At 39.4% G+C, this 121,896-nt stretch overlaps 2 protein-coding genes and 1 pseudogene across 7 annotated transcripts, besides 5 other annotated features; 1 reads left to right on the top strand and 2 right to left on the bottom strand.

Moving 5' to 3' along the window:
- Positions 1,250-1,539: an enhancer, noted in NCBI's record as "active region_22596". NCBI's record gives its function as "activates an Ori minimal core promoter by ATAC-STARR-seq in GM12878 lymphoblastoid cells {active_cell/tissue: GM12878}" and the evidence as "EXISTENCE:reporter gene assay evidence [ECO:0000049][PMID:35858748]".
- Positions 1,460-18,111, top strand: DIMT1 (DIM1 rRNA methyltransferase and ribosome maturation factor). Of its 3 annotated transcripts, none has more exons than NM_014473.4 (12): positions 1,460-1,671; positions 2,019-2,092; positions 3,243-3,329; positions 6,484-6,545; positions 6,626-6,719; positions 6,805-6,854; positions 10,758-10,881; positions 11,318-11,410; positions 12,375-12,439; positions 13,131-13,194; positions 14,383-14,489; positions 16,313-18,111. In NM_014473.4, the coding sequence occupies exons 1-12, from the start codon at positions 1,593-1,595 to the stop codon at positions 16,353-16,355; spliced, it is 942 nt and encodes a 313-aa protein (NP_055288.1). In that variant the 5' UTR covers positions 1,460-1,592; the 3' UTR covers positions 16,356-18,111. The 3 variants fall into 3 exon arrangements, with proteins under 3 accessions (NP_055288.1, NP_001335006.1, NP_001335005.1); NM_001348077.2 differs by having other exon boundaries at positions 6,805-6,936; NM_001348076.2 differs by lacking the exons at positions 14,383-14,489; positions 16,313-18,111 and adding an exon at positions 13,359-13,646.
- Positions 14,340-99,159, bottom strand: KIF2A (kinesin family member 2A). Of its 4 annotated transcripts, none has more exons than NM_001243952.2 (21): positions 98,829-99,159; positions 96,854-97,056; positions 58,141-58,235; positions 57,198-57,317; positions 55,245-55,299; positions 52,655-52,777; positions 51,990-52,090; positions 50,111-50,206; positions 47,620-47,674; positions 47,066-47,228; positions 44,033-44,123; positions 43,836-43,899; positions 42,824-42,915; positions 42,045-42,187; positions 41,466-41,670; positions 40,012-40,122; positions 38,884-38,951; positions 31,528-31,678; positions 27,603-27,704; positions 24,112-24,247; positions 14,340-19,881 (listed from the first exon to the last, which is right to left on the bottom strand). In NM_001243952.2, the coding sequence occupies exons 3-21, from the start codon at positions 58,216-58,218 to the stop codon at positions 19,796-19,798; spliced, it is 2,040 nt and encodes a 679-aa protein (NP_001230881.2). In that variant the 5' UTR covers positions 58,219-58,235; positions 96,854-97,056; positions 98,829-99,159; the 3' UTR covers positions 14,340-19,795. The 4 variants fall into 4 exon arrangements, with proteins under 4 accessions (NP_001230881.2, NP_001091981.1, NP_004511.2 ...); NM_001098511.3 differs by lacking the exon at positions 96,854-97,056 and adding an exon at positions 32,814-32,927; NM_004520.5 differs by lacking the exon at positions 96,854-97,056.
- LOC100421358 (CREB regulated transcription coactivator 2 pseudogene) lies at positions 69,821-71,906 on the bottom strand (annotated as a pseudogene).
- Positions 90,502-91,003: an enhancer, noted in NCBI's record as "H3K4me1 hESC enhancer chr5:61610189-61610690 (GRCh37/hg19 assembly coordinates)". NCBI's record gives its function as "activates a minimal SCP1, AML or CMV promoter by ChIP-STARR-seq in naive H9 embryonic stem cells {active_cell/tissue: H9 hESC(naive)}" and the evidence as "EXISTENCE:reporter gene assay evidence [ECO:0000049][PMID:30033119]".
- Positions 98,426-99,455: a silencer, noted in NCBI's record as "silent region_16051". NCBI's record gives its function as "represses an Ori minimal core promoter by ATAC-STARR-seq in GM12878 lymphoblastoid cells {active_cell/tissue: GM12878}" and the evidence as "EXISTENCE:reporter gene assay evidence [ECO:0000049][PMID:35858748]".
- Positions 119,619-119,898: an enhancer, noted in NCBI's record as "active region_22595". NCBI's record gives its function as "activates an Ori minimal core promoter by ATAC-STARR-seq in GM12878 lymphoblastoid cells {active_cell/tissue: GM12878}" and the evidence as "EXISTENCE:reporter gene assay evidence [ECO:0000049][PMID:35858748]".
- Positions 120,009-120,108: an enhancer, noted in NCBI's record as "active region_22594". NCBI's record gives its function as "activates an Ori minimal core promoter by ATAC-STARR-seq in GM12878 lymphoblastoid cells {active_cell/tissue: GM12878}" and the evidence as "EXISTENCE:reporter gene assay evidence [ECO:0000049][PMID:35858748]".

The following is a 121,896-nucleotide window of genomic DNA, read 5'->3' as shown; positions in this document are numbered from 1 at the left end:
CTTTAGAATTGTGGAATAACAATGATTGATGAAATGAAACATATACTTGAAGATGCTACTAGGGTATACGAGATTTTTTTTCTGACTTAGAACTACATCAAAGAAAGAAGGGCCTAAGACCAAGGTTTGGGAATGTACACAATGAATTGCTCAAAAGAGAGTTAGCTTTAGTAATGACAGGAAGAAGCTATTTCTTCAACCAAACAGAATACACACAGAAAAATTTAAAAGAGCCATTACACTGGCTGGCAAAACAGATGTGGATATTATGGCCCTGGTACACACGGAGTTTATAGTCAGGTACACTGTCCTGTCACAACGACCAATACGTTATCGTATTTACAGCGTTTTGGAGTTTCTGTCCATCTCTGTCAATATAATACACTTTGAAATAAGTTTCTTACTTAGAATCCCTAGCAGTGTTTGATACACAGTTGGAGCTCAATAAATGTTTACGGAGTGAATGATGAGGCACAAAAGGAATTTGTTGAATTATTTGTTAAATGAATCAAATAATTTTCTAGGATTCACGGGCTGTCTTCTGCACGATAAGCTTCATTCTGTGGGTCTGAGTTTCTCCTGGTTCTCAATTCTGTCTTTTTGTGGATTATCTACTTTGTAGCTGGAGCTTTGTATCTGTTTAAGATAATTATTCTTCTATTCCTTTTTTTTTTTTTTTTTTTTTGAGACGGAGTCTCGCTCTGCCGCCCAGGCTGGAGTGCAGTAGCGCGATCTCGGCTCACTGCAACCTCCGCCTCCTGGGTTCACGCCACTCTCCTGCCTCAGTCTCCCAAGTAGCTGAGACTACAGGCGCCCACCACCACGCCCGGCTAATTTTTTGTATTTTTAGTAGAGACGGGGTTTCCCCGTGTTAGCCAGGATGGTCTCGATCTCCTGACCTTGTGATCCGCCCGCCTCTGCCTCCCAGAGTGCTGGGATTACAGGCGTGAGCCTCCGCGCCCGGCTCTTCTATTCTTAGTAGAAGCAACCAGTAGCCCTAGCGAAACCAGACGTTAATTCCATTCTCGCAGTTCTTTTCCCCAGGGCAAGCAGCAAAAAATGCATTCCCACAAAAGAGCAAGCTCATCCCCAAATCCCGGGTTTCCCACCCCCACAAGCTTCAGGAAAACAGGAGCGAGGCACGTGAATACTTCTTTGGACCTCAGCGATCCCAGAACCTAGGCTACTAAAACATCCATAGGCTTAACCTCATCATATAACTTAAACAGCCTTCGCAACACCGAGAGCACCACACCAACACCTTCTTATCCAGCCCTGGTTGGGACAAGGGCTCCAACTCCAGACTGCAGTCCTCGGTAGCGCGGTGTCTTCTGGGATCTGTAGGCTCCCGCGGTTCGGCCTTCCTCCCTCTGTGACTCCAATTCCCGGCAGTCAGTGGGCTCCAAGGTCCGCCCTTTTTCTGGAGGAGGAGCTCAGAGCGTACGGGAGGGGGCGGACCCTTGCCCCTCCGGCGCTTGGGCCAGAGTGGTGCGGGCGGCGCGTGGCGGCGATCCCCACGTGGTGGCTTTCTCACGCTAGCCCTCTTTGGTCCTCCTTGACGTCCCGGGCCTGTGGGCCCGCTTTCTGCCGAGATGCCGAAGGTCAAGTCGGGGGCCATCGGCCGCCGCCGCGGGCGGCAGGAGCAGCGCCGGGAGCTGAAGAGCGCTGGAGGTGCGGATCCCCGCGAGGAAGCTGGGGTCGGTCGGGTCAGGTCTTCCGGCAGGACCTAGCCTGGGGTGCGGACCAAGACCTGATCGGCAGAGGCCGGTCAGGACGCGCTCCCGTGAGCGCGGAAGGCAGGGGTGGGTCCCCGACTCGGCCGCAGGCCCTGCGCGTCGCCGCTGACTTCCTTTCCAGCTGGAGGATGAACTTATAAAGAGTTTGTCAGTCCTGGCGTGACGTTTCGTGGCCCTGGTTGGCGCAGAAATCTTCCCCATACCCATGCAGCTTTCTTCTCTGGTACTGCCTAATATCTAATCTCAGTAGGAAAATTAATGCTGTTTCGTATTTTCTTACAGGACTCATGTTCAACACGGGGATTGGGCAGCACATTTTGAAAAATCCTCTCATTATTAACAGCATTATCGATAAGGTGGGTGTGGAAGAGGAAAGGGAGAGAGTTGTTGGTTTATTAATTTTATTCCTATGAATACATAAGCGCAGAAAGTCTGCCTGCCGTAAATTAGATGCTCTGTAAATATTTGTTGAATGAATCAAATAATTGTCTAGGATTCTTGGGCTGTCTTCTGCATGATAAGCTTCATTTTGTGGGTCTGAGTTTCTCCTGGTTCCCAATTCTGTGTCTTTTTGTGGATTATCTACTTTATAGCTGGACCTTTGTATTTGTTCAAGATAATTATTCTTCTATTTCTAATCACCTTTTTGATCACTTAGTTTTTATGTACTCCATCTATTTATGTCTAAACTACACATTAGAAAGTTTGTTCCCCAGAAAAACATATAGTACTACATATAAATTATTTGGTGTATGCTAGTACCACATATAAATTGCTTGGAGTATTACTGCTTTCTGAGTTATTGATGTTCTCTTATGGTTATGGATGATTGGGTGTTAGGAAGTGAAATACACACGGTGCAGATTACACTTATGGTTAAAAGCAAGGAAAGCATCCTGGAGCTGTAGAAAGAGCATTACATAGTTAAAGGATCTTGTCAGGCTTCGTGTCATTTGAAAACTGAGAAAAAAAGAAAGAAGGGTCATGTACTATTTTAACCTTTTTAGCTCATAGTTTCCTTTGAGCATCTGATGAAAGCTATGGCCGTAGAATATTAGAGCTGTGTGCAGACATTCAATTTTGTGTACAGTTTCTGCTCTTCTGCATCCTTGAAACCATACATGGGTTGAAAATTGAAAAATCTTCGCCCAACACGTACAGTCCTTTCCCATTTGAACTTGTTGATACGAACAGAGAAGGTAACAAGAGGCTATTGGAATATTTCCAGATAGAAAGCAGAATGCCAATCCCAGAAATGCTGTTGCTGCTTTTCTGACTCCTAAAGTTGAACAGTATTCCTCCAAGTTAGGAGAGGTCTTAGATTTTCATTTGCACCAAATGTTATTGAGGTAATTTTGTTAACCACGTAGATCATGAAGAAATCTAAAAATGGAGTCAGATTAAGAGCTCTTATCGGAGCACATATGAGTAAAGATGTTCAGGTGTAAATTAACTTCTGTGTTCTGATGTTGCCAGAAGAGCTAAAGTGTTTGTGCTTGCTTTTAGGCTGCCTTAAGACCAACTGATGTAGTGCTGGAAGTTGGACCTGGAACTGGCAACATGACTGTAAAGTTGTTAGAAAAGGCAAAAAAGGTAGAAAGGGGATTTAATGTTTGGTATCACAAATGACTATGTTAGCAAGCTCAGTTGGTTTACAATCTAAATATGTTTTAACTAATTGCTATTATTTTAGTAGTAACTCCTGATCCCTTGTTGGAAATTTTGTCTTAGAAAATATGAGATATTTCAGCCAGGCGCGGTGGCTCACGCCTGTAATCCCAGCACTTTGGGAGGCCGAGGCAGGTGGATCATGAGGTCAAGAGATTGAGACCATCCTGGGCAATATGGTGAAACCCCATCTCAACTAAAAATACAAAAATTAGCCGAGTGTGGTGGCAGGTGCCTGTAGTCCCAGCTACTTGGGAGGCTGGGGCAGGAGAATCACTTGAACCCGGAAGGCAGAGGTTGCAGTGAGCCAGGATTGCACCACTGCACTCCAGCCTGGTGACAGAGTGAGACTCTGTCTCAAAAAAAAAAAAAAAAAAAAAGGAAAATATGAGATATTTCAGTGAGGAAAACAGAAACCACATTAGGTATTTCAACAGGGAATTTTTTTTTTTTTTTTTTTTTTTTGGAGAGGGAATTTCACACTGTTCCCCAGGCTGGAGTGCAGAGATGCAGTCCTGGCTCACAGCAACCTCTGCCTCCTGGGTTCAAGAGATTCTCCTGCCTCAGCCTCCCCAGTAGCTGAGATTATAGGCACCTGCCCCCACACCAGCTAATTTTTGTATTTTTAGTAGAGATGCGGTTTCACCATGTTGGCCACACTGGTCTTAAACTCCTGACCTCAGGTGATCCGCCAACTTTGGCTTCCCAAAGTGCTGGGATTACAGGCATGAACCACCATGCCCAGCCTCAACAGGGAGTTTAATTAGGAAGGAAATACCCAACGCCTCCCCTTTGTACCCTATAATGCTGGTGCCTTTCACTGGCCAATTCCAACCAGAAGTTGAAAGGTAAGGGAGCTGAACTGCATTATCTGTAGGATGCAGAGAAAAGCGGATAATAGATCTGGGAGGGCCTTTCATGGTGGCTCACACCTGTAATCCCAGCACTTTGGGAGGCTAAGGCGGGTGGATGGCTTGAGCCTAGGAGTTGAAGACCAGCCTGGGCAACATGGTGAAACCCCATCTCTACAAAAAATTGGCTGGGCATGGTGGTGCCTGACTGTAGCCCTGGCTAGCAGGGAGGCTGAGGTGGGAGGTTTACCTGAGCCTGGGAAGTTGAGGCTCCAGTGAGCCATGATCCTGCCACTTCACTACAGCCTGGGTGACACAGTGAGACCCTGTCTCAAAAAATAAAAATAAAACTAAAGATAGATCTGGGAGCCAAACAGAGTAAGAAACACATTGTTTACCATGTAAACAGGGTCTATATAGAAGTAGGGCCAGGAGCTGTGGCCCACATCTGTAATCCCAGCACTTTGGGAGGCTGAGGCAGGAAGATTGCTTAAAGCTATGAGCTTGAGACCAGCCTGGGCAACAAAGCGAGACCCAATCTCTATAAAAAATAAAAAGGCTGGGCATGGTGCCTCCCGCCTATAATCCCAGCACTTTGGGAGGCCAAGGTGGGAGGATTGTTTGAGCCCAGGAGTTTTGAGACCAGCCCGGGCAACATAGAGAGACCCGTCTCTATTAAAAATAAAGAAAGGAAATTAGCCTGGTGTGCTGGTACACACCTGTGGTCCCAGCTGCACAGGAAGGTGAGGTGGGAGGATCCCATGAGCCCAAGACTTCGAGGCAGCAGTGAGCTATGATAGCGCCACTTCACTCCAGCCTGGGCAACAGAGTGAGACCCCATCTCTTAAAAAAAATTATTTTTTAATAAAAATAAAGTCAGTGAAACCTCAGCTGAAATTGCAATAAAATTTCAATTTCGGCCTTATTTGACATCCATTTTCATTTACTTGAGAAGTTATCTATGCCATGTATTGTGTATCTCAGTAGATGTGACATACTAACAGTAAGAGCAATTGCATTGTACGCTCTTCTCTAACAACACTGACTGCAGAGACATGTAGTGTATTTTTTTCATCATCTGTTGAATTACAAAGCATGGAGACAGATGAAACATGATTCTATTGATTATATGAGTAGAACTCTCACATAATCTGGTTGTCTACTTTTCTGGGTGGTGGTGTTTGTTTGTTTGTTTGTTTGTTTTTGAGATGGAGTCTCGCTCTGTTGCCAGGCTGGAGTGCTGTGGCGCGATCTCGGCTCACTGCAACCTCTGACTCCCTGGTTCAAACAATTCTCCTGCTTCAGCCTCCTGAGTAGCTGGGATTACAGGCACGTGCCGCCACGCCCAGATAATTTTTGAATTTGTTAGTAGAGACAGAGTTTTACCATGTTGGCCAGGCTGGTCTCAGTCTCCTGAACTCATGATCCGCCCACCTCAGCCTCACACCCGGCTTTTTTTTTTTTTTGAGATGGAGTCTCACTTTGTCACCCAGGCTGGAATGCAGTGGCACAGTCTTGGCTCATGGCAACCTCCGCCTCCAGGGTTCAAGCAATTCTCCTGCCTCAGCCTCCTGAGTAGCTGGGATTACAGGCGCCCACCACTAGGCCCAGCTAATATTTTGTGTTGTTTTTGTTTTTGTTTTGAGACAAGAGTCTCTGTCTCTTGCCCAAGCTGGAGTGCAATGGTGCGATCTCGACTCACTGCAACCTCTGCCTCCCAGTTTCAAGCAATTCTCCTGCCTCAGCCTCCCGAGTAGCTGGGATTACAGATGCCCATCACTGTACCCAGCTAAATTTGTATTTTTAGTAGAGACGGGGTTTCGCCATGTTGGCCAGGCTGGTTTCGAACTCCTGACCTCAGGTGATCTGCCTGTCTCAGCCTCCCAAAGTGTTGGGATTACAGGCGTGAGCCACTGCACCTGGCCTAATATTTTGTATTTTTAGTAGAGATGGGGTTTCACCATGTTGGCCAGGCTGGCCTTTAACTCCTGACCTCATGATTCGCCCACCCCAGCCTTCCAAAGTGCTGGGATTACAGGCGTGAGCCACTGCACCCGGCCCATTTTTGTTTGTTGTTTGAAGTATGCGAGTATAATTAAAGGAATATTGATGGTAGAAATGGGAGAAGAAGTTTGTCACATAAATCATGTAAGAGTTCCTGTTGGGATAACAATAAAAGATTTATATTCCATAATTAACCTAAATAATTTTTATTTTTTTTAAATTAGGTTGTTGCTTGTGAACTTGACCCAAGGCTAGTAGCTGAACTTCACAAAAGAGTTCAGGGCACGTGAGTATACATAATAGAATTAAAGTGCATTTCAATCTCATGAAACAACATTCTTTTTACATTTCTTCTTTTCTCATCAGGCCTGTGGCCAGCAAACTTCAAGTACTGGTGGGTGATGTGCTGAAAACAGATTTGCCATTCTTTGATACTTGTGTGGCAAATTTGCCTTATCAGGTATGTCCTCACATTTTCAGGAACATCATACTAACTGTTCCTCTGATGTGTCTTTCCCGGAAATAACTAGTTAATTCTCTTACAGATCTCTTCACCTTTTGTCTTCAAGCTGTTGCTACATCGACCTTTTTTCAGGTTTGTGACAAAAGACTAGAGTTACTGCCAAATTTTGAAAGACTTACAGTTCAGGTGGTGAACATAGCCAAAAATGAGTCAGGTCAGTTGAAAAACTACTGAAGAATTTTTGTAGAAAATGTTGATTTGTATGGAGGTCTTTCTCTCTTTAATTGAGAGGTTATTTGGGGGTAGTGTGCTGGAAGTCCTGCTTCTGAGACCAGACAGCCTTTCCCTATTTTTGAATCTTCCTGCCGTTAAGTCTAGGTTAGAATTTTTATTACCTTATGTCTAGACAATTGCAGTGGTTTCCTAACTGGTCTCTAGTATAAGAGGTCTTCAAAAAGTTCATGGAAAATGTGTATTATGAAAAAAACTTGCATGGATTTCAAAATTTTTTTGCACCAAAATAAACTCTGTACTAACTGAGCAGGATCTAGTGTGAGGCACTGAGAAGGATAAGACATCAGTTTGAAAAGAGCCCCTATCAGAGCAACATGAACTCTGCTAAAATTCAAGTAAGAACAAACATCCAATTTATGGTGAAACCTGGTTGGAAGAATGGTGAAATCATTGATGCTTTACAAAAAGTTTATGGAGTCACACCTGTAATCCCAGCACTTTGGGAGGCCAAGGCAGGCGGATCATGAGGTCAGGAGATCGAGACCATCCTGGCTAACATGGTGAAACCCCACATCTACTAAAAATACAAAAAACTAGCCGGGCGTAGTGGCGGGCGCCTGTAGTCCCAGCCACTCGGGAGGCTGAGGCAGGAGAATGGCGTGAACCCGGGAGGCGGAGCTTGCAGTGAGCCGAGATCGCGCCACTGCACTCCAGCCTTGGCGACTGAGCGAGACTCCGTCTCAAAAAAAAAAAAAAGTTTATGGGGACAATATCCCAAAGAAATCAGCAGTTTACTAATGGATAACTCATTTTAAGAAGGGCTGAGACAATGTTGAAGATGAAGCCTACAGTGGCACACTGGCCATATCAATTTGTGGGAAAACATTCATCTTGTTTGTTCCCTAAGTGACGAGGAACAACATTCAACAGCACAAACAATAGCCAACACCATAGACATCACAGTTGGTTTAGCTTACACAATTCTGACTGCAAAATCAAAGTTAAACAAACTTTGTACTTGATAGATGCCAAAACTGTCATACCCTCTTTTCTGAAAGATTTTATGAAAAAACAAAACAAAAAACATTGTACTCAAATCAGCTGCAGATAAAAGCAGAGCTTCCAGTGGAAATTTTACATAACTGGGATCAAGATCCTGAAACATGGCTGGGTGGAGTGGCTCACACCTATAATCCTAGCACTCTGGGAGGCCGAGGCGGGCAGATCACTTGAGGTCAGGAGACCAGCCTGGCTAACATGGTGAAACCCCATCTCTACTAAAAATAAAAAAATTAGCTGGGCATTGTGGTGGGCACCTATAATCCCAGCTACTCGGGAGGCTGAGGCAGGGGAATCGCTTGAACTCAGGAGGCGGAGGTTGTAGTGAGCCAAGATTGTGCCACTGCACTCCACACTCCAGCCTGGGCAACAGAGCGAGATTGTCAAAAAAGAAAACAAGATCCTGAAACATTTCTTCAAAGAATTACAAAGAATTGTAATGGAGATGAAATATGGCTTTACCAGTGTGATCCTAAAGACAAAGCAGAGTGAAAGTGATGCCTACCAAGAAACGGAGTGGCTCCAGTCAAAGCAAAAGCAGACCAGTCAAGAGCAAAGGTCATAGCAACAGTTTTTTTTTGAATGCTCAGGGCATTTTGCTTGCTGACTTTCTTTAGGACCAAAGAATGAAAACATCTGCTTATTACAAGAGTGTTTTGAGAAAGTTAGCTAAGATGTAGCAGAGTAACTCCTGGGAAAGCTTCCCCAGAGATTCCTCCACCATAATACTTCTACTCCTTCCTCTCATCAGACGAGGGCAATTTTTCGAGAGTTTCAATGGGAAATGGTTAGGTATCCACCTTACAGTCCTGATTGGGCCCCTTCTGACTTCTTTTTATTTTATGAGACAGTCTTGCTCTGGTGCCCGGGCTGGAGAGCAGTGGTATGATCTGCACTCACTGCAGCCTCCACTTCCTGGGCTCAAGCATTCCTCCCACCTCAGCCTCCCAAGTAGCTGCGATTACGGGCATGTGCCACCACACCCAGCTAATTGTTGTATTTTTTTTAGAGATGGGTCTTGCCATGTTGCCCAGGCTGTCTCCCCCTCCTGAGCTCAAGTGATCTGCCCACCTCAGCCTCCCCAAATGCTGGGATTATTACAGGCATGAACCATGGTGCCCAGCCCTTCTGATTTATTTTCGTTTCCCAGTCTTAAAAAATCTTGAAAGGGCACTCTTTTTTCTTCAGTTAATAATGTAAAAAAAAAAAACCTGCAGTGACATGGCTAAATTCCCCAGAGCCTCAGTTTTTTTGATATAGACTAAAATGCTGGTATCATCACTTACAAAAGTGTCTTGAACTTGATGGAGCTTATGTTGAATAATAAAGTTTATGTTTTTTCTTTTTTTTCTTTTTCTGAGACAGGCTGGAGTACAGTGGTGACATCTCAGGTCACTGCAACCTCAGCCTCCCTGGGCTGGGCTCAGATGATTCTCCTACCTCAGCCTCTTGAGTAGCTGGGACTATGGGGGTGTACCAGCATGCCTAGCTAATTTTTGTGTTTTTTTTAGAGAAGGGGTCTCACCATGTTCAGCCCAGGCTGGTCTTGAACTCCTGAGCTCAAGCGATCTGTCCGCCTTGGCCTCCTAAAGTGCTGTGGATTATAGGTGTGTGCCGCCACACCAGCCTTATTTTATCTTTTAATTCAATATTTCCATGAACTTTGAAGTCACTTTCTATATTATATACTAGTGGCTTTCAAACTGCAAGTCAAAAACTAGTGGTTATAAAATTAATGAGTCATGACCATTCTTTTTTTTTGTAATCACATGGAATAGAATATATCACAGGGCATTGCATGTAGTCCAGGTGATTATGGTTTCATGAAACTTTTGTTTTGAAATACAATATAAACACATATACATACAGACATTTGTGGCTTGGCTTGCAATGCCAAATGTATTTTTAGTGTGACTCATTGTCAAAAGTTTGAATGTCAAAGTGTAGCTTTGAAGATACTCTTCTGTTCGTTAACCCCTACAAAGTCTTCCCCATTGCCTGCTGAATAAAAAGTCTACATCTTTTGGCTGGGTGTGGTGACTCATGCCTGTAATCCCAGCACTTTGGGAGGCTGAGGTGGGCGGATCACCTGAGGTCAGGAGTTCCAGACCAGCCTGGCCAACATGGTGAAACACTGTCTCTACTAAAAATAGAAAAATTGGCCAGGGGTGGTAGTGTGCGCCTGTAATCCCAGCTACTCGGGAGGCTGAGGAACGAGGATCACTTGAACCTGGGAGACGGAAGTTGTAGTGAGCCGAGATTGCGCCATTGCACTCCAGCCTGGGCGACAAGAGCGAAACTCCGTCTCAAAAAAAAAAAAAAAGTCTACATCTTTTAACCCGTCAAATCAAGGAAACATTGAACGTCACAATCTGCCTCTTCAGTCTCACCTCTTCCTTAAAGGTGTTTGCTACCCCATAAATATATTACTGCTACTGAAACAATTTTATTTCACTTTGTTTTCATAGAAGAGGTGATGGACTAGTGCTGATTTGAAACATCTCATCCAGTCATTAAAGGCTTATATTTGCAAGCTATCTTGCCATGAGGAGTACAGCAATTATAAAAACAAAGCCAGCTCTCTCATTCTGTGGCAATAAAAAAAAGGCTGAATGTGTTCTCCTACCTTATAATCAGCTGCCAATGCTTTGCTATTTCTCTCCCAAGAAAATTCATTGCAGTTAAAATTCATTTATAGTTGACAATGACCATTTTCCTTATTCCTTTCTGCTTTCTTTTCAGGTGTGCTATACTTATGTTTCAAAGAGAATTTGCCCTCCGACTGGTTGCAAAACCTGGAGATAAGTTATACTGCAGACTCTCAATTAATACACAGCTGTTGGCACGTGTGGACCATCTAATGAAAGTAAGTGAATTTTGTTTTCTTTCTCTTTTTTCTGAGATAGAATCTCACTCTGTCACCCAGGCTGCAGTGCAGTGGCTCACTGCGATCTCTGCCTCCCATACTCAAGCAATCTTCTCGAGTCCCGAGTAGCTGGGACTAGAGGTGTGCGTCACCACGCCTGACTAATTTTTTGGTATTTTTTGTAGACACAGAGTTTTGCTATGTTGCCCAGGTTGGTCTTGAACTCCTGGGCTCAATGATCCATCTGCCTTGGCCTCCCAAAGTGTTGGGATTACAGGTGTGAGCCAAAGCACCCAGCCAGTGATTTTTATTATTGAAATAATCTAGCTTAATTCATCCTTGAGCATCCAGTTGTGCCTTCTGTGAGGATAGCATATCTGGTTACTAAATAAAAGTTGCCTTTGTGAGTACTACTTAAATACTTTTTCATTAACAGGTGGGAAAGAATAACTTCAGACCACCGCCCAAGGTGGAATCCAGTGTTGTAAGGATAGAACCTAAGAATCCACCACCACCCATCAATTTTCAGGTGAGGTTAAAATACTAGCTCATTCAATAAAGGAAAAAAAAGTCCAGGCGGGAAGATGTGTGCCTATAACAGCAGAAAAATATTGAATCAACCTAAATATTCAAACATAGGAAAATGTTAATTAGGACACATCCCTGTGCTGAAGTAGATGGAATAATTTGATGCAAGGTAGTTTTGAAGTGAGACCCAGTCTCAAAAAAAAAAAAGAAAAAATGGAATAAAACTAGGAAAACAAGGTAAAATGAAAATAGTTGTTTTAAAGTAGTATTATGGGTAACATCTTTTCATTGTAATTGTTTTTTGAGATTTAAAAACAAGAAAGAAGACCACTTGATATAAAACCTTACTACAGCCACATTAGAGAAAAACGTGATTGTGTGTGTGGTCAACTGGTGGTAAATGGAGTGGTTTGTCAATAACTCCTTCAAGGAGGTTTAGGTGTGTTACACAGGAAGTATCTGAAGTCATGTCTGTTTTGAATCTTATTTTTGAAAATGATACTTAGATTTAAATAAACGCCATGTTCTTTGTTCAGATGTGGGACCATTTTGTTTTTCCTTCCCTTTCTTTTTTTAAGATGGGGTTTCACTATGTTGCCTAGGCTGGACTTGAACTTTTGGTCTCAAGCGATCCTCCCACCTCAGCCTCCTGAGTAGCTGGTACTACAGGCATGCAGCACTGTGCCTGGCTTTATTTTTTCAAATTAAAAAAAAAAATTGTCATGCTTTGTCAAAAAAAAATTCTGAGGAAAAGACATATTCAGTGAAATGCGCCAAAGTGCAAAAATCAAATGTATGTCTTACTTTTGCATGTGTGTGCCAGCCAGATCAAGATTACAGAACATTTTCTTCACTTCAGAAAGTTTCCTTCAATTGTATATATTAAAAGACAAAATAATACCTAGTGGGCATAGACAAGAACAAGAAGTTTGTAATTTGAAGAAAATGTCTATCTTCTATTTCAGGAATGGGATGGTCTAGTAAGGATAACCTTTGTTAGGAAAAACAAGACACTCTCTGCTGCATTTAAGTAAGTATTACACTAATTTCTAATGTATAAAGGGCCAGTGCTCCAGATACTATGCTAGAATTTGGTCCTTTTCCTGAGCAGCTACCCTAAAGCATAAAGATTATGGGTCCAGACAAACTTCACCTTTTAAACTATCTTTAGAGCTTGGGAGGCTCTAAAGCAAACTTAATGAAGAAAGTTTGCTGGAGTTGAGAGTCAGATCACATTTTTTGGCAAAACAGGAAAACACTCCCAAACTCTGACCATATATCTGCTCTAGTTTTTTGTTGGAAAAATGAGGTGATGATGGACCCCTTCCACACTTGTGAAGGATATGTGTCATGTAATTAACCTGGGAAAATGCAGCTCATCAATTTGGGGTTCAAGGGTAAAAGAGAGGTGAGACACAGTTTTACAGGGCTTGGAGATTTTTTTTTAGGGGATTTTTTGTGGAGAGTCTAGAACTTCTCTAAGAATTTAAGAGGTATTAGGATTTTGCACTTTAAATATATTTAGTGTTTGCTTCATAAGTTTAAATATTCAACAACTTTTAAAATTCCTTAATTTCACCATACAGAATATAGATTTAATTTCATCTAAAATGAAATTATTGCTTAAATGGCTTATGTATTAGTTAAAAAAAAGTTTAAAAAAGTAAGAAATTACTCTGACTTTGGAATAATAACAGTGGCATCACTTCTTTATGCTATAGATCAAGTGCAGTGCAACAACTCTTGGAAAAAAACTACAGAATTCACTGTTCAGTCCATAATATTGTAAGTTAGAAAATGTTCCTGCAGTTTCATTGATTTGTTTTCTTTTAAAATGTCCATTTTTATTCTTGTTGATCTAGCATGAGATTATTTTGTACATTCCATAAGATCCTTAAAAGACAATATATAATGTATAACTAGCACAATTTTGACTTGAATTCTGACAGGTCAGTGCTGCTGTGTATCCTGTGAAACAGATATGAGCAACTTTGATTACTCCACCCTGTCCTCTAACTACTGACAGTTGTTTTTAGCCATAACAAGAATCAGATTCAGCAGTTACAGGTTCCTCAAAGCTGTAGATATGTGTAGCTTGCACAACTTAAAATAATTGTGTAGTTTACTGTCCTCTGAATTGTGACCACGTCTTGTTTCTTGCTCACATAGCAGTTACAAATATAGTTATTACTTTCTTTGTATAGAAATTGAAATAAAGTTCATATGGCTCAATAGCAGATTTCTGGTTGTGAGCCTCATGCGTATCATTTGTGTAACAGTGTGTGCGATGTGATGTTTGCTATCTTTTTAGCTTCCAGTTTAATTAGAACAGAGAGAGAAAGGCCAATTTTCTTTTTATTTTTTATGACTCAGAACCTATATGGTTTAATGTATCACAATACTATCTCCATTTTCTCTTTTATGGGCAAAAAGTCATTAGATAATCTGCCTAAGTATAATAGAAAAATATTAAGCTAGATTAAGAAAAATATTTGGATAAAATATGTGAATTAAGTGTAAAATCCTTTTGGATAAAATATGTGAATTAAGTGTAAAATCCTTAATATTCCCAAGGCTTGGGCAGGTCACCTCTTTGAGAAAAATGAGGTGGTTAAGGTCAAATCTGTAGGAAGAAAATGCATTATTTTGAAAGGAGTAACAATTGCTTTAAAATTTAATTTACAGTTGTAATTATTTGTGAAGTCTGAAACTAATAACTATTTCAGAATTTTAAAGAAGAAAATGGCTAATATAGACAGGATTACTAATTCAAGGTATTCCAAGTTTTTGTTAATAAAGATCAGCCACTTTTAATTAGAGATCCAAGTCTTAATGTAAAAATCAGGCTTTCCAAAGTCTCATTAACAGATATATTAAAGGTGACTATTTTATGACTTACTGAACTAAAAAAAAGAGTCAAGGTGACCTCATTAAAGATATGTCGTTCATTTATTCTGAATCTTATATTGATAGATAATACCAGAAGATTTCAGCATAGCAGATAAAATACAGCAAATCCTAACCAGCACAGGTTTTAGTGACAAACGGGCCCGTTCCATGGACATAGATGACTTCATCAGGTAATTACATTTTTGTTTTCCTAAGTGTTTACATTTCTTTACTGTGACACCTTCAGATTGGAGATTTTAAAGGCTTTTAAGCGGTATAAGGTGCTACCTGGGAGAGTTATTGCATAGCACTTCCATGGCATGGAATAGTATTTGGTGTAGAAGATGGAGGCTAGTTAGCTGCAGCAGAATGAACATTTTCTTTAAGAACAGTAGTAAAGAACAGTCCGAGCCAGAAGATTGCCTTTGTGTTAATGTGGTGTGCAGGTTCCAATGTGGTGTGCAGGTTCCTCCCTTCCTGCTCCTTCCCCAACTCTCATTCATAGTCTTAGTCTTAATAGCTTATCCCTCCAAAATAGTCCATAAGGTAGAAAAATCATAATACATGTAACTGGATCTGATTTTTAAAATTTCCTTACTGGGAATAGCTGTTGTTAAATCAATCTTAAGCATACAATAATGCCAGTTAGAATCCTACCTGGTTATCCATTTAGGAATAATACAGTTTTGTAGCCTGAAGCAAGTTCTACACTTCTCAAGTAAAAAGCTGTCATAATTATCTAGGTAATTTAGACCAAAATTTGTTTTGCTTGAATTAAGCAAGTAAGTCTTATGAAAACAGAATAAGGCTTCAATTAATTACCCAGGTAATTACTAACCTGTACTTACTGTTTTTAATCATTAAGATGTTAACTTTCAGAAGGTCTTGCCTATTTAGCCAATTCACTTTTAAAGCTTCCATGTTCTAGAGGCTGAATAAAAAATGAGAGTAGATTGTTCTAAAAGTCATTGGTTTGACTTTTTCTAAGCTGGAAACACAGTTCTATATAACTAAGACAAATGGAGTTTATATTTTATTGGCTGGCTAGCAGTACTACTGAGTCATTTTAGATGTTAATCCTAGGCATTGAATACTATTCATAAATATCTACTTTGCTTTTTTAGAAATTTATCTGGACCTGTTTCTATGGGCCAGCCTAAACATAACCTCAGGTCTAAAGAGAAATATTTTCTCTTTTTCTTCATTTTCACTAAATTTCCTCAAAGTTATTGGGCATGTGCAGTTTACTAACTAGAATCTATTAAGTACATAGGTATCTACAGAGAGAAACAATGTGTATTTAATTTGAATATAAACAACAGCTCAAGAGAGGAAGAAGGGGCATGTAAGATTGGTTTTTCATCTGACTTCTGCCAATTCCAAACAGCTTCTTGTTCAGTTACCTTGAAACAAATGCCAGTGAGTTCTTAGGCCTGGGATAATGAAAGTCTAAGATAATTTTAGTCAAATTCATTACGACATAAAGGCTCTAATGAAAGAGGCACCAACATGGCATGGTTTTAACCAATACATATCTTATAAATTTAGTCAGACAATAACATTTCTTTTTTTTTTTTTTTTGAGACAGAGTCTTGCTCTGTCACCCAGGCTGGACTCCAGTGGCACAATCTCAGCTCACTGCAACCTCCGCCTCCTGGGTTCAGGCAAATCTCCTGCCTCAACCACCCGAGTAGCTGGGATTACAGGCATGTGCCACCATGCCAGGCTAATTTTTGTATTTTTAGTAGAGACGGGGTTTCACCATGTTGGCCAGACTGTTCTCGAACTACTGACCTCAGGTAATCCACCCGCCTCAGCCTCCCAAAGTGCTGGGATTACAGGCATAAGCCACTGCGCCCAGCCAGTAACGTTTCTTTAATAACTAGTATTAGGAGTGGGTGGGCTCTGTAAGCATGCTGTATTCATGTTTTAGTATTAATGGTATAGAACTATATACCGTTATGTGCTACAAATTAGCTTTTCAGTACCATTCCATTTTGATTTCTTTTTTCAGATTGCTACATGGATTCAACGCAGAAGGTATTCATTTTTCCTAGGTATTTGGAAAACAGAAATTTTCAAGGTCAAGAAAAGAAATGAATTTTGTATTTTTTGTATTTGAGAAGATAATGCTTTTGCTTTACTGAGACATTATTTACTTGACTATTTTTGGTTCAATACTACTACTGTTGTCACCATTTATGATTCTGAATTTTAAAGTTGGAAAGTTCTAAGTATCAAAGTTTTTAATATATAATGCTGGTCCAATCTATTCATAATAATCTTCAAGTTCAGGAGCCGCAGAGACGCACAACTTTACACTTATCATTTCTAACAGTTTATTGTATAAAGATGTTACTCTTCTATTTACTGTTATATACTGTAAGGCCTTCTTTAGGCCTTTAGCTCTGTTCCTCCAGTAATAAAAAAGTTAAAATATGCTTCACTAGTCACACATTCCCCATACCATTTCGTGTTATTCACATTCCCCGTACCATTTCTTGTTATTCACATGTACAGTAAAACAATTGTTTCTTAAATTATTTTTATTTTGGTTCTCTCATTCTCTTCCCTATTTATCCTATACAGTGTCTGTTACGATTGCCTACCTCTTTCGCTATCCTATAGCGTCAGAGACTTAGGGTTCTGGGTAAGCCCAAGTCTGCTACTGCCACCGTGCAGTGCCAGGCATATTAAAGGGCATGACTCCCAACATGTAAAATGAGGAAGCTAAACTGGAATGAAATTAACAATAAAATTATCTTTTTTTATGGTTCTTAGGGAGATAACTATAGGCTTAGCAAAATTTCAGAGGGTTTTGTAATTGAAACTGGTTTCAACTTCAGAAAAACAGCCATTTCCCATAACTACAGGTTCCCAGTATTCCTATGATTTCTGGACAATTAAAATTTCCAGTTCCTTTTTCATATACCTGGTGCTTAGTTTTAAGCTATTTTAAAACTGTCAGACTGAGAATTTCAATAGATGTCATAAACTAGTTTTATTAGCTACTATGTTTAAGTCAATATAATACTAAGTGCTGTTAATATACTATAATAGAGTTATAGTAGCTATTTTGTTTCTATAAAAAATTAATAAAAATATCTTTATTGATATTTGGCTTTTTTTAATACCTAACTTAATAGAAGAGTGTTTCCAATTAATTTAACAAAGCCAGATTTTGAAATCTGGCTTCAAAGTCATAGTAAATGTTACTACATAATTAAAATAATGCTTGTTCTTAATGTATAATCCAGAACAAAGGCATCAAGCTGCTTTTGTTAAACAAATATGAAATAATATACATTAAGAGTAGATTTTTTTGTTTAATTTCACAAAACTATTTTGCAGAGTTCACTTGTATCATCTCTATCCTTATAGTAAAAATTTTAAGATTTAACTCGGCTTTCTCAGGTTATTTCCCTCTACCCCTATGAACTGCTGAGTTTTAGTTCCTTTTCTGGCCTTCAGTTTTCACTATCTGTAAAGCTGAAGGACTGTATTATATTACCTCCAGTATCTTTTCTGGTACTAATTTTTAAAATACCTGATCAGAATGAAGCCATCATAGTGTAAGGCAGCATATTTGTCTATAAGGAGACTTTCCAAAGACAGTACCCATCCAATGCAAATAATAAATTTGAAGCTAATCATCTGTTGTGCTTTAAAATGAGCAAATTCACATGTCTTTATTGCCCTTTGAAAGTTGGTTAATCTCAAAAACTACCTTTTTTTTAAATATCCTTTGCAAGGTCAATTGTAACAGTTCTCCATCCTTCCTCTTCCCTTTGAAATAAACACAAATAGAATATATCTTACAGCTGCAAGAAAACCTGAGTCCTTTCCAAAACAAAGGTGACTGAAGTAAATTATCTCTAAAACTTATTCCATAGACTTCATTTATTAATAAGCATATTGTGAAAATCTACATTTGTTTTAGATTTCATGTTTACAGAGCTTTTCACAATTGTATTAGGATCTTTCACAACTACTCTCTGGGTTTTATGAACAGTAAAGAATCTGGCTCATGTGACCCTCTATTCATAGCTCCCCTTTGGCTCCTGTGAAGGAGCTGATAGTTCCCTGGAGTAAATAAATCAAAACAAGATATCCTTGGGAGATTTTTAGCTGTTAATCTACTCCTGGACCCCATCCTGGGAACTGAGGGAAAACTCCTAGAGAGATATACAAATCTTTGAACAAAATATTTACATGAAAAGTGGCCAGTTTTCTTCCTTGGAGTAGCAATCTGTAAAAATAAGTGCTGCTGTTTAAAAAGTAGCATGCCCTACACCATACCAATGTATTAGTGAGAATTTGGCGATTCTCACCAAACAACAATGAAGTTTCACATTTGGTACTGGATGGAGCTTGGGTTAGATCTGCCTTTTAAGGCAAAGTCAACTCTTTCAACTTAATTCTTTTTCAAGGGAGTAATGTACTGTCTACACTTGGCTTAAACTAACTTCTATTATGGACTACTTTCAATGTACATGTAAATGTTCATGCATCAGAAGCCAATTTCTTTTAACAGTACATAGAAAAGGTATATTTTGGGGTGCTAATGAACACTTCAAATTAAGTAATGATATTGGTAAGGATCAAACTGCACTATTAGTCTTGTTAATACCACACTGGCACACACACTGCATATATATGTATTTTCCTAAGATAAAACTCTTCTCAGAATTTCATTACTTTTTATTATACACCAACTAGTTTATATTGTAGTTCTTTACAAAGAAAATGCTAAGAAAAATTATAATCACATGTTATATGGTTTTAAAATAATAATTCCAGATTTCTTTACATATAAGATGGAATGGTCCAGCAGCTATATCCACTGTCACAGACTTTAGTTCCGTTCAATGATATGGCACATCCTGCAAAATTAACTAGTCACACACAAAAAATGTCTCAAATACAGTAAAAATGTACACACAAAGGTAATTTACAATGACAAGGAATGTAATTTTTCTTGGCTGTGCTTCAGAAATTTAGGGTCAGTAGCCTTAATCAAGGCACAAAGCAGGAAAAGGTGAGCACAGCTGTCTCTAGGAGTGGGCAAGGTATGTACAATCACTGATGAGGTATGCATGCACGCAAAGGATTTAAAACTGCTCAGTCTCACTACAAAAATTGAACTGAGTTAAAAGGAAATGCTGTGGCTTCCCCCTACTATCTGGCTCTGGATTGAGTCCACAGTCTTACTTCATCAAATAGAAAATAAAACTGACAAGGATCTCCAAAAGTAAATCACTATTTGTGTAAATGAAACAAAATGCTTCATTAATCCCAGTTCTTGGTTGTGCCTCCTGGACTAGAAGCATTTTGTAGACAAAAGAGTGTTTCACAAAATTGAAATGTAATTCAGGTGAAGGACAAAACATTTTCCACAGACACTTAAAATTCCAAACTTTCAAATGGCCCTTACAGCTGAACCGTTGTATGTTACAGTAGTGAGGGTTCTGGGTATCCTTTAGCAGCAAATGCCGGTTTAAAGGGCACGGGGTCTCTTCGGGTTGATTTGCTTGCTGGCTTGTTCCTCCTCTTGTAGAGCTGCACGGAAAGATTTCACTTTATCTTGGAAAAAGAAAAGAAAGAGGGAATAAGTATTGTATTACACGCAGTAAGAGTTTACAACTTTATGGGTTCAATCAAGTCAGCTGTGTTATTTCCTAACAGTAACTCAGTATTTTTCCTTTTGTTCTTTGTTGTCTAGAAACTCGGAACTAAATAGAATGCTCAACTATTGCGAAAGTTTTTTGTTACAGATTTCCAGAAATACCTGTTTTTCTGTATCTTTCAATAGCTTTCTGTTCTGTTTGGCACATTTACAGTTCTCTGTTTTAATTTATTGGAATTCCTCCTAGAGTATAGGCAGGTTTCACATTGTAAAATACATAGTCTACCTTTTTTTTTTTGAGATGGAGTCCTCACTCTGTCACCCAAGCTTGAGTGCAATGGTGCGATCTAGGCTCACTGCAACCTCCACCTCATGGGTTCAAGCAATTCTCCCACCTCAGCTTCCCGAGTAGCTGGGATTACAGGCGTGCACCACCCGCTCAGCTAATTTTTGTATTTTTAGTAGATACGGGGTTTTACCATGTTGGCCATGCTGGTCTCGAACTCCCAACCTCAGGTGATCTGCCCGCCTTGGCCTCCCAAAGTGCTGGGATTATAGGCATGAGCCACCGTGCTCAGCACCCCCTATTTTACCTTTTTAAAGCTATGAACATGTAAAATATATTTGAATTTTTAGAAATTTACATTTTGTCCTCACTGTGAGGAAGGGGGATTGTGAAGGGGGGATGACTAAATGATATATTTCTTGATTTTACGCATTTTCTGGTCATGTACTGCTCTAGAGTCATGTAAAAACTAGAAATAGGTTAGTAAATTGTCAGACAAATTACATGCAGCTGTGAAGATAAGCTATCTTTCAATAACAGTGGCTCTCAACTGGATATGATTTTTGGCCCCCAGCGGGCATTTGGTAATGTCTAGAGACATTTTTGGTTATCCCAACTGGTGTGGTGCTACTGTCATGTAGTGGACAGAGACCAACGATGCTGGTAAATATTGTACAAGGCACAGGATAACACTCCTCAACAAAGAAAGGCCTAGCCCCAAATGTTAACAGTGTCAAGGTTACGAAACCCTACTCTGTAGACTTCAGAATAAAGTTGGAATCTCAATTTTCCTCCCCTTTTTGAAAGTACAGTGATGTTTAAAAAGTTAACTTTTTTGAAATTTTGAAATGAATTTAAGAACTTCTAGATTTGGTGCTCTCAAACTGTTACTGTTCTGTTTTTTTTGAGATGGAGTCTCACTCTGTCACCCAGGTTGGAGTGCAGTGGCGTGATCTCGGCTCACTGCAACCTCCGCCCTCCGCCCCCTGCCCCGGGTTCAAGTGATTCTCCTGTCTCAGCCTCCTGAGTAGCTGGGACTACAGGCATGTGCCACCATGCCTGGCTAATTTTTGTATTTTTAGTAGAGACAGGATTTCACAATGTTGACCAGGCTGGCCTTGAACTCCTGACCTCGGGTGATCTACCTGCCTCAGCCTCCCAAAGTGCTGGGATTACAGGTGTCTGGCCCAAATTTTTCTTATAAATCCCAAATTTATCTCTGGGTGGTTAAAAAAATTCTAAGGACTGAATAATGCAATATATCTAGATAGTAATTTCTTAAAAGTTATGGATATGCTTGATACACATGAAATTTGAGAAAAGGAAAGGAAGTCAATTAAGTTGAATGCTACAAAGAAAAAATACCAGAGTGCATTAGGATCTGTCTTCTGAATAAAATGGATACAGAAGCTGATTGTGAATTATTGCAGATTAGAAAAATGATCAAAACAATTTAAATAAAGGGTTGAATATGAACAATATGAGAAACAAATGAAAATTTTAGTTCAACAGTCACTGCTGACTTTACAAAATATGATTTCAAATAACCAACTTCATAACCAGTCAGCAACATATATGTGTTGAACATCTCATCCAAAAATCTGGCTGTGCAGGCCGGGCGTGGTGGCTCATGCCTGTAATCCCAGCACTTTCGGAGGCCGAGATGGGCGGATCACAAGGTCAGGAGATCGAGACCATCCTGACTAACACAATGAAACCCCGTCTCTACTAAAAATACAAAAAAATTAGCCAGGCGTGGTGGCGGGCGCCTGTAGTCCCAGCTACTCAAGAGGCTGAGGCAGGAGAATGGCATGAACCTGGGAGGCGGAGCTTTCACTGAGCCAAGATCGCTCCACTGCACTCCAGCCTGCGTGACAGAGTGAGACTCCATCTCAAAAAAAAAAAAAAAAAAAAAAAAAAAAAAATCTGGCCAGGCATGGTGGCTCATGCCTGTAATCTCAGCACTTTGAGAGGTTGAGGTGGGTGCATCACGTGAGGTCAGGAGTTCGATACCAGCCTGGCCAATATGGTGAAACCCGGTCTCTACTAAAAATACAAAAAGTAGCCGGGTACAGTGGCACACGCCTGTAATCCCAGCTACTCAGAAGCCTGAGGCAGAAGAATTGCTTGAACCTGGGAGGCGGAGGTCGCAGTGAGCTGAGATTGCCACTGCACTCCAGCCTGGGCGATAAAGCAAGACACTATCTCAAAAAAAAAAAAAAAAGCAAAGCCAGGCTCGGTGCCTCACATCTGTAATCCCAGCACTTTGGGAGGCCGAGGCAGGTGGATCACCTGAGGTGAGGAGTTCAAGACCAGCCTGGCCAACATGGTGAAACCCCGTCTAGATACAGAAGTTAGCTGTGCATTGTGGCGCGTGCCTGTAATCCCAACTACTCGGGAGGCTGAGGCAGGAAAATTGCTTGAACCTGGGAGGTAGAGGTTGCATTGAGCTGAGATCGTGCCATTGTAACCCAGCCTGGACAATAAGAGCAAAACTCCATGACAAAAAAAAAAAAAAAACCTGAAACCTGAAGTGTTCCAAAAATCCCAAACTTTTGGTATAATGCAAATATTCAAAAATCTGAAAAAATCTGAAATCCAAAACACTTCTTGTTCAAAGCTTTTCACATAAGGGATACTCAACGTGTATATACTTCAAAACATCATGTTGTACCTATTACATACATTTTAATCTGTCAACTCTTTAATTTTTTGAGACAGGATCTCACTGTGTTGCCCAAACCAGAGTGCAGTGGCGTGATCCTAGCTCACTGCAGCCTCAAACTCCTGGGATCAAGTGATCCTCCCACTTCAGCCTCCCAATAGCTGGGACTACAGGCAGGCACCACCATACCTGGCTAATTTTTAAATTTTTAAATTATTTTTTAGAGATGGGATCTCTATGTTGCCCAGGCTGGGATGTCAATTTAAATAAATGAATAAATTTAAAAGAAAAATAACCCTTCAAAACAACTAATCAACATCACAGAGGGCCTCCTTAAAAAAATTAAGCAGCTTATTTACTGCCCCAAATTAGGAATTTCATTCTGGTTTATGTTGGATTGCGTGTACACACACATCCAGATGGTCACTCACACCTAAACAAAGCCAACAGTGTGCAAATGCCTAAGAAATTAACACATAAAGAAATACATAGCTGAAGCTACACAGATAAGCTAACTAAAAAACCAAAAAGACACGACTTAGTAGGTAAGGCACATGCTTCCCTTCATGAGTAAGGTACAGAGGATAGTCATCTTGACACCTCCTTCATTTAAAAAAAAGTGGCAGAGGCCAAGTGTGGTGGCTCATGCCTGTAATCCCGCCATTTTGGGAGGTCAAGGCAGGAGGACTGCTTGAGCCCAGGAGTTTGAGACAGCCTGAGCAACATAGCAAGACCCCATCTCTACAAAAAATTAAAAATTAGCTGGGTGTGGTGGCTTGCGCCTGTAGTCCCAGCTACTCAGGAGACTGAGGTGGGAGGACTGCTTGAGCACAGGAGGTTGAGGATGCAGTAAGCCATGATCACGCCCCTGTGCTCCAGCCTGGGCAACAGAATGAGACCCGAAAAAAGGCACAGAAAGAAGATAATTCTCATAAGCATCAGCCTACCAAACTAAAGATCTGAATAGGTACATAAAATTTATAAATTTGTTAAAAATACATTTTCTCTCTTTAAGATGACTGTCTTCTTAAAATATGAGAGAAAACTTGAAATGCTATGCCATGACTTTTAGAAAAACCACAATGGTTAGTTGTCTTTATACCTCTGGAAAATAGATGCTAAACAGTGCCCCTAATTTTCACTTCGTATGTCCTCTTGCAATACGAAGAAGCCCTCTCACCAATATACATACCAATACCAATCAGATTTCAAACATTAAAATGGAAAAAGAATTACCCCGCAGTTCAGTTAAAATGTCTATTTTTTGCTCAAGAATAGCTTCAAGTTGTGTAGCATATGAATCGACATCATAATCTACTTCTTCAGTCATCTCTAAGAGGGCCTTTTCATCTTCTAACCACCGAATAGATTCCTACAAGGACAAAAATTCGATAATCCAATAAGCATCTTTGTGCAACAGAAACCAAATTACAATTCTGTTAAATATAATCAAACATACTTAAGATAGTATTCTCTAAAATGTCAATAGACATAAAACATCTTTATTCACAGACAGTATAATTAAGAAATACAGTTGACTCTGGAACAACATGGGTTTAAACTGTTTGGGTCCACTTATGTGGATTTTTTTCAATGTAAGTTACGCTGAGTATGCCTGCCTCTCCTGCCATCCCTTCCACCTCCTCCACTTCTGCCAGCCCTGAGACACCAGGTCCAGCCTGCCTCTTCCTCCTCAGCCTACTCAATGTGAAGATGATGAGGATGAAGACCTTTATGATGATGCACTTCTACTTAATAGTAAATATAATTCTCCTTTCTTACGATTTTCTTAATACCATTTTCTTTTCTCTAGCTTACTTTGTGGTAAGAATACCTTATATCACATATATAACATACAAAATATGTACTCATAGACTTTTATGTTATTGGTAAGGCTTCTGGTCAATAGTCAAGTTTTAGGGGGGCTCAAAAGTTATATATATTTCCAACTGTGCTGGGGGTCAGCATCCTTAACCCCCTGCAGTTTTCAAGGGTCAACTGTATGTCCTCAAAATCTAACACAAACACATGAAAGATGGGCTGAGCAACATCATTTCATTTCTCTATCTTTACTCTACTTTGGATGGGAATTTTGGGGAGGGAATGCATCAAATACATCAATATTAAAGAGGAGAGTAAGTCTCAAAACCTCAATATCCATCCCTAAAACGGGAAGAATGTGCATAATAAAGCTACTGAGCACTTTGATGGGGGCTATGGTAGCCTAGAACCTGACAAACTAACATATCCAATTAGGGACTCACAGTGGTTGGGCCAAGAGGTAATAATAAATTCCAGCTGGGCATGGTGGCTCACGCCTGGAATCCCAGCACTTCAGAAGGCTGAGGCAAGTGGATCACTTTGAGGTCAGGAGTTCAAGATCAGCCGGGCCAACATGGTGAAACCCTGTCTCTTCTAAAAATACAAAAAATTAGCCAGGCGTGATGGCACACGCCTGCAATCCCAGTTACTTGGGAGGCTGAGGCAGGAAAATAGCTTGAACCCAGGAGGCAGGGGTTATAGTGAGCCGAGATCGCGCCATTGCACTCCAGCCTGGGCGACAGAGCGAGACTGTCTCAAAACAAAAAACAAAACAAGACCAGATCTTTCTGAATTAAAGAGCTATTTGGACATAAAAGCTCTTATACGTGGATTTGCTTTTAGGATGCATACAATCTCAATTTTCCGAACATCAATTGACTTTAATGACTAATTATAATTAGACTATATAGCACCAGACAGAACTGGTTAACATAGGTATGTGTCTTGATTAGGAAACATATTAATTAGAAAATGCAAAAATACTCCAATTTTCCTTTTTTTTTTTTTTCCTGAGTTTCACTCTTGTTGCTCAGGCTGGTGTGCAATGGCACAATCTTGGCTCACTGCAACCTCCGCCTGCTGGGTTCAAGCAATTCTCCTGCCTCAGCCTCCCAAGTAGCTGGGATTACAGGCATGCGCCACCATGCCCAGCTAATTCTGTATTTTTAGTAGAGACAGGGTTTCTCCATATTGGTCAGGCTGGTATCGAACTCGCAAACTCAGGTGATCCACCCGTCTCGGCCTCCCAAAGTGCTGGGATTACAGGTGTGAGCCACCACGCCTGGTCATACACTCCAATTTTTCTTTCCTTTTCCTTTAGCTGTACACTTAATTTTGGTTTAACAAAACCTTATTTTGTGAAATGGCAGATCATAATACAGAGGAATGATATAGAGAATTGTAAAAAGAATACTGGGTTGAAAGTCAGAACACCTAATTTTACCAATAAACAGCTGTAAGATTTTATCTAAAAAATGGCAGAGTGGGAAATGATGGTCTTTATAGGATACCTTGTTCCAAAAGGGCACATATGACACTTTTCTTTTTGTTTTTAAATAGAGATGGGGTTTTGCCATGTTGCCTAGGCTGGTCTCTAACTCCAGGGCTCAAGCAATCCATCCACCCTGGCCTCCCAAAGTGCTGGGATTACAGGTGTGTAATTTTCTTAAATTATTAGCATCCGTTCTCTACTTAAACACCTTGGCTTCTAAAGAGAGTCTCATAATAACAGTTTGACTAAAACTCTAGAGTTTTTGTTTTTTTCTCACTCTGTTGCCCAGGCTGGAGTGCAGTGGTGTGATCTCAGCTCACTGCAACTTCCACCTCCCAGGCTCAAGGAATCCTACCTCAGCCTCCCGAGTAGCTGGGACTACAGGCATGCTATACCTCACCCAGCTAATTTTTGTATTTTTTGTAGAGACAGGGTTTCACCATGTTGCCCAGGCTAGTCTTGAATTCCTGGGCTCAAGTGATCCACCCTCCTGGGCCTCCCACAGTGCTGGTATTACAGGCATGAGCCACTGCGCCTGGCCAAACTCTAATAGTTTTAATGAACGTGTATCCTAATCTGACATAAAGTGTTCTCTGTCATTTTTGAGCCCTTTATCCAGGTTCTTGAATGGCCTAGAGCTGAAGTTCCTTTGTTTAATGACAAAGATTCCTTCAACATCAAAGAAGGAATACAAGTCAACAAGGGAGGCAGTTATTGTTTTTTTCTCAAGAAGTGTTCATAGTATTACAGGAGGGTGGGGGCGGCTGCCAGTCAATTGTACAGTCTTCATAAAGATGTCCAAATGATATCTTCACTCCCTCAAATATCACCATGATAGGACATTTTCTTGTTTAAAAAAAGGGGAGTAGAGTATCATATAGTAAATACTTTTAACAGGTTGAATGCATAATGGAATGAATGCCTAAGGAGTTACTGCTACAGGTGGTGATATAACACCCTTCCCTTAACTTGCCACTGACAGCTCAGAGCAGTAACTCTCCATCTCCTGAAGTAAGTAGTCTCTCTTTTCTGCAACAACTGATACTTCCTCAACTGCTCCAAAACCCTTTAAAAGAGTTTTTCTTAACTGCTATCAAATACATTGGCCTAACATTTAGAAGGAAGTACTGGTGGGCAGAAGTGACACTCTTCCCTAAAAATGGACAAATGACAAAAACCAATAAGGGGGACGGGAGGTAAATAAAGTAGAACGTTTCACCATGGTGCAAAGAAATGTTATTTGTAGCCATCGTTCATTGTATTAAAAATTTGCCATGTCACATGCCCTACAAATACACATATACATATATACAAACAAGTATTTTTTAAGGAATAGTGTGATATTTAAGGAATTATGACAAATTCTTAATTTATCTCAAGAAATATTTTGAAGGAAAGTCCTGTCTTACTTTACCTGGAACACTGCCCTGTGATCTTCTACAACTTGTTCTTCCATTTCTACCATTTGTGAAACAGCTTCGTGGAAAGTAAACAACTGTGGAGAGACTTCTTCTTCCTTAAAATAAAAATAGTTAAGAAATTATGATATAGTGTGTATTTTAAATGTTATAAAAGTAGTTTTTTTTAATTTAGAAAAATATCATTTAGAAATTGAAGAGGCTTGAATGGTAAAGGCTAGTAAAATATATATAAAAGGCAAAGCCACGATTTCTTTCTTTGGGTAAAAATATTTATGCAACTCTCAATAAGACAACTAAAACTTAGATGAGTAGGGAATATTTTTCACTTAGCCTAAGCTTTATTGCCGAACTATGCTGAAAGAGTACTCTCTTTTGGAACAGCCCAACTTTTCAAAAATACAGTTATTGCAGGCTGTAAATGTATGAAATATTTCCTCAGTATTGTCTACTTTTCACTAACAATTTAATTTACATGTTTAAGTTTCTTTTGTTAAAAAAGATATGAAGATAGTATCTTTAGATGATGTAAAGAAAATGTCTTTCATGACTATCAAATTAGTGTTGTAAAGGACTTAACTCTTAACTAATTTCTTAAATATACTACAGAATATATTTATACCAGTTTTTATAGAAATTTCAATGGACAATTCACAATTTTACTTCATCAACAACAAAAAACATATAGTTGACTCTAGAACAATACATGTTTGAACAGTGCTTGTCCACTTATATCTGGTTTTCAACCAATGCAGACTGAAAATACAGTATTTGAGAGATGTGAAACCTTCATATTCAGAGGCCCAACTTTTCATATTTGCAAGTTCCACGGGGCCAGCTGTGGGACTTGTGTATGCGCAATTTGGGTATATTCAGGCAGTCCTGGAACCAATCCTCCATGTATAACTGAGGGACAACTATATACAATATATTCATATTTTCGTCCTATAGCAAGTCAGAGCTTCTCTGATTCCAGGCCATGTTCAGATGATGATTAAAAAACAAAACAAAACAAAACAAAAAACAAAAAAAAACTTCGGCTGGGTGTGGTGGCTCACTCCTGTAATCCTAGCCCTCTGGGAGGCTGAGGCGGGCGGATCACTTGAGGTCAGGAGTTCGAAACCAGCTTGGCCATCATGGTGAAACCCCGTCTCTACTAAAAATATAAAAAATTAGCTGGGCATGGTGGTGTGCGCCTGTAATCCCAGCTACTCGGGAGGCTGAGGCAGGAGAATCACTTTAACCCGGGAGGCGGAGGTTGCAGTAAGCTGAGATCGTGCCATTGCACTCCAGCCTGGGTGACAGAGCAAGATTCCACCTCAAAAAAACAAACAAACAAACAAACAAACAAAAAAAACTTCTCCGATCTCTAGAGCGTGTCTTAGATGCTGTTCCATTTTAATCTACTTTGTTAAGACAATATAGCAATAATAATATGTACACACGCACCAATACTTAACTAAAGGCTAATGCTGAGTCATGGCAAGATAATTCCCTGGGTGTGGCAAAGGTGACAGAAATGCACACTCTCTCAAACATGGAGGCTGTAAAAACTCATGATGTCATACTCCCCTGGATTAGTTCTGGTCATCTAACCTCTCCAAATTAAGGCTCTACAGAGGCCCAATAGATGCAATAATAAAATGGAAAGATATGTATAGGGAGTACTTATCTTGCTCTGGTTTTCCACATCTTTGGGAGGTAACATATCTAGATGCAATGCAGGGTTTACTTTAAAGAGTCTAAAAGCAACTACAGTCTCTCTTAAAAATTCTGGACATAAGTGATGGACTGAGGCCAGAATCTCATTTTTAGTTTTTATGGTTCAAAGTTTAGAACTCTTAGTTTGAACCAGGTTTTTCCAGTCTTGGAACTACTGACATTGTATGGGGATAAGGTGAGGGGGACACTCCTGTGCACTGTATGATGTTCAGCAGCATTCCTGGCTCTACCCACTATATGCTAGCAGCATCACCTTAGTTGTGACAAGCAAAATATCCATACATTTTGCTTTGGGGGCCAAACTGCTCCTAGTTAAGGACCACTGCTTTAAGCCCTGCTTTAGTAACAGTGATTTGGAACATGGTAACAAAAAGTAGTAAGTGTATCTGTTACTCTAGAATATTTTGGGCTAAGTATCTGCTACAAAGTATTAGAACTAACTAACATTGTTTACAAAGAATACTGTATTGCAGGAAGCAATGAGTTTAATTGATACAAGGTTTGGCGCTGGAATAAGATCTAAATTTCAATCCTGGCTTCAGTACTTACTACTTGTAAAATCTTGGTCAAATTATTTAAACCTCAGAATATCAGTTATAAAGTAGGGATAATTATAGTACCCACTACAATGAGTTGTGATAATGAGATCAGATAATAAATAAAATGCTTAGCAATGTATGTCATGTAGTAAGCAACTAATCAATGCTAACTTAACATGATGAGAAAATGCCATGATAAGACTTAGTGGGAATAGAATGACACCAAACTATGCAGAATATGCATTTTAAAAACACACCTTTACATCTCACACACAGAAAAGAACCCTCTCAATACATTAAAAGCAATTATGTGAAAGTGTATTATATATACCTTTTTATTTCTTTATCTCTTTCTATCCTTATACAATGGGCATGTATTTATTTTTATAATTGGGAAATCAAAAATTTAAATTATAAAGTATCATTAAAAATTTTAATCATACAGAAAAGCAATCAGATTTAACAAATGTTAGTATTTTGCTGTTTGATTTTAATATAGTGCATACATCCTTTCAATATAGATGCATATGTCCACAGTTCTTTTGTTTCTAAGCTTTAAAAAATTTTTTTTGAGATGGAGTCTCACTCTGATGCCCAGACTGGAGTGCAGTGGTGGGATCTCAGCTCACTGCAACCTCCACCTCCCAGTTTCAAGCGATTTTCATCCCTCAGCCTCCTGAGTAGCTGGGACTACAGGCGTGTGCCACCATGCTCAGCTAATTTTTGTAGTTAGTAGACACAGGTTTTACCATGTTGGCCAGGCTGGTCTTGAACTCCTGACCTTAAGTGATCCGCCCACCTCGGCCTCGGATTACAGGCGTGAGACACCGCGCCTGGCTTGTTTTTAAGCTTTATAATATTTATTATATGTGTAATTTTTAAAGTTGTTTTCCCCTATATTACTTTAAATTTTTCCCAAATTTTAATAGCAGACAAAAATCTGAGGGAAAAAAATGAATGGTTTAGATTGGGAGTTGGAAGTTGTTTTTCCCTATATTACTTTAAATTTTTCCCAAATTTTAATATCAGACAAAAATCTAAGGGAAAAAAATGAATGGTTTAGATTGGGAGTTGGAAACTTCCTTAAAGGGCCAGATAATACATGTTTTGGGTTTATGAGCCAAACAGTCTCTGTTACTGCTGTTATGGTAGGTAAGAAAGCAGCCAGACAACACTTAAGAGAATAAACATGGATATGTTCCAATAAAACTTTATTTGTAAAAATAGATGGCTGGCCCACAGGCTGTAGTTTGCTGACCCCTGACTTATTTACTCATTTATTTTAAGAGACAAGGTCTCGCTCTGTCACCTAGGCTAGAGTGCAGTGATGCTATGACAGTCCACTACAGCCCAGAATTCCTGTGCTCAAGCAATCCTCCCACCTCAGCCTGCCTAGTAGCTAGACTTACAGGTGTATACCACCACATCTGGATGATTTTTAAATTTTTTGTAGAGAAAGGGTCTCATTAAATTGTCCAGGCTGGTCTTGAACTCCTGGCCTCAAGCAGTCCTCTCACTCAGCCTCCCAAATTGGTGAGATTACAAGCTTGAGCCACCACACCCACAGCCTGACACCTCATTTAAATGATAGTTTTCAGTTAAGTTCTGCTACTGATGAAATGAACTAAGATTATAACATTTACAACCATAGTACACTCACATTTTGTTCACAAAGAAGTTTTAGATCATCTCTCTGAGGGGAACTCCCCACACCCCACTGTGTCTCTAAGTCATCAATCTGGTTTGGTGGATGGTGCATTATTGGACGAACATCACCAGCAGCAGTTGGATCTACAGTCAATTCTTTGACCCTATAAATACATAAGAGGTATCTAAAGTTAAAAACACTCATGCAGAGGAACGAGAAAATACCAGCCTATTCAATATACACGCAATTCAGTTAACATACTAAGATTGATGATGTCACCTTTATAGGTAAAATTTATCTGAAATCTGTAGAAACACTTAAGTGGTTGTTTAGTTTTAGGAAATCTGCTTAGGTAACTTTATATAATTCATATTATATTATATCAAATATAATTATTGTGTAAATTAAATGAGAACAGTATGTAGATTCAGTATTCAAAGAAAAAAACTTGTTATGATTTAAAAAATTTTTTAAATTTTCCATTTTATTTACTACTGGCTCATCAAAGTTGATGTTATTGCAATTAAATTATATGAACAGAAAAATGTAAACAATAACAATTAGACCAATAAATGGATCACTGCTGAAACAAAACAAAAAAACCCTGCAGATTTCTGGTAGTTATCATGCTCAATTAAAATAGCTACATGTAAAATAATTTTATTTATAATGTATAAAGATTATAAGATTTTAAGTTTTATCATTTGAAAAGTGTTTACTCATTATATTTAAACTTACACATTTGGGAAAGGGTAAACTTTCCTTACTTTAAAAAAAATTTTTTTTTTTTTTCACCACTTGGCCAGGTTGGTCTGGAATTCTCAACCTCAGGTGATCCACCAGCCTCCGCCTCCCAAAGTGCTGGGATTACAGGTGTGAGCCACCACGCCCGGCCAAAAGAGGGTAAACTTTCTATGTCAAGAGGCTCCTTGCAGACAAGGAAACTTATAAGATCATACAGCATAAAGGCAATCTCTTCATTTTAAGCAAGATAATTTATCTTTTAACAATTCGATGGTAAGTATGGTAATTTTAATGGTAAGTATGCAAAAGTGACATCATCCTTAAAAATATGAGGGGGAAATAGGAAGCCTGAATTCTAAATCAACATTTTAAAGCAAACAAATTAATAAAAGATGTAAGAATGCAGATCATGCAGTACAACCACCACCTGCCAAATGAAATGACAATGAAAACTAAAATGGCTCAGGACAAAAATAGCAAATGAAATGTTTATACAAAGCACAATTCAAAAGAAAGTATACAAATAAACATCTTATGTATAGAATGAAGTAGACCTGGTAACTGAAGGAGAAAAGTCGTCATATTCATAAGAAGGAGAGAGATCAGGGCGACTGCCACTACCCTGTGAGAAGGGAATGTCTGATGGACTAATTCCAAACTCCTTTACTCTGCAGCACCAAAAGAGCAACAAATTAAAAGAAAATGCTCTTGAAAGACAGCAATGCACATTGCACATTTTCATTTAGTATTCACTTTTGTTTAGAAAAGGATATTGATATTGTTGTGACAATGTATTTAGAATATTATTTTACAAATAACAAATTTTAAGAGGTTTTTGAACATCTTTGTTCTATTGATCCCCTGCTCTATAGTCCTAAGTCTTTCCTTTCTGGTGTATTTTCCTCTTTTCTCATAATCCTTCCTAGAAGTTTAACTAAGTCACTTAAATCTGAAATGCCCCCCTAACTACATGACCACTCAATCTAATTTCTTCATGTAGTCAGTACCATGACTATTTGTTTATTAGCATTCATGAGTCTTCAACATTTTTGCAGTCTTTTCCAAACAGGACACAAGGGAATTAAGTCCTAATGTCTTAAGGCATCCATTGTTTGTAATGAATTAACTTCTTTCCTATGCATCCAGAATGGCATTAGCTGTGAAATGTCCTTGGTATAACTGAGAAAATATTCACTCTATTTTCAGTGGTTGGTGATTCAGATGAAGAACTCTGGTTGAGAACAGCCTTTAGCAATGAAATTTAAATTGCTTTTGCTAACATCTTCAATAGTTATATTTAACCAAATTATGACTTTTCTCACCCCATCTATGTAATTCCTTATGTCTCTTTTGGGCCAACCCTATTTCATACCCATATAAAATATTTATTAAGTACCTCCTGTATGTCAGGTATTAGGATTAGTCATTTTTAGGCATTATATTATTTAGTCCTTCAACCATCTTTGATTTTATAGATGAGAAAAATGACTCAGAAATAAAGTATCTTCTCTAAGGTCATTCACTGAGAATGTGGCATAACTGAGGTTAAAACCTAGCCCTGAGTACAAAGCCTATGTTATTTAAACACTTCAATATAATAACCATATTCTCTGATTTTCTTGTCATTTCTCTTAGGTTGAACTAAATGAAATTCCCTTCTTTTTAGGTCAAAAACAAGTATCAATATCTTCATATAAATCAAACTAATATGTTTCCTCTACTAACAGTCTTTCTTTGACCTATTGGTTAATATCTACTGTCAAAGGTTCAATATTGGATTCATCTGCCTTTTATCCTTAAAGTTTATTTACCACACATGCTGAAAAATCTAAATATGTTTTTTTTCCTTTTTGAGATAAGGTCTCACCATATCACCCAGGCTATACTGCAGTGGCTCAGTCATGGCTCATTGCAGCCTTGACCTCCTGCTCAAGTGATCCTCCCACCTCAGCTGGGACTATCACTGGTGTGCCACCACCCCCGGCTAATTTTTTATTTTTTTGTAGAGATGAGGTCTCGTTAGGTTGCTCAGGCTGGTCTCAAACTCCTGGACTCAAGTGATCCTCCTGCCTCGGCCTCCCAAAGTACTGGGATTACAAGCATGAGCTACAGCGTCTGGCCTGAAAAATCTAAATTTCTAATACAAACAACTATTTTCACTCCCACCCCATTTCTTATCTAAATCTTTTAATTTAGACACCCTATTAGCTTCATCCACACATTTTTTCCTCTATCCAAAGCCCTCTTGCCCAAGCCAGACTATACTACATACAAGAATCACATTCTTCAAACATGTTACTAAAAACTCCTAATCACTCTAATCACTCTTCTACCCAAGACCCAATCACTCTAACCTCTTCCATTACCCAAAGATTAAGTATCTCTGCTTCAGGATAGAGGCCACTGTCTATTTCTCATATATCCTATAAATTTTTTTTCCTTGAGACAACCATTCCTTCCACTCTGAAAGTTTTCCCTTGTACTCTCCTCTAAAATATCTCTAATTGTCTGGCTGGGTGCAGTGGCTTATGCTGTAATCCCAGTACTTTCAGAGGCTGAGGCGGGCAGATCACTTAAGGTCAGGAGTTCGAGACCAGCCTGGCCAACATGGTGAAACTCCATCTCTACTAAAAAATACAAAAAAATTAGCTGGGCGTGGTGACGGGCGCCTGTAATCCCAGCTACTCGGGAGGCTGAGGCAGGAGAATCGCTTGAACCCCGGAGTCAGAGGCTGCAGTGAGCTGAGATTGTGCCACTGCACTCCAGCCTGGGTGACATAGCAAGACTCCATCTTAAATAAATAAATAAATAAATAAAGTATCTCTAATTGTCATCTGATGAACTAGACTTGTCAACTTAATCACTTAGCAGCAATGTGTACTGTTACAAACTATCCCACAATTCCCATATAAAACTTTCAAAGTATATGATTCTAATATAAGGATATGAAAAAACATTGCTTTCACATCTGTCTAACCGAATTTTTTAGACAGAACTGCTCACTAAAGTAGCAATAGGGATAACTATTCCTATTAATATATCCCAGGTACTGTGCTAAACATTTTACACAGATCACTTCTTTTAGTCCTCAAAAACAATCCTTTAAGATGGACATGGTCATTAGCTGTCTATTCTAAAGATGAGGAAATAAAGACAGAGAGAGGTTAAGTAACTTTCCCGAGGCTTTGATACCATTAAGTAGTAAGGAAGTTATTAAACCTATTTTGTCCTGAGAAATAACACTTCAATCACTAAGCTATGTCTTAAATACAAAAAAAGTTTAAACACTTAAGACAGAAATAGTTTCCTAAAAATATGAAATTTTAATGTAATGCCACCTACCCACCACCTCAAAGTATTGGCCTAAAAAAAATAAGGCAGATTTAGTATAAAGGAGGAATGAATTATTTTTGGCTGTTAAAAAAAAAAATTACTGACTCTTAAGGTCACAAAACATTGGTATGAGTATCAAGGAAGGTTAAAAATCTTTATTCCTAGAGATTTGGAAATAAAATTGAAACAATTATGTGTCTGATATGGTTAGGCTTTCTGTCCCCACTCAAATCTCATCTTAAATTATAATTTCCATAATCTCCAAGTGTCAAGGGAGAGACCACGTGGAGGTAACTGAATCATGGGGGCAACTTCCTCCAGGCTGTTCTCGTGATAGTGAGTTCTCACAAGATCTAATGGTTTTATAGGAGGCTCTTCCCCAGTTTGCTTGGCACTTCTCCTTCCTGCTGCCTGGTGAAGGTGCCTTGCTTCCCCTTCACCTTCCACCATGACTGTAAGTTTCCTGAAGCCTCTGTGGCCATGCTGAACTGTGAGTCAATTAAACCTTCATAAATTACCCAGTCTCGGGTATTCCTTTGTAGCAGTGTGAGAACCGATTAATACAGTGTCCCAGATGGTTAGTCATGTTGCAAGTGAGTTACATGATATAACAGTAGGTTAAAACATTTTACTTTGACCTAAGTGAACTAGAGGAACAGCTAGATATAGCATTTTCACAATATTAGGGAGGAATCTTTTGTAGTTTCAAATCTTAAGAAACAGAGGGGTTTTGTTTGTTTTAATTCTACAACATGGCAAGAATCTATTACACTAGGCTGTTCCTCATCTTTCTCAAGAATTATTCTGAAATAAGAAACATTTTAAATTAATGATAAAAATCCCACATATCAAAAACGTTAATTACCAAGATCAATTAAAACTAACACAATAAGGATTTGCAGCTAGGAGCTCATAATTCAAACTTTAAAGGGATTAAATTTACAAAATATAATAGTTCATACTTAGAAATGTAGTTCTATTACTTTTTTTTTTTTTAAGACAAGGTCTTGCTCTGTTGCCCAGGCTAGAGTGCAGTGGTGCAATTACAACTCACTGTAGACTCAACATTCCAGGTTCAAGCAATCCTCTCACCTCAGCCCCCCAAGTGGCTGGGACTACAGATGCATGCCACCATGCCAGGCTAATTTTTGTATTTTTTATAGAGACGGGGTTTTGCTATGTTGCCCAGACTGGTCTCGAATTTCTGGGCTCAAGCAATCCACCCGCCTGGGCCACCAAAAGCACTGGGATTAAAGGTGTAAGCCACCGCGCCTGGCCCTATTACATTTTTAAAGAAGTGATTATATTTTAATCACTTTTTTTGCAAAAGCTCAATAGGTTGATATTGTCCAACAGTGTTTACTACCATTAAGAAAATCCCTTTAGAAACAAGATGCAAAAAAAACCCGGGGGGTTATAATACCATTGTGTAATGTTCAAATCAGCTACCTATGTTACTCAGAAATAGATTCATAGTAAAATTATTTTTAAAAAGAGGAAAAAAAAAAACAAGAAAAGTATTCCACAGAAGTTAATCCATGGGTTACATCAGGGTAGAGACAGATGAATAAGGCATGTTATTCAGGATTTGTGAACAGGAAGGAGCACATGGGGAACCTTTTGGGGGGCCAATAATGCTCTATTTCCCAAACCAATGACAGGAGTTTTTACTTTATAAGTATCCATTATCCATTTAATTAATCACTTATACTTTAGGTACTTTTCTATATGCATAAGTATTTTACATTTTAATAAAAGATTAAAAAATAACATTTCCATAGTGATTAAAACAAAGATATAGGACAGATACTTTTATCCAGCAAAATTAAGAGAACTGCTATACTTGAATTAAGAGAACTGCTATACTAGAAATGGATTACAAAGAGGAATTTTGTCTCTAGGTTAAAATCACAAATTTAACATTTGAGAAGAGAAATTTAACACTAAACAGTCATTCAAAATAAGAGCAGTGGTAAATAAAGTCACTCAAGAGCAGTGGGAAAAAAAAATCTATGGATCAAATATAAATATGCCCATTATAATTCAAAGTTCCAAAGGCATTTCATGACTATACAGAATAAACTGCTTTAGTAGTCTGTAATGCATTCTGTCCTTCTATCTGTAAAAACCCAGTTATAATGTTTATAATGTTTATAAGACTATTAATATGAATAACAAAATGTAACCCATATAGAACACCAGAAAGGGCCAGGCGGGGTGGCTCACGCCTGTAATCCTAGCACTTTGGGAGGCCGAGGCAGGTGGATCACCTGAGGTCAGGAGTTCGAGACCAGCCTAGCCAACATAGTGAAACCCTGCCTCTACTAAAAATACAAAAATTAGCCGGGTATGGTGGTACACGCCTATGGTCCCAGCTACCCAGGGGGCTGAGGCAGGAAAATCGCTTGAACTCAGGAAGTGGAGGTTGCAGTGAGCTGAGATCACACCACTGCACTCCAGCCTGAGTGACAGAACAAGACTCTGTCTCAAAAAAAAACCAAAACAAAAAACAAAAAAAACACCAGAAAGAACTGTGCTATCACTTCTTACTCAAATCCTAGATTCCCCATATAGAGCATTTAATATTATCAGGAATAATATGCAACATATACCAAAACAATTCAAGAAATACAAACTGGCCCCTGACATTCATTTACTTCAGAGTCTTAATGTAATAAGAAGAATTTGCATGATTTAAATGCAGTAAAATATTAGGAAATAAAACAGTGAAATGGAAACCTTGTTCTAGGATAAAAAGACCAACTTTACTAAAGTTATCAATCCCTTCCCAAATTACCCATTTCCACTTATTTTTAGAATTTGACAAAATGATTCTATATTGTCATCTTAAGGAATAATATGCAAAACATTTTTTTCTTGAAAATTGAAAGAACAATGTAGTAAGATTTACCCTATCAAATATTAATTTTTTTTTTTTTTTTGAGACGGAGTCTCACTCTGTTGCCCAGGCTGGAGTGCAGTGGCGTGATCTCGGCTCACTGCAAGCTCTGCCTCCCGGGTTCAGGCCATTCTCCTGCCTCAGCTTCCCGAGTAGCTGGGACTACAGGCACCCACCACCATGCCTGGCTAATTTTTTGTATTTTTAGTAGAGACGGGGTTTCACCATGTTAGCCAGGATAATCTCGATCTCCTGACCTTGTGATCCGCCCGCCTGGGCCTCCCAAAGTGCTAGGATTACAGGCGTGAGCCACCGCACGAGGCAGATATTAAATTATACTATGTACTGCTGTACTCCCCTCAAATTTCAAAATGGAGAACTATCTCTCATACCTATTTGCATATCTTAATGTATTAAGAGTATTTTCACAGGATGCCATTCCTGGAGAGATTGTGGCAATCTACAGGAAAAAAAAAATGCAAAGGTAAACAAAATGTTATAAATGATCAAGACAATAATACTGACATACAGCTCATTTAGGTCTAATCTTACCATGGTTATTTAAAAATAAAGACTTATTAATGATATCTCAACTCCAAGATTATTTGTTATCATATCTATAATCAGATAAAGTCTAGTTAAAATACAAACTCTGAAGGCACTAGAAAACAATCAAACTCCAGCTGAAATGGAGGAGGTTAATACCTGGAAGGGAATAGTACTGACTGACCCCCACTCCACCTGACTTTTTTTTTTTTAAACAGCTTTTTGACAGAGGGCAAGCTTTGCTGCTGTCACACAGGGCAACTAAAACTTGACTGAAAACTTGCAGTCTCTCTGGTAAAGAAATGAAAGGATATAGTTTGGGAGTGGAGTTCATAGCAGCTGGAAAAGTGAAGTTTGTCCCAGAAGGGAAAGTGCTGCAGAGAGTGTGGTACTCTCCCTTCTGGGACAAACTTTTATATACAAACTGCCCAAATCCCTAGCTGATTCCAGACCTAGACATATATTATACAAGGCAAACTATAAGCAACATAGCTAAATCTGAAAGGACTAAACAAAGCTTTCAATTCCAGTTGTTGCCCAGGGGAGATAAGAGTTTGGAGCAAGTTTAGTTAAATTTCTGCTATACAAAAAACCAATAATCTTCAGAAGAACATAACAGAATCCAGTCTCTATGTTCATTCATAATGCACATGATATAACCCCAAATTACCAGACATATGACCATAAAGAAAAGTGTGACCTATACTCAAAAAGAAAGAAAGAGAAAGAGAAAAAGAAAAAGAAAAAGAAAATCAAGAAAGACCAGCCCTCAATAACACCTAGATGCTGGAATTATATAACTGCAATATAATCCTCTCTATCAGAGTGGCAGGGACCACATCTTAAATATCACCATATCACTCAAAATAGAAGGATTCAAATAATTGTCACTAACAAATACATTTTCCATAAATATTGTGTAGTTATTCCTTTAGGATTAAAATAAAACAAACAAAAAATAAACATAAACTTACCATGCAGGTACGAGAGTTTTCACCTATGAAAGAATCTCTTAACACCTGAGTGAGTTTACTTGCACGGAAAGGAGTATGAGGTTTATTTCTACCTAAGGCTCTGATGCACTCCTGAAAATTAAGAAAACAAGTCTCACAGATTAGTCTTTCTTATAAAGGATAATCTTAATTAACATATTTTAAAAGGTCTCTTACTACAACTTGAACATTTAAGGGTCTGATCAGTTTTGAAAATTCTACTAACAGTTTTATTTTTTTTTTGAGACAAAGTCTCGCTCTGTCACCCAGGCTGGGGTGTGGTGGCGCAATCTTGGCTCACTACAACCTTTGTCTCCAGGCTTCAGGCGATTCTCCTACCCCAGCCTCCCAAGTAGCTGGGATAACAGGCGCCTGCTACCACGACTGGCTGTTTTTTATTTTTAGTAGAGATGGGGTTTCACCATGCTGACCAGGCTGGTATCGAACTCCTGACCTCAGGGGATCCACCCGCCTCGGCCTCCCAAAGTGCTGGGATTACAGACGTGAGCCACTGCGCCTGGCCAACAGTTTTAAAGCATAGTGTAGATGTTCCCATAAATGCTAATTCAAGAAAATAAAAAATGACAGCAAAAAAACCTACTTTATTCTTCCAACAGATATTTCTGGAAACTATGACTAGTGTTTGAAAGTGACAGGCAGTAGGATAACTGTAAAAAGTTAATTTCTTAACATGGCACTCCAAAAGAAAAAAACACAGAATGCCTTATTTTAGTCTTTCCAACCTTTGGTGTTCTACTCAAGGAAAAGATGTAATAACCTGGCCTAACATTTTGAAAGCCATTCCACATTTTTCTGAGAAACTGTTTCTTAGCTCAATTCAGTGGTTCGTTGCCCTCCTCCTAGAAAATATGACTAATTAAGACCCTCTGGGCCGGGCGCGGTGGCTCACGCCTGTAATCCCAGCACTTTGGAAGGCTGAGGTGGGTAGATCACGAGGTCAGAAGTTCAAGACCAGCCTAGCCAACATGGTGAAACCCCATATCTACTAAAAATACAAAAATTAGCTGGGTGTGGTGGTGCGTGCCTGTAATCCCAGCTCCTGGAGAGGCTGAGGCAGGAGAATGGCTTGAACCCAGGAGGTGGAGGTTGCGGTGAGCCGAGATTGTGTCACTGCACTCCAGCCTGGGCGAAAGAGCAAGACACAGTCTCAAAAAAAAAAAAAACCTCTGGAGTTTACCTATGTAGCCCCAGAACTGACCTACTAACTCACATATCCTTTATCCCATCTAAAAAGAATAAAGAATGTGTGCAAGGAAAAAATCTGGGTATAATAAAATCACACTATACATTACAAGCATCTGAATTTTGAAAACCTCTTTTTATTAGGTAAAACAAGTACTACTATTTTGCAACTGAGTAAAGAAAATTAAAGTCAAAAGTAAAAGACCTTTCATGATAAAATACATTTTATTTACCTTGAGTGCTAAAAGGCTTTTATTAATTTCAGCACCTTCAAGCCTAGTTTGCCTGTCCGCACTGGAAGTATCAGCTCCTCTTTCATTTCCAGCCAAATCAATGAGAGAAAATTTGCCATGTAGTTTTCCTTTCCTTCTAAGAATAATCTGAAACACTGCATGGCTCCGAGATGAATGTGCATTTGCAGATGTTTGACCGGATGTTCTACAATGTGATTAAGGACATCTTGATACATTAAAAACTTCAATTTACATGTTCAAACCACATTATTTTCATTAAAAACAACAGCAGCAAAAACATCGATTTAGCTAGTTTTCATCTTTTAAATACAGATGAGACACTGAGTTATAACACTTAAATAGAACCAGATTCATACAATTTAATCCGGCATATTTCTAATATATTTGTAATGTAGTATCAATATAATAATTGTCACTCACATTTACATGTAACACAAGTTTTTATGAACAATGATTTTTACTTCCAAGATGTATTGATAGATAACATCCTCATTTTGTTATACTGTACCCAAAGTTTCTAAAACTGATGTTTCCTTTCTTAATCAAAATGAGATTTACCTGCAACTGTTGCCTATGTCAATGAGTTTCAGTACATCTTCAACACATTTGACCTCCCGTTCCTGTAATCCCACCACTTGAACCTGCTGTTTTCCATCTTCTAGAACTCTTAATTTTGTTTTCCTGTTTAGCAAGTCAAACACCTATGAAAAACCATATTCAAATTAGAAAACTAGCTTTAAAGTAAAAAACAGGCTAGGTGCAATGGCTCACGCCTGTAATCCCAGCATTTTGGGAGGCTGAGGCAGGAGGATGGCTTGAGCTCAGGAGTTCAAAACCAGCCTGGGCAACATAGTGAGACCTTGTCTCTGCTAAAAATAAAACAAATTAGCTGGGCATGGTGGTGCATGCCTATAGTCGCAGCTACTAGGAAAGCTGAGGCGGGAAGCTCACTTGAGCTCAGGAGATTGAAGCTACAGTTAGCTGTGATCATGCCACTGCACTCCAGCATGGGTGACACAGCGAGATCCTGTGGCAATTAAAATATCAGTTCTATAAAAATGAGTCACCCAGAGTTTAAGAATTATTTCAGAGATTAAAATAATAATTGGAATAAGAATTCTCAACACTGAAGTTGAAAAGTTTCAAAGGACTTTTTAAAAAAATCTCATAACATAAATTCTAATATAAAAGTTCTAAATACACATAAATTATGGTGGTAAACGCTGCACAACAATGTGAATATATTTAATGCCACTGAACTTAAAAATGGTTAAAATGGCAAATGTTATGTTATATATATATTTTAAAAAATTAAAATTAAAAAAGTTCCCACTTACCTTTCCACTATAAATTTCAAAGAAGGTTGCATATACTTGAAGTTCTAGCTTCTTATAGTTTGGCTTCTTTAGCATTAAAAAGACATCTCGAGCTGTCAAAAATTTCATATACAGAAAATTGAGATCCAACAAATATTTTTAAAAAGCAACTCAAATTTTCTATTTCTAGAGGAATCAGTTACTCTTTACCTAGGATAACAGTATCAATAATAAAAATGAGAAAGTGAATATTAATTTTACAAAAAATAGTATTAATAGAAGCTATTCTCTTTCATATGCCATAAAAGGGTGCTACTTTTATTTATATATATTAATATTTATATTTATAAATAGCATAAAATTATAGGTGGTCATAATGAGGTTATTCTTATACCATAGCTAGTAGCTTTTTACAGTTCAGAAATTCAACAATTGAGACTCATCTCCAACAATGTGCTAGAATGCACTGACAAATATAATCAAGATTTCTGCCCCCTCAAAATCAATCTTACAGTTCTTTTTTTTTTTTTTGAGATGGGGTCTTGGTCTGTTGCCCAGGCTGAAGTGTAGTGGCATGATCTTGGCTCACTGCAACCTCTGCTTCCTGGGTTCAAATGATCAAACAATTCTGCCTCAGCCTCCTGAGTAGCTGGGATTACAGGCGCCCGCCACCACGCCTGGCTAAGTTTTTTTTTGTATTTTTAGTAGAGATGGAGTTTCACCATGTTGGCCAGGCTGGTCTCGAACTCCTGACCTCAAGTGATCCACCCACCTTGGCCTCCCAAAGTGCAGGGATTACAGGCATGAACCACCACACCCAGCCTACAGTTCTTGTCTTCTTAAAAAAAAAAAAAATTATTGTGAATATATAATCTTATAGTTCTTTTCAAGCAATCTAATAACCTATAATTGACATAATAGACAGTTAATATAGCATTATAGTTGCTGAACAATATTTTAAAGCCTTATTTCAAAGTTACCTGAATAATACCACAGAAGAATATTCCAAATTTTATGGAAAAAGGACAGTTACCTGCTAATGCATAAATTCCTTTAGAACAATCTTGGTTCTTTCCTGAAAAGTCACCACCCATAGTCTATATTTTAAAAAGAAAATAAAGAACAGACATTACTCAGGAATAACTCTTAAGAATTTAGTTCACAGAATTAAGCTATAAGGAAAAGAAACTGTAGCTTCGTACCAGAATGTAACTTTAATAAATTACTTACATGAGTTTTTCCACTTCCAGTCTGCCCATAAGCAAAGCATGTAGCCATTCCCCTTTCAAATATAGTTTCCACTAGTGGTCTAGCAGTAAACCTTAAAAATAAAATGCATCAGTCAGAATGTGTCACCAATATTTTGATGAATAATAGTAATGCTGAGTAATACAAAGTATTTTATTAATAAATAAAACTTAATAGCAAGATTCTAAACAAATCTTTGTTAAAAATTTTAAATAACAATATCGAAGAATTGATTTAAGAATTTTAAATATCATATGCTAAAATTACTTAAACTACTTAAAGCATAATTTCAAGCAATATTTCCATAATAAATAATGGTCACAATAAGGCATATACAATAAAAACAAACACAAAGTATTATAATTTCAACAGAAACAGAATAAACAAGAGTGGTAATCTCAATTTTAAAAAGTTAATAGAGGAAAAAAACTGCAAAAATATTATCTATAGACCATCTAAATAAATAGAAAAATGTTGATTACCTTGAATTTAGACAAGTAATTTATACTTAAGCAAAAAGAATATAAATTGTGCTTGTAGGAAAATGAATTCTATTAGTAAGTTGACACTCTCAATTTAGGAAAAGGATACCTAAATATTATGGTTTGAATTACATTTTTTTTTTTTTGAGACGAAGTCTCGTTCTCGTCCCCCAGGCTGGAGTGCAAATGGCGCGATCTCAGCTCACTGCAACCTCCGCCTCCCGGGTTCAAGTGATTCTCCTGCCTCAGCCTCCCGAGTAGCTGGGATTACAGGCACCTGCCACCACACCCAGCTAATTTCTGTATTTTTAGTAGAGACGTGGTTTCACCACGTTGGTCAGGCTGGTCTCAAACTCCTGACCACAGGCGATCTGCCCGCCTTGGCCTCCCAAAGTGCTGGGATTACAGGCATGAGCCACCGCACCCGGCCTTGAATTATATTTCAAATGTATTGGTATAACCCACTGCTAGAGTTAAAATAAAAAGGTGGGAAGGTATAAGAAGTACTTTTCCCCTGAGCAGTACACTAAAAAGTATGATGGAGGCCAGGCGTGGTGGCTCATGCCTGTAATCCCAACACTTTGGGAGGCTGAGGTGGGTGGATCACTTGAGGTCAGGAGTTCGAGACCGGCCTGACCAACATGGTGAAACCCCGTCTCTACTAAAAATACAAAATTAGCTGAACGTGGTGGCACACGCCTGTAATCCCAGCTACTCAGGAGGCTGAGGCAGGAGAATCGCTTGAACTGGGAGGCAGAGGTTGCAGTGAGCCGAGATCATGCCACTGCACTCCAGCCTGGGCGACAAGAGCAAAACTCAGCCTCAAAAAAACAAAAAAAAAAAAAGATGGAAAACAGATCTACAAGTAGAACATTTTATATAACTGCTGTCTTTGTTTTGTTTTGTAAAAGGCAAAACTGAAGAAAGTACAGAACAAAAGGAGCAGGAAAAAGTTCTGGTCAAACAGAACTAGGGATGAGCCTGCTAAGTAGATCAAACCCCTACCTCCCAACCCTACCCACAAAAAAACATGTAACTCCTCAATCCATAATAGTTAAGTATAAGAGATAGAGGAGAAGGATAAATATTGATAAAGTTAAGAAACATAAACATAGGGTAAAAACACAATGTTTACTAAATCATACACACAGAAACATGCCTGTATTTGTAATAATTTCTTAAAAACTATTATAAAAGTCAAACTTATATTTTATGAGGCAGGAGTAGAAAGAGGGAATGAAAAGGAAAAGTGGACTCTTCAGAAAGCTAAAAAAAAATTCTACAATTAACAATTATGATTCCCCTTTAAACATATTCTTCACAAATATCTCTATCTAGTATTCATATGTCCTTTAATTTGATCCTTTTTTTTTTTACAACTGACTACCCAGTACACTTGGTGAAGACAAAAAGAGTTGGTCTCAAAAGTATTTCCTTTGTAACACCTTCAATTCTTAGTCTCATTAACTCTAATTTTTTCCTTTCTAGGCATTTTTATGAAAAAGGGCAATCAGATATAGTATTCAAGCAATTACAAAGACAGTAATATTCCTAGATAAACCAAAATAACAATACTGCTAAAACTGGTGTTATAATTATTAGAAATGAATGTTTGCAAACTTACGTATGAAAATCTAAATCTGGCATAAAAATTTGAGATACCAATGTATAACACAGATAAATTTGAATTATTTTTAAGTTGAATACAGAAAACATACAAGAATCTCATGTACTAAAACTATCTCCAAGCTTAAAGATGACAAATTTAAATACAAGTACGGAACTTTTTCGCCTTAAGTGACAATACATACTAAATACAGATTTAGATAAATTAATAATTAACTGATAACAGGTATTTTGGCCAGGCATAACAGTGGCTCATGCCTGTAATCCCAGCACTTTGGGAAGCCAAGGCGGGCAGATCACTTGAGCTCAGGAGTCTGAGGTTAGCCTGGGCAACATGGCGAAACCTCAACTCTACAAAAAGTACAAAAATTAGCTGGGTGTGGTGGTGCATGCCTGTGGTCCCAGCTACTCAGGAGGCTGAGATGGGAGGATCACCTGAGCCTGGAAGGTCGAGGCTGCAGTGAGCTGTGATCGTGCCACTGCACTCCAGCCTGGGCAACAGAGCAAGACCATGCCTCAAACAAACATTTCAAGTTTCTTTATTAGTACAGAGATTAAAAGGTAAAAATTAAAAGTCTTCTTATCATATCCTATTCCTAGAGGTAATGTTAACATTTTCCCGAAATTTCTTATCCATATACATGGTTTGTGTGATATGTATATATATGTATATATATGTGTAATAAGCTAATTAGCAAATAGTAATGGAAACTATGATTTTGGGGAGCATTACAGAGAACAAGTGTTAATATTCATTACAGCATTTATTACATTCTCTTTGTTTAAACTCAGAATAAAACAGCATATTGCACCTCTTAAGAAATATCCCACAATCAATGTAAATTTCAAGGTGCTGATGACCACATGGCATAAGAACAAAATTCTGATTTAAAATGAATTTACCTACCTGTAAACCATTTCATTAGGAGCTGAGTCATCAAAGGCATAATCAAAACGAAATGTTTGGTTTTCTAGGTACCTTGTTAAATCTACTTTTTGTTTTGGTTCATGTACCATCACAACATCTTTACTAGGAATTGTGATTACATCAAGATCTTTCATTTGAGTTTCTAAAAGAATAAATGAAAATCAATGCCCAATAATTTTCACAGCATTTGAGTTCATGTACAAAATTATTTTAAGTAGTAAGAACTAAGATACAAGTAGTAAGTTCTGTACATATAAAGATAATATCCCATAAAAATGCAACTCACTAAGACAAAATATTTCAACAGCAAAGTAAAAACAAAATCAAGATTTCTGTGAAGCAAGACTCGGAATGGCAATGATTCAGAGCAATAACAAACTGACAAGTTTAGCCATAGAAATCTGCATAATGGTTACATACAAATCAAAGGAAATGATTTACATTTTTTCCAAACCAATTTGATTTGCTATTATAAAAATACATTACAAATAAGATAAAATCAATCTTTTATTAGAGCTCATTAAGTGCCATACCTTTTTTATTGAGTGGTCGTTTTCTTACACACACACATATCCTATGTTCATCAATCTAGAAATAAAAAGTATTTTATTTCAGTGATTATTAGTGTCATGTAAAACACTAAAACGTAAATTATGTAATATTTCCTCCAGGGGTTTTAGAAATTTATACATAGCATAAATGATAGGTAAGCTTAAAAAACAAATTAGCTTTGCACAAATTTTAATGGTTGTCAGATATAATTACTTCTAAAATTCTGAGTGTAATGGAAACTTGCTTATTTTGTTATTTGGAAAACCATCACTTTAGGAAATAATTCTGTAGAGGGTACTACTATTGTTAGTAGCATTAAGTTCACATTAAGAAGCTGTGAGGAGGCCGGGCATGATGGCTCATTCCTATAATCCCAGCACTTTGGGAGGCTAAGGTGGGCAGATCACCTGAGGTCAGGAGTTTGAGACTAGCCTGGCCAACATGGAGAAACCCCATTTCTACTAAAAATATAAAAATTAGCCGGGAGTGGTGGTGCATGCCTGTAGTCCCAGCTACTCGGGAGGCTGATGTGGGAGAATCACTTGAACCTGGGAGGTGGAGGTTGCAGCGGGCCGAGATTATGCCTCTGCCCACCAGCCTGGGTGACAGTGAGACTTTATCTCTGGACCAAAAAAAAAAAGAAGTTGTGATGCCAGGCATGGTGGGTAATCCCAGCACTTTGGGAGGCTAAGGTGGGTGGATCACTTGAGGTCAGGAGTTCAAGACCAGCCTGGCCAACATGGTAAAACTCCATCACTACTAAAAATATAAAAACTAGCTGGGCATGGTGGTGCATGCCTGTAATTCCAGCTACTCAGGTGGCTGAGGCACGAGAATTGCCTGAACCCTGGAGGTGGAGGTTGTAGTGAGCCGAGATCCTGCCACTCCACCTCAGCCTGGGCAACAGAGAAGACTGTGTCTCCAAAAAAAAAAAAAAAAAGCTGTATTATCCACTTCAAGATGTGCTATACACAACAAAAGTCAACATTTCTATTCTACTAAGTGACATATTTTCATAGGTTGATCATAGGGAAAGTTGCTAGCAAAGATAACTATGGCAAGAAACAGGATTCTCAGACGATTACTGAGCCAAATAATTTGAACTATTTTATAAATATGCCAATTCTTATGCATAAGTATTTTTTATAAAAATTTTGTTCCCAATACATGCCTCATTTTAATAATAATTAACATAAAGCAAGGATTAGCACAGTATGGCCTGTGGGTCTAATTTAGCTACTACCTGCTTCTGCAAAATTTTACTGACACACATTGATTGAAACAAATGTCATACCCATCATTTATGTATTGTCTATGGCTGCTTTTACAATACAATGACAGAGTTCAGTAGTTGTGACAAAGACCATATAGCTCCAAAGCCAAAGACCCTTGCAGAAAATGTTTGCCAATTCCTGTCCTAAAGGGTGAGCTCTAATGCAGTAAGTGAAACACATGAAGGAATAGCAAGGCCTAAAATATGTGGGATACAAGTATTATCAACAATTCTATTCAATTCTATATAATACATCTATCTAACACAAATGTCTTTTTTGTAACTAACACATTCTGTATATGCTATGTCAGATGGATTATTTTTATAAGTACAAATTAGTTATAAAAGCATTCCCGGCTGGGCGTGGTGGCTCACGCCTATAATCCCAGGCATGATTACAGGCCTCCCACTTTGGGAGACCGAGGCGGGTGGATCACCTGAGGTCAGGAGTTCGAGACCAGCCTGACCAAAAAGGTGAACCCCGTTTCTACTAAAAATACAAAAATTAGCCGGGCGTGGTGGCAGGCGCCTGTAGTCCCAGCTACTTGGGAAGCTGAGACAGGAGAATCGCTTGAACTGGGAGGCGGAGATCACACCATTGCACTCTAGCCTGGGCGATGGAGCAAGACTCCATCTCAAAAAAAAAAAAAAAAAGGCACTCCCTGTCCAATGAATTCTCATTCATCAACAGCAAAGGAGTTGAGTAATAACAGCAGAGGATTTTTTCCAGTTCTAGATTTCTGGTCCACTGCAGCCCTCAACAACCATCACTTATTGTTAAAAGCCAGAATAACATTTAAAACTAACAAATTACCAATAGTAAATTAGAAATGATGGTGGGATCTACAGCCCAAGACAAAGATAAGCTTGGAACTGAGATCAAAGTATAACTCACAGTCAGAAAGGAAAGTGAGTCTTCTGCTATCACTCCTTTAAGTGTTGCTTTGCCCTCCCAAAGACAGGGAGGTTTTGCTTCGAGAAGGACATCTCTATAGGGAGCATATCTCATATACCAAATTATGGAAAATAAGCATTAATGTGGATAATTTCTTGATTTTCTTCTTAAAATATGGGGAATGAGCACCCACAAGGAAAGGAAAAACTACATAGCTGAACACAATATGAATTTAGCAAGTGTCAAACACGTTTTTATTTGAAGCATAAAAAGTTCCAGAATAATGGTTTACAAAGAATCTTACAGGATCTGCTGTTGTTAATGGTCTATAATCCAAACTTCCTCTAAAGTCTCTGATCATACACATAATTTCATAATTTGGGTTTGTAGCATCAACGTCCTATTAGAAGACAGAGAGAATTCACCATTATAAATATAATAATGTATTTGTTACATTTATATTTGGTTTGAAAATTAAAATTAAATTGTGCCATTTGTCATAACCAAGCCTAAACTTAAACTGACGATATTATATAGTTTCACAGTTGTGGTTTCATAATAAGCTCTGAACCACTTTGTGTTTGTAAAATTGTGTTTTACAAACACAATTCTCTTAGTCGGTATGCATTCTGTTAACTCCAAATTAAGGACTCTTCATTGAAGTTACCCTTCACCTATTTCAAAAATCCATCTGTTATACATATACCTTAATTATCCTATAAAATGCAGCAACAGAGAAATAATGCTCATGTTACCACTGGCAAATAACTCTAGAAAAGCTGAAATTCTAGGAAAATTCATTTAATCAGATTCATCTTCTAATTTAATCCAGTGTTTCAGCAAAGTATAAATACAGATTCATTTGTCTTCATTTTCTATTTTTGCTGACCTTCTAAAAAATACTAAGTAATGACAAAACTGCCCCAAATCAACAGAACATAGAACTTAAAGGAATCAGAAGCCAAGATCATTTTAAAAAAACTTTAAAATTCAAATTTTTGAATGCCAACTACAATTTATTTGGCTTCAAAACAGAAATTCAGATTAAGATACAAATAGCAATAGTCAACAGTCTTTCCTAGCCTTGAACAATAAATTATTAATCATTCTAAGAAGTCACATTTTTTTATACATCATATTCAGATTTGTTTTGAATGCAACTAAATTACAAACTGTTACTGAAACTTACTTTCAATTAACCTTCTTCTAGGAAATAATACCACCTATGTCAACTGAGAAGCAGACTGTGAAGTGAGAATTAAGAGATCACAGAGAGATGTGTAAGTATTATGAAGTACCCACAGGAAACACCAGGTGGCATCTATGCTAAGTATTAGTAGATAATATGTTTTATTATTCATTTCAAAACCCAACTGGTCATTCTCAGGTCACTTTCAGATAAAAGCTGATTCATTCAGGTTGGATATAATACTAGGTCCACAATTCCACAACACAACATCTGAACTGGTAGTTTAACATGATTAAGGGCATTTGAACATACTATTAAATAAATAATCTTGATGTTTTATTAGAGAAAAGTAGTTCTGAAAATGTAATAGATGCCATACAAGCACAATGGTGCAGTTATGTATAATAACAAAATGTCTAATATGTAAAGACCTGTAGAAGAGTAAAAGACCAGTTTTCTATGCAATTTTCCCACTGCTATTAAACAGTCTTGCTACCATCTGAAGGGACCCTGAGGGGGACACAATAGAGATCCACTCTTCATATGTGGCATAAATGAAAATCCAAGGAATTTCCCCCCTTTCACTAAGACATGTGAACTTACTAACCATAGAAAAACAATAATAAAATTTATAGTTTAATCATGCACTTTAACTGGGTATTTTTCCCAATGTATTTTTAGGTCTTTTTAAAATAAAAATTCTTAAATGTTACACCATACACATTAGAATTCTGTAACACAATGGCTTTTTCTTAATGGAACAAATTTTAGCGTTAACACATACCAATAAAACATGAAAAGAACAATGCAGTAAAAATGTGTTACGGTAACTTATTTGCACAAGAGTTTATATTATTCCTCAATATCAATTTAAGGAATTCTTAAAATTCTTCAAAAAAAATGCCTTAATTATTTTGTTCACATCAATCACCTTCACTGATATAATCTAATCTCTGGTTGGTACATAAACAAAATATATGTTTATGTTACGAACCTGGGCTCTTTTTTCTCTAAGTTCTTGCTGTTGCAATCTCCTTTTCTCTCGTTTTTCTTGCAGTTTTTCTACTTCTTTCACACAATTAGATTTTCTACGTGCTGAAAAGAAAAGATGAGCTGTAGAAGTATAGTTTTCTTTTTTAGAGTACTAATATTAAACTTTTTTTATGTATAACTTCACCACACACACATAAAAGGTACACAGTGACAAAGCATGCCTATAACAACTACGTGAGCTTTACTTAATGAGCTGCTTTACCAAAACTAAAATAGGACAATGTACAGATGAGAGTCCAGAAAAATGACTCAAACATATTGATACATGTCATCTCTTGGTTTAGAAACACAGACTTTTTAATTCAAAGAATCAAGGAGCCCAACACATTCTTCTGTAACATCTGACAAATTATCATCTGCCCAGAATTTTAAACTCAAACTGAAACATTGCTATAATTTCACAAAAAAATTTTTGCTCCAAAATATACTTTAAAAAACCCAATTAACAGACTAATAAGAAGAAGTTAAATTTTCCACAGTGGTAAAATGAAATCTGCAATCAAGCTTGTATTTAGAGTGTTTACTCTTTGAGGACTTAAAAGGATGACCAAGAGAGAATACATGTATGCCTAAAATGACTAAATCCTTGATACATAATTTACATACAAGGGGGTCCAAATTCCTTTTTTGCAGCTTGAACTGGAGATATATCTGAAACACTACCATTCTGTTGTGCAGAGGAAGACTGTTCAGGAAATTGACTGGGCCGTGCACGTGCTGAACCAACCACTGTAAGTAAAAAAAAAAAATTTTAAATTCAGGATAGAAAATTAGTAAAAGCTAACCTTAGTAAAAGGAAGAGATAGCCCCCAAAACCTGATACTTAAAAGTTACATTAGTAAGTTGCCAGGTTTTCTATTTATGTATGTAAAATATAATATAGTTTATAATAATTCTGTTCAATAAACTGACATAAGCTAAAAGAGGCTTTCAAAGTAATACGTGCAGACTTAGCTTTCACCAATGTAATTTTAGCTACAAAATTCAATCTAAATAATTTACATAAAAGCCAAAGCCAAGCTTGTTTTTTAATAATCCTTTAAAATATATATGTGAAAACAAAATATATATGTATATATAAACCGCTCCACGTCTTAAAACTTTAAACTGCAAAGAAATCCTCCTAAAATATGTGTGTAAAATATAATTTTTTTTTTTTTTTTTGAGATGAAGTCTCGCTCTGTTGCCCAGGTTGGAGTGCAGTGGTGCAATCTCGGCTCACTGTGACCTCCGCCTCCCAGGTTCAAGTGATCTCCTGCCTCAGCCTCCCGAGTAGCTGAGACTACAGGCGCACGCCACTACACCTGGCTCATTTTTGTAATTTTAGTAGAGACGAGGTTTCACCATATTGGTCAGGCTGGCCTCAAACTCTTCACCTCAGGTGATCCACCCACCTCGGCCTCCCAGTGTGCTGGGATTAAAGGCGTGAGCCACCACACCCGGCAAAATATAAATTTTACATGCCTTCTCATTTTTAAAAATGTACACTAATCAAATATATACAGAGAGTAAAAACTTAGCTTCAACCCTCCCTATATTCCAAATCCCACTCTTTGCTCCTCAAATATGCAAATCTTCAGCAGAGAATTTCCCAATGTGGATATTATACAAGTGGAAAAAAGAATATAAAATTAAATATAAATATCAAATTTTAAAAGAAATATAAATTTACATAAGACTCAAAAGATAGTGTTTAAACTGAAGGACTGTCCCTCCACTTCCAATCTCTCATTTAATACTTCTGTCCATCCTGTTCTACCATCCACACACAGAGAAATAATACTGCCAGAAAAGACAATTCTGAACTACTTAACAATAGAAAATAAATTCATTATGCTTTTCATGTCCTGGCTGAAAATATATGGGAGACTTCAGTTAACTACACAATTTTTATGTCTGTTCAACTTCTTTAGCTAGTGAAATCAGCCAACTAATTGACTCTTTCCCCATTCCTTTCTTTCTCATAATATTCTTCTCGAATTTGCAAAATTATTTAGTAAATAAGATGAATTAAAAATTGCATTTCATAATTTCATATTCATCTCATCCATTTTATTTTATTATATTATTTATTTATTTATTTATTGAGACAGGGTCTCACTCTATTGCCCAGGCTGGAATGCAGTGGCACAATCTCGGCTCACTGAACCTCCACCTCCTGGGTTCAAGCGATCCTCCTGCCTCAGCCTCCCGAGTAGCTGAGACTACAGGTATGTGTCACTGCACTTGGCTAGTTTTTGTATTTTTAGTAGAGATGGAGTTTCATCATGTTGGCCAGGCTGGTCTTGAGCTTCTGACCTCAGGTTATCTGCCCGCCTCGGCCTCTCAAAGTGCTGGGATTTCAGGGGTGAGCCACCGTTCCCAGCCATCATCCCATACATTTTAAAAATCTTTTTTTTTTTTTGGAGATGGAGTCTCGCTCTGTCGCCCAGACTGGAGTGCAGTCGTGCGATCTTGGCTTACTGCAACCTCTGCCTCCCAGGTTCAAGCAATTCTCCTGCCTCAGCCTCCCAAGTAGCTGGGATTACAGGCACTGCCACCATGCCTGGCTAATTTTTTGTATTTTTAGTAGAGACGGGGTTTCACCATGTTGACCAGGGGGGTCTTGAACTACTGACCTCAGGTGATCCACCCGCCTCAGCCTCCCAAAGTGTGGAGATTACAGGCCTGAGTCACCGCACCTGGACAAAATCATTTTTCAGTATTACTGGCATATTGTATTAGGAGATCAAGAAGACACTAGGCTGGGCACAGTGGCTCATGCCTGTAATCCCAACACTTTGGGAGGCCAAGCCAGGAGGATCACTTGAGCCCAGGAGTTCAAGACCAGCCCAGGCAACATGGAAAGACTCTCTACTAAAAAATCAAAAAATTAGCTGGGCATAGTGGCTCATGCCTGTGGTCCCAGCTACATGTGAGGCTGAGGCAGGAGGATCATCTGACCCTGGGAGGTCAAGGCTGTAGTGAGCTGTGTTCATGCCAATGTACTCTAGACTGGGTGATAGAGCAAGACCCTGTCTCAAAAAAAAAACCAAAAAACAAAAAACAAAACAAAACAAAAAAGCACCTCTTAAAATTAGCCAGGTAAAATTTAAATAAATACCAACATCAAGGGTAATGTTTACTTTTGATTTACCTTGTCAGGAACATACTAAGAAGTCAATAGCCAAAATTAAGAGATAAATTTTTACTTTACCTCTATTATCTCTTGAAGGAGGGTCATTCTTAATAGAAGCTACAGTCCGTCGATTCTATGAAAGGAAAAAATGTTCATTATGTTTTCTATCTTTACTCCCTCATATGTATCATGATCTGAGCTTCTTTCAATTAAACAAAAGTAGGCAGACATGTAAGAATATAAAACAAAATGAAGAAAAACTATAATCTTAATGAATTACTATTAATGCTATCAATATTCAAGTTCCTTTATATATTTTCCCCTACCCTCCAAAAATATTCAGGAATTAATATGAGCCAGGCACTGATCTAAGGACTTTCTTCACAACAACCTATGAGGTCATTACTACTGCTATTCCCATCTCATCGATGAGGAAACTGAAACAAAGAGAGGTTAAGTAGCTTCACAATAATATGTGTTTTAATCATCATTTCTGAATAATAGGGGGTAATTTATAAAATATTAGTTCTAGACAGCTTAGAACCCCTTGTTAAACTGAAATATCAGAATACTATAAAATGTACATTGTCAGTTATCCTAAAAAGGTTTCATAAGAGTTTCTAAGACTTGGACACTGTACAGATTAAGGCAGCAAACTTTTGGTCCTCTAATTCATTCATGAAGACTTCCTTTTATTCACCTCAAAAAAAGATATCAAATAATGTAGCTGTCTTAACCTTGGATGCACATTCAAATCAGATGAGTACTATTAAAAGGAAACTGATGCCAGGGTCTCCCTTTAGGTAAAATAAAACTGAATCTCTGGGAGTGGGGCCCATAAATCAGTATTTTTAAAAATACTGATTTATTTTAATACTTTAAAAATATTTTTAATACTTTTAAAAATACTTATTTATAATTAAAATAAATCCTTATTTTTAAAATAAATATTTATTTTTAAAATATACTGATTTAATCTATTCCAGGTAATTCTAATGTACAGTAAAGGTTGCTAATGATATACCAGGAAGAATAAACTACAAAAATCCTCCAATGAAGATCCCTCATTTTGAAGATGAATATAAAAAATAATCCATGTATAAGTGGTAACTAATAACCTCTAAGTGGTGACTCTCAATATGATTAAACTCATGAGTTGAAAATATGCCTCAGGTTCAACTGCATAGTTTATGAAACAAAGTTTTGTTGCTTCTATTATACTATATTTAAATGCTTATCTATGTCCTCCCTGAAAGATATCAAGTTCCTACAGGCTGAAAGCCATGTCATCATTCATCTTTGTATTTTGTCCAGCATAGTATTTGGCACAATGTAAAAAAGCAAAACAACAACAACAAAACCACAAATGCTTGTTGAGATGAACACAAAGAACCGCAGATTCAACAACTTTGCAATACTACCTGTTTTAAAAAGAGTTGTATTTTGAAACAAAAATTTAATACTGAAAGGTCTTGAGAGAAAGGAAGGAGAATTATCTTTAAAAGCCAGAAGAATAATGTGCTTTTAATTTTTATAAAGATAAAACTGCTAGGGAGGATTTAGCACAGTTTTAAGGTATATCATGACAGTCAATATAGAAGTGAACTACACTATCATTTCCCATCTTTCTTTAAGAAACAAATAGCAGAATTATACTTTCAAAAGACTATCAGAGTTGGTAGTTATTATTCCTAAGAAACAGCTATTATGCCTTTGTCAAAGTCATATGTCTTCATTCAACAAACACCAAGCAAATGGTTTTGATCTATATCTCCTGAGAAACTTAGTCTCAGGAAAAATACTAATTAGGTGAGAAATTTCTAAGACCTTATCCAACGATGGTCATAATTGTGAATTAGACAACCTCAATCCTTGAAAATATGTATGTATATATATGAATATGATGGCAGAAAAAGCAAATTAATCAATTCTTAAACTCTTCAAAGCCTACCAATTTCAAACTAGAACACACACACATCTACAACTCCCGCTCTCTCCCAGTGTCCTGCACTCTGAATTTTCATCACTAACCTTTACAATTTTGTTTACTTTGGCTGAGGATGCTGGAGGTGGAGGTGTTTCTGGACTGGGTTCAATTTCTTCATCAGGAACAAGGTCAGGGTTAAGTGAAAAGATGCTCTCCAGGTCAATCTGTTCACAACACATACACATAGTCTTTTGAGAGTATATTTTGACAATTAACCTTTTACTTTTCAAGTAAATTGATGAAGTAAATAACTCTTAAATTACTTTAGCCTAATGAATACAGTAACTCGGCTGGGTGCAGTGGCTCATGCCTGTAATCTTAGCACTTTGGGAGGTCAAGGTGGGCGGATCATTTGAGCCCAGGAGTCTGAGACCAGCCTGGGCAACATGGTGAAACCCCATCTCTACAAAAAATACAAAAATTAGCCAGGTGTGGTGGTGCACACCTGTAGTCCCAGCTACTCTGGAGACAGGTGGGAGGGTCACTTGAGCCCAGGAGGTCAAGGCTGCAGTAAGCCATGATCATGACACTGCACTCCAGCCTGGGTGACAAAGTGAGACCCTGTCTCAAAAACAAAAAAAAAAGAATACAGTGCCTTAGCCTTACAAATGAGATTTAGAATTATAATCCACAAATTTAAAGAATCTCTCTTAAAATATCATTTTATAGTCTTGACTCTATGAATTGCTAACAACACAGTGACCAATAGAACCACATAATTAAATATTATAGCACATTTTCAAACTGTGTGAGCTAGACTTAAAGAATAGTATATTTTATCAAATAATTAAGACTGATATGTGCAATCACATAAGAGATACAGGAGGAATCTACCTTTAAGTGAAAATTTTTAATCATTTGAAAGTTTTCAAGGAATAATAAAAATATATGCACTAAATAAAATAACATTATGTACTTTTCTGTTTTGTTTTATATTCAGAATCTTGATTGCAGGACTAGGAATAAAATTAAACTCAGTGATCTTACCTCTTTGCCTTTTGTATCTCCATTTTCTATCCATTCAACAGTTACACTTTCATTATCTTCATTTAAAGATGTTACCATTGCTTGATGTATTCGGCCTATGTGGGAATAAAGTATACACCTTAAAAATGCCACAAATTATGGCATTCCTAAACACTGTGAAATACAATTTTATAACTTGGAAATTAAAAAAAAAATGACACTACTTTTCCTTACAAGAGATTTCCACAGACCCTCAGGAACAGGGAATGAACTTTGTCCACGGGGCCATAAATCAATTTGCTACTTGTCAAGTCCAGTAAATCAGTAAATCAGGTAAGACCTAAAGTTTATTTTCAGCATATATGATAAATGGTCACACAGTGACATACAATGCCTGAAATCTTAAACTGTTAAACAGTTCTAATCATTAGAAAGTGTCCTTACTATGAGCCAAAAATGATTCTGTAGAACAAAGAACAAAAATGTATAAAGCAAAATTTTTTTTCCTGAGACAGTCTCGCTCTGTTACCTAAGCTATAGAGCAGTGATGCGATCTTGGCTCACTGCAACCTCTGCCTCCTGGGTTCAAGTGATTCTTGTGCCTCAGCCTCCTAAGTAGCTGAGATTACAGCCATGCATCACCACACCCAGCTAATTTTAGTATTTTTAGTAGGGACGGGGTTTCACCATATCGCGCAGGCTGGTATCGAAATCCTGGCCTCGAGTGATCCACCCACCTCGGGCTCCCAAAGTGATGGGATTACCGGCATGAGCTACTGTGCCTGGTTCAGAAAGCAGTTTTAAATATTATACTGATATAAAATACTTTTTACTTAAAAACCACTTTTTACCATATACGATGCAAATTGATAAAATTTTAAAATTAAGAAATGTGATTCCAAAAAGGTTGGGAAATGCTCATTTAAAATGTCCTCTTCTATATGTTGTCTATCCAAATCTATTCTATTCCTTACTTTCCCTAACTACTCCAGTCTTACAATCTGTAGAGAGAAGATATTATATATAATGTAGTAAACTTATTTTCCCTTCTTAGTAGACTGTAGGTTTTATCTGATAATAACTACAGAGCTAAATAATTATTTTTAATTATTACATAATATTTCATTATGTTTATCATAAATTATTTAATACCTATTGATGGTCACTTAGGTTATGTGCCATTTATTATTATTATTATAAACACTGCAATGAATACTATTGTATATTTGTCATTATGTACTTGTTGGATTATTTGCCTAGGACAAATTCCTAGAAGCACACCAACAGAATATATACATATATAAAATACTTTTTAAAAAATTTATTTCATCTGTTTTCATCTTACCGATCCATCTGGTTGTTACTCAAGTAGAGACAGAAACTATGCAATATACTGCATCTTCAATATTTCCTAATAGAAATCCTTGGGGGCATCTATAATTTATCTTAAGATAATTTATAGCTCCTTAAATGTCTAAAAACAGATATATAGTACAGAAAACAATGTTATTATAATGAGGCATTCAATACTGTTAAAACATGGGCACTATAATAATTTAATAAGTATTATTGTTTATGAAATTACTATCACTGCCTTTTATTTTATTTTCAACAGAGACAGAGTCTCACTATGTTGCCAAGGCTGGTCTCAAACTCCTGGGCTCAGGGAATCCACCTGCCTTGGCCTGCTGAAATGCTGGGATTACAGGTGTGAGCCACTGTGCCCGACCTACCTTCTATTTTTTCTTTTCTTTTTTTTTTTTTGAGACAGAGTCTCAAGCGATTCTCATGCCTCAGCCTCCCAAGTAGCAGCTGGGATTACAGGCATGCACCACCATGCCCAGCTCTTTTTTTTTTTGAGACAGAGTCTTGCTCTGTCACCCATGCTGGAGTGCAGTGGAGCAATCTCAGCTCACCACAACCTCCGTGTCTGGGGTTCAAGCAATTCTCCTGCCTCAGCCTCCCAAGTAGCTGGGATTACAGGCACGTGCCACCACAATGGGCTAATTTTTGTATTTTTAGTAGAGACGGGGTTTCACCATGTTGGCCAGGCTAGTCTCGAACTCCTGACCTCAAGTGGTCTGCCCTCCTCGGCCTCCCAAAGTGCTGGGATTACAGGCATGAGCCACCACGCCTGGCCCTGGCTAAATTTTGTATTTTTAGTAGAGGACAGGGTTTCTCCATGTTGGCCAGGCTGATCTCAAACTCCTGGCCTCAGGCGATCTGCCCACCTTGGCCTCCATAAGTGCTGGGACTACAGGCGTGAGCCACCACGCCCGGCCTTGTGGCCTACCTTTTATATGAGCTCATATAAAAATCCATATAAGTAATAAATGAACATAATCTTATAGATTTCAAATAGTGAGGATGTTAAGTACTCTCAAATGATATACTGGTGTTGCTTTTTAAAGAAAAAACTAAAATACATACTAGTGATCTTTCCATGACAATATGTATAGACCTACCTATTATTTTTCATAACCACAAAGCATTCCATAAATGAATATATCACAATTTATTCCTTTATTAGGAGTATTATTTCCAACTGTTTGCCATTAAAAGATGCTGCACTGAATATCTGAACATAGGTGTGAATGCTTCCACAAATAAAATTTCTAGAAGGAGAATTAGTGGGTCAAGAAAATTGAAATTTTGATAGATATTCCTGAACCGCCCTTTGTATACATTCTCACCAACAGTGGGACCTATTCCTCCACACCCTCAACAACACTGAGCATTATCAATCCTAACACTTTTATCATCTCATGTGTCAGATTTCTTTAAGCTACTACTTTTTAAGTATGAATATGTCAGATACTAGCTCATTTAATTCACATTGGTTCATTTAATCATAACAAATATACCTACAAAGTAGGTATCTGCATTTTTTTTTTTTTTTGAGATGGAGTCGCGCTCTGTCACCAGGTTGGACTGCAGTGGTGCGATCTCGCTCGGCTCACTGCAACCTCCACCTCCCAGGTTCAAGCGATTTTCCTGCCTCAGCCTCCTGAGTAGCTAGACTACAGGTGCGCACCACCACGCCCAGCTAATTTTTTGTATTTTTAGTAGAGACAGGGTTTCACCATGTTGGCCAGGATGGTCTCCATCTCTTGACTTCATGATCTGCCCGCCTCAGCCTCCCAAAGTGCTGGGATTACAGGCGTGAGCCACTGCGCCCAGCCGGTAACTGCATTTATAGATGAGAAAAATAAAGCTCAAAGTTACACAGTGAATAAGCAGCATGGGTCTAAACCTTGGTCAGATGTAAAAGTACTTGCTATTAATCACTATGCTTCTCTACTCACTTCAATTAAGCTGATGAAGATGTCTATATGTCTTAAGTCCAGGCATTCCTATAAAAATGTATAAACGGTAACACAAATTCTCAACCCTCATGTGTACCAGAAACTCCTAGGGAGCTTTCACAAAATAAAATGACATTGCTTGAGTCTTGCCCCCAGATAATGAGCCAATTCTTAACAACTTCACTGCTATCATCTTGGTGCAAGCTACCAATGCCTTGTACTTAGATTACTGTGATACTCTCCCAACTAGTCTTCCTGCTTCCAACTTATCTGCCCTCTGTCTGTTCTCCAGAGCAGCCAAAATGTTCCTGGTAAAAAGTGAGTCAGATATTACTCCTTTGCTCAAAACCTTCCAATGACTCCCCCATCTCACACAGAGTAGAAGCTAAAGTCCTTTCAATGACCTATTAATGACTTACAACAAAGCCCTACATGATCTGACCCGCATTACCTGTGACCTCATTCATGCCTTACTAAAGTCACTCCTTTTTAATTGTCTGATTCCTATCTCACACAATACCACCTCCATTCCCCCCACTTCCCCAAAAGATGGGTCACAAACTTAAATGTGAAAGATGTAAAAGCAACTGAGTAAATAGTGGTGCCTTTTACTAATACAGATGGGCATTAGAGGAGATGCAGGTGCTGGGGGTGGGTGAAATTGATGACCTAAAAAAATACTGGGAGGAGTCAAAAGGGAGTTAAAAAAGGGAAATTAAATAATCCTTACTTCAATTTCAGAGACAAATTAGGTAAATAACCAGTGGAAGTGATATGTGTCATTTGGAGTCCTCTGAGAAGCAGATGAGAGAGTTGGGAGTACAAGAGGTTTACTGCTAAAGATAAAAGGGGGAGGAAAGAGGACTGAGCACAGAAAACTTTCAGACCAGGCTGGGTGCGGTGGCTCACGCCTGTAATCCCAGCACTTTGGGAGGCTGAGGCGGGCAGATCACTTGAGGTCAGGGGTTCAAGACCAGCCTGGCCAACATGGTGAAACACAGTCTCTACTAAAAATACAAAATTATCTGGGTGTGGTGGTGGGCGCCTGTAATCCCAGCTACTCAGGAGGCTGATGCAGGAGAATCACTTAAACCCAGGAGGTGGAGGTTGCAGTGAACCAAGATCGCTCCACTGCACTCCAGCCTGGGCAAGAGCGAGACTCCACTTCAAAAAAAAAAAAAAATTAAGATTAAAATAAAAAATAATGAAAACTTTCAGACCATGATGCAGATTTGAAACCTATGAAGGAAGTGGCTGTGAAGCAGGACTGAGCAGAGAAAGCCTCAGACCTTGATGCAGATCTAACAAAGTCTTGGTCAACCCAGTAGGGTGCTTCAGAGCAAGACTGCCCATTAGAGGAGTCCTGCACTGAGCCAAAATGGATATGTCCTATTACCCATGCCATGCTCTATCACTGGCTGTGGATTTCCCAGGAAATTCAAGTTCTCAACCCCAAACCTAAAGGCCCTGAAGGTACTAACAACTGGAGGTTGTCAGCTAACTGCACTCCCTGAAACTGAAATTCTTTCTTAGAGAGACATCTAAGCAGTGCACCTGCATGGCTGCCACAGCATATGAGAAAGAGGATGAGTTTAACTGGTAGTGGGAATGAAGAGTGGACCCCAGAGAGCCATAAGCAGCCCAGTCACCATCACAATCTGGGAGGAGCCTACCGCTGCTGCATCAAGCCCCGCATCAATCACCATCTCTACAACATGAGTAGTGAGGCTAAGACCTGGCAGCCATCCTTTCCCCAACTGCCCGTGGCAGCCCCACAATATACTAATACCCACTAGTGGGGACAAGAAGATTATAGCAACAAAGGTTTTGGAGAAAGTAAAAGAGTTTAATAAAACACTGATATGGTTTTATCAGCAGAAAGGAAGGAAATATTTCAGCCTAAGGAAGATGCATTTTAATCAGACTACTGTGAAGAATAACCCTCAGCAGGAAATGAAGAGGCCGTGGTTGAGGTTAAAGAAATGAGACACCTAGCTATCAAATCTAGTTGGAAAAAAAAGAAAAAAGAAATGAGTTACCAAGGTGGATCTCCATGCAATTACCAGTAGAATTACCACAGTAATGAGAATGGGGAAAAATATGTGGATATTCCAAAAGGCAAGACCAACACAACCATTCTTATTGTTGGGCATCTACCATGGTATTCCCACCCTTCTAGGCAAGGAGTGACTTAATGTACCATAACTAGGTGTGCGAAAAAAAGGTGGGCCGGTGGAGCAAAATTCGTACCAGGACTACAGGTCGCAAATTCACAGAAACTTTAATCTCCAAAGACAGGCTAGAGAGATTGGCAATGAGAGGATAAAGCAAATCAAGGAGGCTGGGCACAGTGGCTCACACCTGTGATCCCAGCACTTTGGGAGGCAGAAGCAGGAGGATGGCTTGAGCCCAGGAGTTTGAGACTAGGTTGGCAACATACCGAGACCTCAACTCTATAAAAAAAATTTAAAAATCAACAGGGCATGGTGGTGTCCACCTACAGGCCCAGCAACTTGGGAGGCTGAGGTAGGAGGATTGCTTGAGCCTAGGAGGTCAAGGCTGCAGTGAGCTGTGATTGTGCCACGGCACTCCAGCTTGGGCAAGAGTGAGATCCTGTCTCCAAAAAAAAAAAAATCAAGGAGACAACATCCAGTATCAGCAGTCTCCTCAATATTGGAACCTCTATGACCTCAACCACCAGTGTACACATCCAGAAAGCCTTAAATCACAAGTTTGCAGAGTCAAAAGCATCTGATCTAAGACTAAACTCTAGAGGTTGAGCAGGGCAGGACTGAGAATTATGTTGCCTTATCTCTACCATAATCCAGTTTACTCATCCAACAAGAAGTGAATACGAAATTCCAGCAATAAGAAATGAATAGACAAAGTCTTAAGCATTTGCTTTTTGCCAATTAATCAGATAACTAGAACCATCTACACTACCTACAATACCAATGCAGCATGGGGCTTTTATTTGCACCAAAAGATGTCTCTAAAAAATGTTATTTTCTTTTTAAAAACCAACTTTACCCAATATGACTTTAAATATTTTTTAATTGTCGTATATATGGCTTTTCATTGAGCTACTCAAATACCTCTTTTTAAATTATAATACAAATTTATAATTTTTCTTTTTAAATTTTAATTTTTTTCTTTAACAAAGACATCCAATGATTTATTTAGAAAGTTAAGTAGTAAACACCTGTTAACAAAGGTGTTAAGTAATAAGAGAAACAATAATAAGATACATGAAAAATTTTTCAAAGGAAAAAATCATGATATGGTGACAACATACAGGCATAACAAGAAGGTTTCAAGCCTGGATGACTGGGAGAATGATGCCACTAGGGGGAGAACAATGAGATGCTCAAGTCTCAGTTGTTAATAGGGATCATGCATAGACGTTAATAAGACTAATCAGGACTAGAAATATCTTTCCCTAGAAAATGCAACAATCTTTCCATGTGGCCTTCCAATACCATCCCATTTCTCTGATCCACCTGAGAAAACTCCTGTATTCCATCTTCACTAACTCATTGCCCTTTGACTCTCTCTGATTCACCATTTACTTTACTGTGAATTATATCACATATACTTCCACATTAAAGAAAAATAATAATAGAGCAAATGCCTGTGTAACTACCACCAGCTAGGTTAAAAAACACTTTTGAAACCCCATACATTCCCCTCCCAAAGATAACAACTGCCAGGTGCAGTGGCTCACGCCTGCAATCCCAGCACTTTGGGAGGCTGAGGTGGGTGGATCACCAGAGATCAGGAGTTTGAGACCAGCCTGGCCAACATGGTGAAACCCCCTCTCTACTAAAAACACAAAAAATTAGCTGGGCATGGTGGTGCGTGCCTGTAATCCCAGCTACTCAGGAGGCTGATGCAGAATTGCTTGAACCCGGGAGGCAGAGGTTGCAGTGAGCCAAGATCGCGCCATTGCACTCCAGCCTGGACAATAAGAGCAAAATTCTGTCTCAAAAAAAAAAAAAAAAAAGTACTAAAAGTAACTACCCAGATATTTGAGATAATCATATTTTGGCTTTTCTTTATAGTTTTATCACCTTTAAATGTAACACACACACACAGAAATCTAAACAGTTTACTTCTCTTTAAATTGCATATGCATGGATTAACACTATTTTAAGACCTGTGTGTTTTTTTTTTTTGCTCAATACTATTTTTTGCAATTCATTTATGTTGTATATATAAAATGTATATAACTCATTTTCACTACAATATAGTATTTCATTGCACAAATATACATTTTATCTATTCTACTATCAGACATTTGAGTTGTTTTTATGTTTCTGCTATTAGGAACAATGATGCTATGGACATTCTTACATATGTGTACTGGTACAAATGTGCAATAATTTCTCTAAGATACATAATAAGAGAAGAAATACAGAATAATTGAGTCCACATATATAAAACTTTTCTCTTCGGTGCCATGATGCTTCCTATCGATAGTGGCTGTGTGATAGTTTGTATATTCATCCCTGCCTAAATCTCACGTGGAATTGTAATCCCTATATTGGAGGTGGGGCCCAGTGGAGGTGATTGGATGGTGGAGGTGACTAGATCACTGGGGTGGATTTCTCATGAATGGTTTAGCACCATCCCCTTGGTGATGAGTGCACCATCCCCTTGGTGATGAGTGCTGTCCTCATGACAGTGAGTTCTGTTCTCTGGCTGTTTAAAAGTGTGTGGCATCTCCCTCTCTCTTGCTCCTGCTCCCCCTTAGCCTTCATGAGACCTTCCCAGAAGCTGAGCAGATGCCAGCATCATGCTTCCTGCAAAGCCTGCAGACCTGCAAGCCAATTAAACCTCTTTTCTTTATAAATTACCCAGTCTCAAGTATTTATAGCAATGAAAGATGGGCCTAACACACAGTATCTATAATGATTTGTAATCCCCCTAGCAATTACTCCACATTCATGAAAACAATATTAGTCAGATTTAATGTATCATATTATGGTTCTAATTTCTCTGATTTAATGAGGTTTTGCCTGTTTTTGTGCTTGTTAGCCATTCAGGCCTTTTGAGTACTGACTTGAGTGTTGGGGCCTCTTTGTTTGGGCTATTTCTCTATAGGAATTCTATATATATTCTTGATATTAATCTTTTGTTGTATGTATAGCAAATATTTTCTACAAAGTTGTGGCTTATCTTTTCATGTTCTTTATGGTGCTTTTGATGCATTTAAATTCTTAATTCTAATGTAGTCAAATGTATGTTTTTCCATTATGGATTTTTTTTGTTGTTTTTTGGTATGCTATGAAATTTTTCCTAAGATTGAGATCCCTAAAACAGTCTCTTACATTTTCTTTTAAAGTTTTATAAGCCAGATGTGGTGGCTCAGGCCTGTAATCCCAGCACTGTGGGAGGCTGAGGTGGGCAGATCACTTGAGATTAGGAGTTTGAGACCACCCTGGCCAACATGGTGGAACTCTAACTCTACTAAAAATACAAAAAATTATCCAGGTGTGGTGGTGGGTGTCTGTAATCCCAGATACTTGGGAGGCTGAGACAGGAGAATTGCTTGAGCCCGGGAGGCAGAGGTTGAAGTGAGCCAAGATTGTGCCTCTGCACTCGAGTCTGGGTGACACAGCAAGACTCCGACTCGAATAAATAAAATTTTACAAAACCTTTCATATTTGGGACCTTAATCCGTTGGCATTTTGTTATTTTTATATGATAACACAATTTCCTTTCCAGGACCATTTCCTGAAAATTCCCTTTCCCCTCTACTTATCAGCAATACTACCTGTGTCATAGTTCAAGCATACATGCATGAGTTTATTTATCCCTGAACTAAAATTACATTTAGTATTATAGCTTTGCTTATTATTAAGTCTTGCCATATAGAATAAGCCCTCCTGTCTTATTGTTCTTTAAGAGTCTCTTTGATCTTCTTGGCCTTTTGCATGTCTGTATAAACTTTAGAATCAGCTTGTGAAGTTCCAAAAATCATATAAACCAATAATCACAAAACACTACCTATTGGGATTCTGACTGGAATTGCATTGTCTGTTTTGTTCTGGATTTTTATATCATTAATTAAGACTGATACTGGCCAGCAATTTTCCTTTCTCAAAGCTACTTTTTTTTTTTTTTTAAGAGTTCGGGGGTCTCTCTCTGTGCCCAGGCTGAAGTACGGTGGTGTGATCATGGCTCACTACAGCCTCATGTGATCCTCCTGCTTCAGCCTGCCGAGTAGCAAGGATTACAGGCATGCACTACTATGCCTGGCAAATTTTTTGTAGAGACAGGGTTTCGCTATGTTGACCACGCTGGTCTTTAACTTCTGGTCTCAAGCAATTCCCCTGCATCAGCCTCCCAAAGTGCTGGGATTACAGGTGTGAGCCACTGCTCCCAGCCTCTCATAACAATCTTATTAGATTTTGGTATCATGGTTATACTAATCTTTATTTTTTTTTTTGAGACAGTCTTGTTCTGTTGCCCAGGCTGGAGTGCGATGGTGTGATCTCGGCTCACTGCAACCTCTGCCTCCCAGGTTCAAGTGATTCTCCTGCCTCAGCCTCCTGAATAGCTGGGATTACATGCACGCGCCACCACACCTTGCTAATTTTTGTATTTTTAGTAGAGAGGGGGTTTCACCACGCTGGCCAGGCTGGTCTGGAACTCCTGACCTCAGGTGATCCGCCCACCTTGGCCTCCCAATGTGCTGGGATTGCAGCCATGAGCCACCGTGCCCGGCTGGTTATACTAATCTCATAAAATGATTTTCTATGGCAGAGTTTTCCCTTTCCGTACTCTAGAATAGTTGGTGTGAAATTAGATTATTCAACTCTTGAGTATTTGGTAGGCACTTGTTAAACCATCTTGCTTTGCGTTATTATAAGAAGATCCAATTTCCTTAATAATTATAGTATTAGTTTTTATTGTTTTCATAATTATATTTTTCTAGGAGTTTTAGATAAAGTTTCCACATTTTTGGCATCAAGTTCATATCTGTTTAATGCCTCTGGCATCTGATATGATGTCCACATTTTCATTCCTAGTATTTTGGTAAACTTTTTTCTCTTAATCTCACCTGGGATTTGTTCATTTGTCTTTTCCAAGAATAAACCTGACTTCGTTGAGTCTTTTTTATTAGGTGTTATTATGTACTTAATTTCTGCTATTATTACTTCTTTCTTTCAACTTACTTTGGGCATATTTTACTGTTTTTTCCCCTTAAATTCTTAAGATGAATGCTTAAGTCATTCACCATCCTTATTCTATTTTCTTTATAAGCCGCTAAAGCTACACATTTCTTTCCCAGAACTGTTTTAGCAGCATCTTACAAGTTTTTACATGTAGTTTTTTTGTTATTGTTCAGTTCCACCTATTTTTCTAATTTTCATGATGCTTTGTCTCATGAGTTATTTAGAAATGTTTCTCAAATTCCAGACATGGGGGTTTTCTAGGTATCCTGTTAATGATTTCTAAAGGTGAGATAACTGACCAATCAGAACAGACAGAGTCACAATAATTGGTATGACTTTTCCCAGTGCACAGTGGCTGAATACCCCTGTATTTCTACCATAACTGTACTGGGCTGCCTTCCTTGATGGAAAATTTCTTATAAATCTAGCTCCAGGAGCAAATCAGCGGCATTTAAAAACCAGCATTTTTAAGAGGAGCCGCAGAAGTCCTTGTCTTCAAACAGTGGACCTGACTCTGATTCTCCTTTAAAGTCTCTTTCTCCCGCATCATCCTATAGGAATCAAACTTTTGACATCCATGCCTGCTTCAGCCTCATCCATCTCTTAGAATTCCTGTTCCATTACTAATCCATGATCTTGTTTTTGAGCTCAGCTATGCCTTTTTGGTTTCCTCTTATGTGTTTGGGACAGAAGGATGCCAATACATGAACTTTATTATACTATTTTGAACCAGAAGCCTCAATCCATCTTTAAGTCCTAAGTCATATTCATAGAAAATGAGGTCAGATTTGAAAATTCTAAGTTTACATTGTTATATAAAATCAATACTACCATATAAAAGATAACTTATAGTTTCAAAAACTCTATGGCTTTTTAAAACTTAAAATCCAGAGACATATTTAAAAGTCTTCCATTTTGTTTCAATCTAGTTGTAAACATAAATTAGTACAGAAAATGTCATCTGTTAGGGGTAAAGTGAAACAAAAAACACCTGCAAGGAGTTTTCTCAATTTTTTATTAAAATATTTAATTAAAAATAATACCCACTGTGGCACTGTCCTCCATTGAGAGGTGAAAAGGTGGTGAGGAGGAGCTGGCAATGCCCATCTCTAGGAATCCGGACAAGCCCTGCCTCCCAGGTTCCCGTTTATATCCCCAACTTTCCAACAGGTTCTGACCTCCAGGCAGTTGGTTCAAAGTTACAAGTGCTTGTGACCCTCCCTTGAGCTCCTCCAGGCCCACCCCTGTACAGAATTCAAGGGCCACCTGAACAAACTCCTTGCTTTTTCTCATTTTTGGGCTCCTTCGTTCATGCTACAAAGAGGATCTGAGGGACAGAGTGGCGTCTCTACTAGCTGGGGTAAGGGAGGAAATGGACAGTAATGGGGGACAGGGCCAAGAAGAGGGATGGTGATGAATACTCCAGAGCAGGATCGGGTAGCAGGGCACTGGGTCTCTCAGCATGTATAGCCCTTCCAGGCCCAATAGCTCCATGCGCAGCTCATCTTCTAGCCCTAGCCCCAACTCCAACCCTGCTACTGACACCTCAAAGCCAGGCACTCCAGCCAGGGTTGCTGCAATCTCCTTAGAGAAACCTGGGAAGGAGTCTCCTATGAGGATGATGTTCAGCCTTGAGCCACAGCAGGAGCAGTGGTGGGTCAAGTTCTGGTGGTTGAGGGTGTGGGAATCCTGAGGGCCAGCCACTGGTCCCTCACCTTCTAAAAATCCAGGCCCTTCAGAAAAGCCAGGGGGACCCATCACCAGGCTGATTTATGGGCTCTCCATGCTGAACTGCTCCAGTTCCCCAGGCTGAAGTCACTCATCGGCCAGTGAAGACTTGCCCAAGCCCAGTGGGCCGAGGCGGGGAGTATTCCATAATCCAATTGCCTGCTCAGGGGCTACCCACCTGAGGGCTGCGCTGAGCAGGCCTGAGAGGGCAGCTCTGGCTGCTGTAGAGACTTTGGGGTGTGTGGCTGGGTGTGCAGATTACTGGTCTCCAGGGGGACACCCTGAACGATGGAAGACAGGGTGGGTGACACTGGCAAAAACTGTTTGGGTAGCTGCTGTTGCGACCTTCTGGCATCGGCTGGACCTGTGAGCAAACTTAGGGGGCTGAGGGGTACAAGGCAGTGGTGGTGGGGAGGCCCCAGGAGTAGAGGTTGAGTAAGGTAGGGGCAGATGAAGAATAAAGTGGAGGACGAGAGGAGGAGTAGGAGAAGGAAGAGGAAGAGGGGGAGGAAGAGGGGGAGGAGGAGGAGAAGTGGGGGGCAGGGTACTTAGTGAGGGCTGGCCCAGGAAGGTAGTAGGCAGGGCATGGTGGGCCAAGGAAGAGGGAGATAGTGAGGGGAGACTGTGGATGCCCTGAAGATGGAGCTGAGGACTGCTCAGGGAAGTCTGGAGATCGGGATTGCTTAGGGAGGACTGCAGGGATGGGTGGCTGAGAGGTGAACAAAGTCCTGGGGCATCATGACCTGGACCCAAGTCCAGGCTCAGGCCCTCACTAATGCCCAGGTGAGTCATGATGTGAGTCAAATTGGAGGTACTGTTGCCCCTATTCAGGCTAGAGTAGGCTGTCTCCTCAGGGTCCGGGGGGTGGGCAGTGCTGGCAGAAAGTACAAATTGATGAGGTCAGGTAGGGACCTCCTGCCACATCCAGTCTTCATGGCAGGTGGGAGGACAGGAACATTGGCAAGCTGGCCAGGAAATGGAAAGATATTAATTCCAGGGACTTCATTAGGACCGGGGTCAGGAGGAGGGTGACGACAGCTTCTAAGTATCCCATGGCTTCAGCAAATGCTTGTCACCTAGGAGAACTTCTCCTCAATAGCAGGTACTTTGGAGTCCATTTTACCAACCTGAAATGTTGGCTGGGCAGGATGCTGGGAGGTGTGGGGCCTGAATAAGTATCCTGGGGACTGGGGTTCATCATACTTGTGTGAAGGGCAGAGTCAGAGCTTGTCCTGTTAAATGCAGATGCTGGGCAAAACAGGTACCCCTTCTCTGCAGGGAAATTGTCCCAGGAGATAGTCCTTCACCAGCTGGACACTTGGGGAGGAGATAAGTAGGCAGGACTATAGGGAGAGCTGTCAGTGTGGTAGGGTGTTGGCAGAGAACCACCATAACGGGAGCTCCTTGTGTATGGCAGTTGCAGTTTTTGGGTGTGTAACTGGGTGGAGCTGATGTCCATTATCATTTCCTCGAGGGCCACTGTGTCCTCAGCCTGACACTGCTTCTGCAGCGTGATCTCACTAAACTTGCACAGATTGAAAGCCAAGGCTGTGGCCGAACAAGGCTCATTTGCCCTGCCCCTGATGTCGCCATCTTCCTCCCGTTCCTTCCTGACACCCTCCCAGTACAAGCCACTGTTCCTCCCTCAACACCTCCCAGCATCCTATTCCAGCCACAGCGACTGCCGCCTCAGCCTCACAAACAGTTTTGGAAAGTACAGGCAAACCCTGCAGAATAGCTCCCCAATCATTATTTTCCCAATAGAACACCTCTTGGTTTTTAATACCAAAACCTCCTAAAATGTGCTTTTCTCACAATGCAAGATTGTTCTGGCAAATATTTATGTAAGGAAAGATTTATATTTGTATGTGACAAAACTCAATTCGCATTTTAAATAAAAGATTGTGCAAGAAAAGTTTGGAGCTACATTCCAAATATAATCGATAGACTGTTAGAATCACAGTAGACATAAAAAATCATGCGAAGTATCAAAGTGATACAAAATGTAGGTATAGGATGATGCTTTTATCATATTCAGTATGAGCCATTTACTAACACAGTTTGCTTGTCCTCAATGTATTTCTACAGCCTCTCATATACTTGTTTAGCCTGTTTTGCTTACTGCTGAGAGTCCCTAAACATTTAAGAAAATGTTGAAGAGAACAGTGGGAATGGGCAAAAAGCAATTATACTGGAAGAAAAGATTTTACTATATATAAATCTGATTTGTTAATCTCATTGTATTGATCACACATGATGATATTTTACTTATACAAAGGTAATTCACAGTGGTTAGTTACATTTCTGAATTTGGTTAGGGAGTTCGTGTTGATACACTGCCATTTTTTCCCATTTAGTCTACATTCAACCATTTGACCTAAAAAAATGACAATTTCATATGGTCCAACTTAACATAAAAATAATGTTCACCCCAAACTTAGATGTCAAAAATTTATATAAATAAAATCTGCTAAATCAAATATAAATATAATAAATATTTTGAAATATAATCTTTAATCAAAGCCATTTCATGTTTAGCTCATTTTCAGAAACATTTTTACCCCACTTAAGGCTCAACTTTTTGTTAGGACGAAATTAAAGGGAAAACAGTTCACATCTCAACTTTTAATATCTGTTGGTAAATATCAAGATACATGATTTTTAAAAAGAAAAAAGCCACAAATGACTGAACAGCACATACATGCAAATTTAAGCCATCTTTGCTTCAGTGAAGAAAAATAAATACATGGAATTCATATTTCAAGACTTTCTAATCTTTAAGATAGTTACTTAAGATCTGGTATTAGTGCTATTTGTCATAAAAGCTCATATATTCATTGAGCTGTCAAAAACAAGTTTTACATGTTGACAATTGCCTTTTGGTCTCTGAAAACAGGATCCTATTATATGTTTTCTAGTTCACAGCTGAGTTCACAGCAGCTGTGAGGCTAAGAAATGCCAGCAACCAATTAGGCTGGCATAAACCTTGTCTAGCATATAAAGTATAATTTGGTTGCAAATGGAGGAGACAAGAGCCAAAATAAGTCAGCCAAGAATACTAATAAAATTTCATTACAAGTATTTAAAAGTCAGAATATTAAAAATCTAACAAAAATATGTATTTTATTAAGAAAATATAGTAGTAGAACGTTAGGAAAAATACAAAAAAGCAACAATCAATTCTTTTCAGATCCAAGCAGTTTTTTAAAAGGTTGCAGCTGTTTCTGACATACCTAGGATTACAAACTCTATGTTGTTTTTTTTTTTTTCGTTTCTATTTCTAACTACCCTAATCATAGGATTGTGGTATATGACCATACATATGGCAAGTCTTCCCCCAAAGTGAACATTATTTTTATCAGTTCCCCTTTAGACGTTTCTATAAAAATTTCTCTTCATACTTTTAAGACATTAAGACCTTTATAATTTTGTTTTTTTTCTTGAGACGGAGTCTCGCTCTGTCACCCAGGCTGGAGTACAGTGGACGATCTCAACTCACCACAACCTCTGCCTCCCAAGTTCAACAAACAATTATCCTGCCTCAGCCTCCCAAGGAGCTGGGATTACAGGCATATGCCACCGTGCCTGCAATCCCAGAAAACATAATTTTTTTTTTTTTTTAGACATAGTCTTGCTCTTGTTGCCCAAGCTGGAGTGCAATGGCACGATCTCAGCTCACCACAGCCTCTGCCTCTCCAGTTCAAGCGATTCTCCTGCCTCAGTCTCCCGAGGAGCTGGGATTACAGGCATGCACCACCACGCCTGGCTAATTCTGTATTTTTAGTAGAGATGTGGTTTCTCCATGTTGGTCAGGCTTGTCTCGAACTCCCAACCTCAGGTGATCCACCTGCCTTGGCCTCCCAAAGTGCTGGGATTACAGGCATGAGCCACTGCGCCCAGCCTAGACCTTTATAAAAATTTCAAAACCTAAATATGTATAAGAATAACACAACTTAAATTATTAGTAAAAATAAAACTTCAGTTATAAGATTGTTTATAATGGCTATTTCCAAATCCATTGAAGTTGTTTAAATCTGTTTTGTTTAAAGTATGATAAATTTAAAAATATAACAAATCAATGCTTTATAACATATTACTACAAAAAATATAATTTAAAAATTTGTACACATATTTTTAAAAAGTAGTCACCGGTGATTCATATGTATACAGCCATGTAATGAAAACTAATAGGAAAATCTAGCTTACCTGCCAATAAATTAAAATATATAGTGTGTCTATTCTTGATAAAACCTCTAGCAACCCCTTCCATTTTCAATCAGAATACCACCAAATAATTTAAAAGCATTTTTAATAGACTTTTAAACATATGCTAATAAAATCTAGTTATCTCCTGTACCTCTCAAGCAGAGACTAAGAGGAAAACATGCATAAATATCCATTCTCAGAAGAACAAAGAAATATTACTCTGAATTGCAAAATCACACATTCAGACCAAGTGTCTGGCAGAACAATGTTGTTTCCAGAAGATGAGTAAAATACATAAGTTTACTCAAAGTGGTTGGTAAACAGATGCTTGAAGGAAATACTTTCTTCCAAGTCATTCCACACCAGATAAATTACCTCAGAACACATTGATGGTAAAACCTTTGCCACTTCATATCAGGTGATTGATCAAAACCTATATTAAATAACAGGTTTTCCATTATTCTTTCTTTTTTTTCTCTTTCTTTTTCTCACTCTCGCCCAGGCTGGAGTTGAATGGTGCAATCTTAGTTCACTGAAACCTCTGCCTTCTGGGCTCAAGTGATCCTCCCATCTCAGCCTTCCAAGTAGCTGGAACCAGAGGTGCCTGCCACCACACCTGGCTATTTTTTGTATTTTTTGTACAGACAGGTTTTTGCCATGTTGCCCAGGCTGGTCTCAAACTCCTGGGCTCAAGTGATCTGCTCACCTCGGCCTCCCAAAGTGCTGGGTCTACAGGCATAAGCCACTGTGCCCGGCCCCATTTTTCTTAAATAATAATTAGGTACATAAAATAGTGGTTCCAATCAATTGTATATTTACTTAGTAAACCAATTGCCACTGTAGAATGCAAATTCAAAAATTTTACTGCCATCTTTCCAAGTTAAGTCATAGAAAAACATGTTAATAAGCTTTCATTGTCTAAAGAGTTTTAAGATTGGTCTTTTAAAACAGATACAATTCCTTTCTTCAGCTTATTAAAAGAATTCTAAAAGGATGCTCCTTCAAGCGCATGAAAATAATTCCCCTCTTTAATGTCTATATTATAATTTTATCATAACCACAAAATGGAGAAAAGTTGGGAAAACAAAGATTGTCAAATGCTGCTTTAAAATAGACTAAAAGGACAAGGATGCTACAAAAAAGCATTATTTAGAAAATGGAAGTTAACTACACAGTAATATTCACAGTAATGTTAACTACACTAACAGTCACACATTATATCTTGGTTTTGCCAACTACCTCAAAGCAGTTATTATTTATAATCTAACAGTAAATGTCAATTTATTCCTAGGTGCCACTGACCAGTAACTGAGGACAGAAAGCAATTTGATTTGTTGGAAGTCACACAGCAGATCAGCAGCAGAATTCAAAGTCTCAAATTCTGATATTCAGGTTGTGTTAGCTAATCTAAGCAGTGAGGAAAAGAGTCCTTCATGAGGACTATGTAGCATTACACCTTCTTCAATAGCTTTAGTGGAACAAGAAGCCATTAGAGAAGGACATAAATAATGTCTCAGCTGACACTGGTAACAGTGCTGTTGCTGTTTAGTAAATCTCTGGGGAATGTGACTTTGCCAAACATAGAGACATTTCTGTTTGGTTTATCACACTTAAGATGTTACTGTTTTTTAACTAAATTGAAAGTTCTAGTATTTCCTTTCTTAGACATTAAACACAAACCTGAAAGTTTGGAACAAGGAGAGAAAAAAGAAAATGATATAGCTAAGATTTTCATTACGAAAATACAACTTAAAAACGGGACAAATTTTATTCATATTGAAAACAAACTATGAATTTTCAAATTCTTACCTCATCTATTGTTTTGAAAAGGGATGTAAAAAATAGTGCTCAGTTTCTATAGGGTGATGGGGAAACTTCGGATCTGTTGAGCTGCACACTAACAATTAAGGTAGCATTATTATTTAGAAGGGCCCGTTGTGCAGCTTTTTAGAAAAGTTTCATTCAGAATTTGCGTAACAGTAATAAGAAAAATGTCATAAAGTAGCTATGATACCATTAAAAAGTATTAAATCAGGCCGGGCACGGTGGCTCACGCCTGTAATCACAGCACCTTGGGAGGCTGAGGCGGGCGGATCACCTGAGGTTGGGAGTTTGAGACCACCCTGACCCAAAATGGAGAAACCCCGTCTCTACTAAAAACACAAAATTAGACAGGCATGGTGGCACATGCCTGTAATCCCAGCTACCTGGGAGGCTGAGGCAGGAGAATCACTTGAACCCCGGAGGCAGTGGTTGCACTGAGCCGAGATCGCACCACTGCACTCCAGCCTGGGCAACGAGAGCAAAACTCCATTTCAAAAAAAAGAGTATTAAATCACTGTAGTTTCCTGATGTTGTTCAGCATATTTGGGGCTGGGGAAAAGGAAGGTTAAAACACCGTCCAAAACCACTTGTAAAGAGAACATAAAAACCAAAATTCTAAAATCACGATGTAATATGATTACAATTCTAGCTGAAATAGTAACAATGTAAAAAAAAAAAAAACCACACAGTACTAGAAATAACACTTCATGAAGTTTACTAAATAAGTTAACTAAATAAATCTCAAAACCTATTAGCCTTAATTAAAAGGCTATTCTTCGTATCTACATTCCTTTGGATAACAGAATATATACCAAATGTATCTTTACTTACGTGTTAAAGAATACAAGATTTCCTATTTAGAATACCAAAGACTTTTACAGTGGTGTTGTTAAAGCAACATGTTGCCAATAGTTCAAAATTCTGAAGAACTGTCTTTCCCAGGTATTCTCCTGAATACACTGAACGATGCTATCTAATTGTTCCCTGGCTTATTTACCCAAAAGGGAATTCCATACCAATACAGCAGTGCTATTCTGTGAACTTTTCACAGCTACATGTACATAGCATCTTCTCTTATGCATACATCCTAACGAGACAGGGATCTTGTGGAATGTTTTTCAACAGTTAGTGCAATGTTATTATTCCCCCCAGGACTCTGTCATCCCAACTCCTGCTCCACTCTACGTACAGGAAGATTATGATGATAGTGGCCCTGAGTCGTGGAAATTTCTACTTTCAAAGCCTGGCCAATTTCGGTTAGGAAAATAAATGATCACTCTTCTAAGCCCTTTTACCACTAGGGTAAAATGTATATTTCAAATTCAGTGCTGCCAGAACAAAAGGTACATAAAGAAGAATGAGATCACTGAAGCTCCATGTGGCAAGAAAGGCTAAAGTCAGATTATGAGTTTGGTTTTGTACGTATGAAGTTTAAGATATCTGTCCAGTGGAGATATGAAGTAGGCTCTCTAATAGACTGAAGTTGGTCAAAGCTGAAGAAAAAAGCTTGGGGATTGTCAATTTAAATCATGCATTCTCAGCAGAGGTGATATCCCCAAGGTGATAAAAACTGGCTCTTTGGAAGGGCAGATCTTAGATATTACAATGGTTTGTGGCCCTCCGAAGGGCTACAACCCATAAACAGATGCAGAGAAATTTCACTGCGATGGGGTGATTAGGCAATAAAGTAGTCAAAAGGCTTTTCAGGCAGAGCAATAATGAAAAAAAGTTTGCAAAACACCAATACAGACAGTATTTTTTAAGACAATCAAAGTGGATTTGACCACTAAGAGAATGAGGGTAGAAGTCCCGATCTTTAAAATTCTGTATAGAGGTCAGGGAAATGAGATACCAGCAAAGGAGATCAAGAATTTACCAGAGAAAAAGAAGAAAAATCAGAAGAGTAGTCACAGAAGCTAAGTGAAGGTATTTCAAACAAAAGGGAGTGAATTAATTGTGTCAAATGCTGCTAACAGATCAAGTAAAACAGGAGCAATGCCTCAAAGAGAGTAGTCAAGAGGTTTTTGTTTTTTCTTTGAGGCAGTGGCTGGATCTCGGCTCACTGCAATCTCCGCCTCCCCGGCTCAAGCAATCTTCCTACCTCAGCCTCCTCAGTAGGTAGGACCACAGGCATGTGCTACCATGCCCTGCTAACCTTTGGTATTTTTTGTAAAGAGGGAGTTTCACCATGTTGCCCAGGCTGGTCTCAAACTCCTGGGCTCAAGCGATCTGCCTGCCTCAGCCTCCCAAAGTGCTGGGATTATAGGTGTGAGCCACCACACCTAGCCTAAGAGGATTTTTTTTTTTTCGGATGGGAGAAATAACAGCATTTCCATATTGATGGAAATGACTCAGTAAAGAAAATAACTGTTGATGCAGCACAGAGAGACCACTGAAGTTGTGACTGGGCAGGTGAAAGGAGACAAGATCCAGAGTACAAGTGGAGGAAAGAGGCACAAAACAGGAACAGAAAAAATGTGTCCACAGCAAAGGAAGGAAGGCAGTCATATAGGCACAGATGCTGGTAGTTGGGTAGATGTGGCTGACTTGTAGTTCTTTACTGGTTGTTTATATTTCTTGGTGGTGAAATGACAAGCAAGGTCATTTTGCTGAGAGTGTGGGTGGGCCAGGAGCAAACATCCTCAAGGAATGAGGGAAGCTGGCATTATCAATAAGATTTCTATTTGAGAAACCAGATATATGGTGTCTCCACTAACCAACAGACAGAATACAAATACAGAAATATGGGGATAAAGGCAATGGATTCTGTTTTTGGTAAGTTTAAGATACTGGCAGGAAATACATGGGATAGTACCTAAAAAGTAGATCAGAAACCAAGAGAAATATTTGGTCTGCAGAGGCATTTTTTTTTAACTTTTATTTAAGGTTTGGGGTTCATATGCAGGTTTGTTACATGAGTAAATTGCATGTCACCGAGGTTTGGTATACAAATGATCCCATCACCCAGGTAGTGAGCAGAGTACCCAACAGCTAGTTTTTCAACCTTCCCACCCTCCTTCCTCTAGTAATCCCAGGGTCTATTGTTGCCATCTTTGTGTCCGGTATTTACCCAATGTTTAGCTCCAGCTTAACCAGTTCACCACTGATGGACATCCAGGTTGATTACATGTCTTTGCTATTATAAACTGTACTGCAATGAACATATGAGTACAGGTCTATTTTCTGTAGAATAATTTATTTTCCATTGTGTACATACCCGGTAGTGGGATTGTTGGGTTGAATAGCTTTAAGTTATTTGAGAAATCTCCACACTGCTTTCCACAGTGGCTGAACTAATTTACATTTCCACCAACAGTGTGTGAGTGTTCCCTTTTCTCTGCAACCTGGCCAACATCTGTTATTTTTTTGACTTTTTAATAATAGCCATCGTGACTGGTGTGAGATGGTGTCTTGTTGCAGTTTTGACTTACATTTCTCAAATGATTAGTGATGTTGAGCATTTTTTCATATACCTGTTGGCCACATGTATGTCTTCTTTTGAGAAGTATCTGTTCATGTCCTTTACCCATTTTTTTTTTCTTTCAGAGCAGGAATGAAAGTTTATTGAAAAGCTTTACAGTTGGGCATGGTGGCTCATGCCTGTAATCCCAGCACTTTTGGAGGCCGAGGCAGGTGGATCACCTGAGGTCAGGAGTTCGAGACCAGCCTGGCCAACATGGCGAAACCCCATCTCTACTATAAATACAAAAATTAGCCGGGCATAGTGGCGGGCACCTATGATCCCAGCTACTCAGGAGGCTGAGGCAGGAGAACCACTTGACCCAGGAGGTGGAGGTTTCAGTGAGCCGAGATCACGCCACTGCACTCGAGCCTGGGTGACAGAGCGAGACTCTGTCTCAAAAAAAGAAAAGAAAAGAAAAGAAAAGCTTTACAACAGTAAGGAAAGGAAAGAAAAGAAAGTACAACTTGGAAGAGGAACAAGCAGGCGACTTAAGAAAGCAAGTGTGTCCCTTTGCCCATTTTTTAATGGGACTGTTTGCTTTTTGCTTGAATTGTTTCTTATAGATTCTGGAAATGAGACCTTTGTCATATGCATAGTTTGTGAATATTTTCTCCCATTCTGTAGGTTGTCTGTTTACTCTGTTTCTTTTGCTGTGCAGAAGCTCTTTAATTAGCTCCTATTTGTCATTTTTTTTCTTTTTGTTGTAATTGTTTTGGGGACTTGGTCATACATTCTTTGATAAGGCCAATGCCCAGAATGGTACTTGCTAGGTTTTCTTCCAGTGGTTTTATAGTTTGAGGTCTTACATTTAAGTCTTTAATCCATTTTGAGTTAATTTTTGTTTATGGTGAAAGGAAGGGGTCCAGTTTCAATCTTCTACATGTGGCTACCCAGTTTCCCCAGCACCATTTACTGAATAAGGAGTCCTTTCCCCGTTGCTTGCTATTATCGACTTTGCTGAAGATCAGATGGTTGTAGGTGTGTGGCTTTATTTCTGGGTTCTCAATCTTGTTCCACTGGTCTATGTGTCTGTTTTTATATCGGTACCGCGCTGTTTTGGTTACTGCAGCTTTGCAGTACAGCTTGAAATGGGGGTAGTATAATACCTCTGGTTTTGTTATTTTTGCTTAGGATTGTTTCGGCTATTAGGTTCTTTTTTGGTTCATATGAATTTTAGAATAGATTTTCCTAATTCTGTGAAGAATATCATTGGTAGTTTGATAGAAATAGCATTGAATCTGTAAATTGCTTTGGGCAGTACGGCCATTTTAACAACACTGATTCTTCTTATCCATGATCATGGAATGTTTTTCTGTTTGTATCATCTCAGATTTATTTCAGCAATGTTTTGTAATTCTCACTGTAGAGCTCTTTCGCTTCCTTGGTTAGCTGTATTCCTAGGTATTTTATTCTTTAGGTGGCTACTGTAAATGAGATTCTGTGCAGAGGCATTTTGAAAAAGAATTTTCATTAAAAATTATTTATTTATTTATTTTATTTTTTTTGAGACAGGGTTTCCCTCTGTTACCCAGGCTGGAGCGCAGTTGCATGAACACAGCTCACTGCAGCCTCAACCTCTGGGGCTCAAGGGATCCTCCCACCTCAGCCACCAGAGTGGCTGGGACCACAGGTACATACCACCATGCTCGGCTAATTTTTGCAGAGTAGAGACGAGGTTTTGCCATGTTGCCCAGGCTGATCTCAAACTTCTGGGCTCAGGCGATCCACCCACCTCGATCTCCCAAAGTGATGGGATTACAGGCATGAGCCACTGTACCCAGCAAAAAAAATTTAAAGTGTTATGAAAAATTGCAAACTTACACAATAGATGATAACCCCCTACATTCAGCTTCACTAATTTTCAATATATGGCCAATCCCACTGCCACTTCTATCACAACTGGATTATTTTGAAACAAATTCTAGCTATCCTATCAACTCATCAATATTTACTTCAGAATGTATAAAGCTATAATTTTATGTGTTTTTAACATTCTTCTTTTTTTTTTTTTTCTTTGAGACAGAGTCTCGCTCTGTCGCCCAGGCTGGAGTGCAGTGGTGTGATCTCAGCTCATTGCAAGCTCCACCTCCTGGGTTCACGCCATTCTCCTGCCTCAGCCTCCCAAGTAGCTAGGACTACAGGCGCCCGCCGCCGCGCCCGGCTAATTTTTTGTATTTTTTTAGTAGAGACAGGGTTTCAACGTGGTCTCGATTAACATTCTCCTTTTTAAAAACCTTTTCTAATACATTTATTTTTCCATCTTTCTCAGATTTTTTTTTTTTTTGAGATGGAGTTTCGCTCGTTGCCCAGGCTGGAGTGCAATGGCGTGATCTTGGCTCACGGCAACCTCCACCTCACGGGTTCAAGCGATTATCCTGCCTCAGCCTGCTGAGTAGCTGGGATTACAGGCATGCGCCACCATGCCTGGCTAATTTTGAATTTTTAGCAGAGATGAGGTTTCTCCATGTTGGTCAGGCTGGTCTTGAACTCCCGACCTCATGTGATCTGTCCACCTCGGCCTCCCAAAGTGCTGGGATTACAGGCATGAGTCACTGCGCCCGGCTTTCTCAGATGTTTTAATAAAGCTGATTTTTTTTTTTTTTTACTAAATTGAATCACATTCCACTAATCTATTTTAAAGTAACATTAAAAATATGATCATTAAAAAAAAAAACCCAAAAACCATAAAACAATCTTTACCATATTTACCATTTAAATGCTATTTCCCATGCATCTCTTAATGCCTGGTTTTGTGCTGTGTTTACTATGGTCTCTGTAAATATTGATACATTATACCATATATGCATATATGTGTGTAGGTACACAGATAAAAGGCAACCGTTTCCCACCCTTCAACTCTGGTAACAAAGAGATGACTTTGAGACTAGAGTTGCAAGGTATTTCAAGGCCTTATTCATCCTTTACCAAAGACTTGCAGCATATTTGCTGTCAAATGCTTAATTTGTTTTCTATGTTAAAAGGTCAAGAACTAGTGTTAAGATCAAGGAAGAACATAAACATTTTAGGTAATATAGTCCATGGAAAGGCCTACATAAGTAGTAGGACATAAAGGTAGGTCTCATCTTGGATTAGACAATGGTTTCTTAGATATAACAAAAGCAAAAGCAACAAAAGAAAAAATAGATAACTGGACTTAATCAAAATTAAAAATTTTTGTGCTTCAAAGGATACTATCAATAAAGGGAAAAGACAACCCTCAGAATGAGAAAAAATATCTATAAAGCATGTATCAGATATGGCAGTAGTATCCAGAAGTTTTATACCTCAACAATAAAAAAATAAATATTGACTGGGCACGGTGGATCATACCTGTCATCCCAGCACTTCTGAGAGGCTGAGACGGGAGGATCACTTGAGCCCAGGAGTCTGACCAGCCTGGGTAACATAGTGAGACCTTGTCTCTCCCCTACCCCAATCCCCTCTAAAAAAAATTAGCCAGGCAAGGTGGCTTGTGCCTGTGGTCCTAGCTACTCAGGAAGCTGAAATGGGAGAAGCACTTGGGCCTGGGAGGTAAGGCTGCAATGAGTTATGATCATGCCACTGCATTCCAGCCTGGGTGACAGAGTGAGACGCTGTCTCAAAAAAAAAGAGAAAACATACCAAATTATAAAGTGAACAAAGGATTTGAACAGATCTTTCTCCAAAAAAGACATACAAATGGCTGGGCATGGTGGCTCAAGTCTGTAATCCCAGAATTTTGGGAGGCCAAGGTGGGCGGATCACTTGAGCCCACAAGTATGAGACCAGCCTAGGAAACGTGGCGAAACATGTCTCTACAAAAAATATAAAAATCGACCGGATGTGGTGTGCATCTGTAGTCCCAGCTACTTGGGAGGCTGAGCGGGGAGGATCAGTTGAGCCCAGGAGGCAGAGGTTGCAGTGAACTGACATCACACCATTGCACTCCAGTCTGGGAGACAGAATAAGACTCTATCCTTTAAAAACAAACAAACAAACAAACAAAACAAATGGTAAATGAACACATGGAAAGACGTTCAACATCATTAGTCATTAGGGAAATGCAAATCAAAATCACAATAAAATGCCACTTCATACCCACCAGGACGGCTATAATAAAAAAGATGGAAAATAACAAGTTTGGGCCAGGATGTAGAAAATTGGAACCCTCAAATATTACTAGTGGGAATGCAAAATAATATAGCCACTTTTGAAAATAATACAGCAGTTCCTCAAAAAGTAAGTATAGTTACCATATAATCCAGCAATTCCACTTCTAGGTATAACCCACAAAAACTGAAAACAATTTTCAGTTCTTTTATGTCCACACAAAAACTTGTATATGAATGGTATTCATAATGGCCAAAAAATGGGAAACCCAAATGTCTATCGATTAATGGATGGATAAATGAAATGAAATGGAATATTATTCAACCATAAAAAAAGTACTGAAATATGTTACTATACTGATAAACTTGAGTATGGATTATGCTAAGTGACAGATGCTATACACTAAAGGCTATGTATTGTACAGTTTCGTTTATACTCAATGTCCAAAACAGACAAATCTACAAAGATAAAAAGTTGATTAATGGCAGATACTAAAGGCCGGAATGAGAGGGGAATGCAGAGTGACTGCTAATGGGTATGGGTTTCTTTTACAGTTTGTCATAAAAATGTTCTGAAATTGGACAGTGGTAATAATTGTACAACTTCATGAATATACCAAAAAAAAATCACTGAATTGTGCACTTTAAAGGGCTCTTTAGGTTTATTAGGTTAAAACTATAATATTTATTTCTCAAAAAATTTTCACTAAAAAATTACTTTCTTCTCATAATCAGACATAATATAGGATATACTCTTTATTTTTCTATATTGGCTATGACAGATAAACACCAGAACTTAGGTGTTTTCTATTATATGTTTGGACCTCATAAACACTTCATAAATTAAGCATGTCATCCCTTACAGGGCCACTTAAAAAAAAAAAATGCTATAGTCACAGCCTGAACTTCACAATCCAAGCTAGCAAATTTCAAAAGTGTAATGTACACTGTGTGGATAAGAGTATGAGGAAACAGGCATTTTTGCAGATAGTAAGGTAAATTCATATCTATGGAAGACAAATCAGCAAGATCTATCAAAATTACACATACACAATTATCTGACCCAGTGCTTCTACTTCTAGGATTTTTTCCCCTACAGATATATTCATGTATGTATAAAATGTCAAGAGTTGAAGGCTATTAAATACTACAGTATTGGCTATGCAGCAGCTACAGATTAGGCACAAATGTAAATGTCATCAGTAAAAGACTGGTTAAATAAATTGTGGTATATTTACTCACTAATGAAATGCAGTACAAGAAAGAATGAGACTATTATTTATCTACTCAAAAGTTCTCCAAGATATCATTATTATTAAGTAAATTACACTCCAGTATATACAATATAACATCTGTAGGAAAAAGGTATATATTTACACATATTTATACTACATGTAGATAGAGATATATAAGCAGAGATTTTCCTGAAAAATGAAAAAGAGGTAATGCTCTACAAATATAAGAAGCTAGTAATATTTTTGTCTCTTGGAGAAGAACTGGGTAGCTAGCTGTGGGGTAGGGGTAGGATGGAGACTAATAGATATATACATACATACATACATACATATATATCATTTTGGAACTTCATTAGTCATGGGACTATATTGCTATTCAAAACAGGCAATTAAACTTAAAGAGAAAATTACAAGTATACATTAAAAACAGTGACACACACCTTGTCATGTCATATTCTTGATGCCTGGAGGATGAACAACACAAGTCAATTTTTTAGAATGTCAAAACTTGAATAGACAGAGCAGTGAAAGAGAAGCTGGAAGTTCATTTAGTCACTGATTCAGCAAACAGATAATTTATAAAGTGTGCAGAGTGCCTGTGCTAGGCAGTGGGGAATATAAAGGAACTTGAGTCTGACCAGACACAAACATATAATACAATACAATGAGTTTTTTGACAGAGCAAACAAAGGGGACTCGCCACTCATAAAGCAGGGGACCCATCTTAGGCTAGGAATCAAAAGGAGATACAGCAGTTAGCTAGGTTAGTTAGAAGTGGAGTGTTCCAAGAAAGTTCAGCTTGTCTGGAGTATAGTGTGCCTCAAATAAGCAGCAAGAATAAGACTGAAGAGGCAGGTTAGTTTGTTCAGGGTCCACCATAAGCCATGTTAGACTTGGGCTTCATAAAAAGGGCAACAGAAGTAGAGAACACTTTCAAAGTTTTAAGCCTGTGATCAGAGGGTCAAACCTACATGCCTGAAAGGTTACTCTGAAACAGTAATTAACCAAATTATTGTTTTGGGTTTTTTGTTGTTGTTGTTGTTGTTGTTGTTGTTAACCAAATTACTCTCCTAGGTAGAGAGGCCTATTAGGAATTTGTTGCAACAGCACAGGCAAGACATAATGCTAGCATGACCAAAAGTTATAGCGGTAGGTACAGAAAAAGTGCAGGAAGAGTTACTTGAGTCATTAAATTAAGAGACCATGGTAATAAGGCTATAAGGTCAAGAAAGAATAAGGAGTCAAGGAAGACAACCAAGTTTCTGACTGGAGCAATAGAGTGAATGAGAAATACTGAAGTAAACTTGAGGAAGGGGTGATGGGTTCAATTTTGGACATGCTGAATTTGAGTGTTTATGAGATATCCAAATGGAGATATGCAGTAATCCATGACATATACGAACAGTACATGTCTGTAGCCAATGTGGGCTAAAGAGAAGCATTTAGTTTACCCAGAAAGAGAATACTATGTGAGAAGTACTGCAGGGGTAGGATCAAGCCCTGAAGAACATCAATACTTAAAGAGAATGGGGAAAGAAGCACCTGTAAAGATTAAAAAGGAAAAAATCTGAGTAATAGAAGGAAAAGAAGCTCTACTTATTTTTAATTAAGAAATTGTTCTTAATGGAAACCCAAAACAGCATGTACACTTAAAAGCAATGTTATTACTCTTAATAAAACTGCAACCAAAGAGCATATAAAGAAAGCACTTACCATATACTTAGAGCGAAGTTATAGGCAACTCTCAGTATCAGCTATAATTTAAAAAATAAACACACAACCCATATATAATCCCAAAATAATTTCAAACAATGGGCTTATAAAAATAAATTTATGGCCGGGCGCAGTGGCTCACGCCTGTAATCCCAGCACTTTGGGAGGCTAAGGCAGGCGGATCACGAGGTCAGCAGATCGAGACCATCCTGCTCAACATAGTGAAACCCCATCTCTACTAAAAATACAAAAATTAGCTGGGCGTGGTGGCACATGCCTGTAATCCCAGCTACTGAGGAGGCTGAGGCAGGGGAATCGCTTGAACCAGGGAGTTGGAGGTTGCAGTGAGCTGAGATTGCGCCACTGCACTCCAGCCTGGTGACAGACCAAGACTCTGTCTCCAAAAAAAAAAAAGTCCACTAAATTTGGACAGGCCCCCAAATCAATCTATTATGTCAGCACTTTAGCAAGTTGCTATAATTGTTACTATTTTCCTGACAATATTGTTGCTCATCTAATATGAGACATCCTTACGATAGCATTTGTTCCTGTTTAAATTGTCTAAAGTCTTGTGAGCAAGAGAGTTTAAACATAGGCAATAGCAAAAGAGACTGGAGAAAACTAGAATGTCTTTGTCAAATTACAGAGCCACAGAGCATTTGTACTGAGTGCAATAGCTACTTATTATTTTGTTGTAGCTGGCAAACTAACTTCTTCTAGAGAAAAGTCCTTCAACTAATTCTTCAAAGAAATCAGATGAAGGGACACATGATGGCCATACAGCAAATATTAGTTGGATTAATAAAAACACCTGATTAATAAAAAGTATACCCTAGAAAGGAAAAGAAAAGCATTATGAAATTAATTATGTGACTTCCAATGCCCGGAACATTAATAGGGCACAAAAATGAATTACAGTCTACAATGAATTAGTATGTAGAGGATTTTGGGGGCAGACAAACTATGTTCTAATCTCAGATTTGCTACTTATTTTATGTATGACCTTGGACAAGTCAACTTCCTCATTATAACAATATAGGCAAGTTTTGACCAACAGCAGTATTTCATCAAAGAGCTTTCTGTGGTTAAATTCTAAGATGTACCTCACTAATTAGGGCCCCTAATTTGTTCTCATTTCTTAAAAATCTTATAGGTGGCTGGGCACTGTGGCTCACGCCTGTAATCCCAGCACTTTGGGAGGCCAAGACAGGCGGATGACCTGAGGCCAGGAGTTCGAAACCAGCCTGACCAACACGGAGAAACCCCATCTCTACTAAAAATACAAAATTAGCTGGGCACGGTGGCGCATGCCTGTAATCCCAGCTACTTGGGAGGCTGAGGCAAGAGAATTGCTTGAACTCGGGAGGCAGAGGTTGCAGTGAGCCGATATTGCACCACTGCACTCCAGCTGGGCAACAAGAGTGAAACTTTGATTCAAAAAAAAAAAAAAGGGCTAAAGTTGCCATACATATGTGAATCCTTTTTACTATACTATAGCTCATTGAAAAATTTTTCTTCTAACATTGGCCAATAGACTATGCATGACAAAAATGAATGGCAAAATTTTACCTTAATTGTACACCTATATGACTAATCCTCATTCATAAATTATAATTTTTTTGTCATTAATTGGTCCATTATTTCAAGAGTGGTTTTAACTTTTAACACCTAAAGTTTGCATCCTCTCCTCCCCAACCTTTTTTAGGTTCACAGCAAAATTGAGTGGAAGGTACAGAGATTTCCCGTACAATTCTTAACCCCACACACCCTCCGCGCTATCAATGCCCTGCACCAGGTACACTTGTTACAATTGATGAACCTATCTTGACACACCATTATCACCCAAAGTCCCTAGTTTACATTAGGGTTGACTCTTGGTATTGTACCTTCTATGAATTTGGCATATGTATCATGACATGTATCCACCTTTATAGTATCATACAGAATAATTTCACTGCCTCTGTGCTGTGCCTATTTATCCCTTGCTTACCTCTTTTTAAGTCCTAAATTGCAAACTGTAGTTAAGAGATTCTGAATACTGAAATGGCACTTAGAATCCTAAGGGTGAAAAAGAGAAGGCAAATGCCAGGACAGAAAAAATAGGCCAAAAGTAAGAGCAAAGAAAAAGTAAAAAAGAGCAGCTGCATTTCAAGAAATAAAACACCTCATCCCTTAAAGAGATGACGTCATATTCTTTGTGTACTGCTTTTCCTTCTCATTCCGTTCCAAGAATTCTGAGAGGGTCCTGGCTAACACACTACAGCTCAGTACTAAGAAGGCAAAGTACTTAGTTATAGCTTAAGCAAATTCCCATTGCAGGTAAACATGTAATGGAAGTGATTTATACCTTAAACTCAATTACTTTTAGGATATTAGTGGCAAAAACTATATGCAGCCTGAGTTGGATGCTCTCTTTGATATTACCTTGATAGGCTCTACAGTCCTCTACACTGTATTCTTGAACAGCGTTAGCCTGATTAAATAAAACTGAAGAGATTTAAAAGCTATACTCAGACTTTGCAAATGTTAAGTCCTTTCCTTTCAACTCATCTGCCCTTTATTCAGCACAAGGGATATATTGCAATATAACATCAATTCTTCTTGCTGTGTGTTCTGCATATCATCTGTTCCTTAATCATTGCTCACCCTCCTAGACTGATGCAATCTTATCCATGCTACCTCTCATTTTCAGTACTATGCTCCCTCTAATCTATCACTAATCACTAACTCCTATTACTGCTCTTAGGAGATTAAGTCCTATAGTAGTTTCCAAGTGTCCTAGAAATTAATTCCAAGATCCTTACCTTACCTCTGTTTCCAGGTCTTTAATAAGGTGCCCCAGATTACCCCTCCTCCCTTATCTTCTTCATCATCCTCCCTCTGCCTGTTTTAAATGCCCTTCACCTGACAGCTTTGTTTCCAGTCAGGGACTTCTTCCATGCTGCCTACATGGCTAGAATGCCTCCTTGCCCTCAGGGCAACCGACTGGTCATCTTCCTCTCACCATTTAAACTTCACTCTCCAAGAAGTCTTGTCAGATACTCTGTTAGGAGATACTACTTTTACTAAAATAATGGATCACAACCCTGGCTATACCCTGGAATCACTAATGTGTGACAAGTTAAGCTTCATCAGTATGTTAGGTGCCTTAAAGTAAAATACTGATACCTAGACTACATACCAGACAGAATCTCTAGGCAAAGGAACCAGATATTGGCTGTGGTGGGTTGCTTTTTTTTTTTTTTTTTTTTTTGGTCTGTTTTTTTCCACAGCCCCACAGGTGATCTATTGAGCAGCCAGAGTTATAAACCACCACAGGCTGAGCATTCTTTAATCCAAAATGCTCCAAAATCTGAAACTTTTTGAGCACCAACATGACACCATAGTGGAAAATTCCACACACGACCCTGTGATGGGTTGCGGTCAAAATGCGGGCATAAGGCCGGGTGTAGTGGCTCACACCTATAATCCCAACACTTTGGGAGGCTGAGGCAGGTGGATCACTTGAGGTCAGGAGTTTAAGACCAGCCTGGCCAACATGGTGAAACCCTGTCTCTACTAAAAATACAAAAATTAGCTGGGGATGGTGGCACGTGCCTATAATCTCAGCTACTGGGGAGGCTGAGGCAGGAGAATCACTTGAACCCAGGAGGCGGAGGTTGCAGCGAGCCAAGATCGTGCCACTGCACTACAGCCTGGGTGACAGAGTGAGACTCCATCTTAAAAAAAAAAAAAAAAAAAAAACAGTTCATTCTCAGCACAGTATAGACACTCAGCAAATTTTACCACAAGTTTGTTCCCTGCTGATCTTGTCCTTCCTTTAGGTAAAATGTGGTCAAAATTAATGCCAAAACCTACAAAAACCTGGAGAAAAAGTCTTCAAAAGTAAATAAAACATAGCCCAGGGAGGAACCTGATTCTTACAGTTCCCGGGCCATAATGTGTAAGGAGTTTATATCCAAATTACACATAACCACCAGTAGCTGCATCCACTGCTGTTTCCCATGCTCTGCTTCCTTGGTCTCTGTTTGTTTGTTTTGAGACAGTGACTTGTTCTGTCACCCAGGCTGGAGTGCAGTGGCATGATCATAGCTCACTGCAGCCTCCAACTCCTGGGCTCAACCAGTCCTCCCACTTCATCCTCCTGAGTAGCTGGGGCTACAGTCACATGCTACCAGGCCTGGCTAATTTTATTTTTTGTAGAAATAGAGCCTCATCATGTTGCCCAGGCTGGTATCCAACTCCTGGCTTCAAGCAATCCTCCTGCCTAGGCCTCCCAAAGTGCTGGGATTACAGGCATGAGACACCACACCGAGCCAGTCTCTATTTACAAGTACCCAAACCCAGGATATCTAGAGAGAAACCTGCTGTCAGGTGCTGGTCTGCCAAAAACTTTAAATTGAATAAATTTGACCAGGTATGGTGGCTCACACCTGTAATCCCAGTACTTTGGGAGGCCAAAGAGGGAGAATTGCTTGAGGCCAGGAGTTCAAGACCAGCCTAGTCAACATAGCAAGACCCCATCTCTACAAACAATACAAAAATTAGCTAGGCATGGTTGTGCATACCTGTAGTCCTAGCTACTTGGGAAGTTAAGGTGAGAGGATTGCTTGAGTCCAGGACTTGGAGGCTGCAGTGAGCTATGATCATGCCACTGCACTCCAGCCTGGGTGACAGAGCAAAACCCTAAAAAAAAATTCCTTTTGATACCAAAACAATTTAAAAGTTATAAACTTATAACTCAAATAGGTACTAGAGTATAGGAAATAGGCTAATAATGACAATGCCAATTTCAATTGGCAGACTAGGGCTATTAGGGCTGATAATGCTGTATTAAGAACTCTGAGGCTGGCCGGGCGCAGTGGCTCAAGCCTGTAATCCCAGCATTTTGGGAGGCTGAGGTGGGTGGACCACGAGCTCAGGAGTTCAAGACCAGCCTGGCCAACATGGTGAAACCCCATCTCTACTAAAAATACAAAAAAATTAGCCGGGCATGTTGGCGCATGCCTATAATCCCAGCTACTTAGGAGGCTGAGGCAGGAGAATCGCTTGAACCCAAGAGGCAGAGGTTGCAGTGAGCCGAGATCACGCCACTGCACTCCAGCCTGAGCAACAAGAGCGAGACTCCCTCTCAAAAAAAACTCTGAGGCTAAATTCATCAGGAATGCTATGAGGGATCACGGATATTGGTCATAGAGGAGGAGAGATGGCATATATGACATGTATTTTCCATCCAAAAGGTCCATAACTTCAAGAGTCTAACAAAAAAGCCTAATCTTCAAAAGGAAGGTAGTAATAATGTACACACAAAATGGCATATTTCTATCAGTACTAATCACACTATAGATGAATCACTTATTTACTTGTTTGTGAGGGCAGGAACTATTTTTGCTTTATTCATTTTTTGTATCTCCAACACCTATCAGAATGCCTGATATATAGCAGGCTGTTAATAGAAGTATATTCAATGAAATCTGCAATAAAAAAAAAAGAAACATAAGACCACATTATTTTGATATGTCATAATCACTTAAGGTCTATACTCCAAAATATCACACACCCTAGTGAATGACCATCTGAACTTCGTGTTTTATTGTAGTGGGTAATGATATCATAGTGCACTATAACCTCAAACTCATAGGCTCAAGCAATTCTCCTGCTTTGGCCTCCAAAGTGCTGGAATTACAGGCATGAACTACCATGCTCAGCCTAGAAGCATGACTTTTAAAAGGAACACTTCCCTCACTCATATTACTCTTGGGAGATAGTTTAATATGGTGAAATTCTAATGTCTCTTTTCACTTAGCACTATAAAACCACTAATATTGCTTTATCTAAAAGAGCTGGAAGACAACTTAACCTGTATTTGTTCTACAACTGAACCAGAAGAATAAAAATTAGTTTTATCCAAGGTTTAAAACTTGTATCTATTCTTAAGAATCGTAATCTCAAAACAAACAAACAAATAAACAAACACCTTAAAATTATTTTAGGTTACAAAACAGATGTGTTAAAATTAAAGCAGATGGCTGAATCCAAGAATTAAACTTTGCAAAAGATTAATGTCATATTAATCACAACTATACTTCTGACTAGAAAGAACGGGGTCTAGATGATCTCTCAGGGAATCTTGTTCTGGATTTTCCACACTCTTGCCCCTTGTCTTATTTGAGCAGACACAGATTTAACTGGCTCTTTGCTGTTTTCTCTAGCATTTTAACAATCATGACACATAAAACAAGTTGACACATAGCCTTTCCCCAGAGTTTCAAAATCTTTGTCATAAGAATCAAGTGGCTAGGCAATGAATACAGATTCCTGGCTTTCTGTGGTACTTTTGGAAGCAATAAGTGCCTATTTTAAGTTTTTTGAGCTTCTTTGGTAGTAGTGGAAAGAATTTTACTACAGGGGTTTGTATGTCTCAGAAAGAAATACTAAAGTATACAACTTCACACCATAATCAGCAAACATCTGTCAGCAGCACTTAGAGAGCTGGGAGTGAAGGGATTCGGGCTTTGGCCCAGGCTATGCTCCTTATTAACCATGTGATCTTGGCAAATAATCCAACCTCAGATTCTTCACCTATAAACCAATAATCTGCCACCTTTCTATCCTGCTTACCTCATAGAGTTCCTGTGAAGATCCAATTAGCTAACATGTCTTGAAGCACTTGGAAAACTATTAAGCCCTAACAAATCCATATACAGAAACATTATCGTCCTAGTCCTCAGGGAAAAGGGAACTATTAGGTCACAAATGCCCCTATTCCATCCCACCCCCATAATCAATCACATAATTGTACCTAAAGAACAACTGTATTGCCACATGGTTCATCTTTATTACTTAAATTTACACATGCTATTCTCCAGAAGCCTATATAGTGACGTGTAAAGATGAACTAGCAGAAGAAAAATGTGGCAAAGCATATAAAGAATTAGGCCATTTAAAATCTTTTCTAAAGATTTTCTTTGCCTGCCCTGAACTCCAAAATTCCTGATGGGTCCTTTGAAATCTTCAATTGCCTCTTGATTTCAGATGTTAAAAGGAACTCTTTACACCAATACTTAACTAAGAAACAAGAATACTTTCCTCCCACAATTTTAGGTTTGGTGAACTTGTAGTAACATAGCACTTCTTACCAGGGATCATTCTAATCAAGCTCTGTAACACTGCTCGCTGGTGCCTTTCTCCGAAGTAAGAAGCAATTTCCTACATCTTGACTGGGCTGTAAAAAGCGGTATACGGTTCCAAAATAACAGAGAATTCCTCCTTTACTGTCATAGTTCTTGATAGTCTGATTTCTATGCTAAGCATGTCAGGTTCCTGGCTGCCATTGACAAGTTGTATGAATCTAGATAAGTCACTTATGGTGATCTGGGACTCAAGTTTCCACATTTATAAAAATGAAAACTAGTTTATCTCCAAAAACCTTTCTGGTGGAAATATTCTAAGATTCTCTTCAGATTACATGTATCAATACAGTCACAGTACTGTGACTAAGAGACCCGCCCCCAAAGAACAATCCCATATTAGCTGCAGCTTCCAAATGTTCAACATTTCCCATTTCTTCCCCAGTCCCCAAAGGGTAGTCACAGCTACTACAGAACTGTTAACAGCACAGCTAAAAGAAAAAAAAAACCAAACTAGCTACACGACAGAAAGATTGTAGGTTTTTTTAAGAGTCAGTGGGTTTTAAAAAGGGAAAGGAATTGAATCAGAAAAATAGGAAGACACATGTAAGAAAACACACCAGTCCAATTTCATACCAGGTTATCTCCTGTGGCAGAGAATAATCTTAGCAGTCCAAGCCTAACCCCTGTCACTGATAACCTTAGAAAACCAGAAAAGTCAGATTAACCTTAGCAGATCACTCAATTTCAATTAACGCTGTAGTTCCTGACTAACAGGCCAGCGGGAAGTAGAGGGCCAGAGTAGGGAGGTAGCAGTACAGAGGAGCACAGATGGAAGGTTTCACTTCCAGCTAAGATGTCATTCTAATGATTAATTAAAATGTTTGAAAACAAAAAATCCAATAATGTATGATTTATTCAAAAACGATGTGCAAGGAATTTTGCTAGACATCCCAGTAGTGGGGGTGGGAATGGGGGTAATGACACAGATGCATTCAGGGAATTTAAGAGTCATTAGAGGCTGGGCACAGTGGTTCACACCTGTAATCCCAGTACTTTGGGAGGCTGAGGTGGGTGGATCACTTGAGGCCAGGAGTTCGAGACCAGCCTGGCCAACGTGGCAAAAACCTGTCACTACTAAAAATACAAAAATTAGCCGGGCATGGTGGCACACACCTGTAGTCCCAGCTACTTGGGAGGCTGAGGCATAAGAATCGCTTGAACCTGGGAGGCAGAGGTTGTAGTGAGCGGAGATCGCACCACTGACAGAGCGAGACTCTGTCTCAAAAAAAAAAAAAAAAAGAATTATTAGTTATTAGTAAGTCCCATTACCCCATGCAGTTTAAAAACATAGTATTAAGAATATGTACCCATAGGTATGAGCTGAGAGGAGTGGAAAAAAAAAAGTTACAGACCCAAACATTAATACTTAAGGAAATATGCTGTCTCATGAATAATACAGAATGATTTAGGAATTCAGATGCTGACTGGCCATCTGGTTTTAGTAATCAGTGAAGACTCATTAGGATAGTTTTCATCATGGTCTTGAAAGATAGGAATAAGCTCATTTTAGTGTACCTGTTTGCCCTTGGGATATGTTTATTAGTGTAAGAGTATCACTGATGGGAAAAGTGTGGTCTGAAATAGGGACATGGATCGCCATCAGCAAGCCAAAAGAAAAACATCAAGTCACCAGTTAATAATGGTCTGAAGCAGCCCTTCTTTACTCATGTCATTTCTACTGTCTCAGATATTAGTGTTCCTCCAACTGCAAAGTTTATTTTTGTTATAATAACCACTAGTGTTTTATCCAATATAGACGTTATGGAAGTGAGAGGAAGCAAACAAGCTTCTTTAAAGTGAAAAAGGGAAAGCTTGAGGGGCATTCTCCCAGACATCAATTTCTATTGTGAAACACTACTGTCCAATGCAAATGATCCTTCTGTTCTTTCGAAGTTCTCTACTAATCTCCTGCCTTCCACCAACTCCATCATGCATCTGAGGCACATAAAAAGATACATGACCATAGGTTAGGATAATAACACACTGTGATGACTTCCCTAATTTCTTATAGGCAAACCGCTTTTGAAATGTGGCTTTAGGTTAGTAGCACTTATGTAAGAACACAAAGCTCTTGTATGTCTGGGAACTTCTGGTATAGGCTGAAGGTGAAGGCTGAAAAGAACGAAAATTGCTTCAAGTTCAATAAATTTAAATAAAATATGCTCCGTAGAAATTAAAATGTATAAATCAAATATCATATACTTTTTCTGATACGATTTCAAAGTTAACACCTATACTCATACTTATGAGTGTAAAGAATTTACACATTTTATTGCACCCTAATTTTTTAAAAAATAAATTTCATTGTGCAACTGAGGTTTACAACATGATGCTATGGAATATAGACAGCAAAATGGTGAAGCAGATTAATATAGCTATCATTTCACATACTTTAACAAGAGCTGCTAAAATCCACTTATTTAACAAAAATCTCTAATACAATTTTACTAACATTGGTCCCCCTGTATCTCTAAACTTGTTCATCCTACATATCTGCTATTTTGTATCCTTGACCTATATCTCCCCATTTCCTCTCCTTCCCCACCACCAGTAGTAACCACTGTTTCGTTCTGTGTATTTTAGCTCCTTAAAAAAATATTCTACATATGAGTGAGATTATGCAATATTTTCCTTGGTGTCTGGCTTATCTCATTTAACATAACGTCCTTCAGGTCCATCTATGTTGTGGTAAACAGTAGGATCTCCTTTTTTAAGGCTGAATAATGTTCCATTGTACATTGTCTATACACACACATAAACGTATACACACACACATAATTTCTTTAGCCATTCCTCACCCATCGATGGACATTTAGGTTGCTTCCCTATCTTGGCTACTGTGAATAATGCTGCAATGAACGCGAGAGTGCAGATATCTTCACAAGGTGGTGATTTCCTCTCCCTTGGGTGTATACCAGGGACAGGTGTTGCTGTGCACCCAGAATCTTCAAAATAATATGTAAATCCTACTTTTGCTGGTATACTGTGAACTCGTATTTACCTAAAAAAATGACATTAACAGCACTCTTTCAAGAAAGTAATCTGAAGAGAAAATATAAAAGAAACCTCAACCCAAGTAAAGAAGGTATCTCTTTCCCATTAGTGTTATTGGTAATTTCTAAAGCTCTAAGCGGTATAATTTATCTTTTCATATACAGGATAACGATGGTTTCAGTTGTTACCACAAATTACTTCAAATATAACGGAGGAAAAAATCATTAGCTATATAGGGTCTTCCAATATATCATACACACAACATGAAAATCAATCTAGCTTCACGTAACTTGGTCAAACCTGGCAGAATCCAAGGGGCACGTGGACGTGACAGCCAAGTTACTACTGACTAGGCTAGGCTAAAGGTTAATAAATAAGGCACTCATAAAAGGAATCGAGGCCAGGCGCGATGGCTCACGCCTGTAATCCCAGCACATTGGGAGGCCGAGGCAGGTGGATCACTTGAGGTCAGGAGTTCGAGACCAGCCTTGTCAACATGGTGAAACCCCGTCTCTACTAAAAATACAAAAAATTAGCTGGGTGTGGTGACAACGCCTGTAATCCCAGCTACTCAGGAGGCTGAGGCACAAGAATAGCTTCAACACGGGAGGCGGAGGTTGCAGTGGGCCGAGATCGCACCACTGCACTCCAGCCTGGGTGAAAATCCGTCTCAAAAAAAAAAAAAAAGGAATCGGTATGAGAGATGGAGTCAGGAACACTGCTCAACTCGAGATTATCACACATCTCTCGTTCTTTCAATATTGGTACCGAAAGAAAATAATTTTACTTATCTCCCTCCGTGCATTTATTCCTTTACAATATGAATTATTTCCAGTCTGGCTGGCGTATCTCACTCCACACCCCAAGCTAGTGTCATAAACCATTTTCCCCAAGAGAAACCTAGAGAAAGATACATAAGCCTAAGGCTCTTAAAAAAAAAAATGAAGCATGTGTCTTCACCTCGCCTTACACTTTTCTCAGTTACCTCTCCCGAGGGTGTGAAAATATCAACATCCGGTCGCCCACCCCCACTCTCTCAGCAGTGCCTCGCATTGACTCTGCCCATCCCCTATCATTCCCTTTACAGTCTCATCACCTTGGAGAAGCCCATCGAATATTTCTTCCCATTGCTCCCCCACCCTTATTCATGGCTCAGCGCGATATTCTCCACATTTTTCTCCCAAGAAGTGGCAAAAAAGAAAGCAGCATGGTCGACGACGAAACCGGGGAGGCCTGACAACCAGACGGCAGTTTAAGGCGACGGAACTGGCTCTTTCCCCCCATCTCGGCCTCCGACCAGCAGTCGGTTCTCTAAATGTGAAATCGCTGGTCTTCCCGCTCCCCCACCCCCATCCCCATCCCCGTCAGAGGCCAAGCCGGTAAAATGCAAAGACCAAGGGGAAGCGCGAGGCAGGGTCATCCCTAACGAAGCCCGCTCCCTCCCGGGCTGGTGTCCCCGGGGGGGGGCTGGAGATTGCGGGAGGAGGAGCGAGCGGCCCTCGCCCAGAGACCCCCGGAGACGCGACCCTCGACACCCGGGCCCTTTCCCCACCCGGCTTCCCTCCCCCGCGGCCCGATCCGGAGAACTGCAGCAGCGCCCGGGCGGACCCCAAGCCGGCCTCACTGGCACACACGCCACACACAAAAGCGCCGCGGCCGCCGCCTTCCCACCCCCACAGCCCGGCGAAGCAATCAATGAGGCGGCCGGCGCCCGCGTCCCCTCCGTGCACACCCGAACACGGGGCCGAGCGGGCCAGCGGGGCTGGCAGCGCGGCTCACCATCGCTGCGCTTGATCTCCACGTAAATCCCGATCTGGATCTTGCCGAAGTTGGCCGTTGCCATCACCTCATCTGGAGCAGCAGCAGCGGGCCGAGGGAGGGGGACCGGAGGGCGGAAAAGGCGGGGAGGGGGCGGGGTAGGTGTGGGAGGGGGAGCGGTTGCCCGCGGCCGCGCCGGCCCGGGCGACAGCGTGAACGCAAGCGGGGCCGCAAGGAGCAGCTGTGGGGAAGCAGGCGGAGGCCCCGGGCCTGCAGGCCGGCAGGAGGACGCGCACGCCGGGTAGTCGGGGTGAAGCTAGGGCCGGGGCCGTGAGACGGCGCGGGGTAGAGTGGGAGGGCCCGCACCGCCCGCCGGGGAGCCGACGCTGGGGAGGCGGGGCGCCGCGCGCCTGCGCAGAGCGCGCCTCCGGCGTCTCTTCTTCCTTTTCGGCTGGCCTCTCCCCGCTGCCTCCAGGCGGCCCCGCCCAGCTCTGCAGCGGGGTGGGCGGCGGCCGCGGCTTACCCAGCCGCTGGAGCGTTGAGCGCTCGGCCCGGCCCACAGCTAGCCGGCGTCGCGTTTGATTTCAGCGCGCGGCCTAGAAGACGCGGGAAGCGTCGCGCCGAGCTTTCTTGCCCTCTCGCTTCCGGGAATTGGCGCTGTTGCCGGAATGGGTTAAAGGCCACGTGGTTTCAGGGGCTTTCTAGCGGGCTGAGGGATGTGAATTCAAGGGCCCTCCGTTGACAGTACGGGATCCGGGTTTTCATCGGAAGGTGGCACCCCCTATTTCCACTTACAGGTAGCTGACCCAAGCAGCCCTCCCAAGCACACTTGGTGTAGGTTTCCCATCCAGTTACGCTGGAAGGGAAGAAACACCCTTGAGGTGTCACCTACCCTAAATCGAAATGAAGATCCACCCCTTTACAGTCTTGCCTTATAGTTTATCACACTCAGAAAGAAGCTCTGTGGTGGGGCGTCCTTAACTGTTCAGGTTATGAGGCATCCGATGCTGGTGCCCTGTTTCTGCTGAGGGTTCAAGACTTACTTGCCTTGGCCTGTAAAGCCAACAACTGTGACTCAAGGGAAGAAGGCAGACACATAAGGTTGACTAGGGAATGTGTCTTTTTGCAATAATTTAATTAGTCTGACCACATCAGCAATGTGGAAAGCAAGACTCTCCATCCTGGCAGAGCAGGAAGGCCACGTGTACCGGGGCCCTGGAAACTGTATTTATAGCACCGTGTGAAAACCTCCAAACGTCTAACTCCTGCTTGTAGTACTGGCAATTGATAGGTTGGAAACAACACTTTTCATGGCCTACTTTCCCTAGTCATTGTTTTTTGTTGTTGTTGTTTTGTTTTGTTTGTTTTTGAGGGGGAGTCTTGCTCTGTCGCTCAGGCTGGAGTGCAGTGGCGCGATCTCCGCTCACTGCAATCTCTGCCTCCTGTGTTCAAGCGATTCTCACGCCTCAGCCTTCCGAGTAGGTGGGATTACAGGCCCGCGCCACCACGCCTGGCTAATTTTTGTATTTTTAGTAGAGACGGGGTTTCACCATGTTGGCCAGGCTGGTCTCAAACTCCTGACCTCAGGTAATCCACCCGCCTCCACCACCCAGAGTGCTGAGATTACAGGCATGAGCCACTGCGCCCGGCCTTCCCTAGTCATTGATAATCTCCCTGTAACAATAACTACAAATATACAATTTAAAATTTTAAAATTGGAAACTGGATATATACATCAATGCTTATGTGGATATATGTGTGCCTAGAGTTTTCTATCTAATGTAAGTAATCATGTAGGTCCTTAAAAAACTGTTAAAAGACTGGCTTCATCTGTAGCTTGAACATATTGAAGGTATACCTGTCAAAAGAACAATTCTATTGAATCCATTCTAAAGTGCATATAATTTCTATGGAAAAAAAACCACACTGGATAGACAATGTGGAAAATAACTTCTTTTACATTCCAGAAATGACACACTTGAGTACCCCGGTTTCAAGTGAAATTTGACCAAATCAGGGTTTAGTTTTTATTTTTTCTATAATTTTGGGAGTTTTATCTGAACTCTTCAAGCTCCTGTCTAGAATTCATTTTCTGATGTCTCTGCAACTGAGGTATAAAACATCTATTTATATTTTATTTATACTTTATAAAGAATGCAAAGAAATCAAGCTATACAGCTCAAAGTTAACATTGTTTCATAAAATATTATTATTATTATTATTAGAGACGAAGTCTAACTCTGTCGTGCCTAGGCTAGAGTGCAGTGGCATGATCTCAGCTCACTGCCACCTCCACCTCCCAGGTTCAAGTTATTCTCCTGCCTCAGCCTCCCAAGTAGTTGGGACTACAGGCGTGTGCCACTACGCCCAGCTAATTTTTTGTATTTTTAAAATAGAGACGAGGTTTCACCGTGTTAGCCAGGATGGTCTCGATCTCCTGACCTCATGATCCTCCCGCCTCAGCCTCCCAAAGTGTTGAGATTACGTGAGCCAACACGTCCAGCCAATAAAATATTATTTTGTATCGTGGTTGCTGACACATACCTTACACTCTGTGGTTTATATGGTTAATCTTAACCTTTAATCCATATAAAAGGTATTTTTAAAATATGTACATTGTTTTGCTCCATAAAAATGTATGACATAACACTTAACAAACACAAAACCTTTCCTTTATAAGACATACCCAAAAGGCTTACTTTTTTTGGTACACATCAGCATATGTATTTACCAAGACTTTCATTATGGGCTTTGTATGCTAGTGGCTTCCTAAAGAGCAGCCATAAATACATGCAATGTGGCTATGTTTCCATCAACATCCTGGATCAAATATTCTAACTCTGGCTGAGACATTAACAAGATATATAATCCTAACTAGAACTACTACTAATAAGATCCTGAATTAGTAACTACTAATTAATCACTAAGATATATACCCTACTAAGAACTACTGTTTTTATTAGGATTATATAGTCTGCACTCAGACATTTGTTCAATGAGTTAACTTCTTAAACTGCTCAGTATCTCAGTTACCTCTTTGATCAACCTGGAATAATAACTTACATTCTCTCAATCACAGAAAGTTTTTGTGAGGACAAATGAAATAAAATGTGATAGTGCCTTGATATTTATAATTTTTTTTTTTTGAGATGAAATCTCACTCTGTCGCCCAGGCTGGAGTGCAATGGTGCAATCTCGGCTCACTGCAACCTCTGCCTCCCGGGTTCAAGCAATTCTCCTGCCTCAGCCTCCCGAGTAGCTGGGATTACAGGCACCTGCCACTACACCCGGCTAATTTCTGTATTTTTAGTAGAGATGGGGTTTCACCATGTTGGTCAGGCTGGTCTCAAACTTCCGACCCCAGATGATCCACCCGCCTCAGCCCCCCAGAGCACTGGGATTACAGGCGTGAGCCAACGCGCCTGGCCTGTAATTTGTTTTATAAAAGTAAACCATCCTATAAAATATAACCCAGGCCAGGTGCTGTGGCTCATGCCTGTAATCCCAGCATTTTGGGAGGCCTAGATAGGAAGATCCGTTGAGCTCAGGAGTTTCAAACCAGACATTTGTATTCACATTCAGCTAAGTGAAAATACCAGGTGAAAGGCTGCTGATCACTTAGATCATGCAAAAGAGATAATATCATTTTTTTCTTAATACCTATCGCTGGCTTCCCAGAATAAAATCTGAATTCTTTACAAAACTGTACGCGATCTAGCTCTGGCTTCCTCGGCAGCCTCGTCTGGTGCTGCTCTCCTCTCACTCTGCTCCATTTTCGCAGAACTCCTTTCTGTCCCTTAAATCAGTCAAGATCTCTGATCAGGATGGCTGCTCTTGCTCATCTTTTCATGTGACTGATTCATCTTCCAGGTCTCAGTCAAAAATCACTCCTGGAAAAAGCCTTTCCTTGTCCCTCACCTTACCCCCACTTTTCTCAATCTGTCTTTCCTCCCCAACTCTAAAGTAACCTCCTCAAGGGTAGAAATCTTGCCTAAAATTCTTCACTCTATCTTTGGCACATAGAAGGGTACCTGGAACACAGCTGCTCAGCAAATATTTGTTGAATGAATGAAGGAAAAGTTTAATAATTTGTTATATGTTGCCAAATTTATAGCCTTAGGTAGTCTTTTCTCTCTGTTTGTTTGTTTTTTTTCTTTTTTTGAGATGGAGCCTCACTGTCGCCCAGGCTGGAGTGCAGTGGCATGATCTCGGCTCACTGCAACCTCTGCCTTCTAGGTTTAAGCAATTCACAAGAATCGAGATTCTCACGCCTCAGCCATCTGAGTAGCTGGGATTGCAGGCATGTGCCACCACACCCAGCTAAGTTTTGTATTTTTAGTAGACGACGGGGTTTTACCATGTTGGCCAAGCTGGTCTTGAACTCCCGACCTCAAGTGATCCGCCCACCTCAGCCTCCCAAAGTTCTGGGATTAGAGGCATGAGCCACTGTGCCTGGCTCATCTTTTCTCTTTCTGAATAAGCTCAATTGGTAATAGATTTTCTCATTAATATGACCCAGACAATCAATATTTAATGTTTCAATCATTTGAACCTCAAAAATCTCTAGTAGATATAGATTAGTGTATATGTAATAAATGTTTATAAAAATTTTAGGCTGGCACGGTGGCTCATGCCTGTAATCCTAGTCCTTTGGAGGCTGAGGCGGGAGAGTTTTTTGAACCCAGGAGTTTGAGGCTGCAGTGAGCTGTGATCCCACCATTACACTACAGCCTGGGTGATAGAGTGAAACCCTGTCTCAAAAAATAAAAAATAAAATTTTAAAACAAAAAGTGTATAAAGTAAAATGAAAGGGAAAGCCCTCGTTGCCCTCCAAGTCCCATTTTCTGGAAGTGGCCACTGTTAAGTATCATATTAATCCAATAATTCTCAATCTTTATTGGGCATAAAAGTCATATGAGATGATTGTTATGCAGACTCTTGGGTCCTATCATCAGAGATTGTGATTCAGTAGATCTAGTTTGAAGTGTAGGAATATGCACTTTTTTAACATTCACTCCAGGTGATTTTCACTCCAGGTCAGGTGATAATTCTTTTTTAAAATATATTTTACAAAAAATTTTAAGCCTGGGCAACATAGTAAAAACCTTGTTCCTGCAAAAAAAAAAAAAATTAGCTGAGCGAGGTGGTGCGTGCCTCTAGTTCCAGCTGCTCTGGAGGCTGAGGCAGGAAGATGGCTCGAACCCAGGAATTCATGGCTACAGTCAGCTATGATTGCACCACTGCACTCCCGCCTGACAGAGCAAGACCCTATCTCTAAAAATAAAATAAAATAAAATGAAATAAATTTTATTATATATATGATTTTACCTGTGTGACTGATATTTTAAAGAAATCATGCTGTATATACTGTTCTGAAACTTTCTTTTTAAAAAAAGTATATATATATATATATATATATATACACACACACACACACACACACATATTTTTTTGAGACAGGATCTCACTCTGTCACCTGGACTGGAGTGCAGTGGCTCAATCATGTGTCACTGCAGCCTCCGCCTCTGGGGCTCAAGCGATCCTCCCTCCTCTCAGCCTCCCAAGTAGCTAGGACTATAGGTATGTGCCACCACACCTGGCTAATTTTTGTATTTTTTTGTAGAGATGTAGTTTCGCCATATTGCCCAGGCTAGTTTCAAACTCCTGGTCTCAAGTGACCTCCTGCTTCAGCCTCCTAAAGTGTTGGGATTAAAGGTGGGAGCCACTGCACCCAGCCTAAAATATATTTAGGACCTCTTTTCATGCCAGTGTTCATAAATCTATCTCTGTTTTAATATCTGGCTATTATTCTACTGTATGTGTGGATAATAGGGGAATATGTAAGCAAACAAACACTTAGATGGATATTTGGGTTGTTTCCATTTTATCTTTTGCTTTTATCAACAATGTTAAATGTAAACATTATGTACAGTTGCATGAATATTTCTTTAGGATAATTTCCTAGAAGTGGAATTGCTGAGCCAAAAGATAAATGTGTATAATTTTGGTGAAATTGGGTGATTTTTAAAAATGTGGTTCTGATGTTATTTTAATGTTTTTGATGTTACATATCAATTATATTTTACACAATATTTGAACTAAGGATACTATATCATCATTTTTTATTATGAATCCATGGCCTGCCATACCCTCACTCATTTCTGTAGATTTCTAGATTTTAAGCCAAATTCTCATCTTGGACATACTGACATGTTCTGACTTCAAACTTGTGTGCAAGCCCTGGCTCAGGACTTGCTCCAGACCCCTGCTATAAATTCACAACTCAACTCCGTGTAATTTCGCAGGGCTAGCTGTTTCCATGCCTGCCTTGTAGAGTACTCATCAACCCTGTAAATCCATTCCCTAGCCTGGTTCCCCATAATCTAATTCCACCCACAAGCTTGTTACCTACTCTAACACATATGGAACAAACAATACAAATAGTATGTAATTAAATGCTAGTTTTGTGGTACAGGCTGTAAGTAGACAGTAGAAAGTCAATGAGAACTAGAGCAGTCAGGAAAGATTTCCTGATGCTAAAGTTTTATGCTTTTCTTGGTTTTGTGTTTTATTTATGAGCAGTGAAGAAGTTCAGTTTAAAAAGGGAGTATCCTCTGGTGGGTGCTAAGGTTTTGGGGGAAAACAAAGGGGACCAGGGAGTAGGGTTCAAGAGGTGTGACTTCAGGTAGGCCCTGAAAGATGACTGGGACTTAAACAGGCAGACAGCAGAAAAGAAAGCAAACAAGGCAAGAAAAACCAGAAACAGAGTATTTTTATGTGGCCACTTTGATGTGGCCATTTTGATGCTAGCTAGTTAAAATGTAAACATTACCATGTCTTTTTTAACTAGAGTAACGTATGCAACTAGACATTTATGATCTCTATTCCATCCCATTCCATGTTCACTCCAAATATAGTAGACTTCATTTTCTACTTTAGTTACTTTTGTTGCTTAACCTTTAGGTTAGTATGTATTATTATTATTGAGATTTTTTTTCTTCTAAGTGTAGGATAATGAATGTGGGCCAGTTTACAGGAGGGAGATGGAAGAGACATATCTGCCGAAAGATGTACACATTGAAAGTAACTAGAAAAATCTTTAGGTGGGATACAATTACGGCAGGCCTTGAAAGCCATGCTGAGACGTTTACCCTTGGGAAGGGCAGCAGTAGGGAACTTCTTTGAGAACAGACATGACATGAAGTCATAGAGCAGCATGTGATGTGATGGAAGCAGCACAGGCTTTGACGTGTGACTGACCTGGTTTCCAATACCAGTTTTGCTGCTTATGATGTTTGTAGCCTTGGGCAAATTCCTGACTTTTCTGAGTCTAATTTCCTCATCTATAAAATGGGGGTACCTTATGTCATAGAATTTTTGTAACAAATAAAATGAGGTAAGAGCTATAAAACACTTGGCACAAAGTAAGCCCTTGATAACCAGTTGCTATAATTATTTAAGGAATATTAGTATAGAAGTATTTTGCCAAACAGATTGGAAGAAGGAGAGTTTTGCATCAGGATGGTCAGCGAGGAGACTCATGAGAAATCCAGGCATGGAATTATTCAAGTTTAAATTAGTGGGATGGCAGGGAACAAGAGTAAGGGCCAACACACATGAGATGTCAAAAATGGAAACTGATTACATATGAAACATAGAGGATAAAGGAGAATAACATATGTAGTCTTCTGATACTCAAAAATTGAGAACATTATTATTTTATTTTATAGGAAGTAGTCTATATTGGCATTACTATGAAATGTAGTTTGAGAAGCAAGAATCAAGCAAGATGGGAGTCAAAGAGTATATAGGTAACTGATAATTTAGGGAAATATATTAAAGATACAACTTCAGGTGACAAGATTTTGTTGGAAATTATTATCCTGGTTTACTAATACCAACTGGTGGTAACATGAAAATTTTACAATCACATTGAATACTTGTAAGAAGAAATTACCTACCAGTACCAAAAGTTAAATAAACTGTGTTTACCTAAAGCCTCTTTCAGGGTTCAAATTCATGGAATGCAAAGCAAAAACCAAATTATTTGAAGCTGTATTTTGCTTTGTATTTTTCCCTGATAGAAAGCCCAAGTCAGCCCACTTTGGATTTAGTATTACAGTGAACATTTGTCGTTACCTTCTCAATAACCCCTTCCCTCTTCCTAGCAGTACTATGAATTTCTTAATCATATGGTTTGGATAGGACTGATCCTTCCTCCATGTGTAGTCTGATTAGGCAATCAGTGTAGGTCATTCTCCCCCATCCTTCCCGCCAATGATTGGTTCATGGATGAAAACATTCCCCCACTCCAGACCAATAAGAGGCAAAGAGTCTCAATTCTCAGGTTGATTTGAGTTGGGGAAGCAAACTCCCAGTTCTCTGGAAAAAAGTAGCTCCACAGTTGTTGGCAGCCATCGTGTGACCACAAGAAGAGGGCCTGGTGAAAGGGAGTCGACCCTGGAGGAGTGGAGCCAAAAGAAACTGCATACCTGTCCTAATTCTTGAGTTCCTGGGCTGAATGAAAGCTATTTGGAATCAGATATATCTTTTAGTTTTTCTGCAGCATAATCCATACATTCACTTCAATGTTTCAGCTAGTTTAAGCTAGATTTTCTGCTACCTGCCACTGAAAATCTCAACTAATACAAGTGCCAAGTCATTTATGGGTGTCAGTACTGCCTTCGGCTCTGCAGGATATTGTCAATGTCATGTGTTATGGACAATAAATGGATCCTAGGTTGGGATTTTAATTTGTCTGTGCTTTGGCAAAGTTTATGGCAGAAGCTGAAATCACTGAGGTGCAAATTTCTGTAGGGCAGTAGAATCCTTAGAAGAATTTAAGATTGTCTTGTTAGCAGATATATTACAAGTCAGCTTCTAGGACTATTTTCTGAAATCTCCTATGAAGCTTCATTTTACTGTTTAAGCGAGTACTAGGAGAGATGGTGCTAAAGATATAAAGCAGCTTAGGGGAATGATTTCAGCTTATTTTCTAACCTCTTAATGAGAAGTATTTCTGCTACATTTAAAGACATAAAAAATTTGGTATTTAAATTTTTACTTTGAAATAAACGCATTGTTTTCTCTAACATCCCAACAACAATTTGAAGATGAGACGCTGTTTGAAGTCATTGAGTAAATATATGTCCTTATTATTGAACATAAGGATTTCAGAATTCTTGAAGGAGTCATTTTTCTGAGGGTGTAGAAGCATTTACCTTTAAATCATATTACCTGAAGAGAATGTTGCAGGAGTAGCCCCAAGCCTTGAGGCATTTGTGGCCTTTGAAGTGCTAGCCAGTGCTATGGTTAAGAGTAGTAGCTTAGACAATGGATGAAGACTACGTGTAGAAAAGAAAACACAGAAAAACCACAAGCTGGTCTCAGCAAACCCATGAAGGTTTAGTTTATGGTTTTGAAGTTGTAGGGCTGTAGTTATGACAAATTCAGTCAGATCAGTTCAAAAAGAAGTAAATGGATCCTGCAGAGGTTTTGGGAAGATGGAGCAGTGGCATGGCCAGTTGCCGGAACTATGTATGACATAGCTACCAATAAAATGTCTGGAAAATAAAAGAACTACTAAATGAAAATACTTTTGAAGAACAATCAGGGAAATTTGTACACATACGGAGTATTAGATATATTAAGGAATTAGTTTTATTATGTATGATACTGATATTGTGGTTCTGTTTTCTTTTTTAACTGATTAATTTTTTTTCTTGTTTTTAAGATGGGGTCTCACTATGTTGCCCAGACTGGTCTTGAACTCCTGAGTTCAAGTTATCTTCCCACCTCAGCCTCCCGAGTGGCTGGGATTACAGGCATGTGCCACTGCACCTGGCATTCTGTTTTTTGTGAAAGCCCCCCCACCCTCTTTTGTTTTTGAGATGGAGTTTTGCACTTGTTGCCTAGGCTGGAGTGCAATGGCACAATTTCAGCTCACTGCAACTTCTGCCTCCCGGGCTCAAGCGATTCTCCTGCCTCCGTCTCCTAAGTAGCTGGAATTACAGGCATGCACCACCACACCCGGCTAATTTTTTGTATTTTTAGTAGAGACGGGGTTTCGCCATGTTGGTCAGGCTGGTCTCAAACTCCTGACCTCAGGTGACTCACCGGCCTCAGCCTCCAAATGTGCTGGGATTACAGGCGTGAGCACCACGCCCAGCCTAAAGCCCTTATTTTTTAAAGACATAAAACTGAATCAAAACAAAACAACAATAACAACAAGTAAAACAAAACAAAAACCCCAAACCCTACAGAGACTTTTATTGAAGTGGAGCGACCACAGCTCTTTTTGAATCTTTAATAAAGATGATTTTTTAGTTGTTACAAATTGAAGAATGGTACTAGAGTGTCACAGGTCATGGATAATGGAAAATTTGAAAATCACAAATGCTTTATAAATGTGTTGCAGAGACTGCTAGTGCTTATCAGCTTGATTTACTGTGGCCAGATGACTGAGTTCTGGCTAATGAAGAATTGATGTCTGGCCTTTTAAGCTATCTAACCTCCCGTGCACTTTTCTCCTTTTCTTTCTTCATCTATCAGCTGAAGGACAAGACTCCTAGAAAAGGGTAGAGCCAAAAGCTGGAAAGAATCTGGATTCCTGAATGACTGTGTGGAGCCAAGCCTCCACCATACTGCTCCTCTTCCCATTGAATTGCAGTAAACTATGGGATGAGTAAGAAGCAAAAAATAAATAAATTTTGCCTGTAATCCCAGCACTTTGGGAGGCCGAGGCGGGCAGATCACGAGGTCAGCAGATCGAGACCATCCTGGCTAACACGGTGAAACCCCCTCTGTACTAAAAATACAAAAAAAAATTAGCCGAGCGTGGTGGCCGGCGCCTGTAGTCCCAGCTACTTGGGAGGCTGAGGCAGGAGAATGGCGTGAACCCGGTAGGGGGAGCTTGCAGTGAGCCGAGATCATGCCACTGCACTACCACCTGGGCGACAGAGTGAGACTCCGTCTCAAAAAAAAAAACTAATTTTTTAGCATGAAGTTTGTTGAATTTTGTCAAAGACCTTTTCTGCATCTATTGAGATAATCATGTGGTTTTTGTCATTGATTCTGTTTATATGCTGGATTATGTTTACTGATTTGCATAGGTTGAACCAGCCTTGCATCCCAGGGATGAAGCCCATTTGATCATGGTGGATAAGCTTTTTGATGTGCTGCTGGATTCGGTTTGCCAATATTTCATTGAGCATTTTTGCAGTGATGTTCATCAGGGATATTGGTGTAAAATTCTCTTTTTTTGTTGTGTCTCTGCCAGGCTTTGGTATCAGGATGATGCTGGCCTCATAAAATGAGTTAGGGAGGATTCCCTCTTTTTCTATTGATTGGAATAGTTTCAGAAGGAATGGTAACAGCTCCTCCTTGTACCTCTGGTAGAATTCGGCTGTGAATCCATCTGGTCCTGGACTTTTTTTGGTTGGTAAGCTATTAATTATTGCCTCAATTTCAGAGCCTGTTATTGGTCTATTCAGAGATTCAACTTCTTCCTGGTTTTGTCTTGGGAGCGTGTATGTGTCGAGGAATTTATCCATTTCTTCTAGATTTTCTAGTTTATTTACGTAGAGGTGTTTATAGTATTCTCTGATGGTAGATTGTATTTCTGTGGGATTGGTGGTGATATCCCGTTTATCATTTTTTATTGTGTCTATTTGATTCTTCTCTCTTTTATTCTTTATTAGTCTTGCTAGCGGTCTATCAATTTTGTTAATCTTTTCAAAAAACCACCTCCTGGATTCATTGATTTTTTGAAGGGTTTTTTTGTGTCTGTATCTCCTTCAGTTCTGCTCTGATCTTAGTTATTTCTTGCCTTCTGCTAGCTTTTGAATGTGTTTGCTCTTGCTTCTCTAGTTCTTTTAATTGTGATGTTAGGGTGTCAATTTTAGATCTTTCCTGCTTTCTCTTGTGGGCATTTAGTGCTATAAATTTCCCTCTACACACTGCTTTGAATGTGTCCCAGAGATTCTGGTACATTGTGTCTTTGTTCTCGTTGGTTTCAAAGAACATCTTTATTTCTGCCTTCGTTTTGTCATGTACCCAGTAGTCATTCAGGAGCAGGTTGTTCAGTTTCCATGTAGTTGAGCGGTTTTGAGTGAGTCTCTTAGTCCTGAGTTCTAGTTTGATTGCACTGTGGTCTGAGAGACAGTTTGTTATAATTTCTGTTCTTTTACATTTGCTGAGGAGTGCTTTACTTCCAACAATATGGTCAATTTTGGAATAGGTGTGGTGTGGTGCTGAAAAAAATGTATATTCTGTTGATTTGGGGTGGGGAGTTCTGTAGATGTCTATTAGGTCCACGTGGTGCAGAGCTGAGTTCAATTCCTGGATATCCTTGTTAACTTTCTGTCTCGTTGATCTGTCTGATGCTGACAGTGGGGTGTTAAAGTCTCCCATTATTATTGTGTGGGAGTCTAAGTCTCTTTGTAGGTCTCTAAGGGCTTGCTTTATGAATCTGGATGCTCCTGTATTGGGTGCCTATATATTTAGGATAGTTAGCTCTTCTTGTTGAATTGATCCCTTTACCATTATGTAATGGCCTTCTTTGTCTCTTTTGATCTTTGTTGGTTTAGCTCTTCTTGTCGAATTGATCCCTTTACCAATATGTAATGGCCTTCTTTGTCTCTTTTGATCTTTGTTGGTTTATAGTCTGTTTTATCAGAGATTAGGGTTGCAACCCTTGCCTTTTTTTGTTTTCCATTTGCTTGGTAGATCTTCCTCCATCCCTTTAGTTTGAGCCTATGTATGTCTCTGCACGTGAGATGGGTTTCCTGAATACAGCACACTGATGGGTCTTGACTGTTTATCCAATTAGCCAGTCTGTGTCTTTTAATTGGAGCATTTAGCCCATTTACATTTAAGGTTAATATTGTTATGTGTGAATTCGATCCTGTCATTATGATGTTAGCTGGTTATTTTGCTCGTTAGTTGATGCAGTTTCTTCCTAGCCTCAATGGTCTTTACAATTTGGCATGTTTTTGCAGTGGCTGGTACCGGTTGTTCCTTTCCATGTTTAGTGCTTCCTTCAGGAGCTCTTTTAGGGCAGGCCTGGTGGTGACAAAATCTCTCAGCATTTGCTTGTCTATAAAGGATTTTATTTCTCCTTCACTTATGAAGCTTAGTTTGGCTGGATATGAAATTCTGGGTTGAAAATTCTCTGCTTTAAGAATGTTGAATATTGGCCCCCACTCTCTTCTGGCTTCTAGAGTTTCTGCTGAGAGATCAGCTGTTAGTCTGATGGGCTTCCCTTTGTGGGTAACCTGACCTTTCTCTCTGGCTGCCCTTAACATTTTTTCCTTCATTTCAACTTTGGTGAATCTGACAATTATGTGTCTTGGAGTTGCTCTTCTCAAGGAGTATGTTTGTGGTATTCTCTGTACTTCCTGAATTTGAATGTTGGCCTGCCTTGCTAGATTGGGGAAGTTCTGGATAATATCCTGCAGAGTGTTTTCCAACTTGGTTCCATTCTCCCCATCACTTTCAGGTACACCAATCAGACATTGATTTGGTCTTTTCACATAGTCCCATATTTCTTGGAGGCTTGGTTTAACTGTTTCTTTTTAGCCTTTTTTCTCTAATCTTCTCTTCTCACTTCATTTCATTCATTTGATCTTCTATCACTGATACCCTGTCTTCCAGATGATTGAATAGGCTACTGAGGCTTGTGCATTCATCATGTAGTTCTCGTGCCATGGTTTTCAGCTCCATCAGGTCCTTTAAGGACTTCTTTGCATTGGTTATTCTAGTTATCCATTCATCTAATCTTTTTTCAAGGTTTTTAACTTCTTTGCCATGGGTTCGAACTTCCTCCTTTAGCTCGGAGTAGTTTGATCATCTGAAGCCTTCTTCTCTCGACTCGTCAAAGTCATTCTCCGTCCAGCTTTGTTCCGTTGCTGGTGAGGACCTGCATTCCTTTGGAGGAGGAGAGGCGCTCTGCTTTTTAGAATTTTTCAGTTTTTCTGCTCTGTTTTTTCCCCAACTTTTTGGTTTTATCTACCTTTGGTCTTTGATGATGGTGACGTACAGATGGGTTTTTGGTGTGGATGTCCTTTCTGTTTGTTAGTTTTCCTTCTAACAGTCAGGACCCTCAGCTGCAGGTCTGTTGGAGTTTGCTGGAGGTCCAGTCCAGTCCATGTTTGCCTGGGTATCCGCAGCGGAGGCTGCAGTACAGTGGATATTGGTGAACAGCAAATGTTGCTGCCTGATCATTCCTCTGGAAGTTTTGTCTCAGAGAAGTACCTGGCCATGTGTGGTGTCAGTCTGCCCTACTGGGGGGTGCCTCCCAGTTAGGCTACTCGGGGGTCAGGGACCCACTTGAGGAGGCAGTCTGTCCGTTCTCAGATCTCCAGCTGCATGCTGGGAGAACCACTACTCTCTTCAAAGCTGTCAGACAGGGACATTTAAGTCTGCAGAGTTTTCTGCTGCCTTTTGTTTGACTATGCGCTGCCCCCAGAGGTGGAGTCTGCAGAGGCAGGCAGGCCTCCTTGAGCTGCGGTGGGCTCCACCCGGTTCGAGCTTCCTGGCCACTTTGTTTATCTATTCAAGTCTCAGCAATGGCGGGCGCCCCTCCCACAGCCTCGCTGCCACCTTGCGGTTTGATCTCAGACTGCTGTGCTAGCAATGAGTGAGGCTCTGTGGGCATAGGACCCTCAGAGCCAGGCATGGGATAAAATCTCCTGGTGTGCCGTTTGCTAAGACCGTTGGAAAAGCACAGTATTAGGGTGGGAGTGACCCAATTTTCCAGGTGCTATCTGTCATCCCTTTTCTTGGCTAGGAAAGGGAATTCCCTGACTCCTTGCGCTTCCCGTGTGAGGCAATGCCTCGTCCTGCTTTGGCTCACGCTTGGTGTGCTGCACCCACTGTCCTGCACCCACTGTCTGACAATCCCCATTGAGATGAACCCGGTACCTCAGTTGGAAATGCAGAAATCATTCGTCTTCTGCATCGGTCACTCTGGGAGCTGTAGACTGGAGCTGTTCCTATTCGGCCATCTTGGCTCCACCCCATTAATACATTTTTAAAGGTAATCTTTCTCTTACTAATCTTTTTTTTTGAGACAGAGTCTTACTCTGTTGCCCAGCCTGGAGTTCAATGGCATGATCTCTGCTCACTGCAAGCTCTGCCTCCGGGGTTCATGCCATTTTCCTGCCTCAGCCTCCCAAGTAGCTGGGACTACAGGCGCCTGCCACCACGCCCAGCTAATTTTTTTTTTGTATATTTAGTACAGACGGGGTTTAACTGTGTTAGCTAGGATGATCTCCATCTCCTGACCTCGTGATCCGCCCACCTCAGCCTCCCAAAGGGCTGGGATTATAGGTGTGAGCCACCGCACCCGTTCTCTCTTACTAATCTTTATTATTTGTTGCAGAACAAAATTTTGAAAGGACAGAAAAGCTGCCCAAAGATAAATTCCAACTGAGGTTTAAATCTAATGTTTTAAAATTACTTTTTTTTGAGACAGAGTCTCACTCTGTTGCCCAGGCTAAAGTGCAGTGGCGTGATCTCGGCTCACTTCAACCTCCGCCTTCTAGGTTAAAGGGATTCTTGTGCCTCAGCCTCTCAAGTAACTGGGATTACAGGCATGTGCCACCACACCTGGCTAATTTTTGTATTTTTAGTAGAGACGGGGTTTCGCCATGTTGGCCAGGCTGGTTTCGAACTCCTGGCCTCTAGTGATCCTCCCGCCTCAGTCTCCCAAAGTGCTGGGATTACAGGTGTGAGCCACCGCACCTGGCCTTAAAATTACATTCTGATCCCTGCATGCTTTCTGGAGCATGAAAGAGTGATGGGTAGATTGATTGGAAGCAACATTGCTCTAGGGGTAAGAAAAGAACTTTAGTGATGGTTTATGTACCTTTATTCCTTGAAGTTATTAACATATCAAAAAAGTCAAAAGAGTAGTACAATAACATCTGTACTCTCACCACCCCATATTCGTAATTAATAATTTGTTAATAAATGATAAAGATGTTATTCCTAGGCAGTCCAATGATCTATTTTACTCATAAATATTTTGGAATTCTTTTCTTTTTTTTTTTTTTTTTTGAGACAGAGTCTCATTCTGTCACCCAGGCTGGAGGTGCAGTGGTGCAATCTTGGCTCACTGCAAGCTCCGCCTTCCAGGTTCACGCCATTCTCCTGCCTCAGCCTCCCGAGTAGCTGGAACTACAGGTGCCCGCCACCACGTCCAGCTAATTTTTTTGTATTTTTAGTAGAGACGGGGTTTTACTGTGTTAGCCAGGATGGTCTCGATCTCCTGACCTCGTGATCCACCTGCCTCAGCATCCCAAAGTGCTGGGATTACAGGCTTGAGCCACCACGCCCAGTCTATTTTCTTTGTTTTATATAAAAAGTTTGGTTTTAATCACACTCAATCATATCATGACTGCCTTTCTAATTCACTTGAATTGGAAGGACATAATGACATTTATGTAACCTTTACTAACTCTTAAGACAAATTGTGAAAAAAAGAACTTGCCCAGGAGAGGAAAGCCCCCTGAGAATTCAGAGCTACAGAAATAAATCATCAGTCCAACTCAATGGGTGCTCAGCTGATCTAGTTCATGTTTTTATTGGAATGCTGACTTCAAATGAATCTTCCTGAAACCTCACAAATACTGACTTCTTTCAGAAGCAGGTAATATGAAGCAAAACAAAGTTTCCAACAACTCAATTGCAATGAATTGTACTTGAGAACAGACAGTTCCTGTTAGAAGTAACTGTACCCTATAATGTAAGCCAGGAAGCTGTCCTGGATCACCACACTTGAGAATTTCAGGGTTGCTTTTTCTAAATTTCCTGTTAATATTTTAGGGAAAATCAATCTTTTCAGTAGACATCTCATGTGAAATAAGGTAACTCTAATATCTAGAGGTATATATATGAAAATGTTAATAAGCCTAGGTTATACAAGGAGAGATTTACAGCACTCCATAAAAGTACATGATCAATCTTTTGTTATTGGATGATATAGAATGTATATACTCAGTTAATCTGCTGCCGAAAATTTCTTTCCAACTTTTTGAAATTGAGGGCCCTAATAAGTGGATATTTGCAAAATTATCGTCAGAGAATTATTCACTTATTCATTCATTCAACGAATACTTATTGAGGCTGGGTGTGGTGGTTTACGCCTGTGATCCCAGCACTTTGGGAGGCCTAGGCGGGTGGATCACCTGAGGTCAGCAATTTGAGAGCAGTCTGGCCAACATGATGAAACCCTGTCTCTACTAAAAGATACAAAAATTAGCCGGGTGTGGTGGCACGCACCTGTAATCTCAGCTACTTGGGAGGCTGAGGCAGAAGAATCAGTTGAACCCAAGAGGTAGAAGTTGCAGTGAGCCAAGATCATGCTGCTGCACTCCAGTCTGGGGAACAGAGCAAGGCTTCGTGAAAAAACAAAACAAAACAAAACAAAACCACACAAAAAAACAAACAAAAAAACCCCATAAGAACAAATACTTATTGAATGCCTGCTCTGTGCCAGGCATCACTATAGGTGTTGGGGGTATATCAGGGCACAAAACAAAGATTCCTCTCCTCATGGGCCTTACATGGGGGAGAAAGAAAGTAAATCAAAACACAATAAACAACTAACTATATTATACAGCATGTTAGAGGATGGCAGGTTTATGGGAAAAAAAAACAACAGAAGAGGATGAAGACGTCAAGAGTGTTGTGAGGAAGTCAGTCTGCCTGACTATCTGGACAATGAGCACTGCAACCTGAAACTGCAGCCACACTAAGGCTATCTGGCTGGTTTGAGGAATAGCTGGGGCAGGCAGAAGAGAGTGAAGCTATGATGCAGGCCTGTGATCGCCATGGCCAACCCCATGGGACGCTGGAGCTGAAAAGGCCTCTCAGAGTTGTCTTGAATTAGGCCAAAATGGCCAGGACTTTATATCCCAGCATTGATTTGGCGTTAGGTATAAGCCACCTGGGAATGAGTATGACCTTGAGCAAGGTGGCTCTCTGCAGCTAAAGGGAAAGAAAGCTGTGGGATGTCTACTGACATCACTCCCGACAGCCTTCACTGAAGAGAGAGCTAGGAGGTACATATCAGTGTCAATAGGTTCAGCCTCCTCATTTTCAAGTTTACCTGTGGTCTAAGATGGCTACTGTAACTTCAGCATTCATATTCCAGCCAGCTGGAAGAAGGAAAAGGAACTATCCTGGTAGTTGTATGCGCTACTTTTGCTCACAGTCTGTTGCAAGAGTCTAATCACATTGCCATACCTAACTTCAAGGAAAGCTAGGTTATACAGTCTTTATTCTTGTTGGCTTGGGACCAGCAAACAAACAAAAAGGATATTGAAGTACAACTAGCAGTCTCTGCTATCATACTCCCCCATTTGTGTAAGAAAGAGAATGTGGATTCACCACATGGAAGAATAAGTTAAATGCAGTCTTTTTAGCTCATTCAAGATTTTGTGCTTTGGGCCAATGGGGGCATTAAAAGGCACCAAAGAAAGAATGCTATCTTGAAGGGCTCCCAGAAAAGGAGACTTTAAGGGAGAAGGGTGACAGCAATTGTATAGATGGGTGGTTGTGAAGTTGGAGATTAATGTGATCAGATTTGTATCCACCAGCTGCTGGAGCTTGGGATCATCAGGTGGCATTTATGCAGCATAACTCACTGTAGAACTGCTTCCTTCTTGAACCCCTCCCTTGGCTTGATTCTTCTGATTTGTTAGTCTTCCTTCCTGGCTCTTCTTCCCACTCTTGACCCTTTAATATTGATACACTCCTGGGTTTGGTCCTCTTTCCTCATTTCTTCTCACAAGGCATTCTTTACCTTTACGGGATCATATAACTCTTCGAAAATATCATGACCTTCAAACCCAGAAAAATGCCCAGCTGACCATCACCAACTTATTAAACAGAATGAACCTGAAGGGGGTATAAACATTAAGATTTTATTTTTCCCCCATCTCTGTCCTCAACTGTTCTATATCAGCTCTCTTTTGCTCCTCCATGATGTGTCAAGCAGATCCCACAGCTTGCTTACCCTGTAGTTAGCAAAAAAGCTGGAGAATTCGATTATGACTCCAATCACGTCTCTACTTCCCCATCTGAGGCTTGACTCATGGTCCAAGCACCTTCAAAGTCAGCTCTTTCACTCTTCCTCCCCTCCCTTTTCTGGTTCACTAGGTTGAAGTTCACTAGAAGGGAAGGCAGGGATTGCCTTATAGGTCTGGTCTCCCTCTGACTCTGTCCGGTCCTGTCCTCTGTGGTTGAATTTGGCCAAGATGGTGAGTTAGGTTTCCTCTGGATACTTCTCAGAGTCACCCTGCCCCCACACCTACTTCCCTCTGCTAAGGACCTTGTCCAGCCTCCATTCCTGACACCCTCTCTGAAAGGATATCACTTCTGTTAGATGGCAGCTGCCTGCACAGCCTTATACCTTCTGGTTTGTCTCCTGTCCTCCAGGCTCTTTCAATATTTTATTTTCTGCACATACGTGCCCATACTCACAACTGAATCTACAAGTAGGCAGATCTCAAAGGAAGGAGAAAAAATGGGTCAAGCCACACATGCCTCGATCATTTCCTCCAAATTCACCTACCAGTTGCCTCTGTCCTCTGTGGAAAGTAGTGAATGAGGAGGAAAAAGGAGAACTGAAGTGTTGCTCTAACAGAGGTCTCACAGCATGAAAATATCAAATGTAGAGAAAAAATGTTCCTGAGTAACAATCCATATGTAACGTATGTGTGTCTACTATGCATCTTGCCTGAAATAGCATACAGGCATATTGAACTTAAAATCCATCATACTGAACTCATCACTTAAAAAATACATTCCAACCTCAGAATCTGTGTTTCTGTCTACATTTTCTATTTTATAATTTATCTAATTACTCAAATAAAAATTTGGGGATTCATCTTGGATTCTCCTCCTCCCTTCACCCTTCCTAAATATTACTTCTCTCCATAATCTTCTTGCTATTTCTACTGCCTTAATTAAGGCTGCCATTACTTCTCATTTGGATTATTACACCAAAAAAAAATCTCCTAATATATCTCTCTATATCCAGATTTACCTTCCTGAAATCCATTTTGTTAAACTGCATCTAAAGTTATCTTTTGGAAATTCAGATCTTATCAGGTGACACTCCTGCTTAAAACTCTCCAGGGGCTCCCCATTGTTCTATGATGTTTATCAAAGTGTGATCTTAGATTGCCTTTGACCAGAATCATTTGGATGACATATTAAAAATACAGTTTTCTAGGCCATATCACAGATTTAATGAATCAGAGTCTCTGGAGATGCATTTTTAACTTTTATTTCTAGAAAGGAATTATTATGCACAAAAAATTTTTGTAAATGTTTACTCATAAGATTAAGTTGAAACTCCTTTTTAGGGTATATAACACATTTCAGCATTTGGTTTATATTACCTCTTTAATTTTTCATCTTACCACTACCTCTGCAATTTGTGTTCTAGGAAAAACATGTTTCCTCATGAATCATTTCACACTTCTTTGTCTTTTAATCTGCTTGTTTCTTAGCTTGATGCATTTTTCTCACCCAATTCTCTTCCATCTGATGAAAACCTATTTATCTTTCAAAATCTTATTAGAATTTCATATATGTGAAAGGACAAGTGGACAAGGACAGATGGAAACCCATGTTTATTCTTATTGCCTCTGGCCTTTGTGATGAGGATATCCTGTAAAAGTGAGGGCTCCTCAGCCCAGCGACCTGGCGGGGGTGGGAGGAGCTGAGGGAAAATCCAGGGGAAGTTAGAGCAACTGCAGGCACAAGCCCTGCTACTGCTTCACACCAATGAAGTGAGTCAGCAGATCAGCAATAATGTAGGTGTGAGCTACAAAATGGCCACCGTTTCCCTACCACCCTCCAAATTTCTCAAGAATCTTCCTTGTGACCCACTCTAACTAGAAGCATACCAGAAAATGAATTCTAGGAAATGTTCCACCTACGCAGGTTGACACATTACAAAACTACCACACACTGGATAATCTATTTTAGGCAGGGTGGTCAGATCTCATTGGTGATATGACTTTTTTTTTTTCTTTTTTGAGACAGAGTCTCTGTCACGTAGGCTGGAGTTCAGTGGCATGGTCACAGCTCATTACTGCCTAGACTTCTAGGGCTTAAGTGATCTTCCTGCCTCAGCCTCTGAAAGTGCTGGGATTACAGGTGTGAACCACTGTGTGCAGCCAGTGAGATGACATTTGCACACCAACTAAAGTGAAGGATTGGGCCAAGAGAAAAAAAGGAGAGATGACCAGGACATACAAAGGCCTTGAGGCAATGGCATCTGGATGGAGGACTCTGAAGAAGGGTCAAATACCCAAAGAAAAAGCAAGATCCAGCAGAGTCTCAGGAATAGTTAGAATGAAGGACCCCAACACCCTAATGGCTTTCTCTCTGCCATTCTGTTTCTCTCTGTGTCAACTTCATTCTCTTTCACTTTAGACTGGCTTTCTCCACCTGGTGGAAACATGGTCACAGGAAGCATCGAAGTTTGACATCTTATATGTGTAGCTATCAAAGAAACTATCTTTATGTTCTCTGTGATAGCCCATCAAAAAATTTGGGGGAAATTACTCATTGCCCTAACAGGTTATTTGCCCATTCTTGGAAAAATTAGTTCCAAAGGGCTATGATATTAATTACCTGTTCTTGTGTAATAAATTATGCCCAAACTTAGCAGCTTTAAACAACAATAAACATTTGTTATATTACACAGTTTTTGTGCAAAATGAATTTAGGAACAGCTTAGCTGGATGGTTCTGTCTTGAAGGGGGTGTCTCAAATGAAGTTGCAGTTCAGATGTCAGCTGGAGCTGCAGTCATCTAAAGGATTAACTAGGCTGGAGGATCCATTTCCAACTATACTCACTCACAATTCTGGTAAGTTAATGAAGGTTGTTTCCAAGAGACCTCAGTTCCATGCCATGTGACACTTCCATATGGTTGCTTGAGGACTCTCGTGACATGGCATCTGGCTTTCCCTAGAGTGAATGACCCAAAGGAGCAAGGTGGAAACTATAGCATCTTCTATGACTTAGACATTGAAGTCATACTCTGTTTTTCCTTAATATCCTGATAGTTACATAGGGCAGACCCATTCAGTGTAGGAAGAGACTACATAAGTGTATGAATAACAGGAGGTGAGAATCTTTGGGGTTAATTTTGGGGGCTAGATATCAAGGCACTCTAATTTGCACAGCTTGCATTCGTTTCCTAGTCTTTGTAGCCAGAGCAGAGACAGAATAGATCACATGACATTCATCTCTCTTGGGTGAAGAAAAGGAATACTATGGTAAAGATGGGGAAGATAAAAGAGAAATTTCTAGAAAAATTGGAGGATGAGTGTTGGGGAAAAAATAGGTGTCTGTTGCTAGCCAGAATGTTAAAAACTCCCTTGTTAATACGTGACTGCACCTCTGTGTTACTTCTTGGCACATTACATCTTAATTATTCATTTACAAATATTTTTCTTCCACTAGATTGTGAAATCTCTTCTTTCATCTTTGAGTTTACATCACCACATCATTGTCTGGCACAAAGTAGATGATCAAAAATGCGTGAACTGAACTGAACTAAATAGACTAAGGCTTGGGAGGATATGAACAAGGTTCTTCAATAATTAAACATATGGGGAACACAAAATTAACATCAAATCTCAGATTAGAAGGCATTTTTTGACACTTGAAAGATATGTTCTTTAGATGAAATGAGTTAAAAGCTTATGAAACTTGTGTTTTCAAGAGATACAACATGTTAAAATAGAAATAATTTATATGTTAAATATTAAATAAATAAAAATTTATTGAATACATGAATATTAGTTAGGGTTTTTATTATTTTGGTGTGAGGAATCAAAGCCCAACTCAAACTAGCTTACAAATAAAAAGGGTGGATTTATTGGAGAATTACTGAAGTAATTAATAGAATCCAAGAGACACAAGAACTTCAGGCATAGAACCACCCGAAGTGGAGCACAAAAGAAAACCCCCAAATTCTTCTCCTTTTGACCCTTCTCTCTGCCCCTCTCCCCACATCTGCTTTACTTTCTCAATGCAGATCAGCTTTCTTGTTTGCAGTCC

Source organism: Homo sapiens, chromosome 5, assembly GCF_000001405.40.
Source record: "Homo sapiens chromosome 5, GRCh38.p14 Primary Assembly".
NCBI classification, from domain to species: Eukaryota; Metazoa; Chordata; class Mammalia; order Primates; family Hominidae; genus Homo; species Homo sapiens.
The sequence above is the reverse complement of the archived record's forward strand: the minus strand, read 5'-3'. Positions and strand labels throughout refer to the sequence as shown.

What these genes read in the sequence shown, in the direction of transcription:
- KIF2A (NM_001098511.3), bottom strand. Translation starts at nt 98,892, where the DNA reads ATGGCAACGGCCAACTTCGGCAAGATCCAGATCGGGATTTACGTGGAG. An exon ending in CCTAATGAAATGGTTTACAG is followed by an intron (nt 44,124 to 47,065) that starts GTAGGTAAATTC and finishes TTTATTTTTAAG; the next exon opens with GTTTACTGCTAGACCACTAG. An exon ending in CATTTTAACTGAACTGCGGG is followed by an intron (nt 19,882 to 24,111) that starts GTAATTCTTTTT and finishes TCTTTTTCCAAG; the next exon opens with ATAAAGTGAAATCTTTCCGT.
- DIMT1 (NM_014473.4), top strand. Translation starts at nt 1,593, where the DNA reads ATGCCGAAGGTCAAGTCGGGGGCCATCGGCCGCCGCCGCGGGCGGCAG. An exon ending in TGTTAGAAAAGGCAAAAAAG is followed by an intron (nt 3,330 to 6,483) that starts GTAGAAAGGGGA and finishes TTTTTAAATTAG; the next exon opens with GTTGTTGCTTGTGAACTTGA. An exon ending in GTGTGGACCATCTAATGAAA is followed by an intron (nt 10,882 to 11,317) that starts GTAAGTGAATTT and finishes TTTCATTAACAG; the next exon opens with GTGGGAAAGAATAACTTCAG.